This window comes from Pleurodeles waltl, chromosome 9 (assembly GCF_031143425.1).
Source record: "Pleurodeles waltl isolate 20211129_DDA chromosome 9, aPleWal1.hap1.20221129, whole genome shotgun sequence".
Taxonomy (NCBI): Eukaryota; Metazoa; Chordata; class Amphibia; order Caudata; family Salamandridae; genus Pleurodeles; species Pleurodeles waltl.
This window is the reverse complement of record NC_090448.1, coordinates 661,490,336-661,634,514: the sequence shown is the minus strand read 5'-3', so window position 1 is coordinate 661,634,514 and position 144,179 is coordinate 661,490,336. Positions and strand designations below refer to the sequence as shown.

The 144,179-nt window shown below is 45.9% G+C and overlaps 1 protein-coding gene across 1 annotated transcript; it reads left to right on the top strand.

Moving 5' to 3' along the window:
- Positions 1–100,327: 100,327 nt before the first annotated feature.
- On the top strand, positions 100,328–141,769 carry GEMIN7 (gem nuclear organelle associated protein 7). The gene is made up of 4 exons (XM_069207731.1): positions 100,328–100,471; positions 114,649–114,822; positions 127,344–129,377; positions 140,055–141,769. Exons 3-4 carry the CDS (start codon positions 127,524–127,526, stop codon positions 140,439–140,441), a joined length of 2,241 nt encoding a protein of 746 aa, XP_069063832.1. The 5' UTR covers positions 100,328–100,471; positions 114,649–114,822; positions 127,344–127,523; the 3' UTR covers positions 140,442–141,769.
- The last annotated feature ends 2,410 nt before the right edge of the window (positions 141,770–144,179 follow it).

Sequence of the window (144,179 nt, the reverse complement as noted above, 5' to 3'; positions counted from 1 at the left end):
AGGTCAATGCGTTATTCGCATTAAAGTATTTTTCACATTCTCAGCATACTAAGAGGCAGCGTAAGGCCTGGAGAAGAATGACTCTAATCAGCAGAGTAAACCTAGTGAGATGTGGTAGAGGATTGCCTGTGATATCTTTACTAGTTTGAAGCATAAAGAAGGAGGCAATCATAAGAGGGAAATGTATGACAAAGCATTCATCCATGATTTGTTTAAGTTCTTTTCCTCTTTGCTGCTATATTTGTGCCTGGTTCTAAGAGTTTGATCTTCTTCTGATTTCTACTTCTGGATGGTATTGATGGCTTTTTTCTCCTATCCGATGTCTGGCACAGTTTGCTGCATTGCTGATCACTTAAGTGTTTATCTTTATCTCAAATCATGAACTATAATATTATCAAGGACGTTATTTTAACACTATTTGATTTTTTTTTCCTTCTTATTAGGACTGTCTTGAGGAGACACTCAACAGCTTTCATGTATACTGTTCTGTGGAGGGTGGCACCATGGCTACTGACAGAAATAATATAAAAAACACAAAAAAAACATAACTTTCCATTTGCAGAATGAAAAAGCGTCCCAAAGCAGTGGTGGGAGGGTGGTTTACAGTTACAATCATTTTCCCCTCTCTTTTCCCTTTTACTTTGCTGAAGGTGCTAGGTGTGAAGTGGGGTCCATCTGGTAGGTGGATCCTTGGCTTCTTTCTGTTGACCTTCATTGCTGTAGAAGTAACCATTGTTACTGAAAAGGGACATCAAACTTGGGATCCTTTTGTTTCTCGACAAAGTTTTTTATGAACACTCGATTTCCTATTTGCACTGCTTGGAGGTCAACCTCAGCAGTGACGCACTTCTCCTTTCCTCTGATTGCCTGTTTGTAAATGAACTTTGCAGCCTTCATGAATTCAGAGAGTTAAACATGCATTTCATCATTCAGAATTTCAGTTGTACTTTCCGCCTGCACCTTATCTCTAGGTGCAGGTATTTGAGTGTTCATCAGCCTTCCTGTCACTATCTGATAGGAAGTCAAGTGGTTGTTGGAACTGGGTGTGTTCCTAAGAGCAAATAGTGCAAGTAGTAAACAATTCAGCCATTTGCTCTTCAATATGGGGCATAATTAGCTTATTCTATTTTTCAGCAGGCGATTAAGCACTTAAATATAACATTACTCTGAGGGTGGTAAACAGGAGATAGTTTATATCTTATCTCCAGCATTGTTGTGAGATGTGTGAAAATGGAATAGACAAAGTGTGTGCCATTATCAAATGTTCTCCCTTCAGGAATTCTCCAGCAGGGAATCACCTCACAAATCAGAAACGTAGCAGTTAATTTGGCATCACAGTGGACACAAGGTCCTGCTTCAACCCACCAGGAAAAAGAACAAACCACAACTTTAAGGTAGAGATAATTGTTTAATCAATCAATCATATCAATAAAATCTATAGGAAGAGCCTTAATTACCTTCAATGTTGGATTTGGGGAGAATTGTTGGCAAATGGTACAATTGTGATTGTACATAGTAAGCATATCATGCAGGTTGGGAACAACCAATCTTGTTGTATCTGCATAGACAAATGATCTCTTAAGATGTGAACCGGAAAGTACAATTGATCAAGAGCTAATATGAGTAAGGCCTGAGGCATCACTGGTTTACCCGTGGATATTTGTCTATAGATCAAATCATCCCCTGACTGAGAGCACCCTCCAGCCCCCCATAATTATTTCACATGCAGAGGAGCAGCTACCTGTAGTTCGTGAAGATGTAAACATGCTATCGCAGCATAACGAGGTATAATAATATCTGTGGTAATGTTTGACTTGGGCTCATGCAGTGAGGTGGCCTTGGCCACCAAGACTGGCATATATTGTGAACCTGATGGTAGACCTGATGTGCACTTAGCTGCGCCTTTAGCTGCCCAGTCCGCTAATGCATTCCCCCGTGACACAAAGTCCTGTCCATTTGTGCATGCTGCACACTTCACAACTGCTTGTTGTAGGGCAAGTGCCTCTAAGATTTTTCTATGCATGACTGAGCTCCCGTCTGAGGTGAGGAAGCCCCTTCTGCTCCATCTCATGATGTTTGAATGTACTGTCATTATTACATAAGATAAAACCAAATATCTTGTGATAGCTTTTCCTATTTGTTGCTTAAGGCTGCTATCAGGGCTGTCAATTCTGCAGCTTGTGCAGAATAATTTGCTGGCAGTGTTAGCTGCTCAACTATGTGAAGTGTGTCTGAAGAATCATGCTGCTGTGCTCTAACCACCACTGCACCTGTGTGTCTTACTCCTGTATCCTGGTTGATAGTGGAGGATCTGTAAACAACATATACAATACTGCTGTGAACGGGATCTTCTGTTACTTGTCTGGATTCATTAGGAACATATGTTGCACAGTCATGTGGATCATCATCAGACTCCAATACAGGGTGAGCAAAAAATTATGTGGAGTTCACCGTATGGCATTTTACAACTTTCAAGGATCGGAGTGATAGTATTACCTTTCACCCTGATACTCTCTGTGTAGTTAGGGTAGTCATAGGCTTTTGAAAGATAGCAAACACAGAGTGTTCTGCATAGAGTATCATAGGTGCCCAATGAAAATGGGGGTGATTTTCGGTACCGAAAAGGCATCAGTGGTGAGAGCTTGTTCACAGGGATAATCTCTTTTTATTACTGAGACCAACAGACTAATGAAGTATGCAATGAGTTTTTGTCCTAAAAAATATTTTTGTGTGAGGACAGCCGTCATCACTTGACAATTGTAGTGGCAGAAAAGGTAACACTTTTTGGTGTAGTCACAGGTCCCCAAAACTGGGCTGTTTGTTATCTCAGTTTTCAATCTTTGGAGATTTTCCCTAATTTCTGGTGTCTGAGTTATTTTATCATAATCTATCTTTTGGTTGCTTAATAGAGGTCAGCAGGGGTGCTATTAATAAGCCATAGGCAAAGACCCACTGCCTCACATAGTTGCAGAAGCCAAGGTACTTCTGTATTCCCTTAACAATCTCTGGTTCAGTCATTTGGCATATAGATGCTACCCTCTCAGGGGTCACTTGTTGACCAGAAGCTTACAGCAGTTGCCCTAGATAGTGGGATAGTGGACCCCCTTCTGACAGTACTGAACTTTGCTTTTCTCCACTTTATACACTCTCTGTGCAAGAGAGGCCAGAAGGGACATGGTATCGTTCCTACATTGTTGTTCTATGGAGCTGCAGACTAGTATATCATCAACCTATTGCAACAGAAAACTGTCACACAAAGTTTGACAGATCTTTTTTCACCACCCTGTTGAAAATACTTGTGGATTCACAATACCCTTGAGGCAAACAAGAATACAAATACTGAGTTCCACGATAGGGGAACACTGTCAAATAATGTCTATCTGGATGAAGAGGGAAGCTGAAGAAGGATTTTTTAAGATCTATGACAGAGAAAGATTTGGCATCCTCAGGATGTATGTCAAAATACTGGAAGGGTCAGGGACACTTGGGAATTTTGGTACCTCTACATCATTCAGGGGGGAGAGGTCTTGAACCATATGCCAAGTATTACCCTTAGATTTTTTAACTGGGTAAACAGGATTATTACAAGGACTCCAGGGATTATTACTCCTTGCTCTATTAATGCCTGTATGGTGAGGGTGATGCCCTTAACTGCTTCTTTAGAGACAGGATACGGCCTTACCCTAGGCATGACAGCACTCTCCTTTAATGTTATTCTGAATGGAGTGGTGATGCGCGTAAGGCCTATATCATGGGGTCACCTGGGCCATCTTGAAAAACTATAATCATTTTCTTTGGAACATCATCAAACAGCTGGTCATCCAATATTTCCTTGACGGTTTTACCTGGCTCAATAAATACAAAGCATGCCCATAGAACATGGTTATGATCAAAGGCTGTCAGAGCACCATAGGTTGGTGTTAATTGTAAGGCCTCTACTTGTAATGTCAAATCACTGTCAGGTATCTAGGAATCCTGTTCCTGCTGTTGGAAAATGAACTCCTTGGGTAGCTGGCCCTCTCTTCCGAATAGCTTTGACGTTTCTGCTACTATTGTGTATTTTGCTGTGGTAAATGCTTCTATGTCAATGGGTTGAGCTCTGATTTTGTCTCCAATGGAAGAATCTACTGTTACAGCCATGATCCTAGAAGGAGGAACTCAAGGGGTAGAACAAATCATACTACAGTCAGGCTCGGAATGCATAGTCATGTTTAGTTTAATCATAAGAGCTCTCCCCAATAAATTGGCTGGGGTGGCCAGAGAAAACAGTGAGTGACCATCAACATACCTCCCTCCTATCTCCATCTCCACCTGCTTAGTGAATGGAACCCTCATTACCGCCCCAGAGAATCTCTGTGTGTCCATTGATCTATTAGAAATTGGGAGATCTCCCTCTTGGATAAAGGATCGGGTTGATCCTGTATCTATGAGGAATACATACCTATTATCATTGATAGGTACCATCACAGTGGGCTTCTCACCTAGCCTGTGTGTCACTGACAATACTGGACACATGGGACTACTCTGTAGGCATCTTCATTGAGTATACCCCACATAATTTGTTTGGAAGGGGCTTCTTCCTCTCACAATCACACCTCTTTGTCCACCTTGGGGTGGAGTCACCTTTGGGGGTTCCTGGTAGCTTTGCTGTGGTGGCTTTTGTTGCTTCTGAGGCATTACTCAGTGTTTGGTATTTTGTTGTGGTCGCTGGAGTACATATATTATTTGTGGGGTTACTTGTGGTTGCATTACTGCATTCCCAGGCTGGTTATAAACCCCTGTTCTTCCAACTTGTTCATCCCTTATCTTGGTCCTGCATTCTTGAAATAAAAGTCCATATCCATGATAATAATTGCATGTCTGATCCATCCTCTGGGGAACTATCCTTCCGCTTCCTATACCTCCTCTTTCCCCCTCTGCTACATCCCTGTGCCCTTGTATTATTTTTCTTTTGCAGGTAATGTTGTTGGACAGTCTCTGGAACCAGCCTCACAGACATCGTAGTCATCTGAGTAGTGGCTGCTATTACAGCCTCTTCCGTTGCTCCTTTCTTTGCCAGTTTTTGCCTGACTAAACTTCCTCTCTCTCTAGTTTCTTTTGACAAAATTGTATTATTTATACCTGTATCTCCATCCAGTGTTTGGCCTCCAGTGCCATGATATTGTTGAGATTATCTAACAGATCGAAAGGTAAACCCTTCTTTACTACATTATAGAAAAACACAGCATTTCTTCCTGTTATTTCCCAATCCTTGCCTACTTCTTGAATCCATTTCTCTTTTATCCTGCTAAGGAACTGCACTGGTCCTCAATTGGCTGCATTGATTGAGCCATGAGAGACCCAATATCTGGCCTATCGGGATACAGTTACCTCAGCTGGTCCCAGAATACTGTCCGAACCAAGGTAAACTGGGACCCATCATATCAGGTTTCAGTAAGGGTGACATTTCTCACACTAGCCTTATGGAAGACAGTGTCTGTCTCATCTTCTTTACTGGGGCTAAGTCGACTTTTTATGTGCCTTATGGCCAGGGTAACGCCTGCAGTTTGTTTTTCAGAGGTCCTAATTCACTTCACTGCTCCCTCTGTAAGTGGTGGTAACAGCTTTTTTTTTAATCCATTTGGTGCTAGAGTTAAAATGGGGTGCCCCAGGTCTCTTACGCATCAGGGACATCTGGTGTACGGGGGTAAAGGGATGTTGGGGATTATGCTGTCTGGCATACTTTTGCCACACACACCGACTCCTCCACATATAGGGGTAGCACCAGCCTAGATCTCCCTCACCATGGAGGATACAATCATCTGCATTTCCCATGTATCGAACGACGCTTCTCTTGGCCATGGGCTCATCTGCGGGATAAACATTCAGTCTACCCTGCTAACTTGTCTGTATAGGGTACTATATTATACCAACTGTTTTCTCCTTGGACAACTATCTAATTGAGAGTGATATCATTGCTGCATGGAGATGATTGAAAACTCATTTGTTGCATCGGTCTAATGCATAGTATCAATCCCCCGGCAACCTCATAAGATCCCATTCTGGGATATGACTGACCATGTGTTCCCTGGAATCAAAACTGCCCTAGCTTTGTCACTCAGGGTCTCCTGGTATTCAAGAACGTGCCCTGCTCTCCTTCTTACTTCTCTAGTGATTTTTATAAACATATTAGTGTGACTGGGTGACCTCATTGATCCATTCAAATGGTCAAGGTCAATGAGAGGCCTCTCTCGTTTACTATTGCTGTAAGTGGGGAGTCTAGCCTCTGGTGATTGAAGTATTTGACCCATGTTATCTTCATGCCCTTGTATTGATTCTATTCTGTCTGCCATGATCCCAATACTTTCCTGAATTTGTTCTGATATATTATTGTGATGTCCTTCTCTCACTTCATCCCTCATATCTCTTGTCTTCACTTTGTGGCAACCATTACCTAATGCTCTCTGGTGGAACTATAATGCTTTGCTTCATCTTCTGCCAAGGTGGCAAAGTATCCTCAGTCTTTTAGGTTGCTCATCTTTTCCTCGAGGTGCTGGCCTTTGGGCCATAATATTAGCCCTAATTACATAATCATTCCACTTTGCATCATCTGCCTCTCTCTGTTGTAGGCTGGGCACCCATTCATTGACTACCGTCCCTCTTATACCTCTTTTTTTGGTAATAAGTGTGATGTTGCTGATGAGATGAGGGACTGGCCATCATTGTCCCCTGGACCCTGCCCTTCGTCTCTATCCTCCTTGGGAGAGACCCATTGTAAATGTAACTGTAGGAGGCTGGCCTGGTTTGTAGTGGTACCAAAGGTACTTACACCTTATACCAGATCGAGTTATCCCTTATTAGTGAAATGTAGTCAGTGTCTAGAAGCCAGGCTGTCTAGAGGCTGCTTTAGACAGAGCAGCCAAGGCTGAACTAGGAGACATGCAAAGCTCTTGCAATACCACTGTAGTCACACAGTACTTACACACAAGAAAGACAATACTTATTGTTACCAAAAATAAAGGTACTTTATTTTAGTGACACAAGGCCAGAAATATCTTAGAGGCTATACTTTCTTAGAAGGTAAGTATTATACACAAAATATACACTGGTAACCAAAAACAGGTAAGTAAACAGTCAGAAAGTAGTGCAAGTAGTGAAAATCACAATAGGTTGCAATGGGCCTAGGGGGAACACAAACCATATACTAAAATAGTGGAATGTGAAAGTCGGTTTCCCACCTAGGCAAGTGTAGTGTGTAGGAGGGCACTGGGAGTGTAAGAAAACACCAAAGGTAAGTAAAAAACCCCACCCCAGAGCCCAGGAAAGCAGGAGTAAAACGCAGCAAGTTGCCTAAAACACACTAGAAGTTGTGAAAGAAGATAATGCAAGACCGGAAGAGACTGCAAGATACCAGTGATGGATTCCTGGACCTGAAGACCTGTGGAAGAAGGGGACCAAGTCCAAGAAGCACTAAAGAGTCCAGGGAGAACAGGGGCCCCTTCTAACCCGAATGAAGGTGGAAAAGAGGAACCCCCGGTGAGAAGACAAAGTTAGTATTGCACAAAAGAAGACAGATACGGGTTCCTAGTTGGTGCAGAAGATGTCACACACCAGATGGATAAATGCAGCCTGGTTTGCATCGTGGGATTTTGACAATAAGCCTTGGTAAACGCAAAACTCATGTTTCATGAAAAATGGCATTGCCCGGGCACAGGAAGGACCAGGTTGACTCTACCCAGGAGGGGGAGGCCGAGGGGACTCTCAGCAACTCAGAGAGCCCTCAGAAGACCAGGCACCACACACAGGAGTCCCATAGCATGGGGACAAAGGAGATGCAAATGGCAGTCGTTGCAACACTAGACAAGGTGATCCCACGCTGCCAGGGAACAACTCACAGAGCTCAGCATCACAGGATAGAGTGCTGGGGACCTGGGCTATGTTGTGCATGAAGGATTTCTTGGAGAAGCACACAAAACCCCTGGGAGCTGCAAAACACTTGGTGCACAGGAGTACTGTCTGGCACGGGGAGGCAAGCTCTTACCGCCACCAAATTTGGACAGCTGGCCCTTTGGACAGTCACAGTCACTTTAGTCTATCACCTGTGTTCCAGGATCCATGCTCGTTGTCGGGAGAGGGGACCCACAGTACCAGACATCGCTGCAGAGAGGTGCCTGCTGAGATTCCTTTGGTTCTTCTAGTGCAGGATGAAGACAGGCAGTCCTTGGAGTGAGCACAACCTGGAAACTGTTGCAGTTGCTGGCAGGAGCTGAATTTACAGAGTTGCAGTAGCCTTCTTGGATACTTTGTTGCAGTTGTAGAGTTACTGGAGCAGTTCTGCTGTTGATCCGATGGTAGAAGATGAAGCAAAGGATGCAGAGGATCCCTGCTGGAGTCTTGCAATTAGAATCTGAGGAATCACCCACAGGAGAGACCTTAAATATCCCTCAAAGGGGGAATGGTCACCTAACCAGGTATGGACCTATCAGGAGGGATCTCTGACGTCACCTGCTGGCACAGGCCAAGCAGATGCTCCCAGAGTATCCCAACACCTTGGAATCCAAGATGGTAAAACCCAGGGACACTCCAGAAGAGCTCTGGCCACCACCCTGGGGTGGTGATGGACAGGGGAGTGGTCTCTCCCCTTTCCTTTGTCCATTTTCGTGCCAGGGCAGGGGCTGGAGGTTCCTGAACCGGTGTACACTGGATTATGCAAGGAGGGCACCATCTGTGCCCTTCAAAGCACTTTCAGAGGCTCTGGGAGGCTACCCCTCCCATCCCGGTCACACCTATTTCCAAAGGGTGAGGGTGTAACATCCCTGTCTCAAAGTAAAAGCTTTGTTCTGCCTTCCTGGGATTGGGCTGCCCAAGCCCCAGAGGGCCAAAGCCTGTCTGTGAGGTGGCAGCAGCTGGGGCTGCAGTGAAAACCTCTGAAGACCGTTATGGCAGTACAGGGAGCCCATGGTGGAGCCCCCAATACCAGAATCAGATTGGGGGTACAATATTGGGTTCCTAGACACATCACATGGCCATATTAAGAGCTACCACTGTGAAGCTACATATATGTATTGACCTATATGTAGTGCACACAATTAATGGGGTCCCCGCACTCACGAAGTCTGGGAAAACAGGTCTGAATGACGTGGGGGCACCTCTGCTAGTGCAGGGGTGCCCTCACAGACAGGTACTATGTACCTAGCCTTCAGGGTCTGAAGGTTGGATATATAGGTGACTTATAAGTGACCTGGTGCAATGAAAATGGCTGTAAAATAGTGCTTAAACTATTTTACTCAGGCTGCAATGGCAGTCCTGAAAAAGTGTTTGTATGAGCTCCTTGTGGGTGGCAAAGGAAATGCTGCAGTCCATAAGGATCTCCTGGAACCCTAATGCCCTGGGTATCTAGGTATCATATACTAAGGACTTATAATGGGGGTCCAGTATGCCAATTTGGAGTGGAATACTGGGTTACCAGTATGTAAGTACAAATTTGGAATCAGAGAGAGCATAAGCACTGGAGTCAAGCATACTGACAAAACAGTAAAACATACTGACATATAGGCCACAAACTATGAGCACTGGGGTCCTGACTAGCAGGATCCCAGTGAGACAGTAAAAACACACTGACAAACACTGACAAACAGGCCAAACATGGGGGAAACCTTGCTAGAAGAAAGCCACCTTCCTACAGTAACATAAACTATACTTCCGATTGTCCTGAAAATTAACAGTCACTCACCCTTGTTTATTGTTTGGGAGTGCTTGTGTATTTGGCTTTGGTATCTGTGAGGCAACACAAGGGTGTGCCTTCATAGATATTTGAGGGATCTCAACCTCTGGATTCTCAAATCCTACCACAGCTTCCTGTAACTGCACTAGTGGATAAAAGCCGGATAACTTGGGAGAGATATTTGTAGGGTCATATGGAGGTGGGAGAGCGGATATGGTACAAGATGTGCAGGTATATGAAGAATCTCTAGAATTCTCACAAAACACGTGCCACAGGGCTAAGGTGGCCTCTCGCTTCTTCAACTTAACTCCTGTATTTTTGTTTATGAGGTACTTGGCAGTATGGTCTAATATCTTATCATCAAATGTCCCTTCCTTTGACCAGGAATATGTGTATTTTTGGGTAGCCTTAAACCATTCTTTACAGTGTTTCTGCAAACTTTTCTGATCACCAGGAAAGGTTTTTTGCATGTGTTCTAGTGGAGTCTCCATGGCCCCCATGTTTCTGGTAACTTTTTTTTAATTTGGCTTGGCATCTGTTCACTCAGGGTTTGACCTATTTAAAACTTCATTTCCTGAATTTTTACACTATCTTTCACAAGATAAGGAATCCGTCAGTTTGTTTCTTAGTTATATGCTGTGTACCATCAAATCATAAAATTCAGTTACCCTGTGGACATATTTTTGTTTACATGTGCATACATATATTTATCACAAATATGTTTTCCCTTAGATATAATTGCTTTTCTAACTATTTTTAAATTTTATACAATCCTTTGCCATAAACAACACACTAGGTCGGTAGTTTTTGGTTGCCTTCCTACGTACTCAGTAGGGGATTAGCTCATTCCATGGACCTCATAGGCCAAAGAATGACTTCCAGATATAAGGTCCGGGATCTGTTGATTCAAGTATTCTGTTCTTACTCAGGGGTAAAGTTTAACAACATCGGTCTTTCGACCATTCCTTGTGTCAAAATGTTGGAACACACATTGAATCACCCATACTGTCTTGGCTACATCCAACGTTAGGTAGGGATTAATTGTCTACCGACTATACACTGCGCTTAACTAATATTGTGCGCTATTACGTACAAAATTTTGTATGAGATTACACATTACATTTCATCCACGTTTACTACTACCAAAGAAAAAGTCATATAATATACAAATATGGAACTGAGTCCGCATTGGCCTCATCTTAAAGACGGCAACTCTAGATCCTACCCCCTGTTAGAAATGGGATCTCTAGTTGGCAGTCAGTTTATACCCTGGCCAAGCAGCAAGCAGGGACCCTCACTCTAGTCAGGGTAAGAGAGCCACACAGCTAAGATAACCCTTGCTCACCTCCCTGGTAGCTTGGCCAACTGTCAGGCTTATCTGAGAGGCAATGTGTAAAGTATGTGTACACACACACACACAGTAACACAGTGAAAATACCAATTTAGAAAAATAGCCAATATTTATCTGAGTAAAACAAGACCAAAATGATAAAAATCCAACATACACAAGTAGACATATCACTTTTTAAAGATTTAAAAGAGTCTAAGGGCCTGACTACAACTTTGGCGGAGGGGGTTAATCTGTCCCAAATGTGACAGATATCCCGCCTGCTGTATTACGAGTCCATTATATCCTCCACCAAAGTTGTAATCAGGCCCTAAATGCTAAAAAAATCAGTGGTTGTATCCTTATAACACACAATACCTTGGATACGCCAAAAACAAAGATGATGCAGGACCCAAAGGAGATGATGCATCGGAAAAACAAGCGATGCGTCAAATATTTTCATGCTGGACAGCTGACACATGGATTCTTTTCGTGTCGGGTTGGCGATGTGTCGATTCTCCCCCCCGGCTGGCGATGCGTGTATTCTTTTCCCGCCAGTCTACCAATGCATCGATTCCTGGTTGCAGAGCAAAGTCGTTAAAGAAAAATGATGCCCAGGGATGATGCGTGGAAAACCCAGATGCACAGCAATGATGGATCCACGCTGAAGAAGGCGATGCGTCGATTTTACAGCCATGAGACAGACACTGCATCTATTTTTTAGGCCGAGGTGCAGGCGCTGCGTTGCTTTTTCTGACACTACAGCCTTGGTGCGTGGATTTTCACTCAGGTCACCAGCTCCCACTCCTAAGGGCCCAGGGAGTGGATTTAGCACCACTTAGCAAGTCAGGACTCTCAGCAGAAGAGCCCTGGCACTGGCAGATTAAGTCTTTGATGTGCCTGAGACTTCACAACAGGAGGCAAGCTCAGTTCAAGCCCTTGGAGAACCTTAAAAAGCAGGATGTAGAAAGCAAAGTCCAGTCCTTTCACTCCCAGGACAGAAGCAGCAAGCAGCAGGCCAGCACAGCACAGCTACAGGCAGAGTGGCAGTTCCCTCTACAGCATCCAGCTCTTCTTCCTGGCAGAATGTCCTCAGTCCAAAAGTGTTCTAAAAATATGGGATCAGCAGTCCAATGCTTACATTCATTTCTGTCTTTGAAACAGGCAACCTTCAAAGGAAAGTATTTGTAGTGCACTAGACCCTGACTCTCCCTGTCCTGGCCCCAGACACACTCTAGGGTTACGGAGACTGTATTGCATGAGGGCAGATTCAGGTGCAGGTGTGTATTGAAAATAATTGTTTTTGACCACTGACTTTGTGTTTCACCACTGCGCATATTAGTTGTTCAATGTTCACCAGTAGCACATTACATTTTGTATTCGGTTTAGCTGCCTATTGTCTTTAACGTGGCATTAGACATTACATTTTGTATTTAGGTTAGCTGCCTATTGGCTTTAACGTGGCATTAGACATTACATTTTGTATTTAGGTTAGCTGCCTATTGGCTTTATCGTGGAGTTAGACATTGGAGTTGAGACATTGCAGATGAGCTGAGTTTTTCCACATGGTAGACCAAGCTGTGTTTTTCGTATTTTGTTCTCACCGAACCCTAGCATGATAAGGGAGCGCATATTTTGTGTTTTTTTTTTCCTCTAGCCAGCCTTGAGAAGGAACGAGCCTTGGAGACCTGGCCAACCTTCGACGGCTTGTTTTTTTCCCAACTCTGACTTACAGTAGCCAGCATTTTTTTATGGTTCTCCTCCAAGGGGGAGGGCTTTCTAGAAAGTTCTCTATTCAAAAGATATAAAACAGATGACTCTGTTCAGTAGCGTGGAATTCCGAGACTTCAGTCAGGAGCAGGCGCCAACTGCCTGACGTTGTCCTTTGTGTGTGGAAAATCTCTTTCTTGCAGTTGAACAGGAGTCGTTCTTCGTGCTGGCATGAGAAAGGTGAAGCATTTTGGTGGGCCCAACTACAGTGATGAATTTGGACTTTTATTCTTTACTTTGAAGTTATGCTATAATATAATCACATATATTTGCTGTGTACATTGCAATTGTGAATCACTTTAATATATTTTCCCTTCATTGCTGTGACTATTTTTAATCATGTGCCTCCAACCTACTAATCTCTTCTCTCAGGAACCTCGTGGTGAAGTAATAATAAATGTCTTCTTTAAACTAAGAAGTGCATTCCAGAGATTGTTTTCAGCTCGGTCATTAGTGAAAGCAAAACAAGGTGTCAGCTCCTTCCATCACTCTAGCCCAGTAAGGCCCATCAGGATATGCAGGACACACCTCAGCTCCCTTTGGTAACTGTTTAGAGTGAATTCACAAATAGTCCAACTGACAGTCTGACCCAGACGTGTATTCACAGCCAGAATTAGGACAGAATGGTTAACCAAGAAATTGCCCACTTTCTAAAAATTGCATTTTTAAATTTACAATCTAAAAAACAACTTTACCATAAGATGTATTTTTAAATTGTGTGTTCGGAGACCCCAAACTCCAGATCTCTATCTGCTCCCAATGGGAAACTGCACTTAAAAGATACTTCAAGGCAATCCCTATGTTACCCCATAGAAGAGATAGGCCTTGAAATAGTGAAACATGAATTTACCAGTATTTCACTATCAGGACATGTAAAACACACTAGTACATGTCCTACCTTCTAAATACACTGCTCCCTGCCCATGGGGCTGCCTTTGGACTACATTAGGGGTGACGTACAAGGGGTAAAAGGGAAGGTTTGGGCCTGGCAAGTTGGTACACTTGCCAGGCCAAACCGGCAGTTGAAATATTGCCCACACAGACACTGCAGTGGTTGGTCTGAGACATGTTTACAGAGCTACTCATGTGGGTGGCACAATCAGTGCTGCAGGCCCACCTGCAGCATTTGATTTACAGGCCCAGGGCACACATAGTGCACTTTACTAGGGACTTACTAGTAAATTAAGTGTGACAATCATGGAGAAACCAATCACCAATAAAATTTACACAAGGAGCACTTGCACTTCAACACTGGTCAGCAGTAGTAAAGTGCCCAGAGACCTAAAGCCAGCAAAAATGAAATTCAGCAAAGGATTAAAAACAAGTGGTCAGAAGCAAAAAGTACAGGGGAAACCACACCAAGAACTGACAGTGCTATCACATATCCCCCCAGTTGAAAGTGGGGAGAAACACACAACCTCATGGGAGTTCTCATCACTAAGGGGGAAGAACCTGGACAGACCATCAGCATTGGCGTGTTCTGTGTCCGGGAGGTGTTCCACCGTAATGTTCATTTCCTGTAGGCAGATGGACAACCTCAACAGTTTAGGATTCTCATCCTTGATCTGCATTAACCATCTGAGGGGCAGGTGGTCCTTCTGAACCCGGAAGTGAGTCCCAAACAAGTAGAGTCTTAGCTTCTTTAGTGCCCAGACCACAGCAAAAGCCTCCCTTTCAATTGCGCTCCACCAATGTTCCCAGGAAAGTAACCTCCTACTGATGAAGGCTTCTAGTTGACCTAGGCCCTCTTTGTTTATCTGTGAGAGCACAGCTCCCACACCATGCTCTGAAGCATCTATCTGTTCCACAAATTATTTGGAAAAGTCAGGATCCTTGAGCATGGGTGCAGTACACATGGCCTCCTTCAGAGTGTCAAAAGCAGTCTGGCATGCCTGTGTCCAGTTCACCTGATGGGGCTGCTTCCTAGAAGTCAGCTCTGTCGTGGGGCAACAAGGTTGCCATACCCCTTAACGAATCTCCTGTAATAATCAGTGAGTCCTAAGAAGGCCCTCACCTCCGTCTGGGTTGAGGGTGCCCAAACCAGAATGGTGTCAGTTTTTGTAGGGTCACCAGCGGGACACACCCTACCTGGTGTCCCAAGTACATCACAGACTCCTGACCTACCTGCCACTTACTGGCCTTGATAGTGAGGCCTGCACTCTGCAGGGCCCTAAACACTTCCTGGAGGTGGTACAAATGGTCCTCCTACCTAAAGCTGAAGTCAGCAATGTCATCCAAGTAGGCGACACTGAAGTCCTCCAACCCAGCTACAACCTGGTTGACCAACCTCTGGAAGGTGGCAGCCGAAAGGGCATAACCTGGAACTGGTATTGCCCCTCTGGTGTTGAGAACGCAGACCTCTCTTTGGCCTCCTCGGTTAAGGCAATCGCCAGTACCCAGATGTTAGGTTAAACGTGCTGAGGTTATCATCAGCTCAGGGTATGGGGTGTGCGTCAGTCCTTGTGACAGGATTGAGCCCCCGGTAGTCAACACAGAACCTCAGTTAAGTTGTGACACCAGGTGGAGCAGCCTTGGGGACCAGAACTACAGGACTTGACCAAGGGCTGTTGTAGTGCTCAATCACCCCTAGCTCCAGCATCTTGGAGCCCTCCTCCTTGATGCTGTTCCTCACTCCGTCAGTCACCCTGTAAGACTTGTGCTTGAGGAGTAGACTGTCCCCAGTATCAATGTTATGGGTACACCAATAGATGACCCCAGGGGTAAGTGAAAACATAGAGGCAAACTATTCCTGCAACTGGCGACAGTCCCTCTGCTGTTTTAGGGTCAGAGTAGGGGAGAGGTTCATACCCTCCACTGACCCATCCTGCTCTTTGGCAGACAGGAGGTCAGGGAGAGGTTCACTCTCCTTTTCCACACATCATCCGTGACCAAGAGTATGGTCAACTCGGACCTCTCAAAGTGAGGTTTGAGGCGGTTTACTTGTAGAACCCTCAAAGGGTTCCTAGGAGTCAGCATATCCACGGGTAGGTGACATCAGTCTTGAGCTCCTCCACCTCAAATGGCCCAGACCACCAGTGCAGAAGAGCACTGGGTTCTACTGGGGCCATCACCTACACCTGGCCAGGTTGAAACTCAACCAGAGTGGTATTCTGGTCATACCAGTGTTTCATGTTCTCCTGGCTAGCTTCCAGATTTTCCTGAGCGCGTTTCCAGAAACGGGCTCTCTCGTTCCTGAAGGCCAGCATGTAACATCCTGGGGCGGCTGTAGGAAAGTGGCCTCTTTCTAGCATGGTTACCCTTACTTTTGGCCTGTTTGTCAGTGTGTTTGACTGTGTCTACTGGGATCCTGCTAATCAGGACCCAAATAGTTATGCTCTCTCCCTTAAATTATGGTTAGAGGATACTGGTAATCCAGTATTCCACTCACAATTGGCATACTGGTGCCCCCTTATAAGTCCCTATTATATATGGTACTTAGGTACCCAGGGCATTGGGGTACCAGGGGATCCCTAGGGGCTGCAGCATTTCTTTTGCCACCCATAGGGAGCCCATGCAAAGGCTTCTACAGGACTGCCATTAAAGCCTGTGTGAAATGGTGCATGCACCCTTTCACTGCAATTTACACTGCACCAGGTCACTTATAAGTCACCCACATGTCAGGCCTTCCAACCCTGAGGGCTGGGTGCAGAGTGTGTGAGTGCACCCCTGCACTAGCCGAGGTGGCTCCACAACCTCCAGGACAATTTTCCCAGACTTCGGGAGTATGGGGACGCCATTTTACGCGTGCACTATACATAGGTCACTACCTATGTACAGATTCACAATGGTAACTCCGAATATGCCCATGACTGGTATCAAACATGCTAGAATCATACCCCAAGTCTTTTGAAAGCATTGGCTGTATGATCCTATGCACCCTGGGGGCTCCTTAGAGGACCCCCAGTACTGCCATTACAGCCTTCTGAGGTTTTCAAGGCAGCCCCAGTTGCTGCCACCTCACAGACAGGTTTCTGCCCTCCTGTTGCTTGAGCAGCTCAAGCTCAGAAAGGCAGAACAAAGGATTTCCTTTGGGAGAGGGGTGTTACACCTTCTCCCCTTGGAAATAGGTGTTACAGACATGGGAGGGGTAGCCTCTCAGAGCCTCTTGAAATGTTGTAAAGGGCACAGATGGTGCCCTTCTTGCCTAATCCAGTCTACACTGGTTCAGGGACCCTCAGTTCCTGCTCTGGCGCAAAACTGGACAAAGGAAAGGGGAGTGACCACTCCCCTGTCCATCACCACCCCAGGGTTGGTGCTCAGAGCTCCTCCAGAGGGTCTCTCTGTTTTGCCATCTTTGATTCCAAGGTGGCAGGGAACTCTGGGAGCATCTGAGTGGCCAGTGCCAGCAGGTGAGCCCTCCCATGATAAGTGCTTACCTGTGTAGCTGACCAATCCTCCTTTCAGAGCTATTTAGGGTCTCTCTCTTGGGTGATTCTTCAGATTCGGATTTCAAGACTCCATCAGGAATCCTCTGCATCCTTTACTTCACCTTCTTACCAAAGAAACTGCATCTGGACCCTCCAGGAACTCTACAACTGCAACAAAGAAGCAAAGACGATTTCTGCAACATTGTATCTTCAGCTCCTGCCAGCAACTGTTTCCCAGTCGTGCATCCTCAGAGGCAGCCAGTCTTTAGCCTGCACCAGAAGAACAAAGCAATCTCCCTTGAAGTGAAGGAGTCACTTCCCTGCTTCAGCAGGCACCCCTCTGCAGCGGCAATCGGTGGCTTGGGTCCCCTCTCTTAGCAAAGTGCGTGGATCCAGCATCACGGGTGGTGGACTGAAGGGGTCCAGACGGTCCTGGCGTCCAATTCTCCAACTTTGGTGGAGGTAAGAGCTTGCCTCCACACGCAAGGCAGTACCCCCGTGCACCACGTGTTTTGCAGTTTCAAAGGATTTCCACGAACTTCACCGGCCCCCAGCACTCCTTCCTGCAACGCCCAGCCTCCTGAGTGGTTCTCCGGCAGTGTGGGATCCCTTTGTGTAGTGTTGCATGGGCCTCCTTTTGCACCTTCTTTGTCCCCGTGCTGTGGGACTCCTGTGCATACTGCCTGGTCTTCTGAGGGCTCTCTGAGTTGCTGAGAGCCTCCTCTGTCTCCCCTCCTGTGGAGAGGCCACCAGGTCCCTCCTGGTCCTGGGCAGCGCCATTTTCTCCTAACCGTGAGCTTGCGTGTGCCAAGGCTTGTTGGCGGAATCATGCGATGCAAATCAGACTGCAATCATCCATCCGGCATGGGACATCTTCTGCACCAACCAGGAACCCGCATCTGTCTTCTTGGGTGCAGTACTGACTGTTGTTCTTCACTTTGGTTCTTCATTTGCACCTTCATCAGGGTTAGAAGGGGCTCCTGTTCTCCCTGGATTCTTCAGTGCTTCTTGGACTTGGTTCCCTTCTTCCACAGGTCTTCAGTTCCAGGAATCCATTGTTGGTGTCTTGCGGCCTCTTCTGGTTCTTGCATAATGTTCTTTCTCGTGTTCTTGTGTGTTCTAGGAAAGTTATTGTGATTTAGCCCTGCTTTCCTGGGCTCTGTGGTGGGTTCTATTACTTACCTTTGGTGCTTTCTAATACTCCCAGCACCCATCTACGCACTACACTTGCCTAGGTGGGAAACCGACTTTCGCATTCCTCTTTCTTAGTATATGGTTTGTGTTTCCCATAGGCCCATTTGTAACTATTGTGATTTTCACTAATTGCACTATTTTCTAACTGTTTTTACAGCTATTTCTGCATACTAGTGTATATAATTTGTGTATTACTTACCTCCCAAGGGAGTATACTCTCTATGGTATTTTTGGCATTTGTGTCACCAAAATAAAGTACCTTTATTATTGTAACACTGAGTATGTTCTTTCATGTGTGTGAGTGCTGTGTGACTACAGTAGTATTGCATGAGCTTTGCATGTCTCCTAGTTAGGCCTTGGCCGCTCATCCACACTACCCCTAGGGAGCCTGGCTTCTAGACACTGGCTATATTTCACTAATAAGGGATATCTGGACCTGGTACAAGGTGTAAGAAACTTTGGTACCCACTACAAACCAAGGTCAGCGTCCTACAGCGGCTTCTTGGGAGCTTGCTCCAAGTCCTCCTTCACCAAACTGAGAGGCCCTCTCACAGGGTGTCCATACAGAAGTTCAAAAGGGCTAAAGCCAACCCCCTTCTATGGTACCTCCTTGTAAGCAAACAACAGGCATGGTTTCAAGGCGTCCCACTTACGCCTCATAGGTTCACAGAGACCCATAATCATGCACTTCAGGGTACGGTTGAATTTCTCAACCAACCCATTGCTTTGGGGGTGGAAAGGTATGGTGAACTTGTATGTTACACTTCATGCCTTCCACGTGGCCTTCATGTACAGCAACATGAAATTGGTACCCCTGTCAAATACCACCTCCTTGGGGAAACCCACATGGGTAAAAATTCCCATCAGTGCCATTGCCACTATGGGTGCAGTCACTGTCCTCAGGGGGATAGCTTCCCGGTACTGGGTGGCAGGATCCACCAAGACCAGGATAAACCTGTAGCCCATGGCTGCCTTTGGATCCTGATGCCCTACAATGTCAATGCCCACCTGCTCAAAAGGGGTGCTCACGAAAGGAAAGTGTTGAAGAGGAGCCTTGTACATCTTATCAGATTTGCCACTCGCCTGGCAGTTCTGTCAGGTCCTGTAGTACACATCTGAGGCCTTCTTGATCTGGGGCCAGTAAAAGTGGATGACAAGCCTGTCAAAGGTTGTGTCCTGCCCCAAATGACCTGCCAGTGGCACATCACAAGCCAGACCCAGTAGGAAGGCTCTGAAACACTGAGGTACAACCTGCACACAGGCTGCCTCAGGCTCAGCAACCTTAGGCTCACTATACAGGAGATCATTCTCCCAGTAAATCAAGTGAGATCCAGCTGCCTGGGCCTGTTTCTGAAGGCCTTCAGTGGTGAGGCATGTTTTCTGCACCGCACAGAACTCCTCCATGGTGGGGCCTCCTTCCTACTGCCAATGGGTCAGCTCAGGCAGGTCCCCCAGTTCGCCCACTTCTTCCCCTGTAGGTTCTGTGGCGTCCTCCTCAGGTTCAGCCTTCTCCCAGACTGTGGGAATCTCAGGTTTCCTGCGTCCCCCTCTCCCCTTCTTGCCAGGCACCTAAGCCACTGTTCCAGGCTCCAGGTTCTTCTGATCATCCTCACTGGCAGCCATGAACCGTGTGGTCACACACGCCCATTCCTGCAACCCTAACATTCCCAAGTGCCCCTAGAGCTCCACCTCCTTCCAGGCAGAGTGCTCTAGGTCTATCCCCAGCAGACAGTCAACAGTCATGGATGGACTCACAGCTACCCTCAAGGAACCTGAGGCCCCGCCCATTCAAAGGGAACCTCGGCTACCAAGCATTGCGCTTACTGTTGTCTAGTGCTACAACGTGGTGGACCACATTAGGGATTACCTGCTCTTGAGATACCAGATGACAGCGAACTGTGGTCATACTTTGTCTCTGAGAGTCTCCACCCTACTCCCATTGATGGTCACCCACTGCCTATACTTTTTAGTATTGTCAGGCATAAGGGTTCTCTGGACCACCTCACTCTCTGGTAGGGAGACTAGGTTTATCTCAGCTGCCTCCCCACCACTTGTGCCAACTCCTACCCAAACGCTACACTGGTCACTCTAACTGACTGCCCATCGGTGGGGGGCTGTGTCTATTTGGGACACTTGGGACTCCCTCTGAAATGTCCTTCCTGATTACAGGCAAAGCACTTGAAGGGTCCCTCCCCTGCAGGCTTTCCTGAAGGAAACCAACTCTTCTTCTTTTCAACAGGTGGTTGGGAATCCTTAACCAGGGAACTAGTTTGGGGCCATTTAGAGAACTCCTTACTTGTATCCCTGTCCCCCCTCCTTCTTCTGTTGGGGACCCTGGTACTATTCCAGTGGTCCGCCTCCTTAGAAAGCTTCCTGGGGTCAGTAAGCCTGCTGTCTATCAAGGTGCTGGAGCAGCTCTGGAAAACACAGACTAGGCAAGTGCTCTCATACAACCAAGTTGTACAGCCCCTGATAATCTGTCACCTCACTGCCCATCACCCAGCCATCCAGTGCTCTGCAGAAAGAATCCACACACTCAATCCAGGTCTGAGAATCAAGTTTCCTACTCTTCCTGAATTTACTCCAATACATCTCTGGTGTCAGGCCATACCTAGTGATGAGGGCATCCTTCATCTTGGTGTAGGTGAGCTCACTAGCTACCCCTAGCACCAACAAGGTATCCCTCCCCTGCTGTAAAGTAGCTCCACAGGCCCCCCACCCACAATGTCTCTCAGGGATCCCATGCATATGGAGTGATGTCTCATAGCCCTGAAACCACCTGTGGATGTCACCCTCTTTAGTGCACTCTTTCCCTAGATTCTTGGGAAGGTTCACACTTCTCTCAGACTGCACTGATGAGATGCTGCCACCATCTATGCTCGGCCTACTCCTCAAATCCAGCTCCTTTAAGCTCAGCCCCTGAGTCAAAAGCAATTTCCTCTCCTCTATGGCAATTTTCTTTTTAGTACTCCCTGTTGATCTTTGCCAGCTCCAGCTGAAGTTTCCCTTTCATGCTGAAGCTTAAATTGTTCCATTTCAAGCTGATGCCTCCAGATCTCCTGTCTGTCCCTCAGCTCCTCTGGGGTCAGACCGCTGGAGGAAACACTGCTACTTGTCCCGGAGAGTGCCTATCTCCTAGGCAGATCCTGGTTATCCACCACATCCTGCAGGTTATCATCCTCTCCCTCCACAACAACATTCTCATCTTCCTCTGTGAGCCCACCAACCTCCTTTGCCAACCAGGCCTTGAGCACCTTTTTGTTGAGGCCTTTAATTGGGTACTGGAGCTGCTTATCACACTTTCTGAGCAGGGACACTGAGTATGTCTCCAACTTTTCCTGCTCAAACATCGCATCTGCAGCAACTGCTGATGGCTTCCCAGACTCAGACATGCTTGTAGATAAGGCAGGTTCATAAGTTGCAAAGTTCAGAAAGGCAACAGAATCCAAAAAGAAAAACACAGTACATGGTTGCATAATGGTCTGCAATCAGATAGTAGTGTACACCGATCACTGTATGCAAAGTACAAATACAAGTCCTATCCTCACCGCTGATTACCAGTGTTAGAAATGAGGTTTCTAGTTGGCAGTCAGTTAACACCCTGACCAAGAAGGGCCGCTCACTCTAGTCAGGGTAAGGGAGCTCCAAGCTAAAATAATCCCTGCTCAACCCCTTGGTAGCTTGGCACAAGCAGTCAAGCTTATCCCAGAGGCAATGTGTAAAGTATTTGTACACACACAGTAACACAGTGAAAATACCACAAAAGTACTCAACACCAGTTTAGAAAAATATCCAATATTTATATGAGTAAAACGAGACCAAAATGGCAAACATCCAACATGCATAAGTAGAGATATCATTTTTTAAAGATTTAAAAGAGTCTTAATCCTGAAATATCAGTGGTTGTATCCTTATAATACACAGTATCTTGGATGCGTCAAAAACAAAGATGATGCGGGCCACAAAGGAGGTGATGCGTTGGAAAGGCAAGAGATCTGTTGATTCTTTACCCGTCCGGCTGGCGGTTTGTGTATTCTTTTCCCGCCGGCCTAGCAATACGCCGAATCCTTGTTGTGAAGCAAAGTCAATGAAGAAAAATGAGGCCCAGGGATGATGCGTGGATAATCCAGATGCACAGCAACATTGGATCTGCACTGAAGCAGGCAGTGCCTTGATTTTTCAGCCGCGGTGCAGGCGCTGCATCGATTTTGAAACTGGTGTGGAGTACTTTTGTGGTGTTTTCACTGTGTTACTGTGTGTGTACAAATACTTTATACATTGCCTCTGAGATAAGCCGAACTGCTCGTGCAACGCCACCAAGTGGGTGAGCAATGTTTATCTTAGCTGTGTGACTCTCTTATGCTGACTAGAGTGAGGGTCCTTACTTGGACAAGGTGCAAACCACTGCCAACGAGAGACCCCATTTCTAACCCTCGGGGATACCTTTGCAATAAAAATAAAAACTCACATCAGGGCTCCTAGGCGTCTGGATATCCTTCAGCGGTCAAGAGCTATTAAACTCTCTAAGTTAGAAGGGCAAACTGATAAATCAACCAGTCACAAAGTTATGGTTTGATCTTCAGTCTATGGTATCTACTCATAATATGTGTAAATTCTGGCTAGTAATAGGCAGACATTTGGGTGGAGATCACAGGAAAATTCCTACCACAGTAGATAAAGATCTTTGATGTTCTCATGTTTGTGCTTTGTATGCGTTTTCTTCTTCCGACCTCCTGGATGTGGGACTTAGATGTTCTAAAACCAGCACTGGTTCATTTGGGTTTTCTTTTGATGAAGCCGTTTCTAACTTAAATAATAGTCATGTTCAGGGACCAGTATGTATTCCCATCTGCTTTGTTAAAACAATCCCCTATTAAGCGGCAGGAGTCCTGAAGCTTCTGTTTGATCTTTGTTTAAAGATGGAAACAGTGCCTTGGTCTTGGCAAGGTACTAACATCATTCCCCTTTATAAAAAAAAGGGAATTGCAACCTCCCAATAAACTACTTCCCCATCATACTATTAGATGTGTCTGGGAAGATTTTTGCCAAATGTTTGTTAAATCTTCTAGTCACATGGGTGGAGTATGCTGGGTTATTACCTATGGAGCAGTTAGGCTTTTGGAAAGGGTGCTCTACCATGGATATTTCATTTTTATACATGATTGGTTAAAAGTATGTGAGGTTGTGTTAAATGAAGGTTCATGGGGCATGTGTTACTTATAGCAGTGCTTTCTATTCTGTTGATCTTTCATTCTTTGGCATAAACTTGAGAGATAGGGTATACCTTCTGAATTATTGTCTCCTCTGATCTCCCAAGGTTGCATTTTAACACCTTTATTATTTTCTTTATATCTGTCTGATTTTCCCGCTATTTTAAACCAGGGGTTAACGATCCTCCTCCTAAGTTTGGGTCAAGAGACGTTTCTATCCTATTACATGCAGACGCTTAAGCATTATTACCTCTTACACCTAATGGATTACAGAAAGAATTGGGCATTTTAGCTTAATTTTCTTTTCACACTATCTTACTGTCAATAACAGGAAAACTAAAGTTATGATAATGGGTGCCAGAGGTTTTAGGTCCCCTACATCATGGTTTTTAATGGAAACAATGGAGGTGGTAAAAGAATATACATATTTAGGTGTAACCATATGAAATAATTTGTGTTGGGTCCCACATGATTACTTAAAGGTTGTGAAATAAAAGTCTACAGCAATAGGCCTTTAGAGCTTTTTAATGCACAAGGAGGAACGTTTATCAGCTGTTAAAGGTGTATATCATTAATGTAGTTCCCATTGCTTTATATAGAATAGAAGCAAAGTTGCTTTCTTCAATTATTTACATTTCCAATCTGCTTTATTTAAGCGTTACCTTGGTGTAAGTTCCTCCAGCTCTGTCAAACTGATTTGTCTTGAACTGAGCTTTATGGGTATTATCTTTCATGCCTACTGCCAAATAATTTGATAATTTTATCAATTATTCAGGAGTCCTGGAAATTCACTGAAAAAGGTAGTGTGGTGGGATCTTGATACAGACAATAAAAGTACCTACACCTTTGGAATTGCATATTCCTATTGCCTACAGCAGCTGGCCATAAATAATGATGAGGTGGTATCTTGCCCATCAAGTAGCACCTTAAAGTGTTACTTAAAAAAGTGTGATAAAAGTTGTGGTTTCCAGCTTGATCTGCAGCATTGTTTAAAAAAAGATTACATCTGGGCTGTATATTTGTACAAAGTAATGAGATGCAATTCTGTCTAAAGGTGAACCTATGTCCTCTTGTGCATAGATTTTATATGCAATTTAGAATTAATCAGATCTTGTTGGGTGATAACTTGTGGATTAAGGTAGATAGGCTTTCCTGTCACCTATGTTGTCAATACTGTAGACTGACAAACAGGATTTGAATCATGTACTTTTTCTGTCCTGGCCTGTTTTGATTGCAGAACAACATTGTATCCTTTGTTTTCAAGGTATTGTATAGCAATGCACAAAGAAGCACTTTATGTCTTTTTTTAAACCTTCCCACTCTGAATATTTGTTATCGCTTAATTAGGTTTTTTGGGAGTTTTCTTGTTATAAATTGACCTATTTATATTTATTATATTGTTTTTTGTTTGTTCTCTTTTTGCTGTATATGGTCTTAATCATATGTATTTTAACACACAGTGTTTATTTATTATTGATTGCTGTGGTTTTAAGTGTCATCTATGGATGCCCGGATTAAATAAATAAATGCATCACCTAGGTGATGCAGCCAATTCCAAAGCCCTCGAGGCCAAAGGTATATATCTGATAATTTATTTATACATAGTTATCTTGGTGCAGACCCCAGGCGCAGTAACATTACATTGTTCACAGGCAATCAATTTTTTGCAAGATTTGGGATGCATCACAAATGTTATGAAATTGGTCTTGATGCTTTCACAGACTGTAGAGGTCGTAGGTGTTCAGACAGATTCCATTCAAGCTCAGTCGCAACTCATCTTGCAAAAGATTTGAGATATCAAGAAGGAATTGAGATCAGCCTTGTCCAAACAGACTCCCATTTAAACTTTTGGCCAGGATTGTAGTCTGTTAGCCTCCTCGAATGAAGTGAGTTTTCCAGACTGGCTTCATCATTGACTACTGCAGTGTTTGAAAATTCAGCCTTTATAGAGAGGCCTGTCATATGTGGATATAGTGAACTTATCACCAGAGGTGATAATGGCCTTTTTTCTTTGGTTAGATCACATGAGGCATAGAACAGCACAGCAATTTTCAGACACAGACCAAATGTCACAATGCAGATGGTAGCAGATGGTTGGAGGAAGAAATGACACTCCACATCAATTGCCTTCAACTCCTAGCAGAGTCATTTGTCATCAGGACGTCTGCTCAGAAACACATGTTTCTGCATTCTTCTCAGGATGGACAATATTTAAGTGGTTTGGTATATAAACAAGCTAGGAGGAATCAGATCACAAATGTTAGCTGAGACAGCCAAAGATTTTTTTAATTCTTGTCTCCGAACTTGCGTTTCATTGATTGCTGAATACATTCCCAGACAGAGGAATATTGTGGATTGTAACTCCAGACATTTGAGGGACAGCGGCTACTGCAGACTCCATCACAAGTATTGGGATTTCTGGATCAGAACTGGAGTCCATGCAGGATAGATTTTTTGTGTCCAGGTTCAATCAAGAACTGAAGGTTTTCAGTTGGAGACCAGTCTCAGCGGCTGTGACAACAGATGTGTTTTTGCAGGATTGGCAGGGGAATCTTCATTATGCATTTCCTCCACTCCTGATCATTCAGAGTGCAATAGCTCCAGTTGTGGTTTCTGGTCTTCTTGGAGCTGTCTTACAATCTCTTAGTAGAGTTACCAGTTCTTCAGTATCAGCCCAGAGGACTGTGATTCAGGCCTTAATCTTATCTCTATTAGATTATGGCATTGGTTATATTTGGTTACCGATAATACAACGGTCTGTCGGCTGCAGATAGTTCAGAACCAGCCACCAGGGTCCTGTACTAGCTTCCAAGATTTGCCTCAGTGACCAACTTTCTCAGCGAATCGCACTGGCTCAAGATTTCTAATTGCATTAAATTTAAAGTTCTATGCTGTATGTTTAAGGCTGGAGGTGGATTAGGACCTCACTACATTTAGGAGCTGGTGGTACCTTATCAGACCATACATTCACTGAAATCACTGAATTGAGCTTTGTTTACTGTGCCAAGGTTCTGTTTGGCCTGTATTAAAGGGTACTCTTTTGCCTCCGTGGGCCCAAAACTATTGAAATCTCTCCCAGAGTCACTGAGAAACTGTACGACGCTATAGGCTCTCCGGAAAAGGTCTGAAGACCTGGCTTTTTTTAATTCTCTGCTCCTGGACACCCAACCTCTTGCCCTGCACCAGGAAACCTCTTGGGGTAGCTGTATGCATTACAAGATTTCCATAATAATAATAATAATAATAATAATAATAATATTTACAGACTCAGTGGGTCAGATTCATCCACTAGTGCAGTCTGGCTGGATAAGACTAAAATCCAGGAGAATTTTGGGAGTCATTGACAAGAGCCAGGACTTTCGCAGCAGGCTTCTTCATTCCTTCAACAGCATAATAGCACTCACAAGAGAAATTATTTGGCCTGGACGTGGTGGTTACGCTGGTGGACTGAACAGGGTGTGGATTCCATTTAGGCTGAATTGTCATTGGTGGTGAATATAACTGCAGGGGATCTTGCTTATATATCAGTAAACAACGTTTCTTCTGAAACTCAGAAAAGGTAATGGGTGGAATGCTCAGGGTAGCACTCCAACCCATCATTCTTTTGCTCACCATGCCACATCAGCTTGGATCCAGCCACATGCAAATCAGTCTTCACCCTGCTCCTCATGGGAACAGCAAAGCCTTAACTGCCAGGCTATGTACTCCCTGAACTGGAACAGAAGCAACCCAGGGCCAGTTTCAGCTTAATTATAGGCTCATCAGCAGGGTACAGGCTGGTACCAGTGACACAGTGAGCACAGTACCCACGTCTGGGCATACCTAGGACACTTAGGGTAAACTGTAAACTTTGCACTTGTATAGCGCACTACTCACCCGTTAGGGTCTCAAGGCGCTGTACTCATACTGCTATGGAACCCCTCCTGGCTTTTCTCTGTGAGGTGCCCACTCCTGGGCACCCCCAGGGTGAAGCCAGGCATCCAAGTGCTGTTTGGGCCGTAGGGGAGATTAAGCAAGCTATTGCCCAGAGTTGCAGAGTGGGACCCATTAATTAGATTAGGCACCGAGGCGAGAATTATCTGGTCCAAGGGAATTGAGCCCAAGACCTGCCGAAGCAGGACTTGAACCCTGGTCTTGAGCCAGATCTCTGCTTCAGGGTCTGCCGCTCTAACCATTGTGCCATACTTCTCCACTGTCCAGGGTGGTACATGAAACACAGAAAAGGAGATGGGAAGAATGCTTGCAACTTGTCTACAGTGAAGGACCCTCATGAACCTTAGGAAAAACCAGGTCTCTGTATTAGACCAATTCGAAGACCCTTGATCCGGGGCATTGATGATTCCTATTGAAGACAAAAACATCAGTTGATGGCAAGAAACAGAGAACCAGAGAGGGAGAACCTTAAATACTGCAAAACTTCGATCCCAGAAGTGATCACATAACATTGTTTCCTGAGGAAAAGAAATACTGAAGCTGTAATTACTGACCAACACCATGAGAAACCATAACCAGATACGATAGTTGGGTAAGCATTAACAACAATAATAATCAGTAAGTGTAAGCAGCATAGAGTACATTTACAAGCATAGCCTAGGGTGGGGTAATCCTCACCTCCATGTCATTCCTAGAACTGAAAATTCTTATCACAAATGCTAGAATTTTTTTCATTCAATGTCAGGACTAGAGGCTCTGATTATGTTTGTTCAAAGCTGATCCACCATCACTGAAGCAACATCCAAAGTAGGTTTATAGTTAAAGGATTTGAAAGTGGACTTGGACGCCCAGTCTGCAGCTTTTAGTATATCATCCAACCTGGGCCCTAGGAAAAGGACTTGGAGACCATTGCCCCATAGCTGACTGCGCTCCAAAAGGGGAGTATCAATACCAGCCTCTGACAGAAGCCAACGCATCCACACATGGCTAAAGTGGCAGCTGCTACAGGTCTGAAGGGTTTCTGTAGTGCAATCAACAATTGACCCTTATGTATCAGAACAGAACTCACTGATACTCACCTCATAAGCCTTCAAACATTGTACCACAAAAAGCCTACTATTACCAGGAAATGGCTGGTAAGAAACAAAGCTGCAATTTGTCTTAATTCTCCTGGTGATAGTGATGGAAACCCCTTCCGGAGAGAATACTCTACCAGAAAGATCTAGCGCTCGAACATCAGAAACTCTTTTGCAGAAAATTAAGCATAAAAGCATTGTCAGTTTTGCTGACAGCTGCCTGGGCGATAAATAGTGTTATTGGGCAAACTCCCCCAAACGTTTAGAACAATATTGACATCCCACAGAACAGAATACTTTGGTTGAGGAGGCTTGGACATTGGAATACCACATAAAAGCTTGTAAACAATCAGATATTCACCCGTACAATCCAAAGAGAGATGACCTACAGAAATCACTTACCTAAAATTGTTAACTGATTGATAGGCCATACTAGCAGGTGTTAAAGAAGATTTAAAAAGTACAACTAAACAGCAATCTGCTCCAAAAGGATCAGCATCCCATTCATGCCACCAACCACACCAACACTGCTATGCTGAGGTGTAAGGTTTATGTGTACCGGCCGACCATGCCTGTCTGATGAAAGCGGCAGCATCCTGCAAAATGCCTGGGAGACACCATCTCCACTGGAAACCTTCCATGCCAACAGCGAGGTTTGACCCAAAAGGATTAGAGGATGAGGCTGTCCTGCTAGGTCCAGCAACAGATTCTCACAAAATGGACTCAAAACTGGGCAAGCACATACCAATTTGAGAACTACTAGAAACCATACCTGAGCTTTCCAGAACTGAGTCATCAGAACTATCTCCCTCACTGACGCGTCACTTGGGAAAGAAACCTAGGATCAACATAAATGGGGAAAGGCGTAACTCAGGGTGGGAAACATGTCCTGAATAAAGGCATCCATGGCTTGTGCCTCTGGATCTGGGTGCCAACTGAAAAAAAAAGTCAGAAATTGTTGGTTGAGGCAATAGTCGAACAAGTCCACCAAACTTGGGCCCCACTGCACTGAATCACGTGAAAGATCTTTGGGTGAACTCTCCAGTCACTGAAATTCCATAGATGAGAGGAGTGCCAATCCGCAACCTGAAGAAGGAGGATTGTCCACTTATGAGTGTTACAAATGGGGTCTCTAGCTGGCAGTGGTTTCCAACCTGTCCAAGTAGGGACCCTCACTCTAGTCAGGATAAGGGAGCCACACAGCTAAAATAACCCCTATTGACCCACTTGGTAGCTTGCTCAAGCAGTCAGGCTTATCTCAGAGGCAATGTGTAAAGTATTTCTATACACACAGTAACACAGTGAAAATACTACAAAAGGATTCCACACCAGTTTAGGAAAATAGCCAATATTTATCTGAGTAAAACAAGACCAAAACAACAAAAATCCAATATACACAAGCAATGATATCACTTTTAAAAGATGAAATGCAATTGTAGCTCCTTGAAATCAATGAAGCGCTTGACTGAGGCAATGTGCCTCAGATGTGTCAAAACAAAGAGAATGTGGGCTGCAGGGGAGGTGATGTTTTGAAAGAGCCAACGATGCATTGGTTTCTTACTTCTAGGCAGGGGAGGTGATGCGTTGGTTCCTTACTGCCACAGGGGAGGTGATGCATTGTTTGGAGAACAGACCATGAGTTTCTTCCTGCGATGTGGTGTCAATAAGGAAAATGGCACCCAGGGACGATACGTCACTGATGCACCAGAAGTCAAGCCACATTGCGTTGATCTCACAGCGATGAAGCAGGCATTGCGTTGGAGTCAGGGCGGTGCGTCACAGACTCCAGTGATGCGGTGCTTGGAACTCACGAAGAGGAGGCTCTTTTGACACGCTGCGATGGAAAGCTGGGGTCTGCATGGAAAACCGTGGTCATTGCTTCAAGTGGGAACCACCCTCTTGTGCAGGCAGCAGCAGTGCGTTGAATTCTTAGAGCAATGTGTCGGTTCAGAATGACACAGTGAGTCAATGCGTGGATTTTCTCCTTGTAGCACTAAAAGTCTCCTTCAAGGGCCCAGACTGGGTTTGACACCACTTGGCAGGGCAGGACTCTCACCAGAGGGGCCCAAGTGCTGGCAGATGAAGTCTTTGATCTCCCTGAGACTTCTTAACAAGAGGCAAGCTCAACTCAATCCCTTGAAGAACCTTGGAAAGCAGGATGTAGAAAGGTAGGTCCAGTCCTTTCACTCCCAGGACAGCGGCAACAAGCAGCATGCCAGCACAACAAAGCAACAGGCAAGGTGGCAGTCCCTCCTACAGCATCCAACTCTTCTTCCCGGCAGAATGTCCTCAGTCCAGAAGTGTTCCAGCTTTGTGGGGTCAGAGGTCCAGTACTTGTACCCATGTCTGTCTTTGAAGTAGGCAAACTTCAAAGAGAAGTCTTTCTAGTGCACAAAATCCTGCCTTTCCTGCTCTGGCCCCAGACACACTCCAGACAGCCCTATTCAGGTGCAAGTGTCAGCTCCTCTCAGCAGTCTAGCTCGGGAAGACCCATCAAGATATGCAGGACATACCTCAGCTCCCTTTGTGTGATTTTCTAGGGTGAATTCACAAACAGCCAACTGTCACCCTGACCCAGACATGTATCCCACAGACAGTCAGAGGCACAGAATGGTTAAGCAAGAAAATGCCTATTTTGTAAAAGTGGCATTTTCAAACTTACGATTTAAAAACCAACTTCACCAAAATATGTATTTTTAAATTGTGAGCTCAGAGACTCCAAACTCTACATCTTTATCTTCTCCCAATGGGATATTACACTTAAAATATATTTCAAGGCTATACCCATGCTACCCTATGGGAGAGACAGGACATATGAAACAAACCAGTACATGTCCTACCTTTTAAATACACTGTACCTGGCCCATGGGGCTGCCTTGGGCCCACTTTAGGGGTGACTTACATGTAGTAAAAAGGGAAGGTTTGGGTCTGGCAAGTGGGTGTACCTGCCAGGTCAAAATTGCAGTTTAAAACTGCCCACACAGACACTGCAGTGGCAGGTCTGATAAATTTTTACAGAGCTACTAATGTGGGTGGCATGATCAGTGCTGCAGGCCGACTTGTAGCATTTTATTTACAGGCCCTGTGTACACACAGTGCACTTTATTAGAGAATAACTAGTGAATCGAATTTGCAAGTCATGGATGAACCAATCACCAATACAATTTAGACAGAGAGCACTTGCACTTTAGCACTGCTCAGCAGTGGTAAAGTGCCCAGAGTCCTAGAGTCAGCAAAAACAAATTTCAGCACAGGATCAAAACAGGAGGTCAAAAGCAAAGGACAGGGGAAACCACACCAAAAGCTAACAGGTCTAACACAGGTCCATCCCAACTTGAAGTGGGGAGAACTACCCAACCTCTTGGGAGTTCTCATCACTAAGACAGAAGAACTTGGACAGACCGTCAGCATTGGTGTGTTCTGCGCCAGGGCGGTGCTCCACCGTAAAGTCCATTCCCAGCAGCGAGATAGACCACCTCCACAGTTTAGAATTCTCACCCCTTATCTGCATTAACTATGTGAGAGGCCTGTGATCTGTCTGAACCCGAAAGTGAGTCCCAAGCAAGAAGGGTCCTAGCTTCTTCAATGCCCAGACCACTGCAAAAGCTTCCCTTTTCTATTGCACTCCACATCTGCTCCCTGGGAAGTAACCTCTTACTAATGAAGACTACAGGTTGATCTGGGCCCTCTTCATTTAGCTGTGAAAGCACAGCTACCACAGTATGCACTGAGGCGTCTGTCTGGCCCACAAATTCCTTGGAGAAGTCAGGAGAATAGAGCATGGGTGCTGTGCACATGGCCTCTTTCAGGGTGTCAGAAGGGGTCGGGCACACCTCTGTCCAGATAACCTGAAGGGGCTGCTTCCTGGAGGTCAGCTCTGTCAAGGGGGCAACATTGATGCCATACCCCTTGACAAATCTCTTGTAGTACCCAGTGAGACCTAAAAAGTTTCTCACCTCTGTCTGGGTCTTGGGGGGTGCCCAAGCCAGAATGGTGTCAATCTTGCTTTGTAGGGGCACCACCTGGCTGCTCCCTACCTGGTGGCCCAAATGCACCACAGACCCCTGCCCTGTCTGGCACTTACTGGCCTTGCACTCTGCAGTGCCGTCTACACTTCCTGGAGGTGGTGAAGGGGTCCTCCCAGCTGGAGCTGAAGACAGCTATGTCATCTAGATAGGCAGCACTGAAGTTCTCCAACCCAGCCAGAACCTGGTTGACCAGCATTTGGAATGTGGCAGGGGCATTCTTTAACCCAAAAAGCATAACAAAGAACTGATAATGCCCCTCTGGAATTGAGGAAGCCAACCTCACATTAGCCCTCTTGGTTAAGGCAAACTGCTAGTGCCCAGACGTTGGATCAAACGTGTTGGGGAACTTGGCAGCTCCTAACTGGTCGATGAGCTCATCAGCTCAGAGGGTGGGGTATGGGGCAGTCTTGATGAGGGTATTAAGTCCCCAGTAGTCAACACAGAACCTCAATTCAGGTGTCATACTGGGTGGAGCAGCTTTGGAGACCAGAAACCCTGGGCTGGACCAGGGACGGTTGGAGTGCTCAATCACTCCTAACTCCAGCATTACAGAGACTTCCTCTTTGATGCTGTTCCTTACTCTATCAGTCATTCTGTAAGACTTTTGCCTCAACAGGCAGGCTGTCCCCTGTGTCAATATCGTGGGTTGGCCAGTGGGTGACTCCAGGGATGGGTGAGAACATAGAGGCGATCTGTCTCAGTAAATGGCGACAATCCCTCTTCTGCTCTAGGGTCAGAGCAGGAGAGATGTTCACACCCTTCACTGACCCATCCTGCTCTTTGGAAGACAGGAGGTCGGGGAGAGGTTCACTCTCCTGTTCCATCCCATCATCAGGGACCACGAGCATGGTCAACTCAGACCTGTCGAAGTGCGGATTGGGGTGGTTCGCATGCAGGACCCTCAAAGGCTTCCTAGTACTTTGCATGTCCACAAGGTAGGTGACATTTCTCTTGTGCTACTTCACCTCAAATGGCCCAGAACAACAGTCTTGATGTGCTAGTAAACTAACCAAGCATGGAAGTCTTTCAGGTACCAGATGTGATATGCTTCCTTTCTTTTCTACTAGAAAAATAGAACTGAGGAAGTCAGTCGGATGAGAAATCTCACTCTTATAGCCCATTTCTCTAGGACAGACTGAATTTCTGAGGTAATGAACCCTCTCTCTTGTTGGGAAAAATTAATGATGTTGGGCTGGGATTCCTGGATGGCGGTGTTGTAAAACTCCAACCTGAACCCCTGTACTGACTCGAGTATCCAAGCATCTTTGGTTAACATTTGCCAACTGTGGAGAAATAAACGCATTCTGCCTCCCAAAGCAACCTCTGGAAGAGGAATAATTCTCACCCGTATCTCCAGATTCCTGGGAGGCTCCTGGTGCACCTCTTTAGCACACCCTTCTGAAAAGCAGCCTTCCACTTTGGTTGCAGGAAGGACAGGCGGTGGAGTTATAAGAGGAGGCTTGTTTACCACTTATAACTTGCCAGTAGTAGTCTTGTTGCGGGCCTTGTTGGTAATCTCGGCTGAACGCACCCCCCCCCTAAAACATCTGGCTATGCCAAAAAGGAATGGCGAAACACTTTCTTGAAAGACCTTTGTGCCTTGTCAAGAGAACTGTATGGGGCAACAAATTTGGTTGGTTCCTAGATGATCAGGCCCCAAAAAGGAGAACTTGTGTCACTGCTCCTGCATCAGAAGAAGCCAGCTCTTTAAGCTTAGGATCAATTTTGATAAGAATAGAGCGTCTGCGCTCAGTAGAAATTGCCAAGTTGCCATGAAGTCCTTTGGGCCCACCCTAGCAAGACATGAGGATCAATGGGTTTATCGGAATCTTTAGCCTAGAAAGCCAACTCCACAATCTCTGTGAGAGGGCCAGAGGCATCCAGGACCTTATCCCGGCAGTTACACCAGACACTGCCAAGTCCCTTTTTTGGGATCTCTTGAATACTTTTTAGGAAACGTAACCATGGTGGGGTGCACTTCAGAGATTTCAGTCACCTTGCCGGGGAGGTCCAGCCTGGGCATTCTGACCTTAGGTGCGCCCTAACATCTTTGTCAAACTCTGGTGAATATGGGATTGGACATAGTCTGCCACTTCTTTTTGAAAGGAGCCACACTGTGAAAAAAGTGTGAATGATCTCTGTCAGCTCAAAATCTAGCACTTTTGGATGTTTTGGGGATCCTTTGTGGTGTGTTTTGCACTTACGTTTGTTGGGCCCAGGCTTATCTTTGTGCTCCAAGCTATCCCAATTAGAGGAATCTAAATCCCAAAAAGTCTGTGTAGGGGAAGAGGTCCTGGCAGGCGGTGCATTATATGTATGATCCCCTGACAGGAAGCCCGCAAGTTTTTCAAATCCTGCAGATTGGGACCTTTGGCGGACTTTCCTTTGGCCTTGCTTTGCCTGAGGGATGGGTCTTCCACAATGGTGAAGGAGAGGAGCAGGGATCCAACCCTGTTGGCTAGCATAGCCACGCAGATGTTGCGTATTAGGGCCCAGAGCCCTAACTAAAGCCCTGTTTACTGACTGCTGTACTCCAGCATCCAATGCTTCCACCAAATCTTGCTCCAGGGACCTCTCAGGGTCATCACAGTACTGATCCATCTCCCCTCAAAAGGATCATACATGTCTACGAACTTCCAAGCATACAAATGTGCACCTCAGGAAGAAATATGCCTTCAGGAAGAAGAGTCTCAAGGGGGAGTGCACTCAAAGATTCTCAGGGTCTTATGTAGGCAAAAAATAACATTTTCATGTGTGGAGGGAGTAGACTGCAGCACACTAGGCAGCAAAACGCCTCTAAATTATTTCAACCTTTTTAATAACCTGACCAGGGAGTTGCCGGGGAGTACAGAGGGCCAGAGGCTTGGATGTGGTTTAACGTACCAGCTAAGCGTTGAAAAAAGTCGATCTACACTGAGCCAGCAGCATGAGGACAAGGTGCACATGAATGCAAGTAAGGCCCTGAAGAAGTTGAAAACAAGACTGCAGCTTTGCGTCCTCACTCCCACCCCACTAGCGTGACACAGGCAGTCAGGAGGCAAAAGCGCTCCCTTGACCAAAACGGAGAAAACCTGGAACTTGCAGAATCCCCAAACAACAGCAAAGTTAAAATATGCCAAATTGAGCAAGAATAGGTGCTCGTCTGGGATACAATAACAGTACATAGCGTACAGTCAAGCTTTGTGAAACCAGCAATAGCACCTATTATAAGCACAAATAATATCAAATCACATATATAGCAAGGAGGAAAAAAGGAACACTTAAATGGCTGCAAAGCAGCTAAGAAAAAAGATACAAGATGGCATCTTTGGAGTTATATAGTGATCTGATCTCTAGGATTGATACATGTGACTGTGGTTACTCATGGGAAAAGTAGTGTTTTGAGTTTAAAGTTTTGATTGGCTGCTGAAAAATAGAGTAAAGAAAGAGAAGCAAAATCGGAGTCTCCGGTCCTATCTCATATAAAGGAAAATTTCAATTTTATTAAGGACGCGCAGGTGAGGATTGTGCATTTCTTTCTTTACTTTTTATTATTCAGCAGATTCAAAGTTAAACAGAAAAAAACATCAAACACTACAAATCCCATGAGTCCAGGGGAGAGTGTCCATTACAACCATTAACCAGTACTAACACTGTCCATATATGCATAAAATACAGTAGGAAGTTAAGCTCAAGCAGCTTCAATCCTCCTTGAAGTCAGAGCCTATGGATGAAACATAACCATTAAGTATAGTACTCTATGGGATTAAAACATAAACTCCAGAATAATATTAATACAATAATCACAAATATTACAAGATCTGTGACTAAATTGTCATCAACCTATTCCTTGACCAGGAATAGGAAATCTCTACACATTACTAAGCTCTTGGCAGAGCAATGAAGAAAATACACACTGTTATAATAACACACAGTAAACACATTTCCACATCCACTTACAATATTGATTTGAACATGATAATAGCGTAGGGTGCTTGATACTTCCTGTTATTCACAATATCCATGTTCTAACTAACCATACACAAGATACAATATACTCCCTGTAATCCAGACATATGGGAGGTGTAGAATGCTGGCCTGGTGTGTGGTGGGTACCTAAGGTACATACACCTCATACCAGGTCCAGGTATCCCCTCTTAGTGAAGTGTAGGCAGTGTCTAGAAGCCAGGCTTTCTAGAGGTAGCTGAGGATGAGCAGCCAGTGCTTAGCTGGGAGACATTCAAAGCTCATGCAATACCACTGTAGTCACACAGCACTTATACACATGAAATAAACCACACAGTGTTACAAAAATAAAGGTACTTTATTTTAGTGACACAATACCAAAATTACTAAAAAGGCAATATTCCCTTAGGATGTAAGTAAACACACTAAGGGGCTCATTCCGACCCTGGCGGTAAAATCTGCCAGGGCCGGGGACCGCAGATGCACCGCCAACAGGCTGGCGGTGCATCCCTGGGCATTCTGACCGCGGTGGTACAGCCGCGGTCAGAAACGGGAAATCGGCGGTGTACCGCCGGTTCCCCGCTGCCCTGGGGAATCCTCCACGGCGGCGCAGCTTGCCGTGGGGCCCCTGCAGTGCCCATGCCAATGGCATGGGCACTGCAGGGGCCCCCGTAACAGGGCCCCACCAAGATTTTCAGTGTCTGCCATGCAGACACTGAAAATCGCGACGGGTGCAACTGCACCCGTCGCACCCTTTCCACTCCGCCGGCTCCATTCGGAGCCGGCATCCTCGTGGAAGGGGGTTTCCCGCTGGGCTGGCGGACGGCCTTCTGGCGGTCGCCCGCCAGCCCAGCGGGAAAATCAGAATTACTGCGGCGGTCTTTTGACCGCGCAGCGGTATTCTGACGGCGGTACTTTGGCGGACGGCCTCCGCCACACGCCAAAGTCAGAATGACCCCCTAAATATGTACCCTGGTAATCAGAAATAGGCATAGAAAAGGTTAGAATACAGTGCAAATAGTAATAACCAATAGTGACCCTAGGGGGAGCCCAAACCATATACTAAAAAAATGGAAAGCGAACACAGGTTCCCCACCTAAGTGGAATGTGTAGAAGGGAGCTGGGAGTACTAGAAAACCACAGAAGTAAGTAACACGGGACCCGCCGGCAACCAGGAAAGCAGGAGTAAATCACTGGAATTACCCAGTACCATCCAAAAGGAAGGAAATAAGACACCCAGACAAGACTGCAAGAAACCGGTGGTGAATTCCTGGAGAAGAAGATGTGGAGAGAGGGGACCAAGTCCAAAAGTGTCAGTGGAGTCCAGGGGGAGTAGGAGCTACTACCCACCCAGCAGTACTTGGAGGAGTTGGTCGACGGTGAGGAAGAACAGGTCAGCACTGCAGCCCTGGAGCCAGAGAAGAGTTCCTGATGGATGCAGAAGATGTCTCATGCTTAAGTGAAGATTGCAGATGGGTGTTGGTGCAAGAATTCCACCAACAAGCCTTGGCATAGGCAAACTCATGGTTAGTGGAAAAAGGTGGTGCTGCTGGGGACCAGCAAGGCCTAGGAGGACTCAACCCAGGAGGGGGAGTCACAGGGGACACTCAGCATCGCAGAGAGCCCACAAGAGCAGATGCAGCACCCACAGGAGTCCCACAGGACGGCGGCACAGAAGTTGTAGAAGGAGCCCGCAGAGCACTACAGAAAGGGATCCCACGCCACAGGAGAACTATGCAGAGAGCTGTGCATTGCAGGAAAGAGTGCTGGGGACTGGAGCTACACGTTGCCTAAAGATATCTTGGAGGAGAAACAAACAAGCCTTGGCAGCTGCAAGAGATGCGCCGCACGGGGTTACTGTCCCGGGTAGAAAGGTAAGAGCTTACCTCTACCAAAGTTGGACAGCTGGCAGAGAGGACCAAGAGGACTATTCCGGACCACCACCCGTGATGTAGGATCCACACAGCTCAAGATGAGGGGAGATCCATGCAGCCGGTCGTCGTTGCAGCAGGTGCCTGCGGACGCAGGGGAGTGACTCCTTCACTCCAAGGGAGATTCCTTCTTCTTCTTGTACAGGCTGAAGAGTTGCTGTCTTCAGAGGATGTACAGCTAGGGAAATGTTGCAAAGCTGGCAGGAGCCATGGAAACAAAGTTGCAGAAGAGTCTTCTTTGTGGATTGCAGCGTTGTCGGTTCCTGGAGGGTCCAGTCGCAGTTCCAGTGGCCGGAAGTTGAGGTTGGAGAGGAATCCTGCTGGAGTCTTGCAAGCTGAATCTGAGGACCCACCTAAAAGAGAGTGTGAGAAGGTAGCCTCTTTCTAGCCTTGTTACCCCCACTTTTGGCCTGTTTGTGAGTGTATGTCAGGATGTTTGTCACTGTTTTCACTGTCTCACTGGGATCCTGATAGCCAGGCCTCAGTGCTCATAGTGAAAACACTATGTTTTCAGTATGGTTGTTATGTGTCACTGGGATCCTGCTGGTCAGGACCCCAGTGCTCATAGGTTTGTGGCCTATATGTATGTGTCACTGGGACCCTGTCACACAGGGCCCCAGTGCTCATAGGTGTGCATGTATATGTTCCCTGTGTGGTGCCTAACTGTCTCACTGAGGCTCTGCTAACCAGAACCTCAGTGGTTATGCTCTCTCATTACTTCCAAATTGTCACTAACAGGCTAGTGACCATTTTTACCAATTTACATTGGCTTACTGGAACACCCCTTATAATTCCCTAGTATATGGTACTGAGGTACCCAGGGTATTGGGGTTCCAGGAGATCCCTATGGGCTGCAGCATTTCGTTTGCCACCCATAGGGAGCTCTGACAAATCTTACACAGGCCTGCCACTGCAGCCTGAGTGAAATAACGTCCACGTTATTTCACAGCCATTTTACACTGCACTTAAGTAACTTATAAGTCACCTATATGTCTAACCTTTACCTGGTAAAGGTTAGGTGCAAAGTTACTTAGTGTGAGGGCACCCTGGCACTAGCCAAGGTGCCCCCACATTGTTCAGAGCCAATGCACTGAACTTTGTGAGTGCGGGGACACCATTACACGCGTGCACTACATATAGGTCACTACCTATATGTAGCTTCACCATGGTAACTCCGAATATGGCCATGTAACATGTCTATGATCATGGAATTGCCCCCTCTATGCCATCCTGGCATTATTGGTACAATTCCATGATCCCAGTGGTCTGTAGCACAGACCCTGGTACTGCCAGACTGCCCTTCCTGGGGTTTCTCTGCAGCTGCTGCTGCCGCCAACCCCTCAGACAGGCAGCTGCCCTCCTGGGGTCCAGCCAGGTCTGGCCCAGGATGGCAGAACAAAGAACTTCCTCTGAGAGAGGGTGTGACACCCTCTCCCTTTGGAAAATGGTGTGAAGGCAGGGGAGGAGTAGCCTCCCCCAGCCTCTGGAAATGCTTTGTTGGGCACAGATGTGCCCAATTCTGCATAAGCCAGTCTACACCGGTTCAGGGACCCCTTAGCCCCTGCTCTGGCGCGAAACTGGACAAAGGAAAGGGGAGTGACCACTCCCCTGACCTGCACCTCCCCTGGGAGGTGTCCAGAGCTCCTCCAGTGTGCTCCAGACCTCTGCCATCTTGGAAACAGAGGTGCTGCTGGCACACTGGACTGCTCTGAGTGGCCAGTGCCACCAGGTGACGTCAGAGACTCCTGCTGATAGGCTCCTTCAGGTGTTAGTAGCCTTTCCTCTCTCCTAGGTAGCCAAACCCTCTTTTCTGGCTATTTAGGGTCTCTGTCTCTGGGGAAATTTTAGATAACGAATGCATGAGCTCAGCCGAGTTCCTCTGCATCTCCCTCTTCACCTTCTGATAAGGAATCGACCGCTGACCGCGCTGGAAGCCTGCAAACCTGCAACATAGTAGCAAAGACGACTACTGCAACTCTGTAACGCTGATCCTGCCGCCTTCTCGACTGTTTTCCTGCTTGTGCATGCTGTGGGGGTAGTCTGCCTCCTCTCTGCACCAGAAGCTCCGAAGAAATCTCCCGTGGGTCGACGGAATCTTCCCCCTGCAACCGCAGGCACCAAAAAGCTGCATTTCCGGTCCCTTGGGTCTCCTCTCAGCACGACGAGCGAGGTCCCTCGAATCCAGCGACACCGTCCAAGTGACCCCCACAGTCCAGTGACTCTTCAGCCCAAGTTTGGTGGAGGTAAGTCCTTGCCTCACCTCGCTGGGCTGCATTGCTGGGAACCGCGACTTTGCAAGCTACTCCGGCCCCTGTGCACTTCCGGCGGAAATCCTTCGTGCACAGCCAAGCCTGGGTCCACGGCACTCTAACCTGCATTGCACGACTTTCTAAGTTGGTCTCCGGCGACGTGGGACTCCTTTGTGCAACTTCGGCGAGCACCGTTTCACGCATCCTCGTAGTGCCGGTTTTTGGCACTTCTTCGGGTGCTACCTGCTTCAGTGAGGGCTCTTTGTCTTGCTCGACGTCCCCTCTCTCTGCAGGTCCAATTTGCGACCTCCTGGTCCTTCCTGGGCCCCAGCAGCGTCCAAAAACGCCAAACGCACGATTTGCGTGTAGCAAGGCTTGTTGGCGTCCATCCGGCGGGAAAACACTTCTGCACGACTCTCCAAGGCGTGGGGGATCCATCCTCCAAAGGGGAAGTCTCTAGCCCTTGTCGTTCCTGCAGTATTCACAGTTCTTCAGCCTAGTAAGAGCTTCTTTGCACCAACCGCTGGCATTTCTTGGGCATCTGCCCATCTCCGAGTTGCTTGTGACTTTTGGACTTGGTCCCCTTGTTCCACAGGTACCCTCAGTCAGGAATCCATCGTTGTTGCATTGCTGATTTGTGTTTTCCTTGCATTTTCCCTCTAACACGACTATTTTGTCCTTAGGGGAACTTTGGTGCACTTTGCACTCACTTTTCAGGGTCTTGGGGAGGGTTATTTTTCTAACTCTCACTATTTTCTAATAGTCCCAGCGACCCTCTACAAGGTCACATAGGTTTGGGGTCCATTCGTGGTTCACATTCCACTTTTGGAGTATATGGTTTGTGTTGCCCCTATCCCTATGTTTCCCCATTGCATCCTATTGTAACTATACATTGTTTGCACTGTTTTCTAAGACTATACTGCATATTTTTGCTATTGTGTATATATATCTTGTGTATATTTCCTATCCTCTCACTGAGGGTACACTCTAAGATACTTTAGCATATTGTCATAAAATAAAGTACCTTTATTTTTAGTATAACTGTGTATTGTGTTTTCTTATGATATTGTGCATATGACACTAAGTGGTACTGTAGTAGCTTCACACGTCTCCTAGTTCAGCCTAAGCTGCTCTGCTAAGCTACCATTATCTATCAGCCTAAGCTGCTAGACACCCTATACACTAATAAGGGATAACTGGGCCTGGTGCAAGGTGCAAGTACCCCTTGGTACTCACTACAAGCCAGTCCAGCCTCCTACATTGGTTGTGCAGCGGTGGGATAAGTGCTTGAGACTACTTACCACTCTTGTCATTGTACTTTTCATAAGAGAAAAATATACAAAACAAGGTCAGTGTATATACACATAGCCAAAAAGTTTTGCATTTCCTCTTTTCACTCTTTTCTAAGTGCTGAAAAGTACTTCTAAACTTTCAAAAAGTTCTTAAAAGTTTAAAAAGTTTTTTCTGTCTTTCCAAAAAGTTCTGAAAACTTTTTTCTCTTTTTCTATCACTTTAACCCTCTCTAAAAAATGTCTGGCACAGGAAAAAATGTTGAACTGTCCAAACTTGCATATGATCACCTTAGCTGGAAAGGAGCAAGGAGTCTCTGCATAGAGAGAGGTTTGAGTGTAGGGAAGAATCCTTCCTTAGAACTGTTAATTAATATGCTTAGAGTACAGGATAAGGCCATAAGTGCCCAATCTGTAGAAAAAGTAGCTAATGGTTCTCAATCTGATCCAGGGACTCCCCCAGGAAAAGGTTCAGGAAAGAAACTTCTCAGCCTGCCCATTACTAGACAGTCTAGCATAGTTGGTACAGAGGTTGAATCACACCATACTGATGATGTGATCTCACATTATGCTGGTAGCCAAGCTGTTAGGGTGCCCTCTGTAAGGGACAGGTCTCCTTCTGTTCATTCCCATCATACCTCTGTATCTAGAAATGTCCCTCCCACCCACCCTGATGACAGATTGTTAGAAAGGGAGCTCAATAGATTGAGAGTGGAACAAACCAGACTGAAGCTCAAAAAGCAACAGCTGGATTTGGATAGACAGTCTTTAGAAATAGAGAGGGAAAGACAGAAGTTGGGTTTAGATACCCATGGTGGCAGCAGCAGTATTCCCCATAGTCATCCTGCAAAAGAGCATGATTCCAGGAATCTGCACAAGATAGTTCCCCCTTATAAGGAGGGGGATGACATTAACAAGTGGTTTGCTGCACTTGAGAGGGCCTGTGCTGTACAGGATGTCCCTCAAAGGCAGTGGGCTGCTATCCTATGGCTATCATTTAGTGGAAAAGGTAGGGATAGGCTCCTTACTGTCAAAGAAAATGAAGCTAATGATTACAAAGTTCTTAAGAATGCACTCCTGGATGGTTATGGCTTAACCACTGAACAGTACAGGATAAAGTTCAGAGAGACCAAAAAGGAGTCTTCACAAGACTGGGTTGATTTCATTGACCATTCAGTGAAGGCCTTGGAGGGGTGGTTACATGGCAGTAAAGTTACTGATTATGAAAGCCTGTATAACACAATCCTGAGAGAGCATATACTTAATAATTGTGTGTCTGATTTGTTGCACCAGTACCTGGTAGACTCTGATCTGACCTCTCCCCAAGAATTGGGAAAGAAGGCAGACAAATGGGTCAGAACAAGGGTGAACAGAAAAGTTCATACAGGGGGTGACAAAGATGGCAATAAGAAGAAAGATGGTGAAAAATCTCAAGATAAGCATGGGGATAAGGGTAAAACCAAAGAGCCCACTTCAAATCTTAAACACTCTTCAGAGGGTGGGGATAAAACAAATTCTTCCTCTTCTTCCCAACCTGCACACATTAAAAAGCCTTGGTGCTTTGTGTGTAAAAATAGAGGCCATAGGCCAGGGGATAAGTCCTGTCCAGGTAAACCCCCTGAGCCTACCACCACTAATACATCAAGCTCTAGTGCCCCTAGCAGTAGTGGTACTAGTGGTGGGACTGATGGCAACAGTCAAGCAAAGGGTGTAGTTGGGTTCACTTATGGGTCCATAGTGGAAACTGATGTCATCAGTCCCAAGACAGTTTCTGTCACACCTAGTGGCATTGGCCTTGCCACACTGGCTGCTTGTCCCCTTACAATGGATAAGTACAGGCAGACAGTTTCAATAAATGGTGTTGAGGCCTTGGCCTACAGGGACACAGGTGCCAGTTTCACTTTGGTGACTGAAAACCTAGTGCCTCCTGAACAACACATCATTGGACAACAGTATAAGATTATTGATGTCCATAACTCCACTAAGTTTCTTCCCTTAGCTATAATTCAGTTTAGTTGGGGTGGAGTTACTGGCCCTAAGCAGGTGGTGGTATCACCTAGCTTACCTGTAGACTGTCTCTTAGGTAATGACCTAGAGGCCTCAGGTTGGGCTGATGTAGAGTTTTATGCCCATGCAGCCATGCTGGGCATCCCTGAGGAATTGTTCCCTCTCATTTCAAGTGAAATGAAAAAGCAAAGGAGAGAAGGCCTGAAAACTCAGGATCCCTCTCCATCAACAGGTAAAAAGGGTATCACAGTATCCCCTAACCACCCTACCATTCAGGATACTATTCCTGTGGTGGGAGAAACCTCTCCTGGGGTGGCACCTGTTCCAAGGGAATCATCAGCTGGCAAAGCTGGACTCCCTGAGGTGGAAGTACCTCTCTGTGGGATAACTAACATTGGTGAGAAAAACAGCACCATTTTAGTTAACATGGAGCATCCCTCCAACCCTCCCAGAGAAACTTTAGTGCAGAAACCCTGCACTACCTCACAACACTTAGGACAGCATCCCTGCCCTAGTGTGGAGCTCATAGGACAGCATCCCTGCCCTGCTCCAACTCAAGAGAAACAGCATCCCTGTTCTCTCTTCCAGCCAGATGGACAAAGTTTTTGCCCAGCTATGGCTTTACTGAGACAGCATCCCTGTCTGGCATTTCCATCATTACAAATAGGTTCAGTGGATAATTCCCACTGCTCTAAACTAAAACTTACTGATAGAAACTCTGAAAATACATCTTCACATTGTTGGTTAGCTAAAAAACTTCAAACAGGGTGGTTTACATCCCCACAGGGAAGTAACCATATAGTGGATGATAAAGGGAGTAACCAGTCTATTGCAGAGCTACTCTCTACTTATCACCACTTAGACAATAAAGTCTCAACTGGCCAAGGTTAGCCTTATTGTCCTTCGTTTGGGGGGGGGTTGTGTGAGAAGGTAGCCTCTTTCTAGCCTTGTTACCCCCACTTTTGGCCTGTTTGTGAGTGTATGTCAGGATGTTTGTCACTGTTTTCACTGTCTCACTGGGATCCTGATAGCCAGGCCTCAGTGCTCATAGTGAAAACACTATGTTTTCAGTATGGTTGTTATGTGTCACTGGGATCCTGCTGGTCAGGACCCCAGTGCTCATAGGTTTGTGGCCTATATGTATGTGTCACTGGGACCCTGTCACACAGGGCCCCAGTGCTCATAGGTGTGCATGTATATGTTCCCTGTGTGGTGCCTAACTGTCTCACTGAGGCTCTGCTAACCAGAACCTCAGTGGTTATGCTCTCTCATTACTTCCAAATTGTCACTAACAGGCTAGTGACCATTTTTACCAATTTACATTGGCTTACTGGAACACCCCTTATAATTCCCTAGTATATGGTACTGAGGTACCCAGGGTATTGGGGTTCCAGGAGATCCCTATGGGCTGCAGCATTTCGTTTGCCACCCATAGGGAGCTCTGACAAATCTTACACAGGCCTGCCACTGCAGCCTGAGTGAAATAACGTCCACGTTATTTCACAGCCATTTTACACTGCACTTAAGTAACTTATAAGTCACCTATATGTCTAACCTTTACCTGGTAAAGGTTAGGTGCAAAGTTACTTAGTGTGAGGGCACCCTGGCACTAGCCAAGGTGCCCCCACATTGTTCAGAGCCAATGCACTGAACTTTGTGAGTGCGGGGACACCATTACACGCGTGCACTACATATAGGTCACTACCTATATGTAGCTTCACCATGGTAACTCCGAATATGGCCATGTAACATGTCTATGATCATGGAATTGCCCCCTCTATGCCATCCTGGCATTATTGGTACAATTCCATGATCCCAGTGGTCTGTAGCACAGACCCTGGTACTGCCAGACTGCCCTTCCTGGGGTTTCTCTGCAGCTGCTGCTGCTGCCAACCCCTCAGACAGGCAGCTGCCCTCCTGGGGTCCAGCCAGGTCTGGCCCAGGATGGCAGAACAAAGAACTTCCTCTGAGAGAGGGTGTGACACCCTCTCCCTTTGGAAAATGGTGTGAAGGCAGGGGAGGAGTAGCCTCCCCCAGCCTCTGGAAATGCTTTGTTGGGCACAGATGTGCCCAATTCTGCATAAGCCAGTCTACACCGGTTCAGGGACCCCTTAGCCCCTGCTCTGGCGCGAAACTGGACAAAGGAAAGGGGAGTGACCACTCCCCTGACCTGCACCTCCCCTGGGAGGTGTCCAGAGCTCCTCCAGTGTGCTCCAGACCTCTGCCATCTTGGAAACAGAGGTGCTGCTGGCACACTGGACTGCTCTGAGTGGCCAGTGCCACCAGGTGACGTCAGAGACTCCTGCTGATAGGCTCCTTCAGGTGTTAGTAGCCTTTCCTCTCTCCTAGGTAGCCAAACCCTCTTTTCTGGCTATTTAGGGTCTCTGTCTCTGGGGAAATTTTAGATAACGAATGCATGAGCTCAGCCGAGTTCCTCTGCATCTCCCTCTTCACCTTCTGATAAGGAATCGACCGCTGACCGCGCTGGAAGCCTGCAAACCTGCAACATAGTAGCAAAGACGACTACTGCAACTCTGTAACGCTGATCCTGCCGCCTTCTCGACTGTTTTCCTGCTTGTGCATGCTGTGGGGGTAGTCTGCCTCCTCTCTGCACCAGAAGCTCCGAAGAAATCTCCCGTGGGTCGACGGAATCTTCCCCCTGCAACCGCAGGCACCAAAAAGCTGCATTTCCGGTCCCTTGGGTCTCCTCTCAGCACGACGAGCGAGGTCCCTCGAATCCAGCGACACCGTCCAAGTGACCCCCACAGTCCAGTGACTCTTCAGCCCAAGTTTGGTGGAGGTAAGTCCTTGCCTCACCTCGCTGGGCTGCATTGCTGGGAACCGCGACTTTGCAAGCTACTCCGGCCCCTGTGCACTTCCGGCGGAAATCCTTCGTGCACAGCCAAGCCTGGGTCCACGGCACTCTAACCTGCATTGCACGACTTTCTAAGTTGGTCTCCGGCGACGTGGGACTCCTTTGTGCAACTTCGGCGAGCACCGTTTCACGCATCCTCGTAGTGCCGGTTTTTGGCACTTCTTCGGGTGCTACCTGCTTCAGTGAGGGCTCTTTGTCTTGCTCGACGTCCCCTCTCTCTGCAGGTCCAATTTGCGACCTCCTGGTCCTTCCTGGGCCCCAGCAGCATCCAAAAACGCCAAACGCACGATTTGCGTGTAGCAAGGCTTGTTGGCGTCCATCCGGCGGGAAAACACTTCTGCACGACTCTCCAAGGCGTGGGGGATCCATCCTCCAAAGGGGAAGTCTCTAGCCCTTGTCGTTCCTGCAGTATTCACAGTTCTTCAGCCTAGTAAGAGCTTCTTTGCACCAACCGCTGGCATTTCTTGGGCATCTGCCCATCTCCGAGTTGCTTGTGACTTTTGGACTTGGTCCCCTTGTTCCACAGGTACCCTCAGTCAGGAATCCATCGTTGTTGCATTGCTGATTTGTGTTTTCCTTGCATTTTCCCTCTAACACGACTATTTTGTCCTTAGGGGAACTTTGGTGCACTTTGCACTCACTTTTCAGGGTCTTGGGGAGGGTTATTTTTCTAACTCTCACTATTTTCTAATAGTCCCAGCGACCCTCTACAAGGTCACATAGGTTTGGGGTCCATTCGTGGTTCACATTCCACTTTTGGAGTATATGGTTTGTGTTGCCCCTATCCCTATGTTTCCCCATTGCATCCTATTGTAACTATACATTGTTTGCACTGTTTTCTAAGACTATACTGCATATTTTTGCTATTGTGTATATATATCTTGTGTATATTTCCTATCCTCTCACTGAGGGTACACTCTAAGATACTTTAGCATATTGTCATAAAAATAAAGTACCTTTATTTTTAGTATAACTGTGTATTGTGTTTTCTTATGATATTGTGCATATGACACTAAGTGGTACTGTAGTAGCTTCACACGTCTCCTAGTTCAGCCTAAGCTGCTCTGCTAAGCTACCATTATCTATCAGCCTAAGCTGCTAGACACCCTATACACTAATAAGGGATAACTGGGCCTGGTGCAAGGTGCAAGTACCCCTTGGTACTCACTACAAGCCAGTCCAGCCTCCTACAGAGAGACCCTAAATGCCCTGAAAGGGGGACGGGTCACCTAGCCAGGTAAGCATCTATCAGGAGGGGGCTCTGACGTCACCTCCCAGGCCTGGCCACTCAGATGCTTCCAGAGTTCCCTGCCAACCTTGGAAACAAGATGTCATAACCCAGGGACCCTCTGGAGGAGCTCTGAGCACCACTCCAGGAGTGGTGATGGACAGGGGAGTGGTCACTCCACTTTTTAGTGTCCAGTTTCACCCTAGAGCAGGGACTGTGGGTCCCTGAACTGATGTGGACTTGTTTATGCACAGAGGGCACCAAATGGGCCCTTCAAAGCACACCAGAGTCTTGGGGAGGCTACCTCTCCCAAGCCAGTCACACCTATTTCCAAAGGGAGAGGGTGTTGCCTCCCTCTCCCAAAGGAAATCCTTTGTTCTGCCTGCCTGGGCTTGATCAGATCAAGCAGCAGGAGGGCAGAAACCTGTCTGAGGGTGGCAGCAGCTTGGGCTGCCTGGAAAAACCCTGTAAGACTGGGGTAGCAATGCTGGGGTTCCCCTAAGGAGTCCCCAGGGTGAATGGAATCATACTTCCAATACTTGCAACAGTATTGGGGTATGATTCTGACAAGTTTCATACCAAACATGCCCAGGTTCTGAGTTACCATAATGTAGCTGGACATAGGTAGTGACCTATACATACCTGTACATGTGTAAAATTGTGTCCCTGCACTCACAAATTCCATGAAAATGGGCCTGGTGTTTGTGGGGGTACCTCTGCTAGTGCATGGATGCCCTCACACACAGGTACCTGCATCCTGCCCTCTGGGCTGTGAGGACCTACCATAGGGGTGACTTACAGTGACTTGGTCAAGTGACCTGTGGTGAAAACAGGTACATCCACCTGTTTCACGCAGACTGCAATGGCAGGCCTGCAGAACCCTTTGCATGGGCTCCCTCTGGGCGGCAGAATAACTGCTGCAACACATAGGGATCCCCTGAAACCCCAATGCCCTTGGTACCTAGGTACCATATACTAGGGACTTACATCGGGGGACCCATATGCTAATTATGGGAAGAAATAGGTACAATTACAAAGTTAGAAGGGAGGGAGCATAATCACTAGGGTCCTGGTTAGCAGGATCCCAGTGAACACAGTCAAACACACTGACAACAGGCAGAAAATGGGGGTAACCATGACAAAAAAAGGGCACTTTCCTACAGGAGGGTAGGCATATTTCGATATAACATGAGTGGGATAATCCTCACCTCCATGTCCTTAATAGAACTGAAACTTTCTTTATGTGAGCTAGGACATTTCTCATTCTATGTCAGGACCGGAGGTGAGGATTATGCATTTATAAAGCTTATTTACCACCAGAAATGCATCATCTTATAATAGTTTAAAGTAAAACCTTTTGAAAGTGGACTTTGAGGACCAATCCGCTGCACTCAATGTCCTCCATTCCGCTTCCAACCTGAACAGCCTTGGATGTCATAGCCCCCTGGCTGAGTGAGCCCCAAAAAGCTGAGTATCAATCCCAGCCTCTGCCATGATCCATCTTACCCACCTGGCTTTGAAAGGAGAAGAAACGGCCTTGAACAGCTTCTCAAAGCTTAATGGAAATCAATAGATGTTTCTCATCCGGAGATTTTACCTCTGCCCTCATCTCCTTGGCATTGTACCACACAGAGTATAGGAGAACCCTCAAAAGACGGATAAATTACTGACATGGTATTAGTTTTGGTCCTTTGCAAAATAGTGAATGTAACTTCATCCGGGGGAAAAACCCTTGCCATGATGTCTAATGCCCTGATATCGGAAACTCTCTTCCAAGAGATGAGACACAATAACATGGCCAATTTCGTGGAAGTCTCTTTCCTAGACAGGTACTGATTATCCTGCCAGCCTGCTAAAAGTCACAGTACCAATTTAACATCTCATAAGCCAGAATTTCCAGTTACTTGGTGCAGTGCCATTCTGATACTCTTCAGCAGTTTATGCACCCATGGGTGTGTGCAAACTGGGATATTGTTGATGGGTAGATGCCCCACTGGAAGATGCCCCGCTGAAATTGCTGATCTGAAAGAGTTCACTGTGCACCAAGTGAGGCCTGAGCTAGACAGTTCTGCAAGGAAATTCAAGGCGCTTATAACTTGTGTCCCCAAGGGATCCAGGTGTCTCTCCACACACCAATGAACCCATCTTTTCCACGCAGACCTGTATAGTTTGGCTGTCCCTGGGGCCCCTGTTTGCTGGATGAGTCTCTAAACTTCATCCAAAAGTCTGACGTCCTGCCTGAAATCCTCCATGCCATGAGATTGAGGTGACCCTGCAACACCAGGGGATGTGGATGGCCGTTGTGGTCCCAAAGGATCCCGGGAATCAATGGAAGTCGAACTGGCTCCATCCACAACAGCTCCAGAAGGGAGGGTAACCAAGACTGGGGTTTCCAGATCAGAGTCACCAGGACCAATTAAGCTACCTGACATTGGACCTGAGCCGCCACTCTGGGGATCAGAAGAAGTGGTCGGAACGCATGGGCTTGACCTGGTGTCCAGTCCTGCAAGAAGGCGTTCACGCCCATGCATGCAGGTCTGGTCTCCAACTGAAGTACAGAGGAATCTGGGTATTCAGTCTGCATGCAAACAGGTCCACACTGCAGGTACCCCACCTGTCCATCAGTGCCTGGTAGGTCACCAGGTCTAGTTGCCAGTATCTGGAATCCGTGAAGTGCCTGGAATTCCAGACCACCACTGAGTTCAGAGAGCCCGGAAGATATTCTGCTGTCACCAAAATTTGACGCTGGAGGTAGAAGTGCCAAAAGCCCTTGGCCAGCTCCACTAATGCTCTTGACCGAGAACGCCCAACCGATTGATGTATTGGACTGCTTTCATATTGATCATCCACAGGAGGACACAGCAGGAGACCTTGTACTTTGTCAGTGATCGATCGCAAAGTTACATGCAGCAGCACCAGGCAGTTGATATATAAGTTCAACTCTTTTTCCGTCCATTTTCCTTCTATGGTGATTCAACCACATTTGGCACCCCAGCGCTGACGAGTGGCATCCGACTCTTACCAAATCCGTCAGGGATCCGAAGATCACTCACCCATTCCATGCCTCCATATGGTCTATCCACCAGTGTATTTCCATCCTGGCCTCGCATGTCAGGGTCACAAGTACCAAGTACGTGATCCCCCTCTGGAGGTGAGCCGCTTTCAAATACTATAAGGCCCTATAATGAAGTGGGCCCGGAAAGATGGTTTGAATCGATTAAGACAATAAGCCAACTATCCTGGCCAACTGCCTGAGGAAGAGCGTGTCCCGTCTCAGCACTTTAGCCAACCCCTTCATGATACTGTGGATCTTCGATTACGGTAGATTCGGCATGGCTGAGGCGGAGTCTAAGAGAAAACACAGGAAATTTATGGTTTGCACCAGAGTCAACTCTAATTTCTGAGAACTGATGATGAATCCCAGATCCTGAAGGAGTGCAATAGTCGTGTTCAAGTGTGGCAACAGGTGGGTGCGCGACTGGTCCATCAGAAAGATGTTGTCAAGGCATATAATCAGTCTGATGCCTTTCATCCTTAGTGCCTACACCACTCGTTTCAGAAGTTTTGTGACGCACCAAGGTGCTGAGGACAGGCCAAAACAGAGAGATCGAAATTCGAAGATCTGGCCCCTCCACTCGAATTGTAAACAACATCGATGACGGGGAAGAATCGGGACCACGAGGAACACCTCCTTGAAGTCTAGCTGCACCAACCTGTCCTTCTGCAGTGAGGGATCTCACAGGAGGTGAATGCCCTCCATCTTGAAATGGTGGTAAACCAGCCACTCGTAGAAGCCGCTCAGATTTATCTCTGGGAGAAAGCCTTTGTCCTTTTCCGCTACTAAAAAGAGATTTCTGAGAAAGCCCAGAGGGTGCAATACTGACCTTTCGATTGATCCTTTGGTAAGCAGCTCCTGTACCTCTGCATCAATCAGTCCCATATCCTGTAATGAAAAAAACAGTGAATGCGGTCTGAACATGGGTACATTGTGATTTGCACCCACCTGTGTGAAAACAATCTTAGCCACCCCTCCCCCCCCAATCTTTTAGGGAAAGGACACTGCTTAATGTTAAAACCTCCTGGAGCATTGCCCCCTCCCCCCTCTGGCATAGTTGGCTCTGCCCTTTCCGCCTTCCCAATTGAGGTAAAAGTTCCCATGCCGACCAACGTTCAACCCATTGTTTCAGCGGCCTTGACCTCTGTCGGAACGTGGCTGGAAAGAGCAGCCGTAGGACAGACCCATGCCTCTTCTAGCCCCAGTAAAAACCTTCTACAGAAAAATCTTCTTGCTTGATGTCTGTGCTTCGGCCAGCACCGAGAAGGTGGCAACGAATTTCCCCAGTTCTTTTATAAAGGATAGACCAAATAAATTGCCTTTTGCCACTGCTCCCACTTCTTATGAGGACAATTCCCCCCAATTTAGGGTCTACTTTAATCAGTAGCGAACATCAGCTCTCAGTTAACAGGGCACAGCTGGTCTTGCCCAAAAGGCACATCGCCCGCTGGGTCAAGCCTGACACTATGACTGTGGAAAGGGGGTTCCCTGATTTTTTCGACTGATCTGCCAGTTCGATAATTTTTGTCAATGGGCCTACCATGTCAAGCAATATGTCCTGACATGCTCTCCAGGAACGTTCGATACCCTCTTAGGGTCTTGCATATATTTTCAAAGAACGTGCCCAGTTTTTGATCTATGTCGGGGCTGGCCACCACTTTTTCTCTCAAAGCTGGTCTAGGGAACTCCGCCTGAAGGTGGCTTCGAACCTCCTTGACTAGGGGTTGGTAAATTTTACTGCCCACATAATCTGCCACCTTTTGATCTGGGAGCCATTCTGAGGACCTCGGGTTGCAGATAACCTCTGACTCAAACATGTCGGTCAAGGTGTAATCGCTTTCCAAGAATGTGGAGGCATTTGAATTGGGGCACCAAGGCCTCCCAGAATCCTGTCCATCATCAGAGGACCCTGCATTGTCCGAGTCAAACCACCCCCAGCTCAGGGAACCTTACTTTAGGGTCAAAGTGTGGTGCAACAGCCTTGCCAATTTCCCTGGGTAAGTCCTCCCAGTAGGGTACGGTTTTTATCGTGTGGGCACTCTTACGGAAGGCCTCTCTCAGATGATTGAAGCCTTCCACGCACCCTTGTTCACGTTTCTGGGCCTTATGGGTGGTGGTTGTGGTTAGTCCGTTAGGCCTTGTCCCCATGCCCCCAAAGTCAGCTTGTCTACCCTTTGCTTCAGTGGTGCCAGCGCATTAGCTATAGCCTGGGAAAGGACCCTGTCCACCCCTGCAGGAAAGCGGCACTGTCGGGGCTATTCCTCCTCAGAAGCAACTTCAGGCAAATAGTTGTGGTCCCGGTAGGACTCCATATAAAAAAGGAGGTGTGAGCACCAATATATTACCATTTCTCACCATGTAATGTATTCAGTGGCAGCCCCCTCACAGGTGCTCAATGTGCCAGCAAGGTATGAGCCCCGGAGGGATCCGATGCCAGGCAGCCAAAAGCCATAAATCCTTACTGCTGCAGCAATGTCATACGAGGAATGGTAGGGAGGGTAAAGGCCCCAGTGGTCAGTCCTTCTTATTAATAATGACCTGCGACGCAGCTCCCTTATGACCAACGCGCGCCTGAGGAGTGCTTAGGACACAGCGTGCTGTTCCACATGCCACGATGGGCCTGACGGTAATCACTGATGGTGTGAAACAGCTCCCCTAGGGGACCCACATGGTATAAAGGCGTGCTCGGGCAGAAGCGCCTGCTGTGCATTAAGGAATTGTTTGAAAACGAACAGTGTGCACAAATCACCATTATAATAGTCACCAACATTGCTCAATATCCCCAAAGTCAACATACAACCCCAAGAGGTGTTAAGTGAAGTGAGGGGCTTATGAAGTGAGGGACTTAACTAAATCAGCAGTGAAAAAAGAGGAAGGACTGCGTAGGGCAGGGATTTATATGATTATACGGACAGTGTTATTATTGGTTAATGGTTGTCATGGGCACCCGCCCCTGGACATATGGGATTTGTAGTGTTTCATGTTTTTTTCTGTTTAAGTTTGAATCTGCTGAATAATAAAAAGTGAAGAAAGATATACATAATCCTCTCCTCCAGTCCTGACATAGAATGAAAAATTTCCTAGCTAACAAGAAGGAAAGTTTCAATTCTATTAAGGACAAGCAGGCAAGCATTATGCATTTCTTTCTTCACCTAAATAAAACAGCATTTTCAAAGTTATAAAAGAAAAAACACATAACAACGTCAAAACTACAACTCCCATGAGTCTCAGGGTGAATGTGTCCATAGTAACCATAGTTCAGTCACAACACAGTCCATTATATATGATCACATGATGTCCCTTCCCGTTCCTCTTCTTCACTGGAGGAAGTTTAGCCTTTAGTGACTTTCCTGCTCAAAACTTTGATCATTCCCTGTCCAATAAATAATATAACATATGTTATAAGGATATTGTACAACAACAATTATTGTAAAACCAAGCAAAGTATGTTACATTACTATATTTATGAATATAATAAACTAATAAAACAGTATGGCCCTCATTCCGACCCTGGCGGTTTGAAACCGCCAGGGTGGAGGGCAACGGAAGCACCGCCAACAGGCTGGCGGTGCTTCCAGGGCTATTCTGACCGCAGCGGTAAAGCTGCGGTCAGAAAAGGGGAACCAGCGGTTTCCCGCCGGTTTTCCCCTGGCCCAGGGAATCCTCCATGGGGATTCCGACCCCCTTCCCGCCAGCCTGTTCCTGGCGGTAAAACCCGCCAGGAACAGGATGGCGGGAACGGATGTCGTGGGGCCCCTGCACTGCCCATGCCACTGGCATGGGCAGTGCAGGGGCCCCCTAACAGGACCCCACCATGATTTTCACTGTCTGCTATGCAGACAGTGAAAATCGCGACGGGTGCTACTGCACCCGTCGCACCCCTGCAACTCCGCCGGCTCCATTCGGAGCCGGCTTTCTCGTTGCAGGGGCTTTCCCGCTGGGCCGGCGGGTGATCTTCTGGAGATCGCCCGCCGACCCAGCGGGAAAGTCAAAATGACCCCTGCGGTCATTTGACCGCGGTGCGGTCTTTGGGCGGTTTCCGCCCGGCGGGCGGCACCCGCCGCCCGCCGGACTCGGAATGAGCCCCTATATTCTTACAAGAAATAAAACATTAATTAAAAAATCTTACTTACTGAATGCGAAGTTATAGAGAGGGTCAGGGAATCAAGTTGATACCTAAGGGTGGGATAATCCTCACCTTCTTGTCTTTAATAGAATTTAAACTTTCCTTCTTGTTAGCTAGGAAATTTTTCATTCTGTGTCAGGACAGGAGGCGAGGATTATGCATGTTCAAAGCTTACTCACCATTATTGATGCAGCCTCTGAGATAGGTTTAAAACTGAATTTTTAAAAAGTTGACTCTGATGGCTAATCTGCTGCATTCATGATATCTTCCAACCTACCAGTATGTCTTTGGAAGCCATTGCTCCCCTAGTGGAATGAGCACCAAATTTATGAATACCTATACCAGCTTCCGTCATAATCCATTGCAATTGAAGGCAAAGAAACTGCCTTAAATGCTTTCTGGAGGGCAATAAGCAATTGTTTTTCTCCTGGGGGTCTAACCACCATCGTCATGTCTTCATATGCGTGAATACATTTTACCACACATAGGTGGTCATTAAAACCCTGGCGGTCGGTGTTAAAGCGGCGGTAAAACCGCCAACAGGCCGGCGGTAAAAAAAATTTAATCACAACTGTGGCGGAAACCCCCAACATAGACAGCCACTTTAACACTCTGACCGCCAAGGCGATACAAACAAACACCACAGCAGTAACCGCCAACAGACAGGAGGAAGACAATGTACCGCCCACATTATTACAAGCCACCAATCCGCCACCTTTTCCGGGGCGGATTCACCGCGAACAAAAACAAGGCGGAAACAGGACTTGGAAGGGAAACGTTCACCTCTGCACACCCCACAAGGAACCAGGACGCCATGGAACCCGAGCTCCAGATTCTTCCAGCCTTTATCTTTCTGCTCTTCTACCAGGAACAACAAAGACGGCGGCGAAGACCACGGTGAGTACTGCACCTATGACACAGGAGAGAGGGGAGGGAAAAAACAGTGACACACACACGCAACACCCCCACCCTCACCCACTACAACACACACACAAGTACATGTTGATACATTACATTAACAACCCCCAACCCCCTGTGGAAGAATGCAAGGACAAAAGGAAATGAGTCGAACGACTGTAATATTTTCAAATACATTAATCAAAAATATATACATATATAAAGATATTCACACTCTAAACTAATATATACACCAAGAATACAAGTCCAAGGTATTCCACCATCACAGTCCGTGGACCACTGGGCCCAAATTGCATGGGTGAGGCCTACACTCAATACCCAAACAAGACGGAGAGAACACTGCTGGGGCATCAGATAGAAATAAAACAGGCACTTCAGGGGGAAGGGAAGGTGGGGCACCTCAGCCGGATGAGTGCACAACGCCAGATCCACGAGGGGGCTCCATGCCCATTGATGCATCCTGGGGAGTGCAAAGCCGCAGTCTCTCAAGTCTCTCCAGTGGTGGTTAGCCCACTGCTTTATCCTGGGGAGTGCAAAGCCATAGTCTCTCAAGTCTCTCCAGTGGGTGGTTTGCCCACTGCTTTATCCTGGGAGTGCAAAGCCACAGTCTCTCAAGTCTCTCCATTGGGGGGTTTGCCCACTGCTTGATTCTGGGGAGTGCAAAGCAACAGTCTCTCAAGTCAATAACAGTCTCTACTGGTTCTGGAGGGGGCTTTGTGCCCAGAGTGCTTCATCCTGCCAAAGACTGAGGTAGTGGATGCCTTTCTCCATTGGTTCTAGAGTGGGATTTGTGCCCAGAGTGCTTCATCCTGCCAAGGACAGAGGTAGTGGATGTGAATCTCCACTGGTTCTGGAGGGGGCTTGTGCCCAGAGTGCTTCATCCTGCCAAGGACTGAGGTAGTGGATGTGATACTCCACTGGTTCTGGAGGGGGCTTTGTGCCCAGAGTGCTTCATCCTGCCAAGGACTGAGGTAGTGGATGCCTTTCTCCACTGTTTCTGGAGGGGACTTTGTGTCCAGAGTGCTTCATCCTGCTCGTGGCGGCCTCAGTAGCATCGGAATATTTGGCGCTCACTGGCCTGCGGTGCTTGTTGCGGCAGTGTCCTTGGCAGCGGTGTCCTGTTCAGCGGTGCTGGTGGCGGTGGTGTCCAGTTCAGCGGTGCTGGTGGCGGCGGTGTCGTGTTCAGTGGTGCTGGTGGCGGCGGTGTCCTGTTCAGCGGTGCTGGTGGCGGCGGTGTCCTTGGCAGCAGTGCGTGTGGCGGTGGTGTCCTTGGCAGCAGTGCGTGTGGCAGTGGCAGCGGTGTCCTTGCCAGCGGTGCTTGTGGCGGTGGTGTCCTTGGCAGCGGTGCTTGTGGCAGCGGTATCCTTGGCAGCGGTGCTTGTTGCGGTCTTGTCCACCGTGCAGGTTTTCCCAGACTTGCCTGTTTTATTGTGCCCCTTCCCCACCTTGGATGGTGGAGCATCTGGCTCCACACTCCCATCTGTACCCCTGGGAGCGGCTTTGGTGGAAGATTCTTTTCCTCTCTCCTGCCGGGCACTGGCCAACTTTTTGTGCATTTGAGGTGGGGGACTGTCCGTGCTCTGGATCCTTGGCACACTGGCTGCCCTGCTGCCTGGCGCACTCCAGAAGCCAGTTACTACTGGCACCACTGTTCCTGCTGTTGTTGTGGCTGAGGTGCTGGGTTGGGACCTGGAGAGGCGGGCCCTAGGAGAGTGAACGGGTGGGGGAGATGAGGGGAAGAGGTCATGGTTGGACAGCAAAAGCTTTTTGGACACACTGGGACGGGTAGATGGAGGGGGTTTGGGAGTGGAGGAAGAGGTAGTGGTTGTAGGAGGTGTATGTTTTCTGACTTTGGGTGAAGGTGCATGGGCTGGAGGCTGTCGTGAGGTGGATGGCTGTCGGGTGGGTGTGTGGTGCATTTGTGTACCTTGGGAGGTGGGCTCACAGACACACTGGGAGAGGACACAGGGGATGTGTGAATGGTAGTGGGGGTGGTGGGTGCAAGTGAGCGGGGTGTGGTGGTGGGTGTGCTGGTGATGGAGGTAGTGGCTGACGATGTAGTGCATGCAGGTGTGAGTGGAGAAGAGACTGGGAGGGAGGAGGGAGACGAGGAGAAGGGGGACACAGTGGAGGCAGTGGCTGTTGGTATGTCTGCATGTGTATGATGCTTGCGTGAGTGCCTGTGGGATGTGTGGTGCTTATGTTTGCCTGAGCTTCCCTTGTGTGTTGAGGTGTGTGCATGTTGGTCTGATGGTGTGCTTGGGATAGGCTGAGGTACAGGAGTTTGGGTCTGGGTGAAGGAAGTTGGAGGGGGGAGGCTAGAGACAGGGACAATGGCTGCCATAAGTGCTGAGGTCAGAGTCTGAAAAGCTCGCTGATGGGCTGCCTGACCAGAATGAATGCCCTCCAGGTATGCATTGGTCTGTTGCAACTGCCTCTCTACACCCTGGATGGCATTCAAAATGGTAGTCTGCCCAACAGTGAGGGACCTGAGGAGGTCAATGGCCTCCTCACTGAGGGCAGCAGGGGTGACAGGGGCAGGGGCTGAGGTGCCTGGGGCGAAGGAGATGCCCACCCTCCTGGGTGAGCGGCCACCGGGCAAACGCTGAGGGGCTGCTGGGAGTGCGGTCCTGGTAGGGGGGGTGGCGGCTGTACCTGTAGATGCAGTGGGCACAGAGGGGCCCGCCACCGCAAGGGAGCTCCCATCAGAGGAGGACTCCGTTTCGCTGGTGCCTGCTCCTATCCCCGCCGTGGAGCTCCCCTTGCCCTCCGTCCCACTGGTGGCTTCAGACTCCGTTGTGTCGCCATCCAGGGCCATGTGGGATGCAGCTCCCTCCTGCTCCGGTGCCACTGCTCCTCCGCCTGATGATGCTAATGCACACAAGCATAGGGAGACCACAAAAAGGGGGGAGAGAGACAGAAGAAAGACATGTTGAGTGCATGCAATACCGCTACCGTTGGTGGACACTACAGGCACAGAAGCCCCCTGCACTACGCCGTGCACTTGGAGTTCCCTAATCAATCACAGGGACATGGGTTACAAGGCTATGGCCGATTGCAGCACACATGGAAGCCACAGGAGCCTGACTAGGTGTAATTGGCACTGTACACAGGTGGGGTGGGATGCCACAGGGCCTGCCTTAAGAAGGGACCTTGTCTACAAAACTCACCCTGGCCTAGGGGAACCCACAGCCCACCTCCCCCACCCAGACACCTACAATGCGCACTGAATCAGCTGAATGAGAGTGTACTCACCCCCTTGTGGCTGCTGTGATGCCCTCAAGTGCCCATCCAACTCCGGGTACACCACTGCCAGGATCTGGAACATCAGGGGGGTCATGGTGCGATGGGCACCCCTCCGACGTTGGAAGGCCAACCCCAGCTGGGCCTCTGCCGTCTTCTTGCTCCAGCGGCGAATGTCCTCCCTTCTTTTCCGGCAGTGGGTGCTCCGTCTGTGGTAGACCCCCAGGGGCCGGACTTCCTTGGCGATGGCACGCCAAATATCCTTCTTCTGGTGGGTGCTGACCTACAGGAATAGTACAGGGGAAAAGGAGAAGATATAACCATCCGCACCGTCACAGTCATTGGCCCGCATCCCTACCCTTGCCATTACGCACATGCACTCACCGTTGTTTCAGGCACGCCTCATTCCCCCCCATCTATCATCCACACCACTCCAAGCAGCCATTGCCCATACAGCATGCTCACAGTGTGCTCACCTGTTTGTGTGGAGGACCGTAGAGTAGCCTGTACTGGGGGAGGACCCCATCCACTAGTTTCTCCAACTCCTCAGTGCTGAAGGCAGGGGCCCTTTCCCCAGGCACACAAGCCATTGTCTCTTCCAGACTGAAGTCACAGCAGCACTTGCAGTGTAGGTCCTCTCCTGTCGAAGATCAGGTATCAAGTGAGTGAACAGAGAGGAAATGGCGGTGACGTCCGAGGCGGTGCGTACCGTCACCGCCGGCGACCATCGTCATTGGCTTCTGGGACCCATAGGGTCCAATGTTAACCAATGTAGGATTGCGCCGCGGTCTTCGACCGTCTACTGTAACGGTGTACAACGCCAGCGCAGTTACCTCATATCCCCTTGTCCCACATTACAGGTCAGGCAGACGCCATTTCGGGGGGCCACACGGCATTAATTTTGACTGTGTCACACATGTCTAGGCCTTGCTTAAACACTAATCCAGCCATATGTCGATTTGACAACATTTTACGATTAAGTTGTGTTTACGTACCTCAGAGTTGGTTGACTCTCTGCTCGCTGTTCTCCTCCATAGAGCACGCCCGCTGGGGCAGGTGAGGAGATGGTGGTATCCTCCGGTGTACAGACCGCTGGTGGACCTGTCGACAATGGAGGAGCGACATGTAATCATCACCTACAGATTTGATCGTACCACAATCCTGGAACTGTGTGCCCAGTTGGAGCCAGACCTGATGTCAGCTATCCGCCATCCCACAGGAATCCCCCCTCAAGTGCAGGTGCTGTCAGTACTCCATTTCCTAGCAAGTGGGTCTTTTCAAACAACAGTGGCCATAGCATCAGGGATGTCCCAAGCCTATGTTTTCCAACGTGTTGTCCAAAGTGTTGTCTGTCCTGCTGAAACACATGCAGAGCTACATCGTTTTCCCTCAGGTGGAGGATTTGCCTACAGTGAAAGGTGACTTCTATGCTTTGGGACATATCCCCAACATCATAGTTGCCATTGATGGGACACATGTGGCCTTGGTCCCCCCCCCCGGAGGAGTGAACAGGCGTACAGAAACCGGAAGAGTTACCATTCTTTGAATGTGCAGATGGTGTGTTTGGCAGACCAGTACATCTCCCATGTGAATGCCAAATTTCCTGGCTCAGTACATGACGCCTACATTCTGAGGAATAGCAGCATCCCTTATGTGATGGGGCAACTCCAGAGGCACCGTGTGGGGCTATTAGGTGAGGACATGGAGTCTGGGTTCGGGGATGTCACTACGAGTTAGTGTGTGTCTAACAGTTGTCCCTCGCCATTTGCAGGTGACTCTGGTTAACCCAACCTGTCATGGCTACTGACCCCAGTGAGGAATCCCAGGACAAGGGCAGAGGAACACTACAATAAGGCCCATGGGCGAACTAGGAGGGTTATAGAGAGGACCTTCGGCCTCCTGAAGGCCAGGTTCAGGTGCCTCCATATGACAGGTGGTTCCCTATTCTACTCACCAAAGAAGGTGTGCCAGATCATCGTGGCCTGCTGTATGCTTCACAACTTGGCTTTGCGACAACAGGTGCCTTTTCTGCAGGAGGATGGTCCAGATGGAGGTGTTGTGGCAGCTGTGGAGCCTGTGGACAGTGAAGACGAGGAAGCAGAAGAAGAGGACATAGACAACAGGAACACGGTGATCCAGCAATACTTCCAGTGAGACACAGGTAAGAAGACAACACTGCCCGCTACATCTGATCTAATTGTTCTAACTCTCACCTGTCTGTCAGTTTCACCCAGTGTATGGACCCTGAGCTGTCATTTTCCCTTTCAATTTCACAGATGTGGGTCCCACTGTGTGACCTCTGCTATGTTACCTCATGGACTAGAGCTGTGTGACATAGGTATGTTGACAATAGAATGGACATAGCTATTTTCCTCAGTTATTGCAAATACACATTTGTGAAAGCACAGACTGACTCCAGATTGTTTTGTGATTCAATGGTGTTTATTTGAGTGCTAAATATTGGAGGGTGTTGTAAAATGGTCAGGGGTGATGGTGGAGGAATGTCCATGGCAGAGTCTAGTCTATTAGTCTCACAGGTGCATTGTCCAAAGGGGCATAGGAAGTGGAGCTGGGGCACTTTAAGTATGGACAGGGTGACAAAGTGGGACAAAAGGATGACAATCAGGGTGGTCTCATTTCTTGGCTGGGGTCTTGGCATTGTTCTCTGTTTTTGTCCTGGATCTCAGGGACCGTTTGCGGGGTGGTTCTCCATCTCCAGGGGTTGGGGTGCTGGTGTCGTGGTCCTGTGGCGGTGCCTCCTGTCCACTAGCGTCGGCGGAGGTGGTGGGCAGTTCATCGTCCAGGCTAGTGTCAGGGGCCCCTTGTGGTGCCACAGTGTCCCTCCTGGTGTTGATGAGCTCCTTCAGCACCCCTACAATGGTGCCCAGGGTGGAATTGATGGATTTGAGTTCCTCCCTGAACCCCAAATACTGTTCCTCCTGCAGCCGCTGGGTCTCCTGAACCTTGGCCAGTACCACTGCCATTGCCTCCTGGGAATGGTGGTATGCTCCCATGATGTTGGAGAGGGCCTCGTGGAGAGTGGGTTCCCTGGGCCTGTCCTCCCCCTGTCGCACAGCAGCCCTCCCACTTCCCCTGTTTCCCTGGGCCTCTGTCCCCTGGGACAGAGGTATGGGCCCATTGGGTGGGTGCTGTGCTGGTGTTTCCAGAGGGGGGATGCTCTGTAGTGGCCTGTGCCAGTGTGAGGGGAACCAACTGTCCTGAGGTCCCAGATGGGCCGGACTGATCATCTAGATCCAGTTGGACAGAGCTGCTGTCATCACTGTGGGCCTCTTCTGTGGGTGGAGTGGACATGTCTGGACCCTCCTGTCCGGTGACGTAGGGTAGGGGTCCTGCAGGGGTGTAAAAGCATGATTATTGCATCTGTGTGTGCCATGGTGTGCCATGGGTGGGTGACCCTGTAGCCCAGTGCTTGCATTCTTGAGTTGGACCTTGTGTGATAATGGTTTAGGGGGGTGTATGGGTATGTGCAGTGGACATGCTTTGGTGATGGGTGTCCATGCTTTGGTGCTACATGCAGGGCTTGGGTTTGGGATGTGTGGTTTGTGATATTGGGACATTTGTGATGAGTTGGAGTGATGGGGGTGAGGGCGAGGGTGGGGGTATGTGATAGCATGCAGGTAGGGTGGGGGATGTAATAGTTAAGAATTGACTTACCAGAGTCCATTCCTCCAGCTACTCCTGCGAGGCCCTCAGGATGCAGTATAGCCAAGACCTGCTCCTCCCATGTTGTGAGTTCTGGGGGAAGAGGTGGGGGTCCGCCGCCAGCCCTCTGAACCGCAATCTGGTGTCTTGAGACCACGGAACGCACCTTCCCCTGTAGGTCGTTCCACCTCTTCCTGATGTCATCCCTAGTTCTTGGGTGCTGTCCCAGTGCATTGACCCTGTCCACGATTCTCCGCCATAGCTCCGTCTTCCTAGCTATGGTGGTGTGCTGCACCTGTGATCCGAATAGCTGTGGCTCTACCTTGATGATTTCCTCCACCATGACCCTGAGCTCCTCCTCAGAAAACCTGGGGTGTCTTTGCGGTGCCATGGGGTGGTGTGGGTGATATGTAGGGTGGTGTGTGTTGTGATGTGTGGGGTGATATTTAGAGGTGTGTTGTGTGAGGTGCGTGGATGTTGTGTGAGTGATGGTGTTGAGTGCCTGTGGATGCTATTGTTCTTTCTGGTGGTGTCTCTCTCTGGCCTTCAGTCGCAATTGTTGTCGTAAGGGTTTGTGGGTGATTTGGGTGTGTGTTTTATATTGTATTGGATGTGTGGGAGTGGTGTGTGAATGTGACCCCTTTAGGAGTGAAAATCCTGGCTGAAATGTCTAATGCCCGAATATCTTTTACATGAAATCAGACAAAATAAGATAGCTCATAGTTCCTTTCGAGATAAATACTGATTATCTTGCCAATTTAATAAAAAACTTAATATGATATTAACATCCCATAAATCAGAATATCTGGGCTCAAGAGGTCTAGATAGACGAATACTTCTCATTTATTTACAAATTCAAGGGTGCTCACCAATGGATTTGTGTCAACCGGAATGTGTCCTAAAGAAATAGCTGATGTGAAAGAGTTTATTGTACGATAGGCTAATCCAGATTGTGCTAATCCCGCTAAGAAATTCATAATGTGAGTAACTTTGGCCCCCAAGGGATCCCGATGTTTTTCCACACACCAACTATTCCATCGTCTCCAAGCTGATCTATACCGCTTGGAAGTACCCGAAGCCCAAGCTTGTTATATAAAGCTAACAGCTTCTGTTGAAAGTTGTTCGTTTTTCCAATGATCCCGGAAATCCTACATGCCCTGAGGCAAAGATGACCTTGAAGGACCATCGGGTGTAAGTAACCAAGGTGATTCTGAAGAATTGAAGGGAATAAGAGCAGTTTTATCAGGAGAGCCCAAGAGAGTTCCATTAGGGTTGGGAACCACGCTTGCGATTTCCAGATCGGTGTTACTAGAACTAGAGATGCTGCTTGACGTCTGACCTGAGCCACCACCCTGGGGATCAGTAGAAAGGGTGGAAAGGCATATGGGTGAACTTTTGACCAATCTTGAAGGAAAGCATCCACTGCTGCTGCATCCGGGTCTGGTCTCCAGCTCACATATTGAGAGACTTGATGATTCAAGCGAGATGCAAAGAGGTCCAGGTCACAAGGTCCCCATCTCTTTACGAGGACACGGAAAACAGAGCAGTTCAATTTCCAGTTGCTGCTGTCCAAGAAGTTCCTGGAGTTCCAGTCTGCTACCGTGTTCTGGGTTCCTGGAAGATATTCCGCTGTAACCGAGATCTGTCTCTGAAGACAATAGTGCCAAAAGTCCTTGGCTAGGTCTGCTAATATTTTTGATTGAGTTCCTCCCAGGTGATTTATGGATTGGACTGCCGATATGTTGTCCATCTGCAACAGGATACAGCATGACACCCTGTCTTGGTGAGAGATTTCATTGCAAAAGACCTGGCTAGGAGTTCTAGGCAATTTATGTGAAGTTGTAGTTCTTCTGTCGACCATCTGCGTCCCATCAAAATGTTCCCACATATGGCTCCCCAGGCTACTGATATATGATTCTATGATTATGTCCGGGGTTGACCCAAAGATGACTCTCCCATTCCAGCGTTCCATATAGTTTATCCACCACTGGGGTTCCGTCCTGGCTTCCGAAATCAACGAGATCAGTTGTGAGTAAGTTAGACCCTTGCATAAATGAGGGGCTTTTAGCCTTTGAAGAGCCTGATAGTGTAGGGGTCCTAGGAAGATGGCTTGGATGGAGGATGAGAGAAGGCCCACTATCCTGGCCAGTTGGGGTAAGGGTATTCTGTCTTGTCGAAGGACTGTCCTGAGTTCTTTCTGAATCTTTGCGACCTTCAATGGAGGGAGACTCAGGGAAGCTATCAGTGAGTCTATCAGGAAACCAAGGAAAGTAATTAGTTGAGATGGAACGAGTTCTGATTTCTGTTGGTTGATGATAAAACCCAGGTCCTGGAGGAGAGCAATAGTCATGTTCAAATTGTACTGGAGATGTTGAGGGGATTGGTCCATCAGAAGAACGTCATCTAAATAGATGATCATCCGAACTCCCCTTGTACGTAGAAACTCCACCACCAGTCTTAGGAGTTTGGTAAAGCACCATGGTGCCAAGGACAGGCCGAAGGGAAGAGCTAGAAATTTGTACACCTGATCTTTCCACAAAAACTGGAGAAATCTCTGATGAGGAGGGAAGATTGGAATGGTGAGGTAAGCATCTTTGAGATCCAACCTGACCATCTAATATACTGTCAGAATAATATCTCTCAAGAGGTGTATAGCTTCCATTTTGAAGTGGCGACAGAGCAGCCACTTGTTGAATTCCTTTAAATTTATCACTGGTCTGAAACCCTTGTCTTTCTTTTGTACCAGAAAAATATTGGTTAAGAACCTGCGCAGATGAAGTACTGACCTGTAAATGGCTCCTTCCAGTAAGAGATCTTGAACCTCTGAGTCGATTATAATTGATTCGTCGATGGAGAAAAATAGAGGTCTTGAATGAATGTTTTTGATTGGAGATCCATAAAATTAGATGTGAAAACCTTAAAAAGTTTATAGGATCCAGGGATCCATTGTAATTTTCTCCCAATTGTGAGCAAATGTCTGAATTTTCCCTCCCAGTTTTTGAGGGGAGAAAGATTATTGCTTACCGAAAATTTCTCCAGCGGTGTTAGCGCCTGCTCTGGCAGCTCGTTTGATTCTGCCTCTCCCTGAACCTCTGCTGGGGTAGAAGATTCCTTGTCTTCCGTCGTTCCATCCATTATTTATTTTTTTTAAATGGGCTCTGGAGGGACCTTGTTGGGAGAAACGGCCGAAGGAGCTGCCCCTGCCTCTTCCGGCACCAGGAAAAACCTTTTGTAGGGAAGATTTTTTAATAGAGGTTTGTGCCTTATTCAGGGCAGAAAAAGTAGCAGCAAACTTCCCTAGTTCCTTAACAACGAGTTCTCAAAATAGGTTACTCAGAGCAGTTTGTCCTGCCTCCAAAGTCGCTAATTCACCTAGTTTAGGGTCATTTTTTATGAGGCGGGATCTCCTTTGTTCAGTTGCCAGTGCACAATTAGAATTGCCTGGCAAGCAGATAGCTTGTTGAGCCCAGCCGGTTATAATCTCGGCAGATAAAGGGGTGCCTGTTTGTTTAGAATTCTCAGTTAATTGGATTATTTGGGTAAGAGGCCCAACCACGTCAAGTAACTTACCTTGTCAATTCCTCCATGAACAATCTATTCCTTTTTTGGGATCCCTCATGTATTTATTAAAAAGGGCACACAGCTTTGGATCTATGTCACGTGTGACCACAACTTTCCCTTGTAAGGATGGTCTGGGGCACTCTGCTCTAAGTCTAGCCCTGACTTATTTTTCTAAAGGCTGTCGTAGCTTGCTGGAAACATAAGCTGCTACTTTTTGATCAGGAATCCACTCAGAAGAACGGGTGATAAATAGTGGATGGATCAATCTGACTGAATTATACCTTCAGGGGATTCTGAAGAAGTGGATCCAGGACGCCATGGTCTTTTAGGGTACTGGTCTGTATCAGAGGAGACATCTCCATCTGAATCTCCTTCTCCCCTAAAGGGGACCTCATACTTGAGGTCAGAATTTTGGGTGACAGCGTCGCTATTTTCTCTGGGTTGGACATCCTCCCGGTAGGGTGCGTATTTAAGCGTGTACACACTCTTACTAAAGGTTTCCAATAGTTTATTGAAAAACCTCCAGGTGCCCTGCATCACACTTTTAGGCCTCCCCCCCTTTCCTAGAAGTGCTAGGTCCTGATTCTGAGGAACTAGATTGAGAAAAACCCCAAGGGATGTTTTTCGCAATGTTATCAAATTGTTCTTTAAGTGGGGCTAATGCCTTGGAAATTGCCACCGAAAGAACTTGATCTACACCAGCCGGTAATATTTGGGGGGGGAGCGTTGTTCTTCCGCATCCTGAAGGGATGAATATTCATTCGGGCTGATCCATGCTTTAGAGGGTGATAAATGCAAAAACAACAGACGATGGACAGAATGCAGAGCAAATCAAACATTCACCCCCAGTCACAGATCTGGGTTTAATCTACCAGTTGTTTTGTTTGCCATGCCATTCCAATTTGGTCCCAAACATATGCAAATCAGTCTTGACCCTGTTCCCCATGGGAACAGTCCAGCCCAAACTGCCAGGCCCAGTCCTCCCTAAATTAGAAACAAGCATCCTGGGACCGGTTTCAGGGCATCACCCTTCATCAGCCAGGCTAGCGTGAATGTGGTGGAATAGCAAGCACGGGACCCACGTCTGGGCATACCCTTCCTACTTGGGGCGACAAATGCACAAACAACAGATGATGGACGGAATGCAGAGCAAATCAAACATTCACCCCCAGTCACAGATCTGGGTTTAATCCATCAGTTTTTTTTGCTTGCCAACCCATTCCAGTTTGGTCTTAGCCATATGCAAATCAGTCTTGACCCTGTTTGCCATGGGAACAGTCCAGCCCGAACTGCCAGGTCCTCCCTGCACGAGAAACAAGCATCCTGGGACCAGTTTCAGGGTATCACCCTTCATCAGCCAGGCTAGCTTGAATCTTGTGGCAGAGGGTGGTAGTACCAAATAAAATACACCCAAAACTTAATAAAGGGTAGCCTCCTCACAGGTGCTTTCAATGAAGTACAAAGAAATGTTGTACCAAAAATATTTGGCCACTAGATGGTGCTAAATGGAAAGGAATTCATTTTTTTCAAGGAGAAAAAAGTGAAAGCGAATAACAACCAATTTAAGGGTGTACAATGCAGAGGGTTGGCAGGGAAGAAACTGTGAAGGAAAACCGGCGAACGGAAATCCTCACAGAACTTCCCCAACGTGGCAAGCGAGGCAGTTAGAGCACAGTAGTGCTGACAGGAAAGCCTCGACCTGTCTGACAGAAACGTGTTGGTGTGTGTGAGCACTTCATCAGGAGCTGCGAAATCGGTAAAAATGCGCTCCGGCAGAAAGCCTACCAAGCATTGTGATCTAGAAAAATACAGAACATGTCTGAAGAAGCACATCAATAAAAACACATTAATACACTAATAAACTGAATAAATATCAACGTCTGAGGAGTTAATAAAGGAATGACAACTGACCAGCAGTGAAGAAAGAGGAACTGTGAAGAAAGTCACCTGATCATTTTCAATGGACTGTGTTGTGATTGGACTATGGTTTCTATGAACACTTTCACCCTGACACTCATGGGACTTGTAGTTCTGAAGTTATGTTTTTTCTTTTATTACTTTGAAAATGCTGTTTTATTAAAGTGAAGAAAGAAATGCATATTCTATTTCAGGACCGGAGGCTCCAATTAAGCTATCTCTCCCTTTACTGATCCAAAACAGCAGCCAATCAAATTACATATAAATGAAAAATTACACATCCCAAAATGCTTATTAAATGGTCACATGGACCAATCACCAACTCCAACCTATGTCCATAAATATCCTGACCTAAGATGTTACTTCCTCTTTCTTTGCTGCTCCGCAGCAGATAAGTACCTTTCCTTTATCTTACGAATGTTTTTGCTATTTGCATGTTTATTTTAGACTTTTCATGGTTAGCTTCGTTTAGCGACACGATTCCGCTTGCTTACTGTGTATTTTTAGCGCTTCTCGCGCTGTTAATTCTCGGCTCTTGCCAAATTTATGCCCTTTTTTTGGGGTGGAGCGGGAGTGGGCTACGTGCTGTGCGCATAGTCTTTCATTTATGTTAATTTCTTTGCGCCCTCATGCGTCGGACACGAGCCGTTTGTTTCAGTTTACCTTTTTCTGGGATATCGGCTCGTGCTTCTACTTGCGTTGGTGCCAGAGACCCATTTCTGCTGCCCTTCTTAACTCCCTGACGCCCAGTTCTACTTAAAACTTGGGCTGTAAAATAAATGAGGCTTGGCTTAGAGTGCTTCACAGGCAGCTCCCTCCACACTCTATTGGGCTCTCTTTATGCCCGTTAGGGGTTTTTGCACTCCCTCTATTGTTAACACATATTGAAATGTTTAATATTCTATTTCATCATTCTCCTTGGTTAACATGGCTCAATGGAGTGATCAGGATGCAGGGTATTACCCTGAAGAGATAGGTAACCAAATTGAGGTTAACTCCTCTGAGCCTTTGATACTAGGGTTCAACAATCTGTTAATGATACCCTGGTGAGAGCCTTAGGACCTTTTTCAGGACAACTTTTTGACTACTCTTGTTCCAAGGGTTGGCTTCAAGGACAACAACCACAACCCGAAGGGGCAAAATTAAAGTCCAAATCTAAATCAAAAAATGTAGAAGGCTCTAGTGCAGTTTCTGATGATTTGCAGGCTGATGCTTTTGACAAATTGCGCAAAAGACGTGGGGCTGATCACAACTATAGTTCTAAAAAGGATACTTCCTTTTCTCTGACCTCCTCGGATAAAGATTCCTCTTCTAATGACTCTGATGCTCTGGGTCCCAGCAAAAAAGTCAAGAATATGGTTCCCCCTTTTCAGGTTCTAGATTTCGATCCTTCTGAGATTGTGCACCCCAGAGCTTCCAACTGGATACCTTCCCCTGAGGTGGCACAATATGTCCAATCCAATATTAGACGGAGTTTTGACAAGGAGATACGGTCACGCCTTCGAGCGGAATGCCCTAGACCGGATCTGGATGGTAAGGTCTCCAACACTCCTGAGATTGACCCCTTTATGGTCACGTTCAAATTTGCGAAAGACCCTAAGAAGGGTTTGGATAGGTTGTAGCGTAGTTGCCAAGATAAACTTCTGGACTTGACTGGTCCTTTGACGAAGATTCTTGAAATGGCCTTTGTTGCTAAAGAGTCAGAAACTCCTGTGGACACGGATGGGCTGATTGGGTGGGCCCAGAGAGCCATTTGTCAACTAGGAAATACTAATTGTGCTATTTCATCGGAACGCAGGAAGTCCATTCTCATGCATATTGATCCTAAACTATCTGATTTAGCTTCCTCTGAGGCAGACCCTTCTGCCAATGGTCTTCTTTTCGGATCCTCCTTTATGAAAGAGTTGGCCAAGTTTTTCTCTACCTTCTCTTCCTTGGACAAGGCTCAAATGTCCCTTAAGAAGGTGTACAAACGGGGCCTATTTGTCAGGGCCGGTCGTTATGGAGGACGTATGCCCGGCTAAGGAACTTTCAATGGTCCTCAGAACTACTACCCCAGAGGAAGAGGAGGTTGGTATGGAGATCAATCGGACTCCACCTTCTATCCTACGCATTCCAGAGGAGGTCGTCTCAGATACCACAGAGGCCCCCACAGGGGACAACAAGGCGCAATTCAAGACACAAGTTACTCAGATGAGCATTATTCCGTTCTCTCAAGTGATTCTTGGGGGCAGAGTGGGATTATTTTTAGAAAATTGGAAGAAGATTTCTGGAGATCCTTGGGTTCTCCAGACAGTTTTGGGTTTTTATCTAGAGTTTATAGGTACTCCCAAACAACTAATCCCTCCGCTTCCAATGTATTTTTCCCTCGTAAATCAAACCTTTATAGACAAAGAGGTTCAGGCTTTATTAGACAAAGGAGCAGTAAACTTTTCATCCCCTCATCCTTCCGGATTTCTCTGCCCCATTTTTATGGTAGACAAAAAGGGGGGCGGTCATCGACTAGTCTTGGGTCTAAAGGATTTCAACTATTGGATCTTGTACAGACACTTCAAAATGGAGGGGATTCACATGTTAAGGGATATTCTATTAGAAGGAGACTGGATGGTCCACCTGGACCTAAAAGATGCATAACTGCCTGAACTGGACTGACTAATTGCCCCCTGCACAGTACTTCCCAAAATAGTAAATGATGAGTGTCAATTTTCAGGGACTCCATCTCCCGCCTCCCTATTGAGAACTAAGTCAATATTTACGCCTCCCAAAATCAATATTATATCTTGGAATGTTGCAGGAATTAAGTCAAAGTTGGATGACCCGGAATGGGTAAGCCTTGTTAATAAACAAGATATCTGTCTTTTTCAGGAAACCTGGACTGCAGAACAGTTATCCATACAAGGCTTTACAACCTATTTTTCTGCTGCCCAACCTGCTTCTGGTGGCTTTGGAAGACAGATAGGAGGGTTAATGATTTTATTGAACAATAAGCTAGAATGTGACCACTCCATGATAAAGTTTAATTCCTATGATCTGCAGGGTGTGCAACTCACATCGACCTGGATTCAGGATGATAGTTCTGAATACTTATGCAAGATCCGTTCCCCGTGGGTCAGAATCAATTGTTCTCACCCAGCTGATGGATTATATAGAGCTTCTGGACCCTTCAGATCTTCTGATTATAGCAGGTGATTTTAATTGCTCTTTTGTGTTGGACAATACCATCAGTAATCTGACTACTGAGGAGGACGAATATTGGGGTATTCCCCAATCCAAGGAAATGGCGTCTCTGCCAGCCTCCCGTGTTGCATCTCAATTGTCTTCCCTTTGTCTGAAATATGGCCTGAGAGAATGCAATGGCCGCACTAAATCAGATCCTGAGCGAGCCATTACTTTCAAGCGAGGGCTTTCCTTCAGTACCATTGATTATATTCTGGTGGACATTAGGCTATGGTCAAGCTCACTGGACATGGAAATATTACCTCGCCTGGACAGTGATCGTAATCCCTTGTGCCTTGTACTGACCAACCATGCATTTTTAAGAGTCCAGCACACAAATATCACTAACGTTCTACTCCCTTACCTGAACCATAGACGCTCTCAGGTCCGTTGGCCGAAGGTCGAATCCAACCCGTACTTGATTAGGGAAATATATTCATCATTTTTAAAGCTTTTTGTAGATTACGAGGAACAAGAAGTCTCTGATATTCCTATTATGGTTATCCTCAATAAATTGGTGGATTCCCTACAGGGTATCTTTTATAGGGAATTCCCTTCTAAACCGAGACCTGCCGACATCCCTCGTAGGGATTGGTACAATCAGGATTGTGTGCGAGCAAGATCTAATTTAAATGAGGCCGTAAAAAACTCTACTCAAGAGGCTATTAAAGAGGCCCGACGTAGGTATGTCAATGCCCTGAAACAAGCAAAAAAAGACTGGGATAATGAGATATGGCAGAAGCTGCTTGAAGCAGTTAAACAACAAGATGATAGTTCCTTTTGGCGGCTGTTGACCTCCAGCTCGAAAAGGGGTAATGATGATATTGGCATGTATATTCAGCCCGAAAGATGGGTGTCCTTTTTTTCTGGAATTTATGCCTTGCCTGCACCGCAAGCTCTGGAGGTCCCTGGATATAATGAGTGTTGGGCTGTTACCAAGACTCCAACTGAGAGCATTGTTTTTACCTTAGCCGAAACAACAGCTGCAATTAATTCTTTGAGGCCAGCTAAAGCCCCTGGTCCAGATAAAATTCCAGGGGACCTGTTTAAATCAGAACCAAAGATATGGGCATGGTACATTAACTTATTGTCTAATGCCATAGCAGCTGGTAGCCCTATTCCAGATTCTTGGCGTGGTGCAGAAATAATTCCGATTCACAAAAAGGGTGATGTAGGTTCTCCTGCAAATTATCGACCAATCAGCCTTATCGATATCCTTCAGAAGACGTTTGCTAAGCAAGTCTTGGATAGGCTTACTGATTGGATTCAGGATAATCAAATTCTATCCCCCTTACAGGCCGGTTTTGGGCCTAAAACTAACACCATGGACCAAGTCTTCAGGCTGTCATTACTATTTTGGAAGTATGTCACCCTATCTAAGCAAAAACTCTATGTTTCTTTTGTAGATTTAAGATCTGCGTTCGACTTTGTCCCAAGAGAGAAACTATGGAGAGTACTAAACAAAATCGGTATCCCAGGAAACTTGGTGCATTTAATTCAAAGGTTACACGAAAAAACATTTGCACAAGTTAGATGGGGCAATCGGGGGGAACTCACCGACAAAATAGATATTAGGAGAGGAGTGCGCCAGGGCTGTGTTCTTGCCCCAACTTTATTTACATTGTTTATTAACGAGGTGGTGCAAGTCGTTACCAACTGCCAAAATGATGCTCCATCCTTGAATAACCACAAAATTCCAATTTTGCTATTTGCTGACGATTCCCTCCTGATCTCCAGAACTCCTATGGGTCTCCAGGTACTTGTGGATAAGTTTAGTTCGTTTTGTGGTGACTATGGACTTGAACTTAATCATAGCAAAACTAAACTTATGACCCTGGGCTGTGGCCCTACTAAGAGATATTCAATTTTCTATAATGGAACCCCCCTAGGCATGGTAAGCTCCATAGATTATTTGGGGGTGAGAATCAGCAACAATCTGTATTGGGGGGCCCAAATCGATAAAAGTTTAGCTCTTTTGGCCCAGAGATCTGGGGCTATTCTACGCTTCCACAAATCTACCTCTGAGAGAGTGATTACTCCAACCATTAAAATCTACCGAGCCAAGGCACAGAGTGCTGCCGTCTATGGGGCAGAAATCTGGGGTCCTCGAACACTGGCAAGTTGGCAGTGGGGGAAAACAACTTTGTAAGGTCATCTTTGGCCTGTCCTCGTAATACCCCACTGCTGCCAATGTTCTGGGACCTTGGCTTGCCACGCATCTCAGATGTAATTGCCCTACGACCATTGCTTTTCTGGGTCCGTGTATGGACCACCCCTGAGCTATCCACATACAAGGAGTCTATTCAAGACATTCTAGATAGACCAAATGTTCTTACCATTCCTTGGTTTAATCACATCTCAAAATGGTTTTATAGATTGGGTCTTAGTGTGTTTTGGAACCATCCAGAAAGTATAAGGAAGGATCGGAAGAGCCATTTGAAAACTGTTTACTGGATATATGTCGGGGAAAATTACCTGCTGTGCTCAACACACGGCAGATTGACTTCACAATTCTTTGATTTTAAATGGTACCCGTATCTGGAACCATTTATGGATACAATTCTTGACCCATTAAGTAAGAGTCTATATATTCAGTTCAGATACGGTTGTCTGCCTCTTAAATCCTATGGCAGTCCACGGAGTGCGACTACAAGATCTGATCCCTGTCCTAGTTGTAACCACACTTCTGAATCTATTGTACATTTTATGTTTATATGCCCTGCTTATTTGATTGCGCGACGGAAGTGGTTACTACCTGTGTGCAGGAATATGGGGATAAGACACTGTATTGTTGCCTTAAGGATCATGATGAGGGATACTTCTCTCCCTCTATCCTGTGCGGTTAGCAAGTATATTGTAGCTGTTTGGCATATACGTATTAATTTTCTGGGGAAAAATGATGATGAGGAACAAATTTTTTTTAAAAAAAAGTGTTTTAGTTGTTAAATTTTAACTATACCCCTAGACTGAAATAAAACCCCATGTTTAATTTAAATGATAGGTATTAGGGGGTTAGGTGCATTTTTAAGGAACGTAATTTTATGTGTTTTAAGGTTGAAACATATGTTTTTTTTATTTTACTCTTATCCCTTTTTTAACTTAATTCTTATTTCCTTTTCATTCAATTGTTGGTTGTTTTGCTTTTATGGTTGAAAGTAACCGAATAAAGCTATGTGTTGAGATGCATAACTTTCAATTCCCATCTTTCCTCCTCACAGGAGATTTCTGCAATTCCTGTGGAAAGGCCATTGCCTAGAGTTCATTGCACTTCCGTTTGGCCTCTCGTCAGCCCCTTGGTGCTTCACGAAACTGTTGAGACCAGTGATGGAATGGTTGAGATCCAACGGAGTCCGATTGATCATATATCTGGATGATATTTTACTGATGGCTCAGACTCCCCAATCCCTTCTGATTCATTTAAACTGGACCATCAACCTTTTGCAGGATTTAGGTTTCCTTATCAATGTGCAGGAGTCATTATTGAAACTGACTCAGGTAATAGAATTCCTGGGATTCAGTATAGACTCAGTCCGCTCTCAACTAATGCTCCCTTCTCAGAAAATTGCAACATCAAGAGGGAACTGAGGTCTGTCCTTGCCAGCCCGACTGTATCTTTAAGGACCATTGCCAGAATAGTGGGACTTCTAGCCTCTTCAATTCAAGCAATTTTCCCATCTCCTTTGCACTATCATGCTCTGCAGAGACTCAAAATCAGACATCTGCAAAAGGGTCTGAGTTATTCGGAGCAGAGTCCGTTTACCGTCGAAGTGAAGGAGATTCTTTGGTGGCTCCAGCACATGGAAGCCTGGAACAGTAGAGCTATTTTCGGTTCTCACCCAGAAGTGGTGATCGAGTCCGATGCCAGTCGTTGGGGGTGGGGAGCCCGTTGCGGCTCTCTAGTGACAGGAGGTCGATGGTCGGATTGGGAACAGACTCTGCACATCAACTGTCTGGAACTTCTAGGGGGCTCCTTTGCCATAAAGAGTCTTTCTCCGCAGAAGACAGACTGTTGCATTTTATTAAGGATGGACAATATCTCAGCAGTGAGATATGTCAACAAGTTAGGAGGGACGAAGTCCAGGATCTTAGCAGAAATTGCCAAGGATTTTTGGCATTACTGTCTGACTCAGCGTCTGGTTGTCCTAGCGGAATATCTCCCGGGAGATCAAAACACAATTGCGGATTGGAATTCCAGGTATCTGACAGATTCCTGCGACTGGAAACTAGATCCAGTGATTTTCTTTCAGATAATCAGGGAGTGGGGCTCTTGCGAAGTGGATCTATTTGCGTCTCGTCTCAACTTCAGTTTCCAAAATGTTTCAGTTGGCGACCAGATACTTTGGCACTGGTGACAGATGCCTTTCTTCAGGATTGGTCTCAGATTCGGGGGTATGCCTTCCCTCCTTTTCTGATGATTGCCAGGGTACTGTCTCAGGTGCAGAGACAGAAAGCAGAGATAATTTTGGTGACACCATTTTGGAGAGCTCAACCTTGGTTCCCAATTGGTCTACAGTTAGCTTGTGCTCCCCCACTTCTCATTCCTCTTCGTCTGGATCTTCTATTGAATCCGAAGGGCCTTAAACATCCACTGATCATATCAGAGAAGTTGACACTGCTGGCCTGGATGATTTCAGATCAAGATGGAATGCCCCAGGCCTTTCGCAACAGGCTGCTGACTTCATTAAACAGGCTTGGGCCTCTAGCATGCATAAAAGATATTCCTCAGCCTGGCGCAGATGGAGTAGTTGGTGTGATGGAAGGGGTATTAATCCCGTGGAGTCACAAGTTGAGCTGATTGTAAATTTTCTTGCAGAATTGGCAGGTTCAGGTTTGGCTTATCAAACAATCAATAATTTCAGATCAGCCATTTCTGCTGGTCATATTCATATAGATGATAAACCTGTTGGTGAACACCCATTAATCTGTAAATTGTTGAGGGGTATCCGTTTAGCTAATCCTCCTCAAACAAAATATTCTGTGTTGTGGGATGTAAACATTATATTGAGATTCTTAGACTCTTGGCCTGTCAATAGATACCTGTCTCGTAAACAGATTTCAGCAAAACTGACCATGTTATTATGCCTGATCTCATATAAGAGGGTATCGGATGTTAAACCGTTGGACTTAGCTTGAAGGGTGTATTCCCCTGAAGGGGTTACCTTCACTATTACCAGAAGGACAAAAACTAATAGCAGGTCATTATCTTATCCAATGTATCCAGACAACTCGAAATTATTAGTTCAATGTTTAAAGGATTATGAAGTGGTGACAGAAGAATTTAGACAAAATGTTAATGGTCAGTTATTAATATCTTTGCGAAAACCTTTCAAACCAGTTCTGTCAGCCATTTTAGCTATATGGATGAGATGGTTAATGAATGAAGCAGGTATAGATACCAACCAATTTGGGGATCATTCTGCTAGAGGGGCTATGGCCTCCAAGACGTATGCTTTAGGATCTCGTCTAGAAGACATTATGAAGACAGCAGATTGGTCTTCGGAGTTTACTTTTCATAAATTTTATCATAAGCCTGTGGTAGATGTTGCTACTGTGATAATGGAACAGCTTTAAACAAGCATAATCGGAGCCTCCGGTCCTGAAATAGAATAGAAAATATTCTAGCTTATGCGCCGAAAATTTTCAATTCTATTAAGGACACGGAGGCGAGGATTATCTCTCCCATTGGAATGTATTGTATTGTAGGCGGGCGTCGCTCGCCTCGCCTACGGACAGTCAAACCTGGCGTATGGCCGACGCCTTCCCCGACTTCCGCCCACGTCGTCAGGGAGACGCGTGGGGGCGGAGACGGCAATCGGCACCCGATTTCCAGGTTGCCGGATCTTTAAAAATGGACGACGCCGCGAGAGGAGGACAGGCGGCGAAATCGGAGCCGGAGGAATTCCCTACAGACCCCAATGAAGGAGAACAGGAGCCGAGAGCGGACTCCAGCAGAGAGGAAACGGCTGGAGCAACGAACCCCAGAGGACACGGAGTAGCCTGCCACGGCCCAGGAGGGTCATGGCTAAACAAGGTACGGGCCCTCTTTAAGGGCACTCACACTAAGGGGAACGAAGGGAAGGGGGAGAGGGAAGGTGGGGAGGGAAGAGAGGGGGAAACCAGGGAAGGACACCCAGGACCCCTCCCACTCACTCTTAGATAAAGGGAAAAAAACCTCCGCCCCTCTGCACAAAACCCTTAGTTATATGCCCTGAAGGAAGAACCCCATAGAAATACTAGAGTTTGTTAACCCCTCACTACTTCCCTCACGACCGCCCCTCTCCCCTCACTAAGCACAGAGACCCATAAACCAAAGGAATATCGTCCCACTTACCTACTGTATCCTCTGTTGTTCTTCCGAGGGAAGCGCGGAACGAGGGGAGGATCCCTGAAATTCACCATCTGAAAGAGAGAAGATTAAAACCCCTTAAGGACCCCGGATCTCCCTCAGAATAGAAGAAGAAAAACAAGAAGGAGGAAAGGAAGGACACTATCCTATTTGTATTCACCCTCTTATAAGAATCTAAAAATAAAACAGGAAAAATCCCTACAAAAGGGTTAAAGATCTGTGTCCGCATTCTCTGTATCCCCGACCATCACCCTACCTCCCTCACAGTGGTGTCAGAAGTGGGATACCAGGGCCCCAACGGGGTACAGAGCCAGCGATAACATGGAGGATAAACCAGGTCTCGAGGATATGATAAAACAACTTGCAGAAGGCCAACGCCACCTCCAGTTAGTGTGGGAAGCACAACAAAGAGAGGCCAAGAAGGACAGAGAGGCCCTGCAGTCCGCTCTAAAAAGTCAGGCGACAATCATGGCCAGTAACCAATTGGTCCATGAGACGGCATTAAAAAAACTGACAGACACCATCGCTGCCAGCAAGGTGCATCCCAATTTACCAAGTTCGGTGCTACAAAAGTATCAGGAGGGGGAAGACCCTGATTCTTTTTTCACGAATTTCGAAAGAGTCGCTTCCTCCGCCCAGTGGCCCGAAGACAGGTGGGGCCAATATGTTGCTCCCCTCCTAGCGGGCACTCTTCAATCTGCTTATCAGGCGGCCAACCCAGGGGGTGTCACCCCATACGCAGAGATAAAGAAAAGTATTTTGGAGCGTGTGGGACATGACACTGAGTATTACAGGGCCAAATTCCGGAAAGTGAAATGGGGGCCCAATGAAGACCCACGGACATATTATTACCGAGTGAAGGACTTGGGGTTAAAATGGCTGGGGCCCATAGGGACTGACCGTGCGGATGTTATTAAAGTAATAATCCTAGAACAGTACTTGGATTCCCTGCCGATTAGCACCCGAAACTGGATAAGGCAACATCCCAGAATAGACACTGAGATGGCCGTCGAGCTGGCATGCGCCTACCACAGATCAGGGGAGGTTAAACATCAGCCAACCCGACCCATGGGGAAATTGCCTATGCCTCCACCTCAATTTCCTCCCAGACGAATAATTGAAGAACCAGGCCCTTCACGAAGCGTGGAAAGAAGTCCCATGCACCAGCCCCAATGCTTTAGTTGTGGGGAGTGGGGTCATATCGCCCGCGGATGTCCAAAAAAACATGAGGGGGTAGAACCGATGGAAATAGGCGTCACTCGGGGAAGAGTCCTATGCCTGGGAAAAAGTGATGTGTCCTTTAAGTACCACCTTAAGCTAAATGGGATTCCGGTCCTGGCCTTGATTGATTCCGGATGCAGTCAGTCGGTGATTCGTCGTAGTATCATACACCCGGCGACAAAGACTACTGACCAGTGGGTCACGATATGCTGTATTCATGGGGACCGGAGTCAGTATCCCCTTGCACGGGTAGAGGTTGGATGGAACACTCACCTAGACCCTCTCTCCGTGGGGCTCATGGATAAATTAATAGAGGAGTGCGTTACTGGAACTGATTATCAGAGATTCAACGAGATTCTTGATCAAACCAGGAAACATAATCCCATAGACGAATGGTGGGGTACAGCCCCTTTTTGGAAGGACTCCATAAGTAGCCCACCCACAAGGAAAAAACTGACCCGGAGAGAAAAGAGAGCAGAGAAACAAAAATTTGCAACCACACAGGAACAAGAAGAAAAAAAGAGACTGGTGGCCAATATAGACACTGCCCCCGTGTCGTTTCGACTGAGTCAACATGAAGACCCCACACTAGTGAACGCCTGGAAAACTGCTAAGGTTACCCCTACTGGGGAGGTAGGACCTTACTTCTTGGTACACAAGGACTTGCTGTATAGAGTACTCACCAACGCGAATAGGGAAAAGAGACAACTCGTGGTCCCCGAGCCTTATAGGAGACAGGTTCTCTTCCTAGCCCATAATCAACCAGGGGGGGTCACTGTGGCCGAGAGAAAACCGAGGAATATTTACTAAGACGGTTTTACTGGCCCGGGGTATATGCACACATCCGGCGATATTGTGCCCAGTGTCCAAAATGTCAGTTGGTAGAGCCAGGAGCCATAAGAAGAGCCCCCTTACGGCCACTACCAATTATTGATACCCCCTTCAAGCGTGTTGGCATGGACCTAGTAGGGCCGCTTCTGCCATCCAGTAAGGGACACACTCACATTCTCGTCTTAGTGGATTATGCAAGCAGATATCCAGAAGCTATTCCACTCACTAGCATCACCACTAGAGCAGTAGCACAAGCCATGATAGCATTCTTTGCCCGAGTGGGGTTTCCTGAAGAACTTCTTACGGACCAGGGAACACCGTTTGTCTCAGGACTAATGAAACAGATATGTAAGTCCCTAGGGGTTCTTCAAATCAGGACATCAGTGTACCACCCACAAACGGATGGTTTAGTGGAGCGATACAATCGTACGATCAAAAGTCTTTTAAGGAAGACAGTAAGCGAAACTGGGAAAGACTGGGATCAAAAACTTCCCTTAGTATTATATGCAATAAGAACGCACGAGCAATCCTCTACTGGGCATAGCCCGTTTGAACTTGTGTTTGGGAGGCAACCTAGGAATCTATTAGATATGGCAGCAGAATTATGGGAGGAGGAGAATAGCGAGGAGCGACCCATCCTAGACTATATACACAAATTAAAGATCCATCTCCAGACAGTGTGGGAGGACGTGAGACAACATTTAGAAAAGGCACAAGACACTCAAAAGTATTACTATGATCGGGGTACTAAACTACGGGTTTTACAACCTGACGATAAGGTATTAATCCTCCGTCCCACCTCAGAGCATAAGTTGATAGCCAAATGGCAAGGGCCATATCGGATAATAAGAGCAGTCACCCTGGTTACCTACTTGGTAGAATTAAACACCCAACACAAACGGAGCCAAATTTATCACATAAATCTATTAAAGAAATGGGAAGACCCAGAAAAGGAAAATCCCCCACCAGCACGGGGATGCCTGATTACCCCGAATCAACCATTAGCGTTAGAACTATGTCGCCTCTCCCATCTAGAACCACAAAAGCTTCCCAGGGTTAATGAGTCCTTGTCAGAGATAGAGACACGACAGATAATGAAACTAATCCAAAATCATGCCCATTTCTTCTCAGAATTGCCGGGAAAAACTTCGTGGGTCCAACATCAAATACGAACTCCCGAGGGAAAAATAGTACGCCAACGTCCTTATCGCATCCCCGAAGTGAGAAAAATCCTTATAGAGGACGAAATAAAAAAAATGTTATCGCTTGGGGTTATTGAGACGTCCACCAGCCCATGGTGCTCTCCTATAGTACTGGTGCCGAAACCGGATGGGTCAGTCCGTTTCTGCATCGACTTCCGAAAACTCAATGAGGTATCACTTTTTGATACCTATCCCATTCCCCGGGTGGACGAAGTGTTAGAAAAAATCGGACAAGCCCGCTTTATGACCACTATTGACTTGACGAAGGGATATTGGCAGATTCCCTTAGCTCCCTCAGACAAAGAGAAAACAGCGTCCGTTGCCCCTTCGGGGTTATATCAATTTACCGTCCTCCCCTTCGGCCTTCATGGTGCCCCGGCCACGTTCCAGCGATTAATGGATCGTCTGTTACGGCCCTTTCATGACTTTACGGCTGCATATCTCGATGACATTGTCATTTTTAGCTCCACCTGGTCAGACCATCTCCTACACCTAGGAAAGGTATTCTGGGCGTTAGCAGAAGCAGGCACTACCGCCAACCCAAATAAATGTGTCATAGGGCAGACCCAGATATCCTATCTTGGTTACGTCATCGGTAAAGGGGTACTGAGTCCACAGAAAGATAAGGTAGCCACCATTAGACAAATACCATTTCCAAAGACTAAGAAAGAACTCCGTTCATTCCTGGGACTGGTAGGTTATTACTGGCGGTTCATACCTTGATACTCGACCATCACAGCCCCTCTGACTGATTTGTTAAAAAAACAGTACCCAAACACCCTTCCCCCTTTTTCCCCCGCGCAACTCAGTGGATTTCGCTGGCTTAAGGAAGCCCTAGCTACGGAACCCATATTAAGATGCCCCGATTTTTCCAGACCTTTCCATCTTTTTGCCGACGCCTCGAATGTCGGACTGGGAGCCGTATTAGCACAGCCAGACGAACAAGGGTATGATCACCCCATTGTATACATCAGCAGGAAGTTATTACCTAGAGAACTCAACTACCCTACCATTGAGAAGGAATGCCTGGCCATAAAATGGGCAATAGAGTGTTTACAATATTACCCCCTGGGCCGTCCGTTCATCCTTTACACAGACCATGCCCCCTTAACATGGTTGTCGTCCCATAAGGATACCAATGCCCGAGTATTACGCTGGTTCCTTGAATTGCAACCCTTTATATTCCAGGTCCGGCACATACCTGGGGCACGACAGTGTCCCGCTGACTTTCTCTCCCGCTGTCCGGATTCCACGGTACTCAACCAGTCCCGTTCATGGGAAGGGGTGTGTAGGCGGGCGTCGCTCGCCTCGCCTACGGACAGTCAAACCTGGCGTATGGCCGACGCCTTCCCCGACTTCCACCCACGTCGTCAGGGAGACGCGTGGGGGCGGAGACGGCAATCGGCACCCGATTTCCGGGTTGCCGGATCTTTAAAAATGGACGACGCCGCGAGAGGAGGACGGGCGGCGAAATCGGAGCCGGAAGAATTCCCTACAGACCCCAACGAAGGCGAACAGGAGCCGAGAGCGGACTCCAGCAGAGAGGAAACGGCTGGAGCAACGAACCCCAGAGGACACGGAGTAGCCTGCCACGGCCCAGGAGGGTCGTGGCTAAACAAGGTACGAAGGGCACTCACACTAAGGGGAACGAAGGGAAGGGGGAGAGGGAAGGTGGGGAGGGAAGAGAAGGGGAAACCAGGGAAGGACACCCAGGACCCCTCCCACTCACTCTTAGATCAAGGGAAAAAACCCTCCGCCCCTCTGCACAAAACCCTTAGTTATATGCACTGAAGGAAGAACCCCATAGAAATACTAGAGTTTGTTAACCCCTCACTACTTCCCTCACGGCCGCCCCTCTCCCCTCACTAAGCACAGAGACCCATAAACCAAAGGAATATCGTCCCACTTACCTACTGTATCCTCTGTTGTTCTTCCGAGGGAAGCGCAGAACGAGGGGAGGACCCCTGAAATTCACCATCTGAAAGAGAGAAGATTAAAACCCCTTAAGGACCCCGGATCTCCCTCAGAATAGAAGAAGAAGAACAAGAAGGAGGAAAGGAAGGACACTATCCTATTTGTATTCACCCTTTTATAAGAATCTAAAAATAAAACAGGAAAAATCCCTACAAAAGGGTTAAAGATCTGTGTCCGCATTCTCTGTATCCCCGACCATCGCCCTACCTCCCTCACATGTATCTTTTACTCAAAAGATTTATGTTACATTGATTGTATTTTGGCAATATATGTTACCCACCCGTGTTATTTATATTAAATTATTTTCAGTATTTTGGACTGTTTTAAGTCAACAAGATATTACCTACCTTTTATTATATTTATAGGTTCTGATCAGAAGACTTCCTGAATTTTCGCTATTCATAGTGATGAAGACTTATCCCAGCGACTCCTTTGGACTTGGGAGTTTTTTCTGCAAAATTGGGCTCCCGTTAAGCCCTGTTGGCCTTACGTTTGAATATTCCAGGATCATTGGTTCTACGCCTCATTCGGTATATGGAAGATTATCTGACTTTGACAAAGAAAGAGGAAGTGACATCTTAGGTCAGGATATTTACGGACAAAGGTTGGAGTTGGTGATTGGTCCATGTGACCATTTAATAAGCATCTTGGGGTGTGTAGTTTTTCGTTTATATGTAATTTGATTGGCTGCTGTTTTGGATCAGTAGAGAGATAGCTTAATCCTCGCCTCCTGCTCCTAATAGAATGAAAAATTTGCTAGCTTTCGCGCCAAGAATTTTCAATTCTATTAAGGACACGGAGGCGAAGATTATGCTTCTCTTTCTTTACTTCTCAAATAATAGCAGCCAATCAAAACACAAACTACATTTCCCATAAAGCAATGCAAACAAATGTCCACCAATCAAAGGTCTTCCACTCCTATTAGAGACTATCAACACCTCAGGACTTCCTCTTTCTTTGCAACACGAACTGGAAGGTACAAACTCCAAAGTCGAACTTGAAAAACGCTTGAGAACATTTAAGCTGAAGAGAACATTTCACCAGCAGAGCAGGCCAGTGAGCTTTCGGAAGCAGTGTGTCCTATTCTCCTTTCTGGTCCGATCCTAGATAAGATAAAAAGAACATAATAATAACGAGAAAAAGGATAAAACACCCAAAAATACCTTTAGCATCAACAAGTATATTTACTTAATCGAAGAATAAATTAGGGAGGGAACAAGACAACACATTTTGACAGAAAACTGCATTAAGTAGAAATGAGTGCTTACACTTTACAATCCTAGGGTGGGATAATCTTCGCTTCCGTATCCTTAATAGAATTGAAAATTCTTGGCGCGAAAGCTAGCAAATTTTTCATTCTATGTCAGGACCGGAGGCTCAGATTATGCTAGTTCAAAGCTGCTTGAAACACACTGGAAGCAAAATCACCCACTGGTTTATAATAAAATTGCTTGAATGTGGAGTCTGACGACCAATCTGCCGACCTCATAATGTCCAACACTGACACACCTAAAGCTACAGCCTTAGAAGCCATGGCGCCCCGAATAGAATGCGCACCAAATACTTGCGTATCAATACCAGCTTGAGCCATGACAAAGCGCAACCATCTAGCAATGGTAGCTGTAGTTACAGGTCTGAAAGGTTTGCACAGAGAAATCAACAATTGACCTGTCAAATTCTGTCTGAGAGATCTAGTCTGTTGTTCATATTCCTTTAGGCAAGCAACAACACATAACTTCCTAGAAAAAGGAAAAGCAGAGTAGTCTATACAGGAGGACATAGTTTTTGTTCTTCTAGAAATGGAAAAAGAGACACCGTCCGGTGTAAACACTCTACCTGCAAGGTCCAGGGCAACTACATCTGAAGAACGTCGACAAGCTGCTAGGCACAGCAGCATAGCTAGTTTCGCTGACAACTGTTTTCTAGAAAGGTCAGAATTCTCCGGCCAACTCTCAAAGAGATGAAGGACCCGATTCACATCCCAAAGGGAAGTATACTTAGAGGCGGGAGGGTTAGAAACCCTGACTCCTCTCAATAACTTAACAACCAAAGGATGCATACCTACCGAAACACCATCCACTTTAACATGGCCAGCCGAAATAGCTGAACGAAAATTATTTACTGACCTGTAAGAGAGTCCATCTTCGGCTTTCTGCGATAAAAAATTCACAACGTGGGCAAGCTCGGCTGCCACGGGATCCAAAGACCGTTCCAGGCACCAACCACTCCATGCTCTCCAAGCAGAGAGGTATCTCTTTCTAGTGGAAGGGGCCCAAGCCCCACTGATAAATTTTCGAGCTGATTGCGAAAGGCCTGGCAAAAACCACTGTTGCCTGAAAGCCTCCAAGAAATCAGCTGCAGCTTCTTGTCCAGAACTAGAGGGTGTCTTTCGCCTTGCGGCCCCAGAAGCATGTCCGGCGACCAAGGCAACAGAAGAGGATAGTCGCACACCAGTGCCAACAGCAGCGGGAACCATGGTTGAGCTCTCCAGAGTGGAGTGATCAAAATCACCTCCGCCTTCTGGCGTTTGATTTGCGACGCCACCCTCGGAATCATGGCAAACGGAGGAAATGCGTAATTGAGGGCACCTGACCAGTCCTGAAGAAAAGCATCCGTTGCCATCGCCAATGGATCCGGCCTCCAACTGAAAAACAGCGGAAGTTGTTTGTTCAGGCGAGAGGCAAAGAGATCCACTCTGCATTGACCCCACAGTTGCTGGGTCAACCGAAACAGCTGAGGCAGAAGCCTCCAGTCGCTGTAGTCCGTGAGATAGAGAGAGTGCCAATCCGCGATCACATTGATCTGACCCGGTAGATATTACGCCTGCACTTGTAGTCGATGTTCCAGACAGTAACGCCAAAAATCTTTGGCTATCTCCGCAAGAAAAGGCGAACGAGTGCCCCCCAGCTTGTTGATATACCTGACTGCCGCCACATTGTCCATTCGAAGAAGAATGGAACACAACACTTTCTTGGGCGATAAGGTCTTTATCGCAAAAGACCCCGCCAGTAACTCCAGGCAGTTGATATGCAACTGAAGTTCCTGCGAAGACCATCCCCCCCTGTCGAGATGTCCCCGCATCTCGCACCCCAGCCCCAAAGGCTGGCATCTGACTCTATCACTGTCTCGGGTTGGGAGCTGAAGATGGCTCTGCCGTTCCATGCGTCGACCTGGGACGGCCACCAGCTGAGTTCCGCACGGACTTCTCCCGTCAAAGGGACTAAGTCCGAATATGACAAACCCCTTTGGAGATGACGTATCTTGAGTCTTTGTAACGCTCTGTAATGGAGGGGACTTGGAAAGATCGCCTGGACCGAGGATGCCAGGAGACCCACAATCCGTGCGATCTTTCGCAGGGACAATGACGTCTTGGACAGAGCCACCTGAAGCTCTTTCTTGATGGCTCGAAGTTTGGACTTGGGAAGAACTAGGAGCGATCTGTCGGAATCTATCTGAAAACCTAAGAATTCTACAGTCTTGGAGGGGACCAGGACCGATTTCTTGTTGTTTATGACAAATCCGAGATCCTGAAGAAGGGTGACAGTCGTGAGACCGTGTTGCCTCAACAGATCTTGGGATTGAGCCATGATCAGGATGTCGTCTAGATAGACGATCAAACGAATCCCTTTCTCCCTCAAAAATGCCACTACTGGCTTGAGCAGTTTGGTAAAACACCAAGGCGCCGACGAAAGCCCGAAGGGCAGGACCAAGTACTCCATCCAAGTACCCCTCCACCTGAACTGGAGGAAACGTCTGTGGGGATGCCAGGTGGGGATCGTCAGATAGGCATCTTTGAGGTCTAGTCGTATCAGCCAGTCTCCCGGCTGAAGGAGGTCTGGTAAAAGATGTAGACCCTCCATCTTGAAATGCCTGTACACTACGAAGGCATAGAAGTCTCGAAGATTTATGACTAAACGGTGGCCTCCTCCCCTTTTCTGAACTAGGAAGATATTGCTGCAGAATCCCGACGGATGGGGATCGCACAGAGCAATGGCTCTTTTCCGGAGCAGCAGCTGAACCTCGGAATCTATGATGTTGGCGTCTTGTCGGGAAAAATGGAGAAGGGGAGGGACCTCATCCTGTCTTGGAGTCTGATAAAACTCCAGACGGAAACCTTGAACGGTTTGCAACACCCATGCATCTTGAGTAACACGAGACCAATTGTGAAGGAAAAATTGAACGCGACCCCCCAACTGGATAAAAGAATCGTCTAGCGCTCTCACCTGTAGAGAAGGTTGATTGGGCGGTGGATCTGGCACTGCCTCGTTGACCGCGACGCCGGGAGAATCGGGAGCGTGAGGGGAAGAAAGCACCTCCTCTGGAATACTACTGGCCTCGGAAGGAGCCACGTTGAGAGCCTTGAAAGGAGGGACGGCCTGACGAGCGGCCCCTACCTCGCCCGGCCCGGCCAAAAACACCAGCATGAAAAACCTTTTTTAGGTTCGCTTGCGCCTTATCCAGGGTTGTAAAAGTAGTTACGTATTTGGCAACATCCTTGACGAACTTATCGCCAAAAAGACGGCCATTAGCCAGGGGCCCTGCATCCGCCGCTGCCAACTCCGTTAATGTTGGATCGATCCTCATGAGGAGGGACTTCCGGCGCTCAGAAGAAATGGCACAGTTCGCATTCCCCAACAAGCAGATTGCCCTCTGAGTCCATTCTGCCAGTGTATGGGAGTCGACAGGCTCGCCAGACTCTTTAGCTCGAAGAGCCATTTCCAAAATTTTTGCCAAAGGACCTGCGAGGTCCAAAAGTTTGTCCTGGCATGAGCGCCAGGCCCTGTCGATCCCTTTTTTGGGGTCCTTGGCGAACTTCTTGAGGAAGGTCAACATGCTGGGGTCTATATCCGGTGTCTCTGCCACCTTATCTGGGATCTCCAGTCTGGGGCACTCAGCCCGCAATCTGTTACGGACCTCTTTGTCGAAACCTTTCCTCAATTTGTCGTGGAGAAAATCAGCTACAGCCTGCACTGGGGCCCAATCTGCAGAACGAGGATGAATAATATCCTCTGGATTAAACTGGAAGGGGTTAGAGGGCGAGGGAGACCTTTCCTTGCCTTGAGAAGAACTGGATTTACGCGCTCTCTTGCGCTTGCGTAAAGTGTCACTGGAATGGGAGGACTTAGAGGAGGATGAGTCCGAATCGGATGAATCTGCCACCTCAAGAAGAGGGCCCTTAGAGGTAGATGGCAAGGAACAATAAACATGGTCCGCGGAAGCTTTGGCCAATGCTGACAGGGCCCCATCATGCGGCCAAGAAAAGACCTGGGGAGTAGTCGCTGCCTCAGGATCTTCCCTCACTTTCTCTTCTGGCAAGGGGGCCAACCCCTGCTTTTTGACAAAAGAGTCGAATTGCTGAGTGAGGGGCTTGAGTGCTGCAAAGACAGCCTGGTTAATGCCCTGCGGTACAGACACCGCCAACGCCCTGCTTACAGATTGTTGCACGGAGGCATTAATCATCTCCGACAAACCTGCACCCAACTGGGGACCGAGGGTGTCCTCAAAACCAAACTCAATCTCCTCCTCCTCAAAGGGCAGCCACTCGGTCATGGTTACACCAAAATGGCAGGTTAACCACACAAGTTCAAGCAGAAACGCTGATATCAGCCGAATAAGGGGGAGCCTAACCCCTCTGTGCAAGAAAAAAACAGAAATGAGGCTCCTCGGCACAGTCGTAGCATAATTATTGCAGCCCCTTCTAAAGGTAGCTAGGGGCGTAAATGAGAGCCAAAGAACTTTCCAAAATAGCGTGCACGCCGCTAGGAATGCAGGGCAAACTCTATTATTGCAGCCCGAGCTAGGCGTGAGGCAGCCGATGACAGACGCGCCAGGAATGCAAAATGCGCGAACCTGACGCTCTGTCAACGGCCAGAGGAGGAGAAATTGACGACGGAATGCATGTAGCCCAACCAGTAGAACTAGTAGGATTGGGCTACATGCACCGTCGCGCTCTCTAGGTCGGGCCACACAAGGGAAAGGCCCGATCCAGCGCAAAGCGCTGATTAGTATATGCAGGGAGAGGAAAAAAATTTATGCGGGAGCGGGAATTCCCGAAACGGGAGGCCGCTCGCCCCGCACCCGCTGACCGGAAAAACGGACCCCTGCCGGGAAGCCCTGAAGGAAGTAAAACCACGGCGCAACCCTAAGCACGAGCGGAGAGTCCCCGAATGGGAGCCCCGCTCCGTACGGCACACCTGAAACAAGGAGATAAGTATGCCAGCAAACAAAGCACACGCGCAGTGAAATGCATAAAAAACGGAGCACTTATCTCAGTGAGGAGCAGCAAAGAAAGAGGAAGTCCTGAGGTGTTGATAGTCTCTAATAGGAGTGGAAGACCTTTGTAAGGAAATGCCTCCTTGGCATGGTTACCCCCTGACTTTTTGCCTTTGCTGATGCTATGTTTTGAATTGAAAGTGTGCTGAGGCCTGCTAACCAGGCCCCAGCACCAGTGTTCTTTCCCTAACCTGTACTTTTGATTCCACAATTGGCACACCCTGGCATCCAGATAAGTCCCTTGTAACTGGTACCTCTGGTACCAAGGGCCCTGATGCCAGGGAAGGTCTCTAAGGGCTGCAGCATGTATTGTGCCACCCTAGAGACCCCTCACCCAGCACAGACACACTGCTTACCAGCTTGTGTGTGCTAGTGAGAACAAAATGAGTAAGTCGACATGGCACTCCCCTCAGGGTGCCATGCCAGCCTCTCACTGCCTATGCAGTATAGGTAAGATACCCCTCTAGCAGGCCTTACAGCCCTAAGGCAGGGTGCACTATACCATAGGTGAGGGTACCAGTGCATGAGCACTGTGCCCCTACAGTGTCTAAGCAAAACCTTAGACATTGTAAGTGCAGGGTAGCCATAAGAGTATATGGTCTGGGAGTCTGTTTTACACGAACTCCACAGCACCATAATGGCTACACTGAAAACTGGGAAGTTTGGTATCAAACTTCTCAGCACAATAAATGCACACTGATGCCAGTGTACATTTTATTGTAAAATACACCACAGAGGGCACCTTAGAGGTTCCCCCTGAAACTTAACCGACTATCTGTGTAGGCTGACTGGTTCCAGCAGCCTGCCACACTAGAGACATGTTGCTGGCCCCATGGGGAGAGTGCCTTTGTCACTCTGAGGCCAGTAACAAAGCCTGCACTGGGTGGAGATGCTAACACCTCCCCCAGGCAGGAGCTGTAACACCTGGCGGTGAGCCTCAAAGGCTCACCCCTTTGTCACAGCACCGCAGGACACTCCAGCTAGTGGAGTTGCCCGCCCCCTCCGGCCCCGGCCCCCACTTTTGGCGGCAAGGCCGGAGAAAATAATGAGAATAACAAGGAGGAGTCACTGGCCAGTCAGGACAGCCCCTAAGGTGTCCTGAGCTGAGGTGACTCTAACTTTTAGAAATCCTCCATCTTGCAGATGGAGGATTCCCCCAATAGGATTAGGGATGTGACCCCCTCCCCTTGGGAGGAGGCACAAAGAGGGTGTACCCACCCTCAGGGCTAGTAGCCATTGGCTACTAACCCCCCAGACCTAAACACGCCCTTAAATTTAGTATTTAAGGGCTTCCCTGAACCTAAGATTTTAGATTCCTGCAACAACAAGAAGAAGGACTGCCTAGCTGAAAACCCCTGCAGAGGAAGACCAGAAGACAACAACTGCCTTGGCTCCAGAAACTCACCGGCCTGTCTCCTGCCTTCCAAAGAACTCTGCTCCAGCGACGCCTTCCAAAGGGACCAGCGACCTCTGAATCCTCTGAGGACTGCCCTGCTTCGACGACGACAAGAAACTCCCGAGGACAGCGGACCTGCTCCAAAAAGACTGCAACTTTATCCAAAGGAGCAGCTTTAAAGAACCCTGCAATCTCCCCGCAAGAAGCGTGAGACTTGCAACACTGCACCCGGCGACCCCGACTCGGCTGGTGGAGAACCAACACCTCAGGGAGGACCCCCGGACTACTCTACGACTGTGAGTACCAAAACCTGTCCCCCCTGAGCCCCCACAGCGCCGCCTGCAGAGGGAATCCCGAGGCTTCCCCTGACCGCGACTCTCTGAAACCTAATCCCGACGCCTGGAAAAGACCCTGCACCCGCAGCCCCCAGGACCTGAAGGACCGGACTTTCACTGCAGAAGTGACCCCCAGGAGTCCCTCTCCCTTGCCCAAGTGGAGGTTTCCCCGAGGAAGCCCCCCCTTGCCTGCCTGCAGCACTGAAGAGATCCCTTGATCTCTCATTGACTTCCATTGCGAACCCGATGCTTGTTCTAACACTGCACCCGGCCGCCCCCGCGCCGCTGAGGGTGAAATTTCTGTGTGGGCTTGTGTCCCCCCCGGTGCCCTACAAAACCCCCCTGGTCTGCCCTCCGAAGACGCGGGTACTTACCTGCTGGCAGACTGGAACCGGGGCACCCCCTTCTCTCCATTGGAGCCTATGCGTTTTGGGCACCACTTTGAACTCTGCAGTTGACCGGCCCTGAGCTGCTGGTGTGGTAACTTTGGGGTTGCTCTGAACCCCCACCGGTGGGCTACCTTGGACCAAGAATTGAACCCTGTAAGTGTCTTACTTACCTGGTAAAACTAACAAAAACTTACCTCCCCCAGGAACTGTGAAAATTGCACTGTGTCCACTTTTAAAATAGCTATTTGTGAATAACTTGAAAAGTATACATGCAATTGAAATGATTCAAAGTTCCTAATGTACTTACCTGCAATACCTTTCAAACAAGATATTACATGTTAAATTTGAACCTGTGGTTCTTAAAATAAACTAAGAAAAGATATTTTTCTATACAAAACCTATTGGCTGGATTTGTCTCTGAGTGTGTGTACCTCATTTATTGTCTATGTGTATGTACAACAAATGCTTAACACTACTCCTTGGATAAGCCTACTGCTCGACCACACTACCACAAAATAGAGCATTAGTATTATCTCTTTTTACCACTATTTTACCTCTAAGGGGAACCCTTGGACTCTGTGCATGCTATTCCTTACTTTGAAATAGCACATACAGAGCCAACTTCCTACATTGGTGGATCAGCGGTGGGGTACAAGACTTTGCATTTGCTGGACTACTCAGCCAATACCTGATCACACGACAAATTCCAAAATTGTCATTAGAAATTGATTTTTGCAATTTGAAAAGTTTTCTAAATTCTTTATAGTCCTGCTAGGGCCTTGTGTTAGTCCCTGTTAGCATTTCTTTTAGAGTTTAAAAGTTTGTAAAAGTTTGAATTAGAACCTAGAACTAGTTTTAGATTCTTAAAAAGTATTCCAACTTTTAGAAGCATAATGTCTAGTGCAGAGATGAATGTGGTGGAACTCGACACCACACCTTACCTCCATCTTAAGATGAGGGAGCTAAGGTCACTCTGTAAAATAAAGAAAATAGTAATGGGCCCCAGACCTTCCAAACTACAGCTCCAGGAGCTGTTGGCAGAGTTTGAAAAGGCCAACCCCTCTGAGGATGGCAACACAGAGGATGAAGATAGTGACTTGGAGGAAAATTCCCCCCTACCAGTCCTATTTAGGGAGAACAGGGCCTCTCAAGCCCTGACTCCACAAATAATAGTCAGAGATGCTGGTTCCCTCACAGGAGGGGCCAACAACTCTGAAATCACTGAGGATAACTCCAGTGAAGAGGACATTCAGTTAGCCAGGATGGCCAAAAGATTGGCTTTGGAAAGACAGATCCTAGCCATAGAAAGGGAAAGACAAGAGATGGGCCTAGGACCCATCAATGGTGGCAGCAACATAAATAGGGTCAGAGATTCTCCTGACATGTTGAAAATCCCTAAAGGGATTGTAACTAAATATGAAGATGGTGATGACATCACCAAATGGTTCACAGCTTTTGAGAGGGCTTGTGTAACCAGAAAAGTGAACAAATCTCACTGGGGTGCTCTCCTTTGGGAAATGTTCACAGGAAAGTGTAGGGATAGACTCCTCACACTCTCTGGAAAAGATGCAGAATCTTATGACCTCATGAAGGGTACCCTGATTGAGGGCTTTGGATTCTCCACTGAGGAGTATAGGATTAGATTCAGGGGGGCTCAAAAATCCTCGAGCCAGACCTGGGTTGACTTTGTAGACTACTCAGTAAAAACACTAGATGGTTGGATTCAAGGCAGTGGTGTAAGTAATTATGATGGGCTGTACAATTTATTTGTGAAAGAACACCTGTTAAGTAATTGTTTCAATGACAAACTGCATCAGCATCTGGTGGACCTAGGACCAATTTCTCCCCAAGAATTGGGAAAGAAAGCGGACCATTGGGTCAAGACTAGGGTGTCCAAAACTTCCACAGGGGGTGACCAAAAGAAAGGGGTCACAAAACCTCCCCAGGGGAAAGGTGGTGAGACAGCCAAAAATAAAAATAGTAAAGAGTCTTCTACAGGCCCCCAAAAACCTGCACAGGAGGGTGGGCCCAGAGCCTCTTCACAAAACAATCCTGGGTACAAGGATAAAAACTTTGATCCCAAAAAGGCCTGGTGTCGAAACTGTAGTCAGTCTGGACACCAAACTGGAGACAAGGCCTGTCCCAAGAAAGATACCACTTCTAACTCCCATCCAGCTAAAACTGGAATGGCCAGTCTCCAAGTGGGATCAACAGTATGCCCAGAGCAAATCAGGTGTCACACTGAAGCTACATTAGTCTCTGAGGGTGGGGTGGATTTAGCCACACTGGCTGCCTGGCCCCCTAACATGCAAAAATACAGGCAGCAGCTCTTAATTAATGGGACAAGTGTAGAGGGCCTGAGGGATACAGGTGCCAGTGTCACCATGGTGACAGAGAAACTGGTTTCCCCTGGCCAATACCTGACTGGACAAACTTATCCAGTCACCAACGCTGACAATCAGACTAAAGTACATCCCATGGCTATGGTAACTTTAGAGTGGGGAGGGGTCAATGGCCTGAAACAGGTGGTGGTCTCCTCAAATATCCCAGTAGACTGTTTGCTTGGAAATGACCTGGAGTCCTCAGCATGGGCTGAGGTAGAACTGAAAACCCATGCAGCCATGCTGGGTATCCCTGAACTGGTGTGTGTCAAGACTAGGGCACAGTGCAAGGCACAGGGTGAAAAAGTAGAGCTGGAGTCTGGAAAAATGGCCCAGCCTACCAAGAGACAAGGAAAGTCAGCTGGGAAACCAGCTGCAACACAACACCAAAAAGAGAACCTCTCTTCTCAGGAAGAAGTTCTGCCCTCTGAGGGAACTGAGCCTATGGAGCTGGAACCTTATCAGGTTGAGCTCTTGGGCCCAGGGGGACCCTCAAGGGAAGAGTTGTGTAAGGGACAAGAAACCTGTCCCTCTCTTGAAGGCCTTAGGCAGCAAGCTGCTGAAGAGTCCAAAGGCAAGAAAAATGGAACACATAGGGTCTATTGGGAAGATGGACTCCTGTACACTGGGGCAAGAGATCCCAAACTTGGTGCCACTAGGAGAGTGGTAGTGCCTCAGGGTTTCAGAGAGTTTATTCTGACCTTAGCCCATGATATTCCCCTTGCTGGGCATTTGGGACAAACCAAGACGTGGGAGAGGTTAGTCAACCACTTCTACTGGCCCAATATGTCCCAGAAGGTTAAGGAGTTTTGCCTCTCCTGCCCCACCTGTCAATCCAGTGGTAAGACAGGTGGGCATCCAAAGGCCCCCATCATTCCACTTCCAGTGGTGGGGGTCCCCTTTGAAAGAGTGGGTGTGGACATAGTTGGTCCACTAGAACCTCCCACAGCCTCAGGAAATATGTACATCCTAGTAGTAGTGGATCATGCTACTAGGTATCCTGAAGCTATTCCCCTTAGGTCGACTACTGCCCCTGCAGTAGCCAAGGCCCTCATTGGTATCTTTACCAGAGTGGGTTTCCCTAAGGAGGTGGTTTCTGACAGAGGTACCAACTTCATGTCAGCTTACCTAAAACACATGTGGAATGAGTGTGGAGTGACTTATAAATTCACTACACCATATCATCCACAAACTAATGGCCTTGTTGAGAGATTCAACAAGACATTAAAGGGCATGATCATGGGGCTCCCAGAAAAACTCAAAAGGAGATGGGATGTCCTCCTGCCATGTCTGCTTTTCGCTTACAGAGAGGTGCCTCAGAAGGGAGTAGGATTCTCACCCTTTGAACTTCTGTTTGGCCACCCTGTAAGGGGACCACTTGCTCTTGTTAAAGAAGGCTGGGAGAGACCTCTTCATGAGCCTAAACAAGACATAGTGGACTATGTACTTGGCCTTCGCTCAAGGATGGCAGAGTACATGGAAAAGGCAAGTAAAAACCTTGAGGCCAGCCAACAACTCCAGAAGTTGTGGTATGACCAAAAGGCTGCACTGGTTGAATTTCAACCAGGGCAGAAAGTCTGGGTTCTGGAGCCTGTGGCTCCCAGGGCACTCCAGGACAAATGGAGTGGCCCTTACCCAGTACTAGAAAGGAAGAGTCAGGTCACCTACCTGGTGGACCTGGGCACAAGCAGGAGCCCCAAGAGGGTGATCCATGTGAACCGCCTTAAGCTCTTCCATGACAGGGCTGATGTAAATCTGTTGATGGTAACAGATGAGGACCAGGAAGCTGAGAGTGAACCTCTCCCTGATCTCCTCTCATCAGACCCTAAAGATGGCTCAGTAGATGGAGTGATCTACTCAGACACCCTCTCTAGCCAACAGCAGTCTGACTGCAGGAAGGTCCTGCAGCAGTTTGCTGAACTCTTTTCCCTAACCCCTGGTCAGACACACCTGTGTACCCATGATGTGGACACAGGAGACAGCATGCCTGTCAAAAACAAAATATTTAGACAGTCTGACCAAGTTAAGGAAAGCATCAAGGTGGAAGTCCACAAGATGCTGGAATTGGGAGTAATTGAGTACTCTGACAGCCCCTGGGCTAGCCCAGTGGTCTTAGTCCCCAAACCTCACACCAAAGAAGGAAAGAGAGAGATGAGGTTTTGTGTGGACTACAGAGGTCTCAACTCTGTCACCAAGACAGATGCTCATCCCATTCCTAGAGCTGATGAGCTAATAGACAAATTAGGGGCTGCCAAATTCTTAAGTACCTTTGACTTAACAGCAGGGTACTGGCAAATCAAAATGGCCCCTGGAGCAAAAGAAAAGACAGCATTCTCCACACCTGATGGGCATTATCAGTTCACTGTTATGCCCTTTGGTTTAAAGAATGCCCCTGCCACCTTCCAAAGGTTGGTGAATCAAGTCCTTGCTGGGCTGGAATCCTTTAGTGCAGCTTATCTTGATGATATTGCTGTCTTCAGCTCCACCTGGCAGGATCACCTGGTCCACCTGAAGAAGGTTTTGAAGGCTCTGCAATCTGCAGGCCTCTCTATCAAGGCATCCAAATGCCAGATAGGGCAGGGAACTGTGGTTTACTTGGGACACCTTGTAGGTGGAGGCCAAGTTCAGCCACTCCAGCCTAAGATCCAGACTATTCTGGACTGGGCAGCTCCAAAAACCCAGACTCAAGTCAGGGCATTCCTTGGCTTGACTGGGTACTACAGGAGGTTTGTGAAGGGATATGGATCCATTGTGACAGCCCTCACAGAACTCACCTCCAAGAAAATGCCCAAGAAAGTAAACTGGACTGTAGAATGCCAACAGGCCTTTGACACCCTGAAACAAGCTATGTGCACAGCACCAGTTCTAAAAGCTCCAGATTACTCCAAGCAGTTCATTGTGCAAACAGATGCCTCTGAACATGGGATAGGGGCAGTGTTGTCCCAAACAAATAATGATGGCCTTGACCAGCCTGTTGCTTTCATTAGCAGGAGGTTACTCCCCAGGGAGCAGCGTTGGAGTGCCATTGAGAGGGAGGCCTTTGCTGTGGTTTGGTCCCTGAAGAAGCTGAGACCATACCTCTTTGGTACTCACTTCCTAGTTCAGACTGACCACAGACCTCTCAGATGGCTGATGCAAATGAAAGGTGAAAATCCAAAACTGTTGAGGTGGTCCATCTCCCTACAGGGAATGGACTTTATAGTGGAACACAGACCTGGGACTGCCCATGCCAATGCAGATGGCCTTTCCAGGTTCTTCCACTTAGAAAATGAAGACTCTCTTGGGAAAGGTTAGTCTCATCCTCTTTCGTTTGGGGGGGGGTTGTGTAAGGAAATGCCTCCTTGGCATGGTTACCCCCTGACTTTTTGCCTTTGCTGATGCTATGTTTTGAATTGAAAGTGTGCTGAGGCCTGCTAACCAGGCCCCAGCACCAGTGTTCTTTCCCTAACCTGTACTTTTGATTCCACAATTGGCACACCCTGACATCCAGATAAGTCCCTTGTAACTGGTACCTCTGGTACCAAGGGCCCTGATGCCAGGGAAGGTCTCTAAGGGCTGCAGCATGTATTGTGCCACCCTAGAGACCCCTCACCCAGCACAGACACACTGCTTACCAGCTTGTGTGTGCTAGTGAGAACAAAATGAGTAAGTCGACATGGCACTCCCCTCAGGGTGCCATGCCAGCCTCTCACTGCCTATGCAGTATAGGTAAGACACCCCTCTAGCAGGCCTTACAGCCCTAAGGCAGGGTGCACTATACCATAGGTGAGGGTACCAGTGCATGAGCACTGTGCCCCTACAGTGTCTAAGCAAAACCTTAGACATTGTAAGTGCAGGGTAGCCATAAGAGTATATGGTCTGGGAGTCTGTTTTACACGAACTCCACAGCACCATAATGGCTACACTGAAAACTGGGAAGTTTGGTATCAAACTTCTCAGCACAATAAATGCACACTGATGCCAGTGTACATTTTATTGTAAAATACACCACAGAGGGCACCTTAGAGGTGCCCCCTGAAACTTAACCGACTATCTGTGTAGGCTGACTGGTTCCAGCAGCCTGCCACACTAGAGACATGTTGCTGGCCCCATGGGGAGAGTGCCTTTGTCACTCTGAGGCCAGTAACAAAGCCTGCACTGGGTGGAGATGCTAACACCTCCCCCAGGCAGGAGCTGTAACACCTGGCGGTGAGCCTCAAAGGCTCACCCCTTTGTCACAGCACCGCAGGACACTCCAGCTAGTGGAGTTGCCTGCCCCCTCCGGCCCCGGCCCCCACTTTTGGCGGCAAGGCCGGAGAAAATAATGAGAATAACAAGGAGGAGTCACTGGCCAGTCAGGACAGCCCCTAAGGTGTCCTGAGCTGAGGTGACTCTAACTTTTAGAAATCCTCCATCTTGCAGATGGAGGATTCCCCCAATAGGATTAGGGATGTGACCCCCTCCCCTTGGGAGGAGGCACAAAGAGGGTGTACCCACCCTCAGGGCTAGTAGCCATTGGCTACTAACCCCCCAGACCTAAACACGCCCTTAAATTTAGTATTTAAGGGCTTCCCTGAACCTAAGATTTTAGATTCCTGCAACAACAAGAAGAAGGACTGCCTAGCTGAAAACCCCTGCAGAGGAAGACCAGAAGACAACAACTGCCTTGGCTCCAGAAACTCACCGGCCTGTCTCCTGCCTTCCAAAGAACTCTGCTCCAGCGACGCCTTCCAAAGGGACCAGCGACCTCTGAATCCTCTGAGGACTGCCCTGCTTCGACGACGACAAGAAACTCCCGAGGACAGCGGACCTGCTCCAAAAAGACTGCAACTTTATCCAAAGGAGCAGCTTTAAAGAACCCTGCAATCTCCCCGCAAGAAGCGTGAGACTTGCAACACTGCACCCGGCGACCCCGACTCGGCTGGTGGAGAACCAACACCTCAGGGAGGACCCCCGGACTACTCTACGACTGTGAGTACCAAAACCTGTCCCCCCTGAGCCCCCACAGCGCCGCCTGCAGAGGGAATCCCGAGGCTTCCGCTGACCGCGACAAAAACTTACCTCCCCCAGGAACTGTGAAAATTGCACTAAGTGTCCACTTTTAAAATAGCTATTTGTGAATAACTTGAAAAGTATACATGCAATTGAAATGATTCAAAGTTCCTAATGTACTTACCTGCAATACCTTTCAAACAAGATATTACATGTTAAATTTGAACCTGTGGTTCTTAAAATAAACTAAGAAAAGATATTTTTCTATACAAAACCTATTGGCTGGATTTGTCTCTGAGTGTGTGTACCTCATTTATTGTCTATGTGTATGTACAACAAATGCTTAACACTACTCCTTGGATAAGCCTACTGCTCGACCACACTACCACAAAATAGAGCATTAGTATTATCTCTTTTTACCACTATTTTACCTCTAAGGGGAACCCTTGGACTCTGTGCATGCTATTCCTTACTTTGAAATAGCACATACAGAGCCAACTTCCTACAACCTTTGATTGGTGGACATTTGTTTGCATTGCTTTATGGGAAATGTAGTTTGTGTTTTGATTGGCTGCTATTATTTGAGAAGTAAAGAAAGAGAAGCATAATGTGAGCCTCCGGCCCTGACATAGAATTGAGGTTTAACACGGCCAATATTGCTTGGTTACCTGTGACCACAACAGGATGGTGATTGGTGAACTATGTGAGTTAACACTGTTCATGAGGCACAAGGTTCATGAGACAGTAGTCTATTCTAAAGTTCGCTTTAATTGGCTATTGTAAAATGTCAGCAAAGAAAAAGCAGCATAAGCCTCCTCTCTCTGATCTTAGAAAAGAACGAAAAATTCTCGCTGGGAAAGCTATACTTTCCGGTTCGACTATAACCTTATAGCGGTTACATCCGACATGAGTTCAAGTAACACGGGCATCAGCCAAAAGCAGTGCGTAGTTAGTATCAGGCAGCGGAGTCTACCAAGCTAACCACCTGGGTCCTCCTATTCTATTGCACGCACGCGCACTTCTCCCTCCCTCCCATTCAGCACAGGATAGACACGTCACCGAGACAGGACACTAACACGACCTATCCAGCCCGCGAAAAATTGTCACCGCTAGACCTGCGTGCTGCATTTAGGATTGGCTGAGGTGCTCTCAACCCTCCAATCATATGGCAGGTCTCACTCCAGTCCCGCCCATTATACCGGACGGCTGGCCGAATATACTCAGCTGTAGGATTGGTTGTTATGCGACCTGGAAGTGATCAAATTAAAAACATATGATATCAAACAACGGATGACGGTTGCAGAATTCACGGACGCTTCGTGTAAGTAGCGGACACGTGGTCTATTAATGGCAAGTGCAGGTAATCGTCCTTATGCTGTGCTGCCCGCTGTTGGGTTCGTTTGGGTCAAGTCTCGCCTGCGGGAGGGGTGCCTGCCGTCCTGAAGGTTCCTGTGGGAGTCCTGCGAATGTTTTAGGATCTAATCTCACAGCATAGATCTACTCGACTGTCTTGCTCCCCCTGTCAGTTACATAGAGACTTCTGTTGAAGTATTCAGACATCTAGCCCACCGGTGCCGGCATTCGTTTAATCAACTCTATTAAGTCCTTGTCGTTCAAATTAAACTCACTCCTTTATCCTCTTTTTGTCCTGTTGTTTATTTGAAACATTAACCATAAAAACTACAAGGCATTGAACGAAACCATAACGAACTTTATTTCTACACTGTTCTAAAATACACAATATAATATTTAATTAACTTTGGCACAGTCAGTAGTTCGATTAAAGGCACTTTTGTACCGTTTGACGAGATGTGTGTGCATGTGAGAATGATTCAGTGGTTGAATGGACGAGTGATGGGACATATGGTGAGTGTTTGAATGAATCCCTAAATACGCGAGTTTGCCCTTGGATGTCGACAGGGTTTTACCAGTCTTACACGATGGGGCTTCAGACAGAAGTACTGATGATTTGCTACCGTACAGACAACGTTCATCATTATGCTTGTTAAAGCATCGCACAGTAATGAGCGCAAGTTTGCTAAGAATATAACGTCAAGAACTACCACCATTGCATAATCTGATTTGTACTCCGATTAAATTTGTCCTATCCCTTAGACCTTGAGGTCTTGCCTGCATGGCCATATTTGCGCCTTCGGTTGTTAATTCTTTGTCAATGTTTAGATTTCCACTATCATTCAGTATCAACAGTGTGTCTTCAGCTTTGCCCCATGATGTGATCATTAGCGTATATTTATATTTACCTCTTCAACTGAGCCTCTGTACACATTTAGATTCAAACTGGCACTCATTAGTAATCACTCGTGCTGCTATTCTAACCAAAGCCAGTTCAGTTGTCACTCACACATTCTTAGACCACGGATTGCACACAGTGCACAGACGTCAAGAAGAGTGAATAAGTGAATCACCTGCCATTGCCTGGAAATGTCTGATGATTGCAGAAGGGTATGCACATATGCACTGCTGCTGGCCAGTGATTTGGTCTGCCTAGATTAGCACTGCACCGCTTCCACTTTAGTCGCTGAGCTGTATTTACGGAACCACCTCTTTAAAACTAAGAGGTATATTTACAAGCCCCTACTGCTGCCATAGTGTCATTTTATTGACGCTAAGGGGGTGCGAAGCAATCCCCCACCCTGCACAATATTTACAAAGTGGCGCAGTGCAAGCATTGTGCCACGTTGTAACCCCCTGAGCCGCATTACACCTGCACCAGGTATAATGTATGTAAGAGGGGCGTTCCCCCACAGGGAGGCCCAAAAATACAGCACTGTGAAACGTACAAGATTTCAGTGCCCCATTCTAGGGTCAGGCGTTGAAGTGACTCTAGTGCATTAGCCTATGGGCCTCCATGTGCTTTGCTGGACTAGTGCCAACATTTTTGGCGATAGTCCAACAAAGCGTCACAATAGTGTCAAATTCTGACCCTATTGTCTTAATGTGTGCCATGGTGCGCTGAATTGTAAATACCTGCAGCATTCATGGCTGAGGGAAGCTTGCTTTTATCCCTCTGTGCTATGGATTGATTTCAAGAAATTTCCCCAACTGCTAAAGCTGTCTCTGCCCTACCTGAAACAACAGATAAAGAAAAAGATAACTTTGTTCAAGAAGATGCCACCACTAGAACAACGAAACCCATACACCTAAATTAGTATCTAAACACGTTTTATGTTTCTATATAAAAAGTTGCAAGGCAAGTATAATTTTCAAGTATTTGGGAGGTGTAGTCCAGCTTTCTCAACTTGCCTCTTCGTCTCTTGCAGAGATTGCATTGGAGTCTGAGTTCAGATTGCTGGTACAAACTTAATTTCTTGTGTGGAACATTAAAATCCCCCAGTACTACCAGATGTCAAAGCATGGCAGCAAATGATTTTCTGGAAAAGACATAGAGTGCTGAATTTGATTTTTCAGGCTGTCACTTCATGTAACTGGGGTGGGGAGATGAATTGATATACGCTTTGTAGGTTTTTGTGCTCAGCTGACAATCTGCTGTTGGTGCTCTGTCTTGCTATTTTTTTCTGTTTCAGTGATATCAGTTTTCTGCTAAATTTGACAGACTCTCCCTAATATATCTGTTCGTTTTTCTTCCTCCAATACCTCTGGTTGCACTCAGATGCAGTTATGAAGCTATGGGAGCTATACTTATGTAACTATTCAAAATAATTCCTGAACAGGTTTGGGCAGAAAGTACTTGTGTCCGGCATTTAGCATGATAGAGGATCTTAATAGGTGCCTGCTATTAATACATTCTTATAAAAATCATGAATGAGTCTGTAACATCCCTCTGTTATTTTAGTTTCATTTCTTCTGTTGGTAACAATGAGGAGTAGTTAAGTCCAATGTGTGTGTGTCCTACACATATGAAATACATTAAAAATAAAGAGGGGGTTCATTTTGGGTGGTAAGTACAATTAAGTCAATATTCTTTGACTGGAAAAAATATGAATGATAGAGTTTATAAAAACATTCTGTGTAATACAAAATCACCTTGAAAATATCATTCACCAGTGAATCAAGCGCATTCAGCTTGATTACATAATGAATAAATACAATCCTGGCAAGGCTCACATTTTGTTAGAGACATCAAGTTCCTTATTTTAATTGAATGAAGAAGAAAACTAGCAACTGAAGTGCATACAAAATTAGGTAACGTTCTTGTTAACAAAAAGGGGAAAGCGATTCTTTGATATCTAACATTATGCATGTGCATTAAGGGTAATAATACCGTTTCCTAGGCACCTTATAAAAGTGACAAGGATAAAATGTATTGTTGACTCAACTAACTAGTTGTCACAAGGACAAATTGGCAGATTCATCACCCAAGCCACCTTTTCTGTAAAGGTTACTAAAACATGAACAATAATAAGGCTAAATCTTATTAATAGATTTTTATTAGGTACGGTACAATCAAATCATATGTGAATGGGACATAAGAACTGCTAGGTTGTTCTTTTTTTACCTCTAAAAGAATTCTGGCTTCATTACACTTTTCAAGAAATCGATGTTTCAACGTCAATTTGGGGCAACTTTTGCCTAAATCCGATGAGGTAAAGATGTGCAGTAATACTATCCTTTCAAAGCCTTCTTTGACATATCTTAATCAGGGAATACAATCTTCGTTGTCTAGTGATATGCGTTCCAAAATAATTCCCCAATTAAATTATGTTAGTTGTAAGCATACATTTCAGCCACATGGGCTACAATAGAGATACATTTGTTACTATGAATTTCTATCCTCTCCTTCAATGGTTTTGAACTCAACCTACTGCAAAATCTAGACACAACTTCAAACGATCTTTCAAACGGACATGTTCTAGACTAAGTGTCTCTGAGTGGCTCGTGAGCTACCAGTGGCTCTCTAGCTACCTGTAAGTAGCTCTCCTGTGGTCAGTCCAGCCTACTAATATAGAAACATGCGCTAGGTTGAATTAATATATGTGTAGCAAAATTAAAAAGCACATATTTGAGATGAAAATGTTTGTATTTTCAGAACTCATAAGCTGCTGATTGGAGAAAAATGGTTGCATGTTCAACATGTATTTAAAGCTGTTATTTGAGTGCTAAATCATGTGGTGTATGTGAGATATAGTACTCATATTATTACTTTTGGATTCTACTTGGATTAAAGCTGTATTGTGTTACCCTTGTAGAGGCATTTCAAATTGATACTTCTTTATTTACTTTACTGCTGATAACCCTGCTGGATATACTGATGTGGTCACTGCTGGCAATCTTGGATAGGGTGGTCACCAGTACATCACCTATATTTGTAGCTCAGGGTGATTTTCATTGAACATAAGTAGCTCTCATAACAGAAAAAGTCAGAGACCTATTTAAATGATCCTATTTAAGAGCCAAGCAAGTAAAAAAGAACTCCAAGATATTGAAAAGTTTTTTTATGCTAGACTAGGTATCTTGTACCTTAAGGGACTTGGTTTTACTGGCCCACATATCATTACAAATTATTGTCACATTAGTGTGTAGCTCCAGATTTTCAATGAAATGTGCAGACAAATCTAACATTACTTGTAGGGTCTGTGTGCCATCAAGACTGAATCATTGCCACAGAGCAGTACAGGCAGTGGATGTGAACCTATCTGGGCCATAAATTAGCCCCTTAACTTCAGAAAACCTTTCCAGCTTATTAACATACAAGTTAAAGAGAGAAGGGGCCAAGAAACACACCGACTATGCTCCCCTGCCGATCTTAAAGGAGTTGGTGCACTCACCATCTATACTGTGAGGACACAAGTTGTCGTGTGAGAGTGTAACTACGTTAGAAAATAAACAATTGAGGGATCTAACTCCATTGCCAACATGTTTAGTACCAGAGTTTTTAACAGTTCACTTAATCAAATGTACTTGTCAAATCCATAAATGACAAGTGCTATGAGCCTACTTAAGCAGGTTTTTATTTTGAAACCAACAAAGTTTGTTAGCAGTTGCTAACGTTTTTAAGCACTACTTGGTAGCGTTGAGCCCTCAGCGAAACCCACATTTCATATATCTGGTACAATGGTGTATTCTTGGGCCTAGTTTTTCAGTTTCCAGCATAACGCTACCTGCTACTTTCACAATAGCGCAGGTACAGTTACGTAAGTATAGTTAGTAAGGTGCAGTTTTTGTAAAAGCAGAAACATACAGGGAGTGCAGAATTATTAGGCAAGTTGTATTTTTGAGGATTAATTTTATTATTGAACAACAACCATGTTCTCAATGAACCCAAAAAACTCATTAATATCAAAGCTGAATATTTTTGGAAGTAGTTTTTAGTTTGTTTTTAGTTTAAGCTATGTTAGGGGGATATCTGTGTGTGCAGGTGACTATTACTGTGCATAAATATTAGGCAACTTAACAAAAAAAAAATATATACCCATTTCAATTATTTATTATTACCAGTGAAACCAATATAACATCTCAACATTCACAAATATACATTTCTGACATTCAAAAACAAAACAAAAACAAATCAGTGACCAATATAGCCACCTTTCTTTGCAAGGACACTCAAAAGCCTGCCATCCATGGATTCTGTCAGTGTTTTGATCTGTTCACCATCAACATTGCGTGCAGCAGCAACCACAGCCTCCCAGACACTGTTCAGAGAGGTGTACTGTTTTCCCTCCTTGTAAATCTCACATTTGATGATGGACCACAGGTTCTCAATGGGGTTCAGATCAGGTGAACAAGGAGGCCATGTCATTAGATTTCCTTATTTTATACCCTTTCTTGCCAGGCACGCTGTGGAGTACTTGGACGCGTGTGATGGAGCATTGTCCTGCATGAAAATCATGTTTTTCTTGAAGGATGCAGACTTCTTCCTGTACCACTGCTTGAAGAAGGTGTCTTCCAGGAACTGGCAGTAGGACTGGGAGTTGAGCTTGACTCCATCCTCAACCCGAAAAGGCCCCACAAGCTCATCTTTGATGATACCAGCCCAAACCAGTACTCCACCTCCACCTTGCTGGCGTCTGAGTCGGACTGGAGCTCTCTGCCCTTTACCAATCCAGCCACGGGCCCATCCATCTGGCCCATCAAGACTCACTCTCATTTCATCAGTCCATAAAACCTTAGAAAAATCAGTCTTGAGATATTTCTTGGCCCAGTCTTGACGTTTCAGCTTGTGTGTCTTGTTCAGTGGTGGTTGTCTTTCAGCCTTTCTTACCTTGGCCATGTCTCTGAGTATTGCACACCTTGTGCTTTTGGGCACTCCAGTGATGTTGCAGCTCTGAAATATGGCCAAACTGGTGGCAAGTGGCATCGTGGCAGCTGCACGCTTGACTTTTCTCAGTTCATGGGCAGTTATTTTGCGCCTTGGTTTTTCCACACGCTTCTTGCGACCCTTTTGACTATTTTGAATGAAACGCTTGATTGTTCGATGATCACGCTTCAGAAGCTTTGCAATTTTAAGAGTGCTGCATCCCTCTGCAAGATATCTCACTATTTTTGACTTTTCTGAGCCTGTCAAGTCCTTCTTTTGACCCATTTTGCCAAAGGAAAGGAAGTTGCCTAATAATTATGCACACCTGATATAGGGTGTTGATGTCATTAGACCACACCCCTTCTCATTACAGAGATGCACATCACCTAATATGCTTAATTGGTAGTAGGCTTTCGAGCCTATACAGCCTGGAGTAAGACAACATGCATAAAGAGGATGATGTGGTCAAAATACTCATTTGCCTAATAATTCTGCACTCCCTGTATAGTTCTTAAATGAATTTGCTGTTAAAAAAAAAAAAAAATCCAGTTTGAACTGAGACACTTTGGGGGTCATTCTGACCTTGGCGGACGGCGGAGGCCGTCCGCCAAGGTACCGCCGTCAGAACACCGCACCGCGGTCGAAAGACCGCGGCAGTGATTCTGACATTTGCCCTGGGCTGGCGGGCGGCCGCCAAAAGACCGCCCGCCAGCCCAGGGCAAATCAACCTTCCCACTAGGATGCCGGCTCAGAATTGAGCCGGCGGAGTGGGAAGGTGCGACGGGTGCAGTTGCACCCGTCGCGTATTTCAGTGTCTGCTGGGCAGACACTGAAATACTTTTTGGGGCCCCCAGGGGCCCCGCGGCACCCCCTACCGCCATCCTGTTCATGGCGGGAGAGCCGCCATGAACAGGATGGCGGTAGGGGGTGTCAGAATCCCCATGGCGGCGGAGCGCGCTCCGCCGCCATGGAGGATTCAGACGGGCAGCGGAAAGTCGGCGGTACACCGCCGACTTTCCGTTTCTGGCCGCGGCTGAACCGCCGCGGTCAGAATGCCCAGCGGTGCACCGCCAGCCTGTTGGCGGTGCTACCGCCGACCTCCGCCATGGCGGTAATTACCGCCATGGTCTGAATGACCCCCTTTGTGTCTGGGGTTTGGCATGCTAGTTAGATGGTACATATTATGTTCCTGCTTTCTTTTAAAAGCTGGGCTCTGTCACTTCCTTCATCATGTAATATGATGAATTGAGCAGAAGCAATTTTCAATAAGAATAAACAATCTTTATAGCTAAGTTAAATGTAATTAATTTGTGTGAAACCATGAGTACAAAAATAAAAACCAAATATTTGTTGAGCATAGTAAAATAATATGTGCGTAGAGTTTACTTCATTTCATCTTTTTGCCAAATGCCAAGGCAAATCTAATTTACTTAGCAGCAGAAATATGAATATAGGCAGGCATGTTGCTAGTTTCCATGCACAGAAGGCTCAACGTTTTTGGTACCTGGGTTTCATTTAGTAATCTTAAGTATTCTAGTAATCCAGTGATCTTAATTCTCCCATTAAGACATGTAAGTGCGAGTCAAAACCTTCGGCGCCCTAGGACTTTAAAGACCTCTCAGAAAAAAACGAGACCTCCACATACAAGAAAGAGAATGGAATAGAAAAAAGAACTCATGATACTGCAGTCCCTGTGCAACACACAGCTGGCTCATCACATAGGTCAAAGCAAAGTACTATATCAACACCTTAAATGAAGTCACCAACTGAAACAGAACACATTTCCAAACAAGATTTGCATCAGCCCCCACTATACCAACCTATTCCTCAATTCACAGAAAAGTGCTATGCCATCAACCCCTTTTTCAGTGAAAAAATATAGATCCAACAACGCATCACCATGACTAAGCCTGTTTCATTTCCTATGCCCGTCCCTTCCTGTATAGTCCTGCAGCGGTCAGCTTTCAGCACCCTACTGCAGGAAAGTACCATCTTGCCTGGCATGTTACCCCCATATTTCACTGTATATATGTTGTTTTAGTGTATGTGTCACTGGGACCCTGCCAGCCAGGGCCCCAGTGCTCATAAGTGTGCCCTGTATGTGTTCCCTGTGTGATGACTAACTGTCACTGAGGCTCTGCTAACCAGAACCTCAGTGGTTATGCTCTCTCTTTGCTTTCCAAATTGTCACTAACAGGCTAGTGACCAATTTCACCAATTCACATTGGCATACTGGAACACCCTTATAATTCCCTAGTATATGGTACTGAGGTACCCAGGGTATTGGGGTTCCAGGAGATCCCTATGGGCTGCAGCATTTCTTTTGCCACCCATAGGGAGCTCTGACAATTCTTGCACAGGCCTGCCACTGCAGCCTGAGTGAAATAACGTCCACGTTATTTCACAGCCATTTACTACTGCACTTAAGTAACTTATAAGTCACCTATTTGTCTAACCTTTACCTGGTAAAGGTTGGGTGCTAAGGGCCAGATGTAGCAAATTCCCAAATTGCGACTTGCAATTTACGAGTCCCTATGACTTGCAAATTGCAAGTCGCAATTTGGGATGCAGAAAGGTGTCTCAGACACCTTCTGCGAGTCGCTATGGGGTCGCAAAGACCCACCTCATTAATATTAATGAGGTGGGTCGCAATTTGCGACCCCATAGCGAGTCAGGGCATTCACGGGGATGGAGGCCTGCTGTAGTCAGCAGACCTCCATGTCCGTGACTGCTTTTAAATAAAGCAGTTTTTTTTTTTTTCCCCCAAAGTGCAACCCGTTTTCCTTAAAGGAAAATGAGCTGCACTTTGAAAAATAAACCGAAACCTTTTGTTTCGGTATTTTTCAGGGCAGGTAGTGGTCCATTGGACCACTGCCTGCTCTGAAAAATTATTTTTTGGTCCAGTCACAATGGGGACCCCTTCCTGTTTGCGACTGGGTTACCATCCACTTCAAGTGGATGGTAACTGCGCTTTCATTTGCGATCGCGGTCGCAAATGAAATTGCAAACCAGTGCGACTCGCAAATAGGAAGGGAACACCCCTTCCTATTTGCGACTCGGAAATGCATTTTGCGAGTCGGTTCCGACTCGCAAAATGCATTTCACATAGCAAAGTGTCTTTAGCGACTTGCAAACAGCGATTTTCGCCGTTTGCGAGTCGCTAAAGCTTTGCTACATCTGGCCCCAAGTTACTTAGTATGTGGGCACCCTGGCACTAGCCAAGGTGCCCCCACATCGTTCAGGGCAAATTCCCCAGGCTTTGTGAGTGCGGGGACACCATTACACGCGTGCACTGTACATAGGTCACTACCTATGTACAGCGTCACAATGGTAACTCCGAACATGGCCATGTAACATGTCTAAGATCATGGAATTGTCACCCCAATGCAATCCTGGAATTGGGGAGACAATTCCATGATCCCCGAGTCTCTAGCACAGACCCGGGTACTGCCAAACTGCCTTTCCCGGGGTTTCACTGCAGCTGCTGCTGCTGCCAACCCCTCAGACAGGTTTCTGCCCTCCTGGGGTCCAGCCAGGCTTGGCCCAGGAAGGCAGAACAAAGGACTTCCTCAGAGAGAGGGTGTTACACCCTAACCCTTTGGAAAAAGGTGTCCGGGCTGGGGAGGAGTAGCCTCCCCCAGCCTCTGGAAATGCTTTGATGGGCACAGATGGTGCCCATCTCTGCATAAGCCAGTCTACACCGGTTCAGGGATCCACCAGCCCTGCTCTGGCGCACACCTGGACAAAGGAAAGGGGAGTGACAACTCCCCTGACCTGCACCTCCCCTGGGAGGTGCCCAGAGCTCCTCCAGTGTGCTCCAGACCTCTGCCATCTTGGAAACAGCGGTGCTGCTGTCACACTGGACTGCTCCGAGTGGCCAGTGCCAGCAGGTGACGTCAGAGACTCCTTCTGATAGGCTCTTACCTGTGTTGCTAGCCTATCCTCCTTCCTAGGTAGCCAAACCTCCTTTTCTGGCTATTTAGGGTCTCTGCTTTGGGGAATTCTTTAGATAACGAATGCAAGAGCTCATCAGAGTTCCTCTGCATCTCTCTCTTCACCTTCTTCCAAGGAATCGACCGCTGACTGCTCAAGACGCCTGCAAAACTGCAACAAAGTAGCAAAGACGACTACTGCAACCTTGTATCACTGATCCTGCTGCCTTCTCAACAGTTTTCCTGGTGGTGCATGCTGTGGGGGTAGTCTGCCTCCTCTCTGCACTAGAAGCTCCGAAGAAATCTCCCGTGGGACGACGGAATCCTACCCCTGCAACCGCAGGCACCAAAAGAACTGCATCACCGGTCCTTCGGGTCCCCTCTCAGCACGACAAGTGTGGTCCCTGGAACTCAGCAACTCTGTCCAAGTGACTCCCACAGTCCAGTGACTCTTCATTCCAAGTTTGGTGGAGGTAAGTCCTTGCCTCCCCACGCTAGACTGCATTGCTGGGTACCGCGTGATTTGCAGCTGCTCCGGCTCCTGTGCACTCTTCCAGGATTTCCTTTGTGCACAGCCAAGCCTGGGTCCCGACACTCTAACCTGCAGTGCACAACCTCCTGAGTTGTCCTCCGGCGTCGTGGGATCTCCTTTTGTGACTTCGGGTGAGCTCTGGTTCACTCCTCTTCATAGTGCCTGTTCCGGCACTTCTGCGGGTGCTGCCTGCTTCTGTGAGGGCTCCCTGTCTTGCTGGGCGCCCCCTCTGTCTCCTCACGCATATGGCGACATCCTGGTCCCTCCTGGGCCACAGCAGCATCCAAAAACCCTAACCGCGACCCTTGCAGCTAGCAAGGCTTGTTTGCGGTCTTTCTGCATGGGAACACCTCTGCAAGCTTCTTCACGACGTGGGACATCCATCCTCCAAAGGGGAAGTTTCTAGCCCTCTTCGTTCTTGCAGAATCCACAGCTTCTACCATCCGGTGGCAGCTTCTTTGCACCCTCAGCTGTCATTTCCTGGGCATCTGCCCAATCTCGACTTTGTCGCAACTCTTGGACTTGGTCCCCTTGTTCCACAGGTACTCTCGTCCGGAAATCCACTTTGGTTGCATTGCTGGTGATGGTCTTCCTTGCAGAATTCTCCTATCACGACTTCTGTGCTCTCTGGGGAATATAGGTGCACTTTACACCTACTTTTCAGGGTCTTGGGGTGGGCTATTTTTCTAACCCTCACTGTTTTCTTACAGCCCCAGCGACCCTCTACAAGCTCACATAGGTTTGGGGTCCATTTGTGGTTCGCATTCCACTTTTGGAGTATATGGTTTATGTTGCCCCTATACCTATGTGCTCCTATTGCAATCTACTGTAACTTTACATTGCTTGCACTACTTCCTTTAGCTATTACTGCATATTTTTGGCATTGTGTACATATATCTTGTGTATATTTGCTATCCTCATACTGAGGGTACTCACTGAGATACTTTTGGCATATTGTCATAAAAATAAAGTACCTTTATTTTTAGTATATCTGTGTATTGTGTTTTCTTATGATATTGTGCATATGACACCAGTGGTATAGTAGGAGCTTTGCATGTCTCCTAGTTCAGCCTAAGCTGCTCTGCTATAGCTACCTTCTACCAGCCTAAGCTGCTATAAACACCTCTTCTACACTAATAAGGGATAACTGGACCTGGTACAGAGTGTAAGTACCCCTTGGTACCCACTACAAGCCAGGCCAGCCTCCTACACCTATCTTGTCCACATACTCGATTTCCCTCAAAGCCAATTCTTATGAAGATGATGTCTTGCCTATGTCCTTTATCAAAACTTTTCTTAGGAGTGATCTCTCATCCCTACTCCCCATTGTCAATGCCTCCTTTAGTCAAAACATCTTCCCAGAAGCTTTTAAGGCAGATATGATTCTCCTGTGCCCCAAAAAAGTAAAAACACGCCACAAAACACCACCAAAACCATGAGAACCTCGCCAACTCTTCTGGCGCATCACTTCCCTATCATTCATCAGCAAAATCATTGAAAAGCAGTCTATGTACAACATCACATCAGTGCTAAACATATTCTGCACAACTATCAGCCTGGTTTCAGATCCTGCTGTATCATGGAAATCTCTACCTTACACCTCATAGATGATGCCCTCTTGATCACCTGTGAAGATGGCCACTGCCTTCTGATATTGCTGGACCTTTCAGTTGCCTTGAATGCAATTGACCATTCCATCTAGATACCCGCAATGGAGTCTCAAATAGGATCCACTGGCAATGTCCTGGACTGGTTCTCCTCCCACATTTCCAAATGACCCCAGTTTGTTCACCTGGGCATCTGCAGGTCCCAAATGACCCCTATCATCTGCGGACTCATCCCAGTGTTCTTTAGTGTCTCCTGTCATCACCAACTTCTACAGAGAGCTGCTTGGTGTTTTACTCACAGATAAAAGAATGCAAATTCGCCAGTATGCAGTTAATACACACTCTACGTAAGTCTTCTCTCTTTCAGGCATCCACTGCCTCATACACTGCTCCCACAACATCCAGACCTGGATGCCCAGTTCAGCCAAGACTGAATTTCTATTATTTGTCGAGAACAACAGTTAAACAGTACAAACCTTGTCCAGTGGCATTAACCTTTATGGCTTCAAACTCCTACTCTCACTGAAAGCCAATTCAGTTTGATTCACCCTGGACCTAACCTCATTCTCATGGAACGTATTGAAACACCTTAAGGCATCCTAGATGCTGCAGCATGACTCAAGCAGTGCCTGTAGAAATATAATCACGCCACCCCCATCCTGACGAACTCCGTTGGGTTCCTTTCCTGACTGCATCCTCTTCAAAACCAACTGCATCATTTACAAAGCAATTGCAACCCAAAACCACGCGTCTTGCTGATCAGCATACCATCTGTGGTGGTTCTCTTCACCCCTGCATACCATCAGATTGCAGACTAAGAAGTGTTAAAAATAAATAAAAGGCAATGCACCTTTTCCATCTGTACACCCATTTTCTGTTTTTCTAGAACAACATTCCCACACCCATCAGGACTGCCCCAATTTAAGAAAGAGTTGAAGATTTGCCTCTTTAAGGAACGCTACATCACCATGCATTGACAGTTCACAACCCAGTTCCCTCTCTTATTGTTGACTTTGTTTGTATTTGACCTTGTACAGTGCTCTGCTGCCTTTAGGCTAGGTTTGAACTATAGAAATACCATACATATACATACATGGGGAGTTGTAGGGTTTGTGTGATTCAGTTTAACCAATACACAAAAACAAGTGTTTTAAAGTCTAGATCATAATAAATTATTTTTCTGTACTTGGATTGATGTAACATGGGTAAGCTGGTTTTAAGAAATGTAAAAACAGATTGCAATGGTACATACGTATGCTTCTTTCATAGAGGCAATGAAGGGATAGTTCAGTTTAAAAATGCTGCATTGTGACTTATATGTGATCTTTCCAAAAAAGACAATTGATTGAGTGGTGATGGAGAGTGATGTGTTCCATTTCCCTGTAGAAATTTTTCTCTAAGGCAAGGCTAAGGAGTGAGTAGACATTACACTACTTTCATCTTCTTCAAATTTGATTTTGTCAGCAAAGGAGATAAATTGTATTTTAAGTGCGCATAAAGTCTGCATCCGTCTTTCCAGCATCCATCCTTTCTTCTTTGTATGCCAGGTTGTTTACTGTCTGTCTGTAAGTGTTGTTTGAGTTTACATTTGTGAATGTATGTTAGATGTCTCTGTATCAGCCTATGACCATTGAAATATCTAACTTGTTTTATGGCTGTCACTGGCTTGATCTGAAAGTCTACCACTGTCCGTGGCTATGTGTGGCCCTGGTACCTCATCTTGCTGTCTCTCTTGTCGCCTCTCGAGGTCCATACTTTACTTTCTTTGCTGGCCAGACACCTGATGATGGTTACTCAGTGCCTCTCCTTTATGAGAAGTATCATTGCCTTCACAAGCTCCTTTCTCAAGCTGTCTTTTTCTCTCATTTTCACTCTTCTGTTGACTCGAATGCTGTGAGGCAGTATTAGTGACATGAAGCAATATATGTCTAACAAACCTAGTATTACCTGTTTTGGTCTGGGTTTTTTTGGGTGGTGACTGCACGTTGCTCTGTTTGCCTAGGTTCCTTCGGGGCCATGTGGATGACTGAGTCTGTGTGCCTGGGTATCAGAATATTTGTTCCAGTGTCTACATTTAGGCATGAATGTACAGTATTTGTCAGTGTGAGCGGATGATGTGTGCCTTTTGTGTATGTTCCATGCAAAAGTCAAAGCTGTTAGCTTTGCCAATGCTTGTTTTAATTATTCTGTACCCCTTTTGTCCCACAGTGAGAAGACCAGGAATATTCTGTTGATTGTGCTAGTGTGAAAGCAGCTTTCTACAGGAATATTGCACATTAAGCCCCAGGACTTAATTACTGTGCTGTCACCACATCAATGACGGGCACCGCAAACCTGGACTCGTGTCCTGGTGACAGAAAAAGCTTCATAAATAAATCTGGGGTAAGTACAGGGTAATGCAGCAGTGGGTCTAAACTACAGTATTGGAGGGAGGGCTTGAATGCAGTTTATGGTTGTCGGATGTCCGAGTTGTATATACAGTATTAGGGCAGCTCAAGGTCTGCTGCAGGGATACTAGGTGGTAAGGGGCGTATGTGTGTCTTTTTGAAGTGCGGACGGGGCTGAGTAGCTGAAAATGCTGGCCTGCTGCAGGGCAGAAAGTGGTAATTAGGCAAATGAGTACCTCTGTAAAACTGCCACAGATGTGTGTGTTGGGGTAGAATGCAGCTGAGAAACAGCTATGGGGTACATTGTTATGTGGGGGTGAGTGAATGCAACTTGAGTTTCATAGGAGGTGGCTAGTAAGGTGTGAGGTAGTAAAAACGAAACCTGTCAGAGATATTATATATGCAAGATACCTACCATTCTTTAGCATGTCATTTGGAATAACAATTACCCTGGTTAAATTACAACTGGGAAAACAGCAAAATCAATTGACAGTTACCTGAAGAGATTGCGCAGAAAACATAAGCACACTTGGGTAGTTGACTCCAGGGTCTAGCTGGTAGTTTCTTGCAGAGGTATGGACCAAAATCAAAGTGAATGCTCAACAGACTGTCCCAGGGTAGACATTCGTGAGAAGTCAAGTGGTTGTCACCCTTTTTTCTAGTGGAATGAGGCTTAAGCATTATCAATCTAGCTGTTTCAATATTGCTGAGATGGTAAGATTAGATCTGCAAATAAGCAGTTGTTTAGAACTTGTAATGGGTTTATTTTTGGGCTGATATATAAAGGGGACTTTTCCCATCCATGGTACGAAAGTGATCTGTTAGGGAAGATTGTTTTTGAAAGAAGGCTGGAAAAGGAGATTTATTTTAAATATGTTGGAGCGGAAAAGTCCTCGGCATGGCAATGAACATGTTTCCTTGCCCGGAGTACCCCCACTGTACTGTTGTCTGGATCCCTAATGCTGATTTGTGTTGTCATAGGTACACACAGATCATGCATGTGAGCAATGATGTAGGCCTGGCTCACATATTGCGTTTTTTTTTGGCTGGGAAGGGTGCCGAAAACGATACCCTCATGGTAGTGGAAGGCTTCCGCCTTCAGCAGACGTTAAGCATGATGAATGCGGTGGTGGCAGCACTGTGTAGTGATCAGTCGGAGTGAGCACGTCTTTTTTTTTTTTTTTTTTAGGTTGAGCGTAAGCGTATTGCCTCTTATATACCTCTTGCATATTTCATTTGTTCGTTTCGGTGTCATTTAAAAATCTTTGTTTGCTAGTGGTCAGTTATGCCTCTTTGTACCTTCTTTTTAGGTCAAGCGTGAGCTCTGACGTGTTGTAATTTTTCTGTGGGTTTTTAACCACACCCACTGCACGCCTATCACTGTCACTCGTTCATGGGCTTGCCTTTCAAAAATCCTTTATCATCACTGGTAAATTCTTTGTTTGTCCCTCCTTGCGACAGTCTTGTTACCGCCTTGCCTATTGACCCTGTTACATGGATAATTGCACGTTTGCCGATACGTTTGACTGCGAGCAAACTTCTTTTTCCTTTTGTGTCCCTCCTTTGTGCTCCTGGAGGCTGTGGCAGTTTGAATCAGCTTGCTTATGTCAACTGTTTCACTTTCCATTTTCAATTTATGTGGCAGGGAAAGTCCAGTTAGGAATTTACAACACATATGGCTCTAACTCGAGCAAATGCGTTACCTATTGCATTGCAAATGCTTGTTCTCTTTGGGAGCAGGGGCTAGCTATTGTATAATTTATGCTTTGTCACGTTTATCTGTTCTTTGGGGGACTTTTTTTTTTCTTGGCTTCCTGCTCGTGTTCGTCAAAGCCTCCCTTTTAATTTGCATAACCATGATGTTCCTGCTTACATTTCACAAGCTTTACTTAATCTAGCATTCCCTGAGTGTATGCTTTTTCCAGGCTGTTGCTACTTATTTTTTTCCAGCCAGTGTATTACTCTTGTCTACTGTCCCTCATAACCTGAATGCCAGCATAAAACCTTTCACAAAACGCTTCATTTTTCAGCACAGCAGTACCGTATGTGGCCAATGGAGGGCCCCGAGGGACAGCCTGTGGTACTGCACCCTTTCCCCACTTTGTGCACATAGGAACGGGAAATGTTGCAGGTTTTATCAGCCAGCATATTATAAGTGTAAAAGCGTTATCATTACAATGTTCTTCGTGATTACATTTCACATGCTTTACTTAACCTTTTTTTTTTTTTTTAATCCATGCTATTCAAAACGTTCACACTGTCATTAACGTTCTCCCTCAACAGATGTCTCGAATATGACGTAGCTCCAAAGCTGCTCCCTTTGTTACTGGGGAACAAGGTTTGAGTATCTGCGTCTGTTTACCATCCCGTGATTCTGGGCAATTCACTTAATCTCCCCGTGCCACCTGAAAAATGAATCTGCACTTGAGTAATATAATTGGTGCTCCTGTAAAGTGCTTGGATATCTGCTGGTCGAGTTCGCGCTATATGAAACTGCAAAATAACTGCAGTGATTTTGGAGATTGTAAGCCATATTTCATCCACCACCAAGAATTCACATAGATGCTGAGCTTGAAGTCGCTTAAAAATGTATACCCTGTCGCTCTTTGTGGCATGGAAAGGTGCTTTCAGTTGGGTGTGGTGCAGTGTCTGTTGGATTTCATCAGAAAGTTTTACACACTGTCTCCCTCTCTCCGTTTGGAAACACTTCAGAAATGTTGGTCATTTCACAAAGTAATGTGCTTTATCCCACTTACTACACCTACAAATCCACATTCCTCTCTCTTTCCGCTGCCACTTAAGCCCCTCTCCTACACCCTGCTTACCATGTAATAGTATGTTTCAGCCACTGATGGCAACGGATGAAAAAGTGTGTTTACACAGATTAGCTTTTGTCATGTGGATTAAGAGCCGCCACCCAGGTCCAATTTCTTCTTAGTAACAGCAGTGAGGAGATGTCAGCTATCATGACTCAGTTATGCCCTACGTAAAGCTCCATATCTGTTGTTCACTCTTTAGCAAATGCTTTTCATGAGAAGAGCCATCTTCATGGGATATGACAACTGCAGTGTAATCCACTTCCTTACTTGTGCAACCACATTTATTAAACTTTTGCTCTAGTTCTCCCTTGGGGCATCTTTAGGATTTTGGGGGCACTGGGCCAAACTTATTTTTTGGGGCCCCTGTTCAGAACAGATTTGAATTTATCATCCAGTTCCAGATCTTTCTCACCCTCTGAGGCCTGGTCACTGACAATGCACAGGCACCCCCGTCCAAATTCTTAATGTGTTCACGTTGATTATTCAGGGATAGTGATGTGTGTTTTCAATACTTGTAATACAGCAGCAGCTCACTAATATTACTGCAAACAACCTCCGTGACACCCTCCCATTTCTCATAAGTGTGTCTTGTTTTGGTCTTAAATAACATTTTTTATTGATGCTGTATGATACAAACACAATATTTCTGTGAAAATGTCAGTAACAGTCCCTCACACATCACCCACAATAAAAATAAATTACAAGAAATCAGTACTTAAAACAGTCTTAAGAAATGTTCAAAGTCATCAGGGCAAGCCTCTCTGCAGTAAATGGAAGTGCTTTAGTTACATGCAGGGCCACTGGAAATATGTGGCAGGGGCACCAAATTATGTGGCAGGGTTGACCAATTTATGTGGCAAGAAAAGTCCAGTTATGCATTTACAATGCCAGTAGGTCTAACTCAAGCAAATGCGAGACCTATTGCATTGAAAATGCTTGTTAACCTGTGTTACTGGAGTGAGGCCTACTGGCCCACTCATCCTTTTCAAAGTTCTTCTGCTAAGTGCTTAACTCGCCCTTGGCCTACAGAAGTTAGATGTAAAGTGCTGTGCAGCGGAGGAGTGGTGATTGCACTGAATTCACATGTGTCTGGAACAGTTACAGTACAGGGATAGAGCAGTGCATATGTGGTGAGTGGGTGTACTGGGTGTCTGTATACATGCGAGGACTATATTGCGTGAAAGATGTAATGCTGTACATGTGCACTGAATGCATGTACTGGGTGTATGTGTACTTGCAGGAAGCATGATACATTCAGGGTGAAGTGTTGTGTGCGTGCACGGTGAATGTGTGTGCTAGCAGTGTGCTTGCACGTGGTAGTGCATGGCACATTAGGGAAAGTCTACAATACTGAGCAGTGCACGCAGAGTGATTGTGTGCACTGAATGTGTGTGTGCCTAAGGTGGCACAATGCATGGAAGTAACAGTACTGGCTAGTGTGCATGCTGCTCATACACTGAGTGCAAGCGTGCCTGTAATGGTAGATTACATGGAGGACACTGTGTTCAATTTTGGGAACCTTAGGGCCTGCCTGGTGAAGACATGGGGAGTAAGGAATCCCTACCACAATAGTATTCCGCCTCCTCTCACAACACTCACCAAGGAAAGTGGCCAGAGGAGAATTGGGTGCTGTGCTTTCAGTGCGTCTTCCATTAGACCCTAAGTTCCTTATCTTAGGAATCCCTAATGACCTAGATCTGCCCCAAGTCCAGCTCCTCTTCTGCGGCCTTGGCCTGATGGTGGCTAATTGAGATATCGCCTGATACTGGGGAACGCCCCACACTGCAGGAATTGAAAAGAGTAATGGCCATGTATATGGTGTCCGAAAAAGTCACCTATGCCAGCAGAGGTTGTCCTTGAAAGTTTCACAAATTTTGAGGTAAATGGATGGAATATTACCCGCTAGATATGCCGGGGAGGTATGGGCCGTAGAGAGAGGGAAAATTTTACTGGTAGTTAAGATGCCTTTGACTAATGGCTTTCCTACTATAATCTCTCTCCTTAATGAACATATATGGGTGACTGTCATCTGGGGGGTGGTGGTTTAGCAGTTAAGGGTTGTTAATCGTTATGAGCATGGGTGGGCGCATTGCAAGTGGATGTTAACACTATTGTCTACCTTTTGCCTCTGCCACTGTGTCAACGACAATACAAATAAAAGCTTATTTTAAAAAAAGGAAATGGTCTATAAGAAATGGAGGCTGAAACCCCAAATATCTGTCATCTGCCAAGCAGCCCTTTGGGCTTTGTGTGGAGGGGAAACTCTGCAAGACTTGTGTGACAAGACGGGGGGGCCAAGGCCTGCTAGTCTTGCTGCTGGGTGACAGAGTATCACCCAGGGAATCCAAGATCACCTGCTTTGGCGCATGGAGCACCAGCGCCCGCCTGCTTGCCAAAACCAGTGTGTCCTGTGAGGAAGAGGAGAGTTTTGGAGGGTGTGAGTTTCATTTGGGAGCCCAAACAAGTGGACTCCCGGGGCGAAGTGTGAGGAGACAGCTGCTGCACCACTCTGATCATTGCCGTGTGCAGATTTCAGTCGACGATCATCATATGCCAGAAGTGGCTCTGTGAAAGTTATTGCCGGATTTTAAGGGCCAAAGCTGAGTGGAGCCTAGCGGGTGACCCTGTATGCCAGAAAGTGGCCCCTTGGTACGGACTACTGTATGGTGATCGCATGTGCCTTGGTCAGTATTGTAATGGCAACCTCATCTGCCAGGAGAGGCCGCCGATACCAAAGTTGCTGAGGATCGGGGTAGTGCCCAAAAACTGTGAACTGCCTGACCTAAGGTCACCATCAATCATTGAGGATTGTGCCACAGTGGTACCCATGAACTGAGGAGAATGCGGGAGTGCATCGCCACATCATTGGGATTCCTGCCAGGACCACTGTAATACAATCTAACAAAAACCCTGCTGCTGGGGTGCACAAAACTTACTGTGCAGGACGAGAACTAGAGCACCTCTGATTGTTGCTGGAGCTGGTCATGTAAGGTCAGGAGAGAACCCACATGCAAGGTCTTCCGCCAACTGTTCAACCTGGACCAGAGCAATGTCAGTTCCTGTGGTTGGGGCAACCGCTGAGACGCTGCAAGCTTCCTCGCCTCTGAAGCGGGTAAGTCTAGTTGCGGGCCTTTTGGGCCTAGGGGGACTTACTGCTAATTGTGCTTTGGTGTCAAGACACATTTGACTTCTTTGCTAAGAGTCTGAGTGGACGTAAGATAAGGCCTACTAGTGGCCATTCCCTGGATGCCACCACCAGTGAATGGGGAGTAACCTCTACCACATTACAAAGAGTGGGTTGGGACAGGGATTTGCCAGTGAAAAACTAGAGCCCTGACCTCTAGTGTAAAGGTTATTGTTTGTATCGGTTGTAACACTGCTTTGAATGCGTAGAGTTAGAAATAAAATACATCTTTTTATTTTAAAATTAAGTGTTTGACTGGACACTGACTTATTGACACTGCTGTGCGTTCTTTGAGTTAGAAGTTGTGTTCACTAAACTGTATTCACACGTCTTAACTTTCCTAGGTAGAAGGTCTTATGATTAGAAAGTACACTTGCAAGGGCCTTCTAAGAAATTCTTCATCACTTAAACTGCAAAAAGGAAATCTAAGAAGGACTTCCCCCAATAAACGGTGATCACCAGTCTGTAATTTAAAAAATATATTTTTCATTGCTTTCCAAAATGAAACATAAAACAACACAACAGTCGGCATGTCTGGAGCATGATACCATAGCAATTGGAAGGTTTGTGCAATCAAAACAATCAATTGGAGACATCAGATGATAAACTTTGTTCATCACCCTGTATACCTTCAGTCCTGGTAGTGGGCCAGGGCCCAATGTTCCCTTTGCGTTAGTCTTCTGTAGTCCCACCATGGGGACCATACTCTTTCCCATTTTTTGGGGCACCTCCTGCAGGTATCCGCGTTAAAAGTACTCTTAGGTCAGCAAACCAGTTTTGAATATTGAGGTTTAATCTTGCCTTGGTCCCGGATAGGACATCTTTTATGTGACTCTTGGGCAGGATGAAAAGGATACATGTAACAACATTGGTGTTGCTACCCTGGGTAATAAGGATCGTTTCTTGAGGTATTGGTGAAAAAAATATAGGAAGATGCACAGTCAGCGTATTGAATGGCTTTCCATTTGGATTTGCTTTATTGATTACTGCACACAAAGTTTTGGCACTTGGTGTCTTCTGCAGCTGCAAACAGGTCAAGCTGAGGCACTATGATGCTTTTCAAGTGGTTTGAATTGGAGCTTTAAAAAGTTCTCTTTATTTCTCTTGCCTTATAGTTTGGAATGTGTATTAGGTTTTTTCGTGATCTGAACCAGCTCGTCCTCAAGGAAGCCAACATTGGTTTGATCTGTGATGGATAAGTTCATGCCTTTTTTGTAGGCAGCTGTGAAGTGTTGGTTCATCAGATGCCATTGCAGTAGCAAAGGGATGAGTTGTGATGTAAGTCTCCTGCCGTGCTCATATTATGATTGTATACAGCCAGGCCATCGTTTTTGATATCTTGCCAATTGGTACTGTTATCCCTAGGGATATCGACCATGAATCTTTGCATGGAGCATCACAAAGAACTCTCTTCTGCATAGGACAGCAGAAACACTTGCATACCTAATGGCTATTGCTGATAGGTCACGTACCTTGTGGCCTGCCACATCAGTGCCACTGCTTTACCCAGCGCATTGAGACCCTTCCGGGTGAGTAGCGCGCTCAACAAATAAATTGATTGAGTGATTGTCAAGTACCGGAGATAACAAGGTTGATGTTTAGTCTTTTTTCGGTTCTTTTCATATGATGGCAGCATCTACCTGTGGTTTGTAGTTGACAAGTTGCTACCATTTTAGCTACAGGAGAAAAGTAAACATTTCCACATTTGTATGTTGTTGACATTTTGGCGGACTCTCCCCCTTGGAAATATGTTGTTTAATTTCAGAAGGTTTTTATTCTTCCTAAAGAGTGGTTGTAAGTGGTGTATGATAGATACTTAACAGGGAAGGTTTTGGCTGCATCTCCTTAATGGGGAGTGTCTTCACATTGAATGTCTTTTGCAGAAGGTATAGATCAGGGATACTCAAAGTGCGGCTCCGGGGACTGCATGCGGCCCTCCAGACCTGTATATGCTTCCCCTTGATGAACAGCAGCACTGGGCTGCCGAATACTTGACAGAGCACGGACATTAAAAACTGTTAAACAGGCAAACATTTATTTTGCACCTTTACTAAAGTGACGGTAAAGAAGGGCATTCTGAAATCTTATCTTTAGGAACGCCTTAACTTTTGAGGACATCTTGCACTAATTATACAAAAATATGAGAAACTCTCTTCAAATTTCAAAGTGTATTTCATTAACATGCAGAAGCCTTCCACCTTATTACATCAGGTCAAATCACTGCCTTAGGAGGCCTTTATTGAAAGTGGTAGTTTTCAAACATGAACATATAAACATTGATGCCACCCCGTTTTGACAACGTCATTAGTAAACTAGGAGACAAGTCATTTGTCAGGTGCATCCTTTGTGTGGCCTACATTGTTATTATAATTGAAACAACATTACAGTATTAAATCAAACACAAGAAAAGGTTTTGTAGAGCATAGATCCTGAACTCATGTATTTCAAGATGCACTCTCATATGTTGTAATGAAGAAAAAAGAGCCAAAGTGAAATAAAACAATTGCCTAAGAGTCACGCAGTTTGGTCAAGTGGTGAATCTGAAATTGATCCCACGTTTTCTAGTTTTACGTTGTGCAATTCAGTCACTAGATGAGTATCTCTTTCTCTCTCATGTTTTACATCCAATGTAAATGCTCTGTGTTTAATTCTTGGAGCATAAGGTTAGACTGTGGGCGGCAGACAGTAGCCATGTGAAAGCTTGATTTGTTGTCCACATTACGCATATGCCTTGATTTCCCCTACGCCTACCTTACACCAACCAACCCTGCTGCCATAGTTGCGGCCCTCGGGCATGGCACAGACCATGCATTTTTAGCTCTTGGGTAAATGTTCTAGATGTTGACTTCTGTCATGATGAATATACACAAGCATTTTCTTTTTGCATATTTATTTTTCTTGTGTGCACCTTGAACAGCTCTCCTACTTGGGATTATCTTCTTTAGGTTTACAAGATAGAAGGGATTTTGTGCCTCTAGAAGACTGACTATTGCTAATTAACAAGAATGGCTTGGCATTGAATGTTTTAAAGGTGTATGCCTCTACGGTGGGTGTTTCACTAGGAAATGCTTTAACTTAGAGTGCCTCAACATTGACCAACCACTCAACATATAAAATATCGGTGAGGGCAGTCCAGAAGTCCTTGATGCTGAAGTCCTTCGTAATTTCATCCAGGATTGAGGGTAACATTGAATCTTTTTTTTTTTTTTTTTTTTGGTGAACTCCCCGTATGGATAGTAAAGTCTGTTCCCAAAGTGCTGTAATGAAGGTTGTAACTTTGCAGATGATTGGCAGTCTACACCTGACAGAGTAAGGGCATAATTAAGACGCTTCTGAACGTCATTTCGGCTGGATTCTTTCCTGTAAACGATGGCTCCTCTTAATATTTGTCTTGACAATAAGGGCATTACGGCATGATGTGGGTGTCAGGAATATGCTAAGCACAAAGCCTATCAAGTTCTTCCTCATTTCGCTTCCTTTAGATGACAGTTCATACAGAGATGGCATATTTTCACTGTGAATAATAGAAAAGGACAAAAATGCCGAAAATAGTAAAGAACAACACAAAGTGTTTACTGGTGCCTTTATGAATTACTAAAGGTTTTTTTTTATTATTTTTTTTATGTGTGTTTTTTAATATACAAACTTTAACTACGGGAACAATTTGAATATAAAGTATATTTAGTAATCTAGATTTACTATCCTTAACTTGAATATTCAAGATACATATATCATCAAGGTACGTACATACATATATAAAGTGGGGTATAGTAAAAGAATACTCAACCTTAATATACTTATCTCCATAGCATTATAACAATCACAATTATCGCCACAGTATTTTGGCAGGTTCATTTTTCAGTGTCTCAGTACTGGTAGTGATCTTGTTTCAGACAAGAACCATGTGAAAGGCATAGATCACATCTTTCAGTGATCGCACTACATAGAGCAAAACATTTAACTGTCACTTATCACCATACAAGATTCTGTGGCAGATGGTCAGAGAGGCTGTCTTGAAGTGACCGTACAGTTTTTCATCTCTAAGATTGTGCTTTCTATTTATATAAAAAAATAAAAAAAATAAAAAAAGGTTTTCTCATTCAAAAAGTATTTCATGGTCCCGTATGTTCTCTGGAGCAGTCACTGTTTATGAATGTCACTGAAGATGCTATAACTTAGAACTACAAGCAAACATTTGTAAAGGTACGTTGTTCTGAGACATTTTGGCCCTCATTAAAACCCTGGCTGACGGTGGTAAAATGGAGAAAAGTACTGCCAACAGGCACTTTTCCCACTTTTCCCCATAATATGACGTTGGCGTTTTGGCCCAAGCCAAACCTCCAATGTATCGCACCATCCACCACGGCAGTAATGACTGCCGGGCTGGAGACTGCAGTCTCCAGCCAGGCAGCCGTCACTAGCCCCCCTGCAGGATTATGACCCTGCCTACCGCCATGGTTTTCTTGGCCTCCTTACCACCAGGAAAACCATGGCAGTAGACACTATCAGTGACAGGGAAAACCTTCCCTGTCACTGATAGGGCCCTTCCCCGCCCCCTCCCCTGGTTTCTTCCCCACCCCCCTCCTACTCCAAACCCCTCCCACGACATACACGAACCATCGAATACACGCACATATCCACGCATGCATACATCCATACACACACACATCCACACACAGACATACATACATGCACACAACACAACATACGCACTCACACACGGATACAGTCATAATTTGGCGGACGGCTTTTAGCCGCAGCAATAGTCTTTTGGCGACTGTCGCCGCGGCGGTAGGTGGTATGTACCGCCAATTTTGAAATGAGGCCCTTTGTTTGTTCACCAGTTTCGTAATCTGCCTCCTATGACTTCTCTAAACTTTCCCATGGAAGTTACCTGTTTTGCTGGTGCATGTAGCTTGTTTTATTTGCCCTACACTGCAGTTTCCATTTGCACCTCTGGAGACACGTGGTACAGTAACTGCCCGGGAGCTACTCCATCATAACCCACTTGCTGTTTAATTCTTGGTTTGATGAGTCAACACTGTAATTGGCTGAGAAGTGACTGCGCCTTAAAAAGTAAATTCCACGAAAAAACAACCTGCCTTTTTTTGCACACTGACTCTCCCTGGACTATTCATGACTCTTCTTATCCTCACCACGCTTTCCACATGCCTTCTACAATGACATCCTTCTGCATCTATTAGGCAAGGCAAATAACGCATGCTTAGTATCTCACGACTCCTATCCCTGTTGATACAAGGTAGACACCTAGGTTCAGTTACCATTGTTTTAGCCCTGGGGAAAGCAGGGTAGCAGCTATGGTGTCGGACTGCTGCTGTTCAGTGCTAACTTTGCAGGTAAGCATTTCCTCTTAAGAATCTTGATAAAAATCTCCATGGAGAATGCCTCGGCGGGAGCTCGAGATGTGTTTTTTTTCCTTTAAACATGTGCTATGTATGGCCGCTTAGTAGACTTGTCACTACTTTAGGCTTTGAAGTTTCATTCATCAAGAGTGATTTCAGAATCAGCAAGCACTGTTTCTTCAAAACCTATCCTCTACTGCTACTTTGTTGGTTATTCTGTATGTAGTTTGTCCTGCACCCTGTCAGTGGCTTTCAAGTATTTTTCAGAACTCATAACTATATATACGGCCTCAACAGACTTTCCATAAATGTTTCCTGCCTGGCATGTCTCCTTGAATGTAATATTGCACATAAAAGCGGTGTTCTGGCTTACAGACTAGTTAATCATGAGAGACCAAAAAACAACAGAATATTTGAATAGAAAAGACAATTTGTGCACACTTGTTCTTGCTCCCAAGTGAAGCAAGCATTGGAAAAACTCTTTGGTTTGGCATTTGATGCCAGCATTTTTGCTTTGCCAATGCTTGCTTTAATTTGTCATGATTTTGTAACAGATTGTTTTATGGAAGAGCTGCGTGGCCTCGCCAGTAGGAAAACATTTTTTTTTTGGTCTTGAAAAGCACACATTGCCACAGTAGTCCCTGGCTGTGAAGGGAACTACTTTGTATGAGGATGTGCTTCTTGTGAAGGAATAAAATGTCACTCACAGAGAAGTATGCCAATGACTGACGTGGGCAGACAGATTGCCCCATGCTATGTGCTGTAGTGGGCAGAAGAAGAACAAGCATGGCACAACCAGACAATGGATGAAGATGGCTGCCTGAAAGCCTCTATAAGTAAGCATATTATACATCTAATTTTAGTAAAACCAAGAGTTGTTGGCTATCGCCAGACCTATAATTTGGCCATGTCCTACAGGATAAGATAAATGAACTTGTATTTTTTCTGTAGTTTCTAATTCCTCTGCAGATATCATATTTTATCAATTCCAGTTGGTAATCTCTTCATTAGAGGCATTCGTTTTAAAACTAAACCAGTGTGTAAACATTGCTGTAAGGAACATAGTTATCAATAGACATACAGGTAGAAATGGAAAGTACATTTTAACTGCATGATTGAGAATTAACACATCAACTGTCATTCTTTTCAGTTGCATATTACCAAGACGGATATCTTGATCGAAGTTGGACTGCCCGGGCCTCATCCAGTTTTCGCGTTGTGTAGCAGAAGACCCCTGTGTAGACAATTGCCGTATACATTTCCGGAATTCCTTGTGCAGCAAGTTTCAGGAAGCCAGTGAAGCTATTTAAAGGTTGACAAGATCAATGAAATGGAGATTCAAGAAATAGTCCGAGGTGATGAAATGGCAATGGGATTCCCAGGTACCAGCTCCACCGAAGGAAGCAGTCCTGTTTCTTCATCTGTGAAAAGGAAGCGAATGTTTCAGGCTCACTGGAAAGAATCCTGGCCATGGCTTGTTTTGAAGGAGATCCAGGGAGAAAGACCGAAAATGTTCTGTGATGTTTGCCTGAAATACCCTGACATAGCAATTAGTCACTCTGGGTCTGGTAGGAATGCTTTTGTGAATGGGTGTGACCAGTTACGCATTGAGTCAATAAGAGCACATGAAACAAGCAAAGCTCATATGGCATGCTTCTTGCGAAACAATCCGGGGTTAGAAATACCTTTCAAAGCACAAAGACTTTTGAAATTGAACAACACCAAGAAGAAAAAGAAACACAAAACATTCAGAAATGAAAAAGCAGCAGCGTCCCAGGGTTCTAGTCCCAGCGGGAGAGTCAACATGAACTTTTCTTTGACAACCAGAAATCATGATGCTGGGAAAAGGAAACGAATGTTCCAGGCTCAGTGGAAAGAATCCTGGCCGTGGCTTGTTTTGAAGGAGAGACAAGGAGAAGAACCTAAAATGTTCTGCAATATATGCCTGGCGTACCCTGATGTAGCAGTAAGTCACTCTGTGTCTAGAAAGAATGCCTTCCTGAGTGGATGTAATCAGTTTCGCATTGAACCAATTCGAGCACACGAAAAAAGTAAATCTCACACCACATGTGTTTCGTTATGCTGTGAGGAAAAGCATTCTGTTATGGACTCAAGCCTTTTTAAAAATGAGCAGGCAGCACAATATAAACAAGCAGATGGATTTCCAGGAATTAGCTCAAACAATCAAACAAGCCTTAGCCCCCTTACATCAAGAAAGGACAAAAAATATGATTCTGAGAAACGTAAGCGGGTATTCCAGGCTCACTGGAAAAAATGTTGGTCATGGCTTTTCTTGAAGGAGACCCAGGGTGAAAGCCCGAAAATGTACTGCAGTATTTGCCTGAAATACCCCGACTTAGCAGTTAGCCACTCGCCATCTGGCAAGTGTGCCTTCCTGAATGGATGTGATCAGTTCCGTGTCGAACCAATCAAAGCACACGAAACAAGTAAAGCTCACAAAATGTGCATTTTATTGTACAACCAGGAGATGAAAAAAACACTTGACCCAACCTTGGCTTCCAATGCAGGCAGTGCCAGTCCCACTGTTCAGTGTAGAGCACAATTACTTATTGTTCAAGCTTTGCAGAAACTTAAGGAAATCGAGAGGAAAAGATTAATGGTGTTATTTACAAATGCATATTGTATTGCAAAACAGGGCATGCCTCTCTCTGACATGGATATTTTGTGTAGTGCAATGAAAACAGCTGGTGTGGATTTAGGTGACAACTACACAAATCGAGAAAAAGCCTCTGAATTTATAAAATGTGAAGCAGAAGTTATTCGCCAAGACATAAAGGATATTGTTCTTAATTCTAGATTCGTATGTATTGTTGCAGATGGGAGCACTGATAATGCCCTTGTTGAACAAGAAACCGTGCTGGTTAGGGTAGTCAATGAAGGAAAGCCCTACACTGTGTTTGCGGACCTTGTACCACTATATCATAAACATGCTCCAGATCTGATGGATGGTATTGTTAACGGCATCAAAAAGGTTTCATTGGACTTGGACCAGATGAAGTCTTCACATTCTCCAGGTCCAACACTTGTGTCCGTGAATTTTGATGGTGCTCCCGTAATGATGGAATCAAAGGGTGGGGTTGCAGCAATGCTAAAACATGACATACCATTCCTACTACCCTTTTATTGTGTAACCCACAAGCTTCAGCTGGGTATTCTCGATGTGGTAAACAAATCTACTTACATTTCTCAGTTTGAAGAAACATTGAAATGTATTTTTAAGTTCTATTGGAAATCCCCTAGAAGGAGAAAGGATGCAAAGAAAATTTCAAAGGTTCTGCAGGCGAATTTTACTCACTTTAGTGACATTGAAGAAACGCGATGGGTTTCTGGTAAAGAAGGGGCCTTACAAGCAGTGCAGCATGACTTGCACACTGTTGTTATGCACCTTGAGCAGATTGGCACCCAAAGCGATGAGTCTTCAGCTAGGGCAAGAAAATACCTATCTTCAGTAACCAGTGTGAGATTCATCACTGCCCTGTACAGACTAAGAGATATTCTAGAACCAGTTTCTCAGCTTTCAGAATTTTTGAAAAGGGATAACATTCTTTTAATTCATGTCCAGCCTGCTATAGAAAGATGTGTATCAAACTTAGAGATCTTGAAAAATGATCTAGGTGAGAACATGCAACAGTTTTATAATTTGTACCATCCAGAACAAGGGACATTTGGGCACCAAGCAAGTGATGGCTGGGAGATTCTGTTGTCTGGCCCATGTCCCTCAGCACCCAGCATAAGGGATATGCAGCTTGTTGAAAACGTTATCCAGTATATTGATGAAAGATTCTCACATTTGTATTCCATGCCATATCGTGGGTTCCAGGTGTTTGACTACACAATGTGGCCCGAAGGTACAGAAGAACTTGATGCCTATGGCAGGGATGACCTTAATGGGATCTTGATGCACTTTGATGTTCTTTTCTCCACACAGGAAAAGTTGGCCATCATAGAGGAGTTTAGCAGACTTAAAACACACATGCACAACTTCAAAAAGAAAAGCATACCAGTTGTGTGTGCATACTCCACATTACTAACCAATCACCCCTCCAATCTGAGTAATATTTTGAAGCTTGTAGAGATGATGTTCACTATCAGTGTGTCCACGGCTGAAGCTGAACGTGCATTTTCAGCAATGAATGTGGTTAAACATAGACTTCGAAGTCGACTGAATCGGGCCATTCTCCAGGACCTTATGCTCATTAAATTGGAGGGGCCTAAATTTGAAGACTTTGACCCCAGCAGAGCCATTGAGTATTGGCTTTCAGCGCGCGGTACCAAACATGTGAGAGGTCATAAGCGGCCTTATGAGCTAGTGGAATAAAAGTTGTACATTTGTATCTTCTGTACACTTGTGGCCTTCAACAAAGGCAAATGTAATCCTATACTTAATATTGTAATTTTTACCAAACACGTTGTGGGCCAGTTCAAAAAATTGTAAATCTGCACTTGCAGGTTTACATCCATGTGCAAGTGAGCATTTACACTTTTCTGGAGTTCAGTCTTTTCCAGAAAGACACAGGAAAGGTGAGCAAGACTAAGGTTTTCAGACATATTTCTGAGAATGACATGTCCCCATTCCTATTTTTACCACATTTGTTGTGAGGAGACAGATTGCCTGGGTGCACCTGCGCTGCATCAGGGTGTCTTTGTGTATGTATTGGTTAGAAAAACAGTTGTCCCCAGGGAGAGCTTTTTTCACTGGCACTTTTACTCCCCTCCCCCCAAACCTTTCTTTGAGGGTAGTTCATCCTTACACATTTTTGAGTTGTCCAATACGTTCTCTACCAATGTCACCATTTGTATTTTCTAAACTAGGGGAGAGCCATTCAAGGGGCATGTCCTGTAACCTTTGCTCCCTTTAATGTGTTTGATAAGGACTCTTATTATTGTGTGGTATATTGCAATTGTCTTACAACAGAAGGGCAGAATAGCATCATTCTATTGGGGGAGGGGACTATATATGTTCTGTTCATATGTGAGGCATGCTACCAAAAGGAGTACAAAGTCTTGTGGCTTTGGCTTTGCCGCTGGGCCCTGATAAGGAAGATCAGCATGCCCTCCTGTCTATTTTTGTCTTACCTGGCTGAGTCGGAAATTAAGTTCACGTTTTTCAACTCTGAGAAGTTTGTTATCCTGAATGCAATTGTTAAGCGTAGCACTTAGGGACTCATAAACCGCTTTCCTCCTACTTTCAAGGTCCTGCACTGTAAGGGTCCTCAGGTTGGTGCATAGGAGTGCATTAAAGCCAGTAACTTAGTAAGATGCCCTTCTAGTGGCTGTTACTTTGACTCTCAGAGGTGGTAGTTGCAACCTTGTTCTTATAATTTCACAATGAGAAAGAGGTCTTTTGTGCCCCTTCTTTGTTCATCCTGAAGTACTAGTGGATTTCCAGCATTCTCACTAAGTTTTTCCAAGCTTGTCCTCTGATGCTCACATAATGCTTCATATGTGCGAAGGTTTCTGACGTTTTAACTTAAACAAAACTAAAGTAATCAATTCCGCAATTGGGCTTTGATTGCCTGTGATGACTTCTCTGGAAAGTAGCCCTTCAAGATGTCAGTTGCTCGTTGGATAGTCTCTTGCAACTCAGAGGGCTAATGGTTTGATTTTTCACATTCCATGGTGGCATTCAGGTGCACACAGTATGGGTAAACTACAATTCTGCAACTTTTCACCATTATGTCCCCTGAAAAGGTTTTTGTAAAAAAACGATATAGACAACCTCCCTCCGATCGTTAAATAATATGTTAGATTGTTCATAAGAACGGGTTTCATGAGCATCTATCTCTAAGATATGCCATGTTCGGTCTAATTAAAGTGTTTGAAAAATAGGAGAGGTTTTGTTGTACTGTCTCTCACATCCGTTAACTGAAGTAACAGCATGGGTGAAGGATTTTTTTCACTTTGACACAGCATTTATTGTTCTTTTTTCCATTATAAAATAACGACTATTTAACAAGCACTGGCAATGCCAGGTGGTCTGGCTTCAACAGAATGTTTTATGGTACTGTGAAGCATTACAAGTGGGTAGCATGGGAATGGATATGTATTTGTGTGGAAGCAAAGATCTGTAGGATAATAATAATAGTGTAGGTTAAAAGGTAAGGTGACGGTTGCATTGTTAATCCAGACCAGAAATTCATGAAGCCCTCCGGGGGGCCACCAGAGTGATATATTCCTGGTATGGAGGGCAGCCAAATCATTCACTGGTTGTGGGGTATGCCTGACTCAACAAATCCCTCTTTAGAAGGGACGTTGGTTTGACCACACGGCACGATTTGCGGGCTTAGGTTATTGGGACTTAATCGGAATCACAGTGTTAGGAGATGTATGTTACGGGTCTTCTGCAAACTCATTTTACGCTTTTCCCACACAATACAGGATTTGACAGATTTCAGTCCCTTGGAGGCGTGACTGTTCATGGGTAGACTGCGTCGAGGGGATATCTCCCAGCTATGTTGTGCCCTTGTTTGTAACACCCAAGAAACACTAAACCCACTAAGATGGAGATGGGAGGTGTGGGTGGGTGAGCTGGAGGAGGAAGAGTGGCGTGAGGCCTGCATGGTTTCTTGGGAGCTTTCAATATCTACGAGACTTAGATTAATCCAGCTACACTATCAGCATCTATCCAATGTGACATCGCAGTGACTCTGGCATGCATTTATTCTCCCTAAGCACAGACGTACTTGATGTCAATACTCTCCTTACTTGATGTCAGTACCCATCAGCAGACTCTTTCCATATGGTCGGTCATTGTCCTGAAGTTGCCAAATACTGGACCTGCATAGCTGCTTCCCTCCCTGCAATTTTAAATAGACCAGTCATGCTGTTATGGATGAATTTGAGGGGGCTGGCGGTGAAAGAAAGCTGGTAGGGCTGGCAGCTCTGATAGCCAAAAGAGAGATTGCATGCTCCTGGAAATCACTACGACCTCCTAGATTAATACTGTGGCGATCTGGAATGAAGTGGTGTGCCAAGCAAGAGGAACTGATTCATATTTCTAGGGGATGTCCTTGGAAATTCAGTAAAATTTGGGGCAAGTGATGGGAATATTACGGCCCGTCTTCTGTGTTGGAGACGGAATCTGGAAATGTTGTCTCACCTGTGCAAGTTGCCAAAATTGGGGGCCGGTCGGGTGACCGGAGGGGGGGAGGGGGGGATGTGCAGTGTTTATTTTATTGTGTTCTTATCAAACTAAATAGTTATATGTATGTAATACAAATTCATGTAGGTTAATGACTGCTCTCAGTGCTAGTGCCAGAGAAAATCATCATAAATTATCTAGTTATTGAGAGGCACTTTAACATGCATTACTTCATCTGTGTGGCCCTGAATGTTCAAACTCAGGCAGCTGGGTAAATAAACAAAACGATCATAGCTGTGCGGAGGCCAAGAACTTTTCTTGTGAAAGTGCACATCTTCTGCCCAAACAAAACATGTACACCTGGCTCACAACATGTGAGTGGAGCAAAAGCCCCTCTTCTGATAATTCACACATAAATTGTCTGGTGCCAGCTACCCTGTCCAGTCAGACTATGAAAAGAGATTGAATGAGCTTTATGAGCAAATGATAACAAACCTTTCCTGTTGCCTAGGCACAGCTGTATTTGGTGAACATCATCGTCAGCAATTTAAAATGTGTAAGCCCTTTTTGGAAAGACCTTATTACAAGTTTTTCAAGTCTGTGAAGGAACAGTTTGAAATTATGTATATATGATGGCCGTACGAAATATAACAATTAAGCCCCGCTCCAGTGTTCAGCCCAAACTCTAATGCAGACACTTTTTCCTTTATACAGCTGTTGTGTGGTATTTGTGAGAAGGGAATATTTTCTTCATTTGTTTTCAGCAAGATACAATTTAAAAGTTACTAATTAAATGATTGAAGTTCTACATTTTGGAATTGTATTTACTACATTGTCATTTTCTGTGAGAGAAAATAACATTGGAACAAATGGAAAACTCACATCACTGTGCACCTGAGGAAGTTGGTACCTTTAAAGGTCTTGTGCTCTTCCCGAGGGTACCATGACGGAGGACTTTGCAGATTAAAGAATGCTAATGTTTAATGAAGATGTGACCAAAAGAAGGATTTCAGTCCTTTACATATTGGAACAGGTATGAGTTCCCTCCTATTTCTTTGTTGGTCCTTTAGAACTTATCTGTCAGGTACAATTATAACTACTTTGAAAGGTGTACACGAAGAACTGTGTTTTAGACAGAGAATGACCACCACACCAACCACCTCATTGCCTGTAGAAGAGGGGTTCCTAACCTTTTAACTTCTGTGGATCCCCACTTTATCATTATTAGAACCCGGGAACCCTCCACTACATCATTATCGGGATCTGGGAACCCCTACAAAGTCACACAGAAAAAATACAGAAACAAGCATTCCATCAAACACACACAAATTATAACATCTTTTATTTAATTTTCAAACAAATAAAATAAAAATAGGAAGGTTGGAGCTTTTCTAGATTCAATTGAAGCCACACATCATTCATACTATATTTTATTTGATGTACCTGCTGCACTGCTCCCTCTAAACAATTTGATTATAATTTAATTTAGCCTCTAATTTCAAATTCCTTGACATATTTAGTACGTTTTTACAATTTTCAAGTTGTACATTTAGTCACTTTATTTATATACACTGTATTAATCTGTTAATATTAGTTAAATTAGTTAATTGTTCTGGGCCGCCACAGACTCCCTGAGGAAGCTTCGTGGGCCGCTAGGGATCACCGGACCACAGATTGGGAATCACTGCTGTAGAACATTCTTACCACTTTTCTAAGCCCCTAACGTCCTGGTGAGACACTGGTGATAAACTCCTTATTCCAAAACTTCTGGAAGGGTAAGCCATGCACCCATCCTTCCTCAACATTTCATGACATTAACCTTGTACACCTCTTCCTTCCCTCCTCCTTTATCATCAGTCAGTGCTTTGGTCTAATTCTGTCCAGGTCATTTGAGTCCTCTTTCATAACATGGGGATTGGGTTACTGTTATATGCAGTTTTGTGTTCAGTTTCCAGGCACTAATCTGATCAAAACTAAGTTCAAGCCCACTCCTGAACTCTATTCTGAGTACTTTGAAGGGGACATGCATTGCCATGACTCTCTTTAGCTGAATGAATGACTCTCTACAGCCACAAGACTAATTTTGTATGTACCATGTCTGCTCAGATTTCTACCTACCCATACCATCAATGTTTGTACCTTGTCTTTGCGCTGGGTCTTGTGATGGATTGTAACCACAAGCGTTTGCTTTCTTTTGTGAAACTGCTGCCCATTTTCCCTTGTCTGTATAGAACCTCACCAAACGTGTCTTTGGGAGAGGAAGACATGGTTTTGTGTGCTGCAAATGTTAAGGTCTTGTTTGTGTGCGTCCTCACCTTGGCATACCTGTACTTGTGGCCTTTATATGTTATTTTGATGTTTAGCTCAGAGCAGACCAGTCAGAATTGCTCTCGTATATATATTTATACACTGAATTTCACAGAACGAAATATTATGATAACATTAATAGTATGTTGACTAATGTTTGCACTTGGGTAGGAGCAGTTGGTTCTGCTGTGAGAGCAGGTCTGGAGCTCAAAAGTACATTGTACGAACTATTCAAATCTGTTTATAAGGTGACTTTTTAGTTTAAAACCCCGGGCACCTCAGAGCGTAGTAGGCTGTTGGGGCAAGGGATGGGCTTGTAGCTAGCTGAGACCAGCCATGTATTCCCTTTGTAAATTAGAGGCCCCAAAATAACATTTCTGTGCATATGTGGCAATTGACCAGCAAACCAGATCTGGTGTTCCTGATAAGTCAAAGAGATTTCAAAATCTTGGTTAGCCCTAAAATGGGATAGTGAATCAACTACTATGTAGGCATAAAACTGCCCTCAGGCAGAATCAACCTTCTCAAACTCCAACTCCACCCATGATTGAAAAATGTTTCAAAGGCATACGCTGCGTCTGCAGCTATTACAAAAGTAACTGCCCCGCTTCCATCAGGGACACTTAGAGCTTTGAGATGCTGAGTAACTGCTTCCCTGTAAATTGGCTCCTATCATCATCATCATCATCATTTACTTTATTTCGGTAAGAGAAATCATACCATAAAAGTGCAATGCATAGCAATAAGAAAGGCTCCTATCACAATAGGTGATGCCATGGTGAGCGGATTCAATAGAAATCGGAGAATTAAAAACCCCATTGAATGGAGAATAGCCTTTTAAAAGTCAAGCTTGACAAACCTGCGGAAATAGGTGCTCCCTTAGTCCCAATAGGAGGTAAAATAGTTTTACCACAGACGTCTCCGTATTGATATAATAATGGTTCATGTGTGTGTGAAAATTGAAAGAACTACTCAAGGCATAATTGTAAGATTTGAGCCCCATGTTGGGCGCCAACTGTTACATAAGCTACGACTCTGCTTTCCCACCCACAGGTGACACAGGAGAATTCAGTTCTGTGCACCAGTGCTGAATGTGAAAGACAGGTTTATTGTAGCCCCTTCAGAACCCTGTCCCTTACCCTGTTGTAATAGTTATTGCTTTTAGATTACTCACAATCCCTACAATTGCACAGGATATCATAAAAACAGCAAGAAGGCACATTGCGAGCAACAAGAATAAAATTAACATTTCTTACATGTTTTAAAATGTTATTTAAAACCTTGCACCCTAAAACCTACTTCTATGCGATACACTAAGAGAGCATAGAAAGTAAAGCAACTTGTTGTCTAGAGTTTCTTAGAGAGAAAAGACGCACTACATATCATGTTGACCGCAGGAGCTGTTGTTGTTGACAGAGGCGTGAAGGCAGTGTTCCCTTCAAAGTCAAAACATATGCTGCGGTTGTAGCCTTCCTCCGGGACTCTGCTTTATCAGAAGCAGGCGAGATGTGGCATCTTCGAAGAGGGTTGGCAGTAGGTGAGACCATCTATGAAAGAATCTTCTGTGATAATCTAGGTGAAGGACCGCTTCTGTCAAGTGGCAACCCTTTTATATTTAATCTTACTTAAGATTGAAATTCCTGACGTGCGTTTAGGAATCTCTGACATAGATTATGTGACTCAAGGTGTGCCTCCCAGATGTTTTCTTATGAACATATAAGGTGAAAGGACATAAATTCAAATGACACTGTTTTGTTTATATGTCTATATTTATTCTTATTTGAACTTGAAGTGGTGACAAGTATACACTTTTTCTGAGACTGATGTTCCATCAGGTGTTATATATGTGTCATTAGCCGAATGAGGTGACACCTTCACAGTTCTTAGAAAAAGAAAGTCAGACGCCATTTTCATAAATAGCAGACATGACTGTGATGTTGCATACACTTTAGGAAAATGGCGACTCCCTTTACCTGATATTAAGAATAAACCGATCTCCATCACCCAAGGCAGAGTTGGGGCCTACTTAAAATATAGTCGGACCTTAAGACTTTACTTCACACTATCTCGTCATGGTAGTGTTGAGACTGATAATGGCAATCCTGATCTTTGAATCATAGCTGGGATGTGCCAGGAAATGATTGCCCATGCAACATATTTCCCATTTTTAGGTTTTGCCTGCTCAGCACCTACAAAATCTCTTGTATTTAAAAAAAAAAAAAAATAATCTTAAAAGGGCCTTAGAGTCCACCCATTACTTACCTTTACTCACCATAGGCTGGCTCTTGCGTCACTCTCATTTCCTAGCTTCCTATTGGTCAAAGCCTCCTCCTCGCTTCAGTCTTCCTCCTGAGCTTTGAGTCTTCGTCCTGCAGTGGAGCTTGGACCAAGTACTGCTTCCTGTGGCCAGTGTCCTTCAACTGCAGGCTGCTTGAGGTATTCCTTCTTCTTTTCCTTTAACTCGTACTGCCCTCCTCCCACCCCACTCTCAGTTGTTTTTGAAACCCTCCTTCCATCTCTGTTATTTTGAAACTCTCCTTCCACTTTCCCTACCCCACCCTCCGAAACCATATTGGTGTTGCCAAAGTTTTTTAAAATTATTCCTACAGTCCTCTCTGTGATCTTTATGGATTGCGCTTGTGGCAACGCTGGTGCAAGCTTTCAGTTTTCTGGAGCTTTTATATGTGTTTTGTGGCCGCTCCGCACTGCATGAGAGGTACAGTGTCAGAATCTTTCTGCTTAACCTCGCACGGCAGTACTCAGCACACATTTTGTATATTTCACAGTAAGTGGAGGGTACAGTGGTACACACTTTGCATATGTGCTACACTGGTAGAATAAAATAGATTTAGTAAGCTGCCATTTAGGTGCCATATCCTCTATGCGTAGGTACCCCCCAAAGCTTCCATCCCAGAAAGATTTTTTCATAGTGTTCACAGTGAGAAGTGTTGCGATTCAATAAAAATCAAATTTAAACAGGCATTGTAGATGGAGTACCAAAGGTGGTATTTTTTGTCTTACCTTTTACTGAGTATCTTAGCCTAGCACTTCAATTTAATAGGTCTAGTTGAAGTGAGTCGCGACTAAAGCTCACAGAGTGCATTTGGCTGCTTTTTATGTAGCATGCAGTTTAAACGCTAAAGCTGGTGAAAAGGATTTTTCTTCCTGTGATGCGTGGGTGCCATCTAGTAGCTCCTCCTCTGGGTCTCAAAGAACCAGGATTAGTTTGAGCCTCTATTTCCTGTTGTAGTACATCACTTGACATTTTGTGACATATAATAATAACAAGAAAAAAATATATAGCGGTGTTTTCTAGTGCTGCAAGTAAACAATACCGACTTGGTTTATGTATAGTGCTTGCTATGCAGAGATTTATTTCTCAACACTATTGATGTCTTCAGTGCTCCGCGCTGTCTTGGCTTTAATGTTCAAAATGTGTGCTTTCTTTAATTCTGTATCTGCAGACATAATGTTCCTTTTACTCACCTCCTTCATGTAGTATGGCTGCTTTTTTGTGCGCCCAGACTGTTTTGGGTGTTCTCAGAAGTTGCCAAACGCAGCAGAGAACACGATACTGGCACTCATAAAGGGGGAAAAAGGCAGTAGTAAATCACTGGAGGAGCAGCTGTTTCATTTTAGACGAATAGATGAACAAGCAAGCTGTGTGTGCTCAGACGCCTTTGGGGACAAGCACTGGCAAAGCCAATAGGTTTCAACAATGCAAAATCAATGTTTTTTACATGTTGTTGAGTAGTTGAGCTGCTGTGCAACATGGCCTAAATTAAAAATATAAAAGCGCTATAATGTGTATGATACTGGCTGCGTCATAATGCTTTAAAAAAAAAACACATTTTTATTAAACTTTAAGCTGTGCTGCGCAGCCGCTCAACTGCTGTACATCATATAAAAACCTTTGGCAAAGCTAATGGGTTTTTCATAGGCGATACCTATTGGCTTTGCCCATGCTTGTTAATTTTCTACCTTTACTACTGCAGCATTGAAATACTAAAAATGGTGGCAACCAGTTGATAAAAAAGTACTTCACAATCTAATGTAAACGTTTTGTAATTTTTTGCCATATATGTGTATATATAACAGTAAGGTAGCTCTTTGTGCAAACGTAGATCATTTCAGATAATAAGGGGCAGAACCTGCAATTTTTGTCCCTAGTAGACGAGGCTTTTTTTTCTTTATGATCCCAGAAAAAAATAGTTATCATTTTCTTGGAGGGCCAAACCTCCTTCGAAAGGTATTGTGAAAAGAACTTTGAATCTCATGATGTAACTCTTTGAGATACATTTTCATGCCACAATGCAATTCTGTACATCTCTGCATCAAGGTTTGTGATTGCTGTGCCAATGAGTTTAAGCAATTAGCGTCCATGTCTTTCAATGTATTCTCTCCTTTAAAGTAATCTCCACATTCAGAATATCATTTTCTGTTTGTCTCCAGGATCTTGCTATGAAAGTGCCTGTCACTGTCACCCGACTGCCACGTGGACCAGATGGCAACAGCCGGGGTTTCGACCTGAACACTCCCCGTGGACAAGCACTGGGTTTTCCTGGATTGTCTGCTTCTAGAGTAGATACAGAGGACCTGAAACGGTCACAGAAGGTAAGGGCAGTGCTGAGAGAGCACTACCTGCGGAGCCTTCTTGCTATGGCTGGAAAGATGGTCTGCTTTACCATGTACGAGAAGGGGACTGTGGAAGCCCGCTTTGGGACATCGGACATCGACATCCTCAACTTTCAAGTATATGACCTGCAGACTCCACTGGGTGTGCAGAAAGAGGCACTAATTCGCTGCTCTGATGTCATCTCCTATGCTTTTGAACTCTAGAACTGTTGACTGCCAATTTTGTGAAAGATGCTAGATAGCATGTTTGTGGGATTGCTAACAAAGGTATTAGTGAAAGTCAGGAAAGATTCTAGGAAGCGTGGTTTGGTGTGCCAGAGTGCAATGATCAGTTAGGACTGGGATGTAGTGAAGCATTAAATTTGTCTATCTACTAATTACAGAATTGGAAAAAGTTCAGGTAGGTCCCAATGAGGTTTGTCTGGAAGTGTTTGTTCTTGAAAAAAAACTGGTGTGGCCATGGTGATGTTATTCATTAAAGTGCTATGGCACCACCCTCTATCAGAGAGCAAAGTGTACACGCCACTCTACTGTCTGCTCTCTGCAGAACCAACCAACCAAAGGATTGTCTGAGCTCCTAAATTGACAGGTTTATTACCACCACATGCCACAGTTGGAGGAGATGAATCTGAAAGTAAACCAGCATAATGCCACTGGTTTTATGATCACTTTTTAACCTCACTGTGGGATACAAGGCGTAGAAGCTGGTGGCATGGTTGAGAGGCTGCAGTTATTGGCCTTTCAACCGCAGTGCCCTAGAACGCTACTCAGAGTAACTGAGTCAGACATTTCACTGACCAAAGTAGCAAATTGACAGACCTCTTACCCATCTTCCTTTTTCTACTGGAAAAAAGGTAGCTGCAATTTCCTTTCGTTGGGCCACATGAGGATCTCCCTACCAGTAGCAAATGGATATTACTCAAACTATGCCATTGGCAAATGCCCTCACCTCTAGACCTTCAGCTTTCCCAGAAAATACTATGTATTCATCAAGGCCGTTTGGTGGGTGACAAAACATACCCATACTCCGAAAATTGAATTACAAGTTTTGTTACCACAGACTTGCTTAATATTTATAACTGAAGCTCATCACCAGATGTACCATGTGCACATCAAGTCAGTCTGATTGGTGAAAATTGCTTTATAAGGTTGGCTAGCAAATTCACTTTATATTTGTATTTGCCATTTGTATTGAAATACATGCATAAAAAAACCTTGTTTGTATTCTTAGTAATTTCTACTCGGTATTGCACAATTTCCATAGTTTCAGAACATCGGAACAAGTATAACATTAATAGTTTAACAATACATTTCGAACAAACCTAAATGTTGCTTAATTTAGTAGTCACTGCTGACAAGAAAAACGGCTACCAAGTTTAACACCATTATTTGGAACTGTGGTGCTCTTATCTCAGAGTGTATCCCTGGTTTCTTGCTATGCAGTATTTGAAAATGTAAGATTTGTGTTCAAGGAAAGGTTACCTTTCTGCTATTGATTTTCTTTTTTTTAAATATAAATTATGGAAAAGATTTACAGCATGTTTCCTTCGGAGACTGATTTTTCTTCAAAGCTTTTTATGTGTATGCGTAATATAAATACTCTTTGACTTGTTGCTTGAACCTGTTACACAAGGGGGGTACAGTTTAAAAAAAAAAAAAAAAAAAAAAAAAAAAAAAAACAGAAGGGCAGATTTGAAATATATGGCAAATTGTGTGTTTAAGTAATAATGCATTTATATAGAGGCTAAACTGCTAAGTTAAAAGATGCAGCTAACTTTAACTGGGCAGAAACATTATTAAAATGAAATAACAATCCATTTTTATACAGTATTGAGCTGAAAATGAGGACTCCGTTGGTTTTCAGTTTCTGCCAGGCATCCTTCAGTAATGCATCAGGTCCAGGGTACGAAAAAGGTCAAGGTCTACCTGAGCACTGATTAATTACATAGTTTAAATGTGCTCGGACTTTTCCTTTGCTTCTTGCTATGTACAGGGTACTTAACCAGTGCGGTGACCAATATTTTAAGCAAACAGAGCATGTTCCGAATTTAAGTGTTTAATGACTGATATTGCTTACCTTATGTGTTTAAAATAGATATAATTTTGAGAAAGATAGATGAACTTACATATTCTTCATTCTGCCCCACACGATTACAAAATGGCTAACTGGCTATGTTCATGAGCTACGCTGGTGACCTGGTTACCCAGGCTTGACCAGCCAGCAGCGGATTAAGCTGGAATATACTTAAAAGAATGTGAAAGATAAAACTGGCAGTGCACAGAATGAAGATGACTTATTGCAGCGACCCAGCATAACAGGCACAATGTGAAAATTGAAAAAACCCTGTAAACTGCATCATCATCTTCCTTTTTAGGTCTCTCCTAAGAGTGCACATGTTCAGTCTATTGCAAAACATGCAGTTACCTTAATGTGGGTTTAGATCCCATCCATTGCTTACCACTTGTAGGCTTGATTGTCGCTTCTCATGTTCTCGCTTCTTACTTGTTAGCTATGTGGGCTTTTCTCCTTCTTATGTTTTTTCCTCCCCTGAGGCATTGTCACATTACAATGTCCTTCCAGTGCTCACTTTTTCAGTAAGTGCATTTTTCTTTTTGTTTAACCATTCTACGAGTGCATCTGCTTTCCAGCTGTCTCCATCATGCGATTCCATCCTCCCCTCCGCCCCTGTCGTGTGCTGCTCCCACTCTCCCACCGTGTTGCCTTCATGCCCTTCTGATTTCTCCTCGCATTGCTCTTTTGATCCCAGTCCCATGCCCGTGTTGCTTCCCTCACCTGCTTTAAAAACAGACATGTCCCTTTGATGTTTGTTTCTCCAACACAGACGCCTTGTGCTCCTGCCGCCTCCCTGTCCCTATGTGTTGCTTCCTCCCCCATTCGTATACTACTCTCCACTCCTCCGCTTAATAAGCACTTTTGTGCACTTTTATTATTTTTCTTTTTAATTACTGATCCAAATGGGGGATGCTGTGTAGCATGACTAAAGACCATTGGAAAAGCCAACAGGTCCCAAACTCAAGACCTATTAGATTTGCCAGTTCTTTTTTTCCCCTCATGCACACCTATACACACACCTTCTAAAAAGACACAGAAGGAAAGGAAGCTAAGCAAGAACAGTAACTACAAAAAAAAACTTGAATAACTAGTAATAATGCTGTTAGAAATGGGGTCTTTGGTTGGCAGTCAGGTTACCCCCCTGTCCAAGCAAGGACCCTCACTCTAGTCAGGGCAAAGGAGAAACACCTGGTTAACCCCTACTTATCCCCTTGGTAGCTTGGCACGAGCAGAAAGGCTTAACCCAGAAGCAATGTGTAAAGTATTTGTACCAACACACACAGTAATACAGTGAAAACACTACAAAATGGACCCCACACCAGTTTAGAAAAATAGCCAATATTAATCTAAATCAAACAAGACCAAATCGAAAAAATACAACATACACAAGTCAAGATATGAATTTTCAAAAGAATAACTTACTCCATAGAGAACAATGGAAACGTTGATTTTAAACATAGTACCTGGTTTGCTTCAAAAATAAAGCTGCACATGCGAGCATGCGTCAGAAAAGTCAGAGATGCGTCTATTCCTTACTCGCAAGTTGTGGCCATGTGCCATTTCTTCTCCCGTCGGGTAGGAGATGCGTTGTTTTTCTCTCCGGCAAGAGAACGATTCATTGATTTCTGGATGCGCCACCTAGGATCCGCGCAGGTTCACAATGACTTTGACGCCTGGGGATGATGTGTGAGAAATCTGGTCGCACTGTGTTAGAAAACCGCGCTGCTTGGGGTTTGCATCATCAGCAGCCGCAAGCGAGTGTTGCATAGTTTCTCCAGCCACTATGCGTCGATCTACCAGCCGCGATGCAGGTGGAGCGTCGATTTTTGCTGTGAATCAGGTGGCATGTCGTTTTGCAGGTGCTGTGT

Coding starts and splice junctions, on each gene's coding strand:
- GEMIN7 (XM_069207731.1), top strand. CDS start 127,524: ATGGAGATTCAAGAAATAGTCCGAGGTGATGAAATGGCAATGGGATTC. Junction 129,378..140,054: donor AGCTGGGTATTCTCGATGTG/GTAAACAAATCT, acceptor GTTTGTCTCCAG/GATCTTGCTATGAAAGTGCC.